The 124545-nt window shown below is 41.2% G+C and overlaps 1 protein-coding gene and 1 pseudogene across 4 annotated transcripts; one reads left to right on the plus strand and one right to left on the minus strand.

The window, feature by feature from the left end:
- Positions 1–34857: 34857 nt before the first annotated feature.
- On the minus strand, positions 34858–115313 carry NNT (nicotinamide nucleotide transhydrogenase). 4 transcript variants are annotated; one of them, XM_057743798.1, is made up of 22 exons: positions 115160–115313; positions 110723–110926; positions 105906–106135; positions 102920–103137; positions 99196–99283; positions 97177–97265; positions 93497–93684; positions 77352–77485; positions 76877–77068; positions 76193–76346; positions 73026–73187; positions 72057–72167; positions 71046–71191; positions 69665–69860; positions 66689–66922; positions 64873–65033; positions 63327–63506; positions 56308–56467; positions 54171–54252; positions 38839–38957; positions 37396–37511; positions 34858–35810 (listed from the first exon to the last, which is right to left on the minus strand). In XM_057743798.1, the coding sequence occupies exons 2-22, from the start codon at positions 110877–110879 to the stop codon at positions 35661–35663; spliced, it is 3267 nt and encodes a 1088-aa protein (XP_057599781.1). In that variant the 5' UTR covers positions 110880–110926; positions 115160–115313; the 3' UTR covers positions 34858–35660. The 4 variants fall into 4 exon arrangements, with proteins under 4 accessions (XP_057599781.1, XP_057599776.1, XP_057599768.1 ...); XM_057743793.1 differs by lacking the exon at positions 115160–115313 and adding an exon at positions 114857–114951; XM_057743785.1 differs by lacking the exon at positions 115160–115313 and adding an exon at positions 114186–114356.
- LOC130859229 (protein FRG1-like) lies at positions 84460–91213 on the plus strand (annotated as a pseudogene).
- Positions 115314–124545: the final 9232 nt, after the last annotated feature.

Here is a 124545-nt window from a genome sequence, read left to right on the forward strand (position 1 = left end):
ATTGAAGAGCTGTGAAAGTTGTACTTGAAATGAAGATTGTAGAGTTCTTTGTAGGACAGACGTTGGTGTCACTCACAGATGGACTCACTTTACTTTGAAAACAAACATGCCTGTGGCATGACTGAGATGCTCTGTTGCACTTTCAGTCCCCAAGCTCCTAAATATTAGAGTTAAGCTGAAAGAATGTAGCTTTATTGTGAGTTTCTATTTGCCTGTTAGGACCACAGCGCGCAATCATCCACGTGCAGACGTCGTCATGATTTGCCTCCTGAAAGCGGACATCCTAGTGTTTCAGGGCAATGACAGGTGGGCTGTGGCACCACCGACTCACACGTGCAGTCTGGACCCAGCTCTCTGTCCACTGGAGAACGGTTTCTTGCACGCCTGTGGAAGAAAACTCACCACCAGATGAAGTAGCAGGGGGAAGTTACTCCCTTTCCCAAAAGAGCAGTCCTCCGTGGTCTTGGGTGCTTTATGGCTCTGCACTGTGAAGCTGGCACCTAGAAACCAACTCACTATCCACAGAATTATTCTACTCAAGAGTCCTGCGCATGACAGGTGTTCGGATGTGGCAGGGTGAGTTTTCAAAGTCACTAGGGACTGTCTGTCCCTTTCCCCCCAGGAAGCAAAGACGAGAACTGCACTGGCTCCTCTGACATGTCTGCCTTCTCTATTGCCGCCTGGACAGGTACGAAACTGGACACAAGGAGAAGTTCAGCTGGGTTTAAATGCCTCTTGAGTCTTTTATGCTACTCTACCCTTCAGTGACGTTATGGCCTTTTCTATACTGGGCAAAACACGGCCAAGATTTTAAGCTGATGTTACCGTTTTCACCTCAAGGTGCAGGCAGCTTGTATGGGCGCTTTCCAGGCACAGGGGTGGTGAGGCGTGACAGCACACCAGAGAGCATCAGCGTGCTGGGGGCTGCCCTTCCTTTCACAGCGCAGCATCGAGGCCTTCAAAACATCTTCAAGACGGGTCCCAGCCCAAAGTGGGAGTATGTAGCAGAAGACGGCCAGATTCTCCTTGCTGTGAACCAAACACTGGTTACTGGGAGGTTAAGAAGTGCGGAAGCACGCCTCCAGAACCTGTCACCTTCACCTCCAGAGGCCTCTTTTGTGTTTCAAGGGCCAGAATAACAAGCTACCTATGGGCTCGTTCACCCTTGTTGAGACTCACTCATCTGCTCCTGTATCTGCAGAAGCGGAAATAACCTGCCTCACCCTTCCATCGTCACAGCAGCAGGGCCCACGTGCAGGAGGCCTGCTGCCGCACCTGGCACCGCGCTAGAGGTTTCGCCGCGTCATTCCACTTGACGTTCACAAAGGGCTTACGAGATTGCTTTTATTACCCTCGGTTTACAGAGGAGGAAACCAAAAGTTAGAGAAAAGAAGTCATTTGTCCAAGATCACCCAGCTAGCAAGTGCTAAGGTTTTGAAAGCGTGAGGCTAATGAAAATGTATTTCAACTCCTTGGAGAAATACACCATATAAATTCCAAATTATTTGAAACGTATGAAAAATGTCCCCCTCTATTTATAGACCAACCGTGAAATTGTTAGGAAACGTGGTGACTGAAGCCGAGAAGGCCGCGTGGACCGCGCGAGCCTCCAGCCCAGACAGGCTGCCGGGACCCTGCTTGTGGGTCTGGTGCAGGTTGCTATCTGTTCACCCACACACGTTAACTGACGGCCAAGTGTAGGGACCTTCAGGTCTTCCCAGGAAAGTGGGACGTCCACGCGGCATAGTCCACAGTCGTTCCTTCATGCAGAATGCACCCAGATATTCAAACCAGCCCAAGCTCCCTGAAAACACCCTATTTGTTTGAAGAAACCCAGCAAAACTCTGTCCAACTGCGGGCTTAGGAAAATGCCTGCAGCTAATCCAGGGCCTCTGGGTTCATTGGGAGCCTATTCGGGAGGTCAAAGCTTGCACACAAGGGAAAATAAAACTTGTGCGAGTGTGGATGAATCTTTCATCCCAAAGCAGTGCTGGAAAACTCATGTAAATATACAAATACGCTGAGCTGTGTTGTGAAAGGAGCCATTTGTTTCACGAAAACAAGTTGGTATGGTGCAAGATTTTCTTGGCAAATAAACAGAACACAATGGAAAAATTTGTAAACAGTGAGGTTTTCTGGATGAACAGTCTTTCCAAAAGGTAAAAAAACTTCCTTTCCCTCAATCCCCCAGGAGGTACTACTCACATATAATCACTTTGAAACTCAAAGCAGATGAAGAAATGCAGCTCAATGACCAGCAGAACTTGTTAAAAGGACCATTTGGTCGCTCGTGAGCTAACCTGCCAAACTTCCAACGTGGGGAACGACGTAGGCCAAGCCATCCCAGCCAGAACGAGAAGTCTCTCGATGACGGTCGCGTACTAGAGTTCACGAGGTGAAGAAGTCACTCCTCTTCCCAGAATCCCTCTTACGGGTAGCCTTCGTCACCGTGACGAAGGTTCGACTACAGGAACTGTTTTACTTCCCAAATGTTACCACAGAAACCAAATGCTCTTGCTTAAACACAGGTTTCATTGGGACAGTGTTGGCTGAAGTTCAGAAATATGGAGGAGAAAAGTTCTCCAAAGATAAGGTATGTGATGTTGGCTTAGGAGATCTCAGCCAAGTATGGTCACACCTCTCTCCTGAGCAGTTCCCAAACTAAGTGGATGAAGCCTGTAAGTCTGTCTTTAGCAAATTGTACATCCTTTTTTCTACTTGGTCATTCAAAAGCATTCAACACACATACACACACACACACACACACCTCACACACCATTTTGGAGTCATTGTCTGACTCATTTCATTCTTTAATGTGCTCAGAAGGACATTTACATCACTTGTGCCTTAAAACTGCAAAGGACCGTGAATTAAATCTTTTCTTAGATTAATTTCTGTCCAAAACATTTTTAAGTGAGAACTTTATACAACTTTACCATACATAACTGTATAAAACTACACATAAGAGATATATACTGTATTAGGTTTTGCTGTCCAACTCCAATTCCTCCTCTCTAGGGAACTAGTAATAACCCTTAATTACTGTGGCAAAGAGAGAATTCTGGTACAATTCTAGATGCACTTCTCTGTATCCCACACTAGGCTTATTCCACCTGGTTTGCACTGGGATGTATCATTACTTCAGGGTTTCCCCCATCAAAGTTCATAGATGCTGTGTAAGTTCTTAAAGTCTATCTGCCCTCAGCCAAGTAACTGGTGTTAACAATCTGTTAACAGTATGTGCGTGCATCTTATACTCTTCTGCGTGCTCACATGTTCACGTATACACATGCATATATCACATATGTATGTGTATATACATAATTTGATATACATGCTAACATAGATGTTAGGAATGTTCTTTGTCAAGAATGAGGCTGCATGCACACATACATATATATTTTCCTCACTTAAAAATATATCATGGAACTCTCCCCACGCATTAATTTAGCTCATTCCTTTTGATGGTTGTTTAAAAGGTCATAGCAAGTTTTTGCTAGAATTTAATCAACCATTTCTCTGTTGATGGGGATTCATTTCCTATCTTTTCCCACTTAGAACAGTTCTGTGCCATTAGAAGCAAAGCACAATGGAGATATATGTAAAAGCTTTATCTGTAGAGCTAAGAGCACACAAGTCTCACTCCAAATAGAACACCAAGAAGGGATTATACGTACACACTTTCTATTCTGTGTCCCCCTCAATCCCGTATCACCACATACACTGTGCAGTCGTTCCCGGCTGGTCTCTCCGCTTCCACTCTTCTCCTTCTACTTTCCATTCTTCACACAGCAGCGGGTGAACTGTGAAAATAATAAATCACTCCCTCGCTCAGGACCTTCCAACCTCTTCCATTCACACAACGAATGGAGTCCACAGCCAGGCACGTCCTGCGTGGTCCGGTCCTTGGCCATCTCCCCAACCTCATGCCTTGGCACCCGTCCCATACTCACGCCACTAACCAAGTTTCCTTTCTTGTTATTCCTCAGCTGCACCAAGATCCCGCCAGCTACCCATCCTTGCATCTGCTGGTCAGTCTGGCTGAAACCTCTTCTCCAGAAGTCCTTCACTCTACTCCTCCTCTGCTTACATATCCTCTCCTCAGAGAAGCCCTCCCTAATCATCATATTTTAAATAGCCACGTACCTTGCTATTTTTGTCTTTGAACCCCTGATCACCTCCTGACACTGTGTCGTGTAATTCTATACTGATTTCTTTCCCTCCACATGTAAGCTCCGTGCCTTGTTCTCCACCGTATCCCGAGACCCTGGGACCGTGCGTAGCGTGTAGTGGGTGCTACGTAATTTCTGGTGCATCAAGGAATGAACAAAGCATTGCATGAGAAGAGTTAGAAAGGTCATCACATGAGGTAGATACGTGCAGACTTTAGGTCTTTCGGGAGAGTCCTCCTTGGAGGAATTTTGCCCGATTTGGCTGCGGCATACGCTTCATCTTGTATTAGTACCTTGTGTTACTAAGTCTCCTGCACAAGGCTAGACAGCTCACATTTTCTTTGAAAGCAGGCAGTTATGTCGTGGCCCTAAGGATTCATGATGTCACTCGCCCTACTGCCCACCGTCGCCTGAGGTGCCATGTCATGTCGTCCTCTGTGGTCTCCCTGAGCGTGATGCAGTCACTCGCGGAGACCAACGACAGCACCGCAGAGGAAGACATCCGTCCGCGCCGGGGGCGTTCCGTTCCACGGCGGGGAGGTACGTGAAAGGGCACCCTGGGACACGCTGAGTTGTCTCTTATTTTCCTTTGAGTCCCATATCATTCAAACGACAGACCTTCCCGTGATCTCCTGTTTCCAATATCCATCATGTGTGTATGGATGTGAGCGTCCGTAAAAAGCGCCAGTTCGCGGGCAGGCGACGGGCGCGCTGCGAAGCGGGCCGGGCCGGGGCGAGCGGCAGGGGGCGCTGCGCGGGCAGACCGCGGCCTCGGGGGCGGGGCGCGCGGCGCGGCGGCGGGCGTGCGGGGGCGGGGCGGCCGGCTCGGCTGGGCCCGCGGCCTTCCCGTCCGAGGCGGCCCCTCAGCGGACTGCCGCCGCCGCCGCCGGCTCTGGGGGGCCCTCCTCCTCACACCCGGCGGACGCGGGGCAAGGTCCCCGCGGGGGCAGGCGGCAGGCCTGCCGGGTGGCGCAGAGGCCCGGGGCTCCCGAGGGGGCCGGCGGCCTGGGAGGCGCGCGCCACTGCCGCCGGCGCGCGGGGCGGAGCCGGGCCCCTCCGGGCCTCCTCTCCGCGCCTGCGCCGCCGCCCTCCGGCCCTGCTCCTGCCCGGAGGCATCCTTGACGCTGATGGCGACTGAACTTCCTCTGAGACACGAGGCTGACAAAGACGGGGACGTGGAGGACGCCCTTTTTGCGTTCCCTGTATGAAAGAGGGACGCAGCCTGCGCTCGGTCGGACATGGCTCGAAGCGTTCACAGCGTTCTCTGAACCTTCAGGGCAGCCCTCTTAGGTCCCGGCTGCTTAATCCTGAAGCCGTCCATGGACCTGCCCAAGGCACGTGGCCAGGGCCCAGGCGCCCCAGGACGGGACCCTCGCAGAGGGACTGGGGCCCACGCCCGCGACCACAGCCGTGCTGCCCGTGTGCCACGTGCCTCTGACGGTTTGGGGAGATCACACTCTCCTCCCAGCGTTTTCTTTTTAATTCAAAAAAGCTACTTGTAAAAGCTGTCCATTAAAAATGGAATAGCAAGAAAACGGAACCCCTGTTTCTGCTTGAAAGCACATCTACCACTGTAGCGAAACCCAGGTGGAGGAGGAAACTTTTTATTTGAAGACAAAAATGAGTCAAATAGGAATGCTTAATGTCCTGGATTTAGGTTACACCACAACTATTTGCCAACGATCATTGCACTGAACCGATCATTTAAAAACCTGTTCCAGAAAGTGGTTCTCTTTCCCAGGAACACCCATGTATAAGCCTTGTAATCTGTGGTTAATTCCTATAGGATTATTTACCCCGATGTGTACCAACAAAATTAGGCTACGTTCGTGTTGTATATACAGGTGATTGTATATAATTAGGAATATATGAGCTCAGGATTTCTATTATATCTAATATTATTTTATAGCAAATTTTCAGAACGTTCTATACTGTGGGGAATTGGTCTCACGCAATATAATATGAAGCAGGAACTGAAAAAGAGCTTATGTGCTTTGAGAGAGGCAAATGTTAAGGAGAAACTGTTTATAAACTATATAAACTAACAATGATGAGTTGGAGAGTACCTTCCCACGAGCTTGCATGTTATAGTTCCTCTCATTCCACAATCTGAGATCTCAAACAAGACCTGTTCCCTTTATTCCCAAAAAGAAAATTTGGTTCCTAGGTTAATTGGTGGCTCGTCTAGAGCAGCGGTCTGCAGCCTTTTGGCACCAGGGGCCGGTTTCGTGGAAGACAGGTCTTCCCCGGGCAGGGGGGAGGGGGCGGGGCGAGGCCGTGGTTCAGGCTGTGATGTGCTGTGACTCAGGGACGGGGAGTGGCGGATGACGCTGCTCGCCTCCTGCTGTGCGGCCTGGCTCCTAACAGGCCCCCGGGGCTTGGGGACCCCTGGTCTAGAGGGCTGTCGCCGATGTGCGGTAGAGGAAGGACTCGGAGTTCCCACTGATGTAAAAAATCAATAGGAAGGATTTCCTGCCCTATCAAAACAGCAATAATCCAAGGCATACTTTCAAAGCAGATTAGAAGAGATGTCCAAAACCTATTTGAGAAAAATTATAAAAGTCTCTGAAACTCACAAAAGCAGAGCAAATGGAAATGCATACCATGTTCTTGAAGAAACTGTACATCATACAGATGTCATCTCTCCCTACATTCATTTATAAATTAATTAAATCCAAATAAAAATAGCTCTCATACTTATTTTCAAAAACTAGACACGTTGGTTATAAAGTTTAGAAAAAGAAATAAGCAATACCAGTAAGCAAAAGTCTTAAAACAAGAGCAACGCGAAGGACGGGTCTCACAGACATTTCCTATATTTTAAAGCCCCTGTAATTAACATTGTATGATACTGACTCATTAATAGACAGACCATTGAAATAGAAAATCTAGAAATAGACCGAAGTACATATAGAAATGTAATACATAGTAAACAAAGCATCACAAATAATTGGGGAAAATGAATTCTTAATATGTGGTTTGGAGACAACTAAAGAGTCATCTGAAAGTCAGCTTTCGGACCAAGAGCTTTAGGGATCTAAATGTAAAAGACCACAAAAATACTATACAGAAGCATAACCAACTTTCTGAATTATCTGAGAGTAGGAAAAACTTCCCCAACCCGGACTCAAAAGCCAGAAGCAATAAGGGCAAAGACTGCTATATTTGACTACATTTATACAAATTAAAAAATAATCATACAAGGCAAAGAAATTCATAAGCAAGCTACAAACACAAATGACAAACTGGGAAGATTATTTGAAATGTATACCACAGACAAAAGGTGAACACCCTTAATATAAAAGTATTACAACCATCAAACTAGGTTAAATTTTGCTGTAGTAACGAACAACCTGAAACATTTCGGTGGCATAAAACAACATTATTTCTCATGTACACCGTGTGTCCTTTATTGGTCAGCAGGGAGCCCTATAAATCACATTGCCCCCGGGACCCAAACACACGCTTCCACAGTAGCAGAGGCAGAGGAAACAGCAGAGGTCATGCCTGACCACGGGCAAGTTCTTCAAGCATCTCCAAGCAGTCCTCAAGCATCTGCAGTTCTCATTTTATTGGCCAAAGCTAGCCTCAGGGAGATGCTGGATTTTATAGGTGAGAGAATGTTTGTGGACAGTGATAACAAACCCTACAGAGAATTTCTAGCAATGAGAAAAAAATAAGAACTACAACTCTATATGAGAAATGATCAACAGATATGTTTCCAGTAGGGGTTTTAAAACTTGGCGTTATTGACATTTTCAGCCAGATCACCTTTGTTGTCGGAGTGCTGCCTCGTGGACTATGCGATGTTTAGCAGCACCTCTGGCATCTGTCCGTGGGATGCCAGTAGCACTGCCCTCCAGTTGTGACAACCAAAAATGTTTCCAGATAGTGCCAACTGTCCCCTGGGGGGCAGGATCACCCGCAGTGGAGAAACAACGGTTTACAGAAAATGAAATGCAAATGATCCTCGAATGTCTGCTCGACCTCACCCATAAGAGAAATATAAACCAAAACTACAACACACCCTTTACCATTCATGAGATTGGATAAAACCTGAAAGTTGATCAACATAATCTCTTTGCAAAGATACAGGGGATACTCCAAAATATATTAAATGGAAAACACAAGGTACAGAAAAGACTTTAGAGTATGCCACTTTTTATCCATAAAAGGAGGGAATACAAATGTGTATTTGTATTTATTAAATTTTTGAAAAGAAACCATAGAACAAACTAAACACGAAAAAAAAAAGGTTACCTGTAGGTGAAAGGAGGAAAGAGGAGAAGGGTACAGGCATGAAGGCCAGACGCCTGAATGTTCCTTGTTTTAGGGTTTTGATTTTGTACATGTACATGTTTCACATAACCAAGAAAATAATTTTTAAGCAATTTCCAAAATCTAAAAATAAATAAGCCTGGGACTTCTTAGGTGGCACAGTGGTTAAGAATCTGCCTGCCAATGCAGGGGACACAGGTTTGGTCCCTGCTCCAGGAAGATCCCACATGCCGCAGAGCAACTAAGCCCGTGTGCCACAACTATCGAGCCCATGTGCCTCAACTACTGAAGCCCACATGCCTAGAGCCCGTGCTCTGCAACAAGAGAAGCCACCGCGATGAGGACGCCCGTACCACAATGAAGAGCAGCCCCCGTTCACTGCAACTAGAGAAAGCCCGTGTGCAGCAATGAAGACCCAACGCAGCCAATAAATAAATAAATACATTTATTAAATAAATAAATAAATAAGCCAAACAATATAAAGTTGATGGCATAATCACATAGAGAAGAACTATTTCAAGTATTTTAAAATATAGTATTTGTATTGTATGTCAACAGTGAAGTACATTCTGACACAGAGAACCACAAAAAAAATCTTAAACTGTATTTAAATATCTTTACTGTTTGTAGTGATAACATCATTGTTATTTTGAAACTGTGTATAACTCCACTGTGTATATTTGGATAAAGAAAATAATATATTAATGTCATTAGGAATCAAGATTCTGTGTAAAAGGAAAGAGTTGTAAAATCAAAATGATGGACTCATGATTTACTTTTCTCTTTCTAGAAAAAGGAATATTTAATAGGTAGCTCTGATTATGCAGAGGGTCAGGGAACGATGACAGCTCAACAGTAATGAGCACGCCTAACACCCAAGTCTCTACACACCACTGTCTAGCTGGGCAAGTAATACATAAATGAGCCTGGGAACTGGTCGTGCCAGAAATCAACCAAGCGGTCAGACACCACCAGAGTCGTGCCACGAGGACACAGAGACGAACTCAAATGAGACCACTGGCTGAAGAGGGCTCTTACAGAGCCTAGAGAAGTCCAGCATGAAAAAAAACTAAAACATCAAGTTTATAAAAATCTATGAATTTATCAATATCGAAAAAAAAGAAACATACAACAACCCCCTCTTAGGTCACCACTGAACTTCTAGGGTACCAACTCATTATTCTGACATAATAAACTGATAACAAAGGCAAATAGTTCATTGTTTCCCTGCCTGTCCTGCACCAGCTCTTCTTGAGGGCAACCAAATTATTGATGAGGGAAAGAACTCCAACTCTAACGCAGAAGGAAGAATAGAATTGTGCAGTCATCGTTAATGGCTGCTAGAACCACGAGGTTGTTGGAAACCTTTCAAATAGGAGTCAGGCTGAAAATACCTGAACCTACTAATCAGTATTAACATTGCGAAGTGTGAGACAACTTCCCTTGTATGTCTGCGGCTGTAAGGCACAGCACCTCCTTTGAAGCAGTCTCAAAAAAATGTTAATGGAATATAACTGCCTCCAAACGTAACAACCAATTTATAGGAAGTATGTGAGATAAAGGGACAAACTAAATGATGCCACAAAGATGGCATCCGTCAAGGCCAGAGTCAGAGGCATGCCGCAGCACCAACGATGGCTTCTTCAACAAATTAGTGACAGGAAGGAAAAAGGGGGTGGAGAGACAGAGAACATATTACAGCCTGAAGAAATTTTAAGAAACATCTCAACTAAATGTAAATGTAGGTTTTATTTAAATCTTGTTTCATGAGCCAACTGGAAAAGATATTTTTGAGAAAACTGGGAAAATTCTAAATGGCCTTAAATTTTACATTATATTTAGAAATTGTTATTTTTATTACGTATGATGATAGTATTATGATTATATTTTTAAGCCCTTATCTTTTAGCAATACCTATCTATTTATAGATAAAATAATATAAAGTCTGGGATTTGTCCCCAGTCGCTACTGAAAAAGGGAAGCAAGTCATGGCATGGGAGCAAAGATAAAACTGGCAACTTGCTGGCAACTGATGAAGCTAGGTGATAAGTATATTGGAGTTCAGTATACTAATTATCTTTGCATTTATGGATGTCTGAAAAGTTCCATAACAAAAAGATTTTAAAAGCTCTTGGACCACTGCAGGTGTGACCCTGTCGACCGTCAACAGCTCTACCGGGACCTGTCTACCTGGCCCTCCCTGATGTGGCTACGGAGCGTATATCTCATGTACTTGACAACATTCACACGATATTCTGTTCATCTTCCACCCTCCTTACCCCTTCGCGTATCTCAGTTCTGCCTGGCCCCAGGACAAGGAAATAAGGGGTTGAACACAGCCCAAAACATGCTAGACAATGTGTGTCACCTGGCTCCAGCCTGGCTTAGGGTAATGTTGGATTTATTTATGTTGGGTGAGAAGTGTCTTTGTCAGGCCCCTTAATGCGTATGCTCCAGAACAATGACAATATTTAGATATCAAAGCTGGATGCAAAGTGAGGCATTCCCGAAATGCATAAACCTGCCCCTTTCTGCCACTGCCTTCTCTGTGGACCACATCACAGAAGGGGCTCATTAGACGTGAAATACACAGACGGGGTTCGCGACAGCGTTGCACCCCCTGAAGCTCCAGGGCTAGTGGGCGCCGTGCAAACATCACCACTATCAAATCATCCCCAAACACCATCTTAAATCCCTTTATGAAATATCTGCAGCTATTGAAAAAAAGAAAATTGTGACACAGAGATCAGCTATAAGAACAGTTATGCAATTTTATTTTTTTTTAAGCCAACAGTCACTTATTTATTTACTTATTTTTTGCCGTGCTGCGCGGCACGTGAAATCCTGGTTCCCCAACCAGGGATCGAACCGGTGCCCCCCCCCCACCCCGGCAGTGGAAGCACAGAGTCTTAACTCCTGGGCCAGAGAAGGCCCCCAGTTGTGTCATTTTAAATGATAAAAATTAAACTTCTGAAAAAAATACTGCTGAGTCATAGGAAGCACATAGGTTTTGGAGTCAATCAAAGCTACATTCAAATCCTACTTCCCCATCACTCACCCACGTGTGTACTCCATGTGCAGGCTGTTTAACTTCTCTAAGCCTCACTTTGTCAAGCGAACATGAAAATGCTTATTCAACAAGGCTGTTGGAAGGTTTAAAGAAGATCTTACACGCACACACACACACACACACGCACGCACGCACAAGTGCTTAGTAAAGCACAGAATGAGAACTGAATAAATAGAAGCCATTACAGTTACATAGGCTGAATTGATGAAATTTTCTAGCCATTTAAGGTGGAGGGTCTAAAACTATTTTGCCACAAAACTGGAAAAAAGGAATTCAGCAAACCATATGAAAGACTATTTCAGATGCATAACAAAACGTGAACACTTCACGGGTCACGTATCAACGCTGAATACTAGTCTCCTCTGATGCGGCGAGAACAGATATCTAACTCAATATACAAAAGCCGAAATTACATTACTGAAAACACCTTGGTTTGGGTGAAGAGAGCTGTTGGTCCGTGGAAATCTCAGTTCACTGTTTCCTACTACCACTCGTGAAATTTCCATTGGTCCGCTTACCACATCTCTGTGATTCTTTCTCACTGATTCCGGCCAAGTCTAATGTGCAGTTCCCAGGGCTCTGGCCATCCATTATCTCGCCTCTAAAATGCATTTCCCTCTTTCTTTGTCATGTAAATACAATCTTTCTTCAGCGTCCGAAGGGCACTGGGTCAGGACCCCCGTGGATACCAAGACTCCAAGGATGCTCAAGCCCCTCATATAAAATAGCACAGTGTTTGCATGTAACCTTTGCACACTCTCCCGTATGCTTTGTATCGTATCTAGATCACTTACACCTCATACAGTGTGAATACAATGTAAATGCTATGTGAATAGCTGCCAGCATGGGGCAAATTCAACTTTTGCTTTTTGGAACATTCTGGAATGTTTTTCCAAGTATTTTCAACCCGCAGATCCAGAGATATGGAGGACCAACTGTACTTGATTGCCCATTTTTTATAGTATAACTTCATAGATTTCTTAGGAAGGTCATTTCTAGTGTGTGGTAATTTGGGTGGGCTAACTCTTCCCTGTTGCTGTGCAAACACCGTTATGTAGCAACTAATAGTGTAAACAGGCCTCTGTCAGCTGCTCATTCTTTGGCATTTGCAAACACTTTTTATATGTTTGTCTTGGTAATAACAATAATAGCTAGTATTTATTGAGTACTCATCACATGCTAATAACTGTCTAAAATCCATTGCATAGCATAATCCTAATATCAACCCTACAAAAATGGTACTGTTGTTATCTCCATTGTATAACATGGAAACCGAGGCTTAGACAAGTTCAGTTCGTTTCTGAAATTCACATAGTGAGTACATGAAGGAACTGGAATAAGAGCTCAGTGAGTCGGATCCTAGAACCCTTCCCATTATTCCTATCACCTGTTAGGATTCAGGATTCTGTCTTGTAATTACTGTATAAGCTCTTAATATTATTTATCAAATAATAAAGATACATGCTCCAAGCCAATAAAGATCGTTTCATTCATCTGTAACTAGACACTGGTACATATATACACAATCAATCTCTGATGAATGAATAAATCAATTGATATCAAACAAAAACGTAAAATCCTCACTAAAGCTGTTAGATTTTGCTTCATTTTGTTTAACCAACTGTAGAATTTAGTATTACCCATTTACCAGCAGACTAACATATTAATTTTTTAAAACATTCTGATTTATTAATTTAATACAAAACCCTGAGAACCTTACATGAGCAATATTTCTGCAGCCTGATATTTTTTAGGTACTTCAAAGTCGACTCCCTTGCCCCTCTCATAAATTCCTAGTTGCACTAAAATCCAACTTTCTGCCTACTCTGTGCATAACCTGAGAAACTCAGTGTGGCTAGAGAAAAGCAAACCACCGTACAACAGGTGTCACTTTACACTTATTTCCAGCTACGTCGAAAGGGCTCTTGATACTGTACTTGGCAATTCTCATTTCCCTGGTCTACTCACTGTCCTACTTGCCCAGAAATCTATTTCACACTTCTCTACTCAAACCGCAGATACCTCCTCTGTCTCCCCCACCTCGGCTCTGGGCTTCAGTTCCTATTCTGTTGGGAAAACGGAAGCTATCAGGAGAGTAACGTCCACGTGTCCCCCCCACACCCCCTACTCTGTGTATCCTGCCTCCCAGCCCGTCAGCGCCGATGAACTGCCCGTGCTCCTGACGAGGACCAGCTCCTCCATGTTTCCGTGGCTCCCCGTCTGCGCGCGCCTCATCAAGGTCATGGCTCCTGCAGTGGCTCCTGCTCTCTTCTGTATCACCCGTTTCCTCTCCGCGGGATCAGCAATGTTATTTACTCTTTTGAAACATTTCCTTCTCTTGGCTTGAGACATCACTCCCTCTTGGTTCTTTTTCTACTTCAACCACCGCTCTTACTCAGGGCCCTTTGCTAATTGTTCCTTATCTTCCAAAACTTTAAATGTTAGAGTACTAAGACCTCTTCTGTTCTCTACACGCACGCGTAGGTGAGCTCAAGTCTACAAATTCCATCTATACACTTATGACCCTCAATCCCAATTTCTCCCTAAAGTCCTGTCTCTTATATGCAGCATTTCCACTCAGATGACTAAAGGCATCTCCAATTTAATATGTCCCAAACTGAACTTTTGATTTCCAATCCGAAACGTACTCCTCTCCAAACTGTTCTCATCTCAGCAAATGTCAACACCATCTCTCTTCTTGTTCAGGCCAAAAGCTTTACAGTAATCGCTAACTCTCTTCATCCACCAGCAAATCCTGCCGGCACTATCTTGCCAGTAAGTGTAGAGTATGACCACTGCTCACTGCCACTCAGCATCCTAGCTGGCGTCACCAACGTGTCACCGAGAGGTGATCAGCCTCCCAGCTGGGACCCCTGCTTGGGCCCCTCCTCTCTGTGCGTCTGCTTTCACCAGAGTAGCAGAGTGGCCTTTTTAAGAGCGTGTCAGCCCCTCCTATTTCCCTTCCCTTTTCCTCCCTTCCTCATCTTCCCATCCCTAGAAATTGTGTCCTACAGCCACCAGGAGGAACAGAGCAAGGTAGGCTCCCCCTGGCGACCTTGGGAGCCTGCCGTGGTGGCTCAGAACAGGGTCTCATAGCCTCGAGGGCAGCAAGCGGTGTCCACTCAGGAGGGCCTCTGGCGGTGGGGAGTCAGAGCCTCACTGCGGGGAGGACTGAGGGGAGGAGGGCGTCAGTAGGCCGTGGTGCCCAGGAGAGGGGCCACGGGCCACGCAGAGTAGAGAGAGGGTCAGCGTGGGAGAGCCTTAACTCAACCAGGGTGAGAAGGACATCCACGCAACAGGGTGGGCTGAGGTGGGCTGTCGAACAGAGACGTGTCCCGTGCGAGACGAGGAAGGCATCCACGTGCGTGTGGGGGTACGGCCAGCGAGGAGCCGTCGGGTTCAAGAGTCCAAACAGGGAGAGGAGGACCGTCACAGGGAACGTGGCCAGGGAGTTACAGAGCCCAAGTGAGGCGGGAAGGAGATCCGTACCACGGCTCCTCTCGGGACACTGCCACGTGTCCATACAGGTGAGCGACCGAGGGCAGAGGTCAAGACCTGAGCAGGGCGAGGAGGACGTCCACACACAGGCACAGCTCAGCAGCGGAATAAGGACCTGAACAGAAGAGGGGTCCGCACAGGCAGGCAGCTGGTTGTGGGTGCCACAGCCCAAGCCGTGCGGGCAGAGTGTCCACGTACGAGCAGCCGGGGCACGTGCCGTGCTGCAGGCCCGGTGTGGTGTGGTGACAGGAGCGTCCCCGGGAGGGGCACTGGCAGCGCTGGGAAGCTGGATGCCTACGGGAGGTGGTCACATTAGTAAACGTATTCAGGGTGACGCAAGCAAGCTTCCTCACTGCTGAGTTACAAAGATGGAAAGAGAGAAAAATAGAATCCCACTAGGACAGGGATGGAATGCTGGTGTGAACTTATGGTTTTCGGTATATATAGAAAGAGAAATAAATATAATTATAAATATGTATGTGACTGTGTGTATATGTGTGTGTGCGTGTAAATGGATTTTTAACAATTAAATCAAGCAATGAACTGTTTCCAAGTAACATATCAAAAACAGAAGGGCATAGAAAAGTTGAAAGTAAAATTATCAGAAAAAAGATACACCGTGCAAAAACTAAACAGGAAATCAAGAGCCGAATTTTGAAGAACTTTATGTGACACACTAAAGACTCTGGATTTAACCAGCATGATGGGTTGGGTATAACAGGTACCATCTAGTTCTTGAGCAAGATAGGTTCATGGGGACGTCCCTGGTGGTGCAGTGGTGAAGAATCTGCCCGCCAATGCAGGGGACATGGGTTCCATCCCTGGTCCGAGAAGATCCCACATGCTGTGGAGCAACTAAGGCCCATGTGCTGCAACTACTGAGCCCACGTGCTGCAATTACTGAAGCCTGTGCACCTAGAGCCCGTGCTCCGCAACAAGAGAAGCCACCGCAATGAGGAGCCCACGCACCACAAGGAAGAGCAGCCCCCACTCGCCACAACTAGAGGAAGCCCGTGTGCAGCAACGAAGACCCAACGCAGCCAAAAATTTTAAAATTAATTAATTAAAATTTGTAGGATGTGGCTTAGCAGTAGCCTACAGTAGAGAAAATTAAAAAAAGAGAAAGATAGGTTCATGGGTGAGAAATTCAGTCACTATGACAACTGGGTAACTCAAAGGTTTTTCAAGTTGAGATAATAACTGTAAAACTTTAATCAAAGGAGCACAGCTCATCCAACTGTGCGATGGTTGGAGTATTTGTTTCCGTCTGAGGGAAGTCTGTTGACTGCTTACACAGTCCAGCACGAGGTGGCATTAGGTTGGTGAGCTCACCAAGTCCAGAATCTATTTGTTTCTCCAGAACTCTATCCCAACAGCATCCCGGAGTTTGTCAGACTCAGGGCAATTTACTCTGACAATGCTTACAGAATCCTGGTTTATAAAAGAAACATGCTGATTCATTAATATTTAGTGAGGGAAAAAAAAACACTTACAGGTCAGGCTGTTCATCCTGTTCTCTCCCTGCACGTACGTCAGAGGCCATACCAGAGGATGATCTAATGAACCTGGAATCCACGTGGTGCTCTCTGCTCCCTTCCCTCACTCCAGATCTTTTTTCTGCCCTCCTTTGCCTTACCGCCACATCAGAGCGGCTGGCCCCTAGGGCCTGTACACACGACCTTACCCTCCCGGCCAGAGGCGTCCATCGGCGTTCAGCTACGGAAAGGCACCAGCAGGAAATCAGAGTGGGAAGAGAAAAAGCTGGGATGTTTCTTCCTTGTTCCCTCCTTGCTTGGTTCCATTTCTCTGGCAGGTACCTCATCCCTCGACACCACAGCTGCCACTGGGAATGTCATCCTCTGTGGCCCAGCTCCACTTGCACTGGGCTGTAGCCTAGAAACACCACTTCCTTCCCCAAGTAGGTAATAATTTCCAGTTGTTCTAGCCTCTGTGGACCACCTCAGTGCTCATTGTTTGTCCTTGCAACCTGCTCACACTGCTGTAAGTCTCTTTGTTAGAATTATCTGGGCTGAATTGTATTTCCTGCCATTGGAATGAACACCACGCATTCTCGTGTTCTACTTAGGGTGACCTAAGGGCTCAACTCAAGCAGAACTGAGGTGGGATTCTGGACTTTCTGTTTTCCAGTCGGGATGCGTTGGTCACCCTAACCCTACTTGACTTCACTAGATCTGCTTACCACACCTATGTGATTATTTATTTAATGTTTTCTTGAAATGAGTTCATTTTGTTTTCTTATTACTTTTAAAAGAAACTTTAAATCACTGCCTGAAATAGGAAACAAACATCATTTGCCTTTGATCAATTCAAGAAATTATATGATAGAAATAAAAGTGAATGGAAACTAAGCAATATTATTAAATTTAACTAGAAACTATTACTACTTGTGAAGGGATCCGAGCCTGAGGCCTGCTCTCTCTATACTGAAAAGGAAGATTAGTATCAGGCATTAAAGACATACTAGCCCCAAAATTAAACCTTCTGCTTGTTGCATCACAACATCGGGTAGAAATTTGAAGCGGGTACCATGCTCACTGCACGAGCCTCCATTGCTTACGCGTTATCACCTACATCATCCTGATAACGCCCAGTGGGATGTGCTCCACCCTTCGGGAGACAGCGGTTTAAAGGATGCTCAAACGCCTCACAAAATCAGGGTCTACTACTCTGATGTCTCAGTCCCCACAGCAGGTGCACCCAGCAGACTACCTGGAGGCTACGTTGGCCTGACCCGTCAACGGTTACTTCTGACTTTATTTCTATGATTCCAAGCCCAATTCTAATGGACAAGTTTTTCTTTGAATACAGTAATCCTTTTACAGGAAATAGTCAAATTTTTTTTAAAGCACAGAACAATTTGCTCTCTTTAAGGTAGCTTTATAAATCTCTGTCACACTGTACGTTTATTATGCATTTTAACTCTTAGAATACAATCTTATTTCTTTCCCTTTCATATTTTTAGGAGGTCACTTACTGTTACATTTATGTTCTATCTATAAATACAGAATACTCTGGCACCTAGTTGCAGTGAGAGTGGAAGGTATGTGAGCTGTGGCCAGCCCTAACGTCATAGAAAGAGGACATTAGAGCTCAGGCTTTCAAGATGAAGATGCTTTCTCTAAAAGGGAACCCTCCTGCACTGTTGGTGGGAATGTAAATTGGTACAGCCACTATGGAAAACAGTATGCAGGTTCCTTTAAAAATTAAAAACAGAACTACCATATGACCCAGCAATCCCACTACTGGGCATATACCCAGAGAACATAACTCAAAAAGACACATGCACCCCAATGTTCACTGCAGCACTATTTGCAATAGCCAGGACATGGAAGCAACCTAAATGCCCATCAACAGATGAATGGATAAAGGAGATGTGGCACATATATACAATGGAATATTACTCGGCCATAAAAAGGGGTGAAATTGAGTTATTTGTAGTGAGGTGGATGGACCTAGAGACTGTCATACAGAGAGAAGCAAGCCAGAGAGAGAAAAACAAATACCGCATGCTAACTCATATATATGGAATCTAAAAAAATGGTACTGATGAACCCTGTGACAGGGCAAGAATAAAGACACAGATATAGACAGCAGACTTGAGGACGTGGGGGTGGGGGGCAAAGGGGAAGCTGAGACGAAGTGAGAGAGTAGCACTGACATAGATACGCTACCAACTGTAAAACAGATCGCTCGTGGGAAGCTACTGTGTCGCACAGGGAGATCAACTCAATGATGGGTGATGCCTTAGAGGGCCAGGATAGGGAGGGTGGGAGGGCGTCGCGGGAGGGAGGGGATGTGGGGATATGTGTATACATACAGCTGATTCACTTTGGTGTACAGCGAAAACTGGCACAACCGTGTAAAGCAATGATACTCCAATAAAGATCAGAAAAAAGAAAAAAAAAGATGCTTTCCCTAGATGGAGCGTGGAAGCAAAGTTAACCCAGGCAGAGGAAGAGCATGGGAAACAATGAGTAACTACCTATTTCACAGCGTTGTTATGAGGACGAAATTCGATACTCTCCTTAGACCAGTTGCTCTCCACGTCCAGTACTGGGTCTGGAGTTTTTTCCTGGCGTGACTGAGGGAGGAGGGGAGGCCGCGACTGGCATCTCGTAGGTAAAGGTCAGGGGTCACACAACGCACAGGACCGCCCCCCCCCCCCCCCCCCCCACGCACCACAAAGGCTTATTTGGACCAAAATATGAAAGGTGCTGAGGCTGAGAAACCCGGACTTGGCCTAACGTCTGGCTTACAGTATGCGTTCAGTAAACGATTCCTGAAAGAGGAGGAGGAAGAGCAGACGGAGCGATGATGCCGTGCAAAGGAGATGAGTTCACTGCAGCTGCTTTCTGTTATGGTGAACGCCAGCCATCGCGACCGGCTGTCCTCGGGGGCACTCCCGGATCCCAGCCATCAGCCGTCTAGCTACGTGGACAGTTGGTCACAGGGTGACTAGATAAGAAGTACAGACTGGTGGGCCCTGGGAGAAGAGTCAAGCACCAGACCACAATGAAGTTTTGTAAAAACAGAGGGAGTAACCAAACCTCCCTTTAGCTCTAACACAGCCACCATCTCTGTCCCGTGAACAAGTGTCTCAGGCCTGAGAAAAGTACGTGGCAAGACCCAGCAACCAAGGCTGGCAGTTCATGTGGTCCACCAGCCGTGAAACAGGGATTCCTTACAACTCAGGTCTGGTGGACCAGACATGTTTTAGAAGGGGCCATAGCACACTATTTAGACAGGTCCTACCAATAAAACCTGGGTGGCCTGAAGACTTCTGATGAAACTTCAATCCAGAGGATGGTGCGGCAAAGCTAAAAATGGCTGGAGACAAAAACAGAGGAAGTCCTGCTGAGGATGTAGCATCAGCGATCGTGAGTCTTTTTCAAGCTGAGCTTCGGCTGGCCGACTCCGGCATAACAAAACACAGAAGCGAGGCTGTGCCAACAGAGCTTGAGCCACAAACCAAAGAGCAACCTGCACGTGTCCACGACGGGGAGGAACTGCTTGTCGGATGCTGGTTGTTCTCTGCCACAGCCTCCCATGTGGTGGTATCATCTCCAATTAGTGAAGGAGAATTTGATTCTTTAACTGCCCGGGCATGTGGGAAACTAATGAAACATAATGCCCTGTGTTCACACGTCAGTGTCTCAGCAGGGAAGACCAATTAGGAGGTGTGTCCTTTAGGCTGCTGCCTATACTTCCAGGACCAACTCAGACAAGGTCTCCGTCTGAAGTGGCATCTGGAGAGCTAGCTGCTGAGGCCCCGGAGTCAGACGGAAGTGGGTCTGGACGCTGGCCGCGCGGCTCACTGACTACGTGATCTAGGAAAAGCTATTTAGCGTCTCCAGACGCCACTGTCATCAAGCCTAGAACGGAGATGCTAACCACCACTCTGCGGAGTCGCAGTGAGCAGTCAGGGCCGTCCTTCAGGGAGGACTCCTACCAGCGCACTCAGTACAGCGTAACGCTTCGGTAGATACCGGATGCCTGCGGCCAGCATCTTGCCTTCACGTATCATCTCCTACTTTTGAGAGCAAAAGACACAGGTCCTATCAATCATGTCGCATGTTCATAACCATGAATGGGGACACAGGGGTCCACACACACTAAAAACAGAACTGTAAACAGAAACTCCGACTCACGAATTTGTTCGTGATTTTTCCCAAAAGTGGACGCAGCCTTTCTTCCGTTTTGATATATCTGTTTGAATGTTTGTCCACTGTTTCTCACCTTGGTATTCCCATATTTTGAAAAAATATATATATTTCTTTCGAATAATTTCTTCCTCACACATTTCTCTGTCTTTGTCACGATACTGGCCAACCATTGTGGCAAACTTCAGATACCTGTCAGCACCAGGTGCTCCACGGGGAAAAGTTTGCTATCCGTCACAGCAATTGTTCAGTCTCGGAAACTGTAATGAAGAAATAACACCATCTTTTCCTGAAATTCAGAAGAAGTTAAGCTATCCCAGACACCATACATTAGAATACAAAGGCGTCTACTGAACTTTAAGCGACAGTGTGCTCCCGAATAAGTAATTTGATAAAATATAAGTCCGTTTCACAGATAGAGGCAGAGGAGGAATAGGTTAGAATACCAGAATGAGAGAAAGGAAGGAAAGGGTGTTACTGTAATTAAATTGGTATTTCCCCGAATTGTTTTGTGACTGGGAACTTAGCAGTCTTCATTAGCAAGAAAGATGATAAGAAATGTCATGAAAGTTAACATTTTTTGAGGGCTTACTATGTCCCAGGCATTGTTTTAAAGTCTCTGAGATATATTAAGTCACACAATCTTATACAATGGAAAACCATGGCACGCTTGTTTTGCAACATGAGGGAAAGGAGGCTTAGAGAGGTGAAGTACCAAGATTACACAGCGAGTAAGGGGCAGATCTGGGGTTTAAACTCAAGCAGTATGAATCCAGAGTCTTCCCTTTCAACGTCTACACTTGTAACCTCTAATACCTCTAAGTGAAAGCAAAGGAATATTGCCTGTCAGACACCATTCAAAATCTAGTCAACAACCCATTTCACAAAATAGCATTATGAAATGAAATGATGCTCTCATCATTTCACAGTTTAAATGGTTTTGCTTCCAGCCAAAGATGAATGTTGTATTCTAAGGAGAGTAAGGAGAATGTTTTAATGCCCTAGACTTGGACAATTAGCCCACAAAACGTTCCGAATTTGATGACTGTAATGAACTTAATGGGTATTTTTTTTTCTCCCAAGAGCTTAACATTTTTAACCGAAAGGAAGATGAGATTTTCTCCAAGCAGTCTAACAACTATAAAGAGCTGTCTTAAATTTTCCTAATTTTTTATTGCCTTATTCTATTTAATTCACAAATTTCACTGTTTCCCCTTAAATGAATAAACCGTGAACGCAATCTTTTTTCTCATTAGCTCACAAGCACCATCTAGTGAAGAAACAGCATAATTACAGAACGATTCCTGCCGGTGGTGAAGGTTTCATCTGTTCGAATAAAGCCTAAGTCAGCACCACTTTACATCATGGTTCTCAAACGAAAGATTTGTTAACTGCAAACATTACAGCTAAGGCTTAAAATATGTATTTCACATTTTGTTATTGTTTTAAGTTTTTAGAAATGAGAATTAGCTTGCTTTATATTTCCAACTCCATGGGCCTTTTTACTACTGTGGACTACATGTCCTCAGACAGCATTTTAAGTGGCGCAGAATACAGTACCAATAACCCTGGATGGTTTTTGAACGGTGTTTTTCCACATCAGCCCATCTTCAACTTCCTTCCTCATTCTTTTCATGTATCACACTGTAACTTTTTAAAATACATTCACCTAACCATTTATCAAGGACAATCTCTGCCCTCCACTAGCTCAGGGTCCAGTAAGTACAGACTTTAGGGAAATAAAGTATTACAGGTGTTATGATAGAGTATAATGTAGTATAGAATCACTACACCACAATTAATCAGTTCTAATCAGAAGGATCGGAAAGAACGGGCTACCATTTTGCAATTTCCTCAGAAGGCAAGGAGCACATCCTATTCTACAGTAGATGCTCTCCTAATCTCCGTGTAACCAACATACCACATACTAACCAAGGCTCTCCATTACATCTATAAAATACATTGACTCACACCCACTGCACAGAGAATGCTCAGGACTAGCAGGCTATCGAAACACGAACATCTGTTCCTACCAGCTGAGTTGGATGCTTAACAAGAGGCAGTTGGGTTTTGTTCCCAAATATTTTTACACCAGTTTTAGTTGTAGTTACACAATATTAATAACACAACTTAATTACTACATCAGTCAAATATAAGTTTGAAAATTGGTGTCAAATTAGATAGGATTGAGACAAGTATAGACTCTTGGGGGAAAACATAACAATCTAGAAGAATTCTGCATTCAAATTGGTTTAAAGACGTTTTTAGATTCTTGTCCTCATTTAAAAAATAAAAACCTGGAAATCTTAGCTGATGCGTATGGGTGTGTTTTATGCAAGAAAGACAATGCACAGCCTTCCTAGGATCTCAAACTTTAAAACGAAGTAAACATCATAAAAGGATTCATAATCAAGAACAGTATTTTAAAAGGGGCACAGAGGTATAAGAATGGTGTCAAAGAAGGCAAAACATAACATGAGCTCAACATCGTGGAAGAAGAGAACAATAACTAGGTTCTTTAAGTTACATTTAGATAAAAATGGGAGCATGAGATGGGCAAGTCTTCAAACCACGGTGGCTGATGCCGTAACAGCCAGGCGCAGAGACAAAATTCTTCTCCTCCTCCTGCTTCTCTGCTCCTCTCCTTGAATCCTATTTTCCTTTCTTCTGTGTAAAGTATATTGAACTTTACGCAGCAGCTTCCCACTAGCCATCTATTTTACATTTGGTCGTGTATACACGTCAATGCTACTCTCTCAGGGAGATCAGCTCGATGCTTGGTGATGATCTAGAGGGGCTGGATAGGGAGGGTGGGAGGGAGGCTCAAGAGGGAGGGGATACGGGGATATGTGCATAAATACAGCTGATTCACTTTGCTGTACAGCAGAAACTGGCACACCATTGTAAAACAATTATACTCCAAAAAGATCTGAAGAAAAAAAAAAGTATATTGAACTTTAGTTGGAAAAGGTAGAAGAGAGACTTTATAAAGAACCTCCTAACTTCTCTAAAACGTGCCCAGGGACCTCCCTGGTGGTGCAGTAGTTAAGAATCCACCTGCCCATGCAGGGCACATGGGTTTGATCCCCGGTTCGGGAAGATCCCACATGCCACGGAGCAGCTAAAAGCCCGTGTGCCACAACGACGGAGCCTGCGCCCTAGAGCCCGTGCACCACAAGAGAAGCCACGGCACTGAGAATCCCACGCACCACAGCGAAGGGTAGCCCCCGCTCGCCACAACTAGAGAAAGCCCACGCGCAGCAACGATGACCCAATGCAGCCAAAAGTAAAATAAATAATTTTTTTTTTAAATGTGCCCAAATGAGACTTGTACACACTATTTCCAAGTATAAATTCAGGACATGCCTTCAGATGCTGACTCTGCCGTCAGCCACCTTTGAGGAATTGAGGCAAGCAGGAAAGAGGCCACGAGACCGATCACGGGCAGATACGTTCCTGAGCCTCCAGAAATGGCGAGACGTTGATATTAAAAATGACGGGCTGGAAGGAAACACACTAATGATCCTCAACAACATTCTGGAACAAATTATTAAAATCTCAGACCACAAGTACCTAGAGAGGGAACTGTGCTGAGCGTGAATCATGGTTATTCGCAGAAAACAAGCCAGACCTAAGCCACCACTGGTTCTGTGTGTTTATCAGGTTAGTCGGTTTCCTGTGTCGGTGTACTTTTGGAAAACATTTGACAAAGCTTTTAAAGACACCCCTCAGGGGCTTCCTAGGTGGCGCAGAGGTTGAGAATCCGCCTGCCCATGCAGGGGACACGGGTTTGATCCCTGGTCCGGGAAGATCCCACATGCCGCGGAGCAACGAAGCCCATGCACCACAACGACTGAGCCTGCGCTTTAGAGCCCATGAGTCACAACTATGGAGCTCATGTGCTTCAACTACTGAAGCCCACGCGCCTAGAGCCTGTGCTCCGCAACAAGAGAAGCCACGGCAATGAGAAGCCCGGCACCACAATGAAAAGTAGCCCCCACTCACCTCAACTAAAAAAGAAAGCCCACACACAGCAAAAAAAAAAAGACCCAACACAGCCAATAAAATTAATTAATTAATTAATTTTAAAAAAAATTAAAGACATCCCTCTGGACAGAAAGTGAAGAAATGTGAATTCAATAGATTCATTGCTGTTTGTACCTAAAATGTCCTGACTAACAAATCAGAGTCAGCCTTGGAGAGGAGTATGCCGTGTGTGTTGTCCAGTTTTGTCCTAAGCCCTTCAAAACGAGGAGAAGACTTTTCCGCTCAATGAATTCAATAAGCAAATGGATGCCATGCTTGCAGGTGACACAAAGTCAAAAGGAACAGCCAACCTCTGAATGGCAGATTCAAGCTCCTGATCCCCAAGGATGGAAAATGGGCCCAAATACATCGAGTTAAAAAAACAAACAAAAAACTATAGAGTGTAAATGGGAAAGAAAATAATTATCAGCAGCCTGTGTGAGGAAACAGTTAAGGATTTTAGTTAAGTTCAATATAATAAAAATAAGTGTCAAAGAGGTAATGTGCTCTTAGACTAAATTAATTATAGTAGTTACAGTAGTAGTACTCTAAAAAGGAAACATTTTCCATACCGGCCGGTCAACAGTGTCAAATGTTAGACATGTCCAAGAAAATGAGTTCTGAGATTTACATTTGGTGATAAGGACATCACTGTTGACTTTCAAGAGAGTAATTTCTGATAAATAATTAGGATAGGAGCCAACAGCAAAGGTTTTTGAGGCCTAAAGAGAGTAAGAGCAAAAGTAAACTACCCGCTTGAGAGCCTGATTGGTAAAGGAAAGAAAATAGCATTTAAGTAGAGAAGATAAACTAGTATGGGATTAATGTTAAGTTCTCTTGCTTTAGAGAACTTTGTTAATTTTATGCAATTGCGAGCAAAAACCAAAACTATAATTAAAACTAAGAAGCCATAATAGTATACTTGGATTATTATACAGCTTCAGCTATGCTCTGCTTCTAATAATCCACATGGTTTTGTATTTTTTTTTAATTTTACATTTATTACATAAATAAGCATATCAGAAAGACTAGTTCAAAGATAATACAGAGGAACTAGAATATAGTTTAGCAGATTTACTGGGCTCGTATAAAGAAAGGGGGAGTCTAAACTATAGATGGAAAGACAATTTTATGCAAAAATTTGGTCAGCTCCACTGTAAAGAGTCAGCCTCGGCAGGAAACATGGACTAGCGTGGGATAAAGAAGAACGTCAAAAGATAAGGGAGAGGGACCTCCCTGGTGGTCCAGCGGTAAAGAATCTGCCTTGCCGTGCAGCGGACGCAGGTTCAGTCCCTGGTCGGGGAGCTAGGATCCCACAGGCCACGCGCCACGACTACTGAGCTCACGCACCTCAACCACAGAGCCCACGTGCTCCGGAACCCACACGCCACAACTAGAGAAGAGAAAACCCTGCATGCCACAACTAGAGAGAAGCCCGCGACCACCACTAGACAGAGGCACACGCACTGCAACAAGGGATCCCACAGAAAAGGTAACGGAGAACTCAGATAACAGCAAAAAGGAGAGCCGGAAATAGAGGCAGGACAGAGAGCCTGCCCAAACCAGCCTGGACTAAAGGCTTCAGAACGTCCCAGTAACGGAGGGGCAGTAGTTAACACCAGAACCACGACGTGCTTTTGTCGTCGAGTTACTTGCAAGCTTCAGTGCACCGCAAGATCTACAGCTACACTATTAACAAAGAAAGAAAAGGAAACCCAAGAGCAGCCTGCACTTGCAGACAGTAGTTCGCATCCGAGGAGGGAAGCACATGACCCTCCTCAAGACACCACATCAGAATGACAGAGGCTGCGTTGCCGAACGGCGAAGAAACCTTGCAGAGACACGGACTCCGCCAAACACACGCGTGAGGTTAAGCACGTGTCACGTGGGTTCCTGAAGCGGCGCTTCTCTCCTTTACCTAGCGCCCCGAAGGGCCCACAGATGACCAGCAGTTCCCGGCTTACCCAGAAGCTGTTTTCTAAAAGTGAGCTGGCACACCAGCTCTGCGACAGCACAGTGCTGTGGTCTGGAGAAGAGCCACGTGGCCCCGGGTCAAATCCTGACTCCACCACCTACTTAATTAATTGGACTCCGAGCTCCCACACGTGTAAAATGGGACACCTACTGAAAGGCTGTGATTAATGAGTTATTACATCGAAGATCTTTAGACGCATGCCTGGCACATGGTGAACATTAGCTATTACTACGAGTATAATTAGCAGTTATAGGAACAGGAACACAGTTAAGTACTTTCCAGAACAGGAGGCTCACAGGGCTGTGGTTGAGAGAAAGCACAGGAGAGAAATTCGGCACCAGGGAGCTGGTGACGGCCTGCCCTCTCCGTGTGTGTGAGAGGAGACTTCTCTTTGGGCTGCATCTCCCAAAGTGTTCAGCAGAACGCATTTAAATTCCAAAGAACACACTAAGCAAAATATAAATAAAAATGCTTAATTAAATTTAAAAATTCAGTGATCAGATGACAATGGGAAATGCTGTATATTATCCTTTCTTCTTGGAGATTTACAGCATGTTATATCAGTCCTGGGATTAAAAAGAGAAAAAAACCCACTGAATTTCGTTTAATCCAGCATTTCTAAGTTTTTGTAACCATGGAAACCACTTTTCTCTTACCTGCCATTCCCATCACATTTTGGGAAGTGCTTCTCCAGGTCAGTTAATTCCCAGATATTCTAAATTGAAGAACAAACAGCAGTTACCCCTAAGGAAATAAAAGTGGACACTTTCGACTCACAACCAACCCTCAGTGAATCATAAAAATGCTCTTCGTAAGTGGAATATTGGTTAAATCATGATTGCTATTCCTGCTCAACCCATTCAAAGTCAGAAGAGCAATGTTAAAACAAAACTTAAAGCTTCAATACTTCCTTTTTTCTGCTCATATTAGTAAACCCACTCTAAGCATTTTTTCTGTTCCATTTAATTATTACAGACTTTAATGAAGATAAATCTTAAGAACTGCGAAGTGCATTAAAGCATTATAGCTCTCTCTCTGGTGATCATTTCAGTGTATACAAACACAGAACCATTATGCAGTGCACCTGAAACTAATGTGATGTTAATTGGCAGTTATACCTCAATTTAAAAAAAGCACCATAGCCTTCCTTTGTACATCCAAAAGTGTTTAATTATAAAATAAAAGGAAGCTTTTAACTATCATTGCATGGAAAAACAGGAACAATTTTTGTGGCAGCCCAGTGATGTTTCTACAACGCACGCTAATACGCACGTTAGCTCTTGTTAGTCTTCTTGCTTCTGGGAATGCTTCTATCCATGGGTTAGAATTTAAATGAAGAGGCATTGTAAGGGAGCCCACACTGCTCTCAGAAGTCTCAGTTTCGGCACAGCACTCTTAGCTTTTCTTTCCTCTCTTGAAACATCTCACAGAGCTTTCAGAACGCCATGTGCCCACTTTCCTGCCTACAATAGTACTGAAACACCCAGTCCAGGCACAAACATTTCTCAAGTACAAAGGTAAGAGACGATTTGATTGTTCAGAATCTCAGTTCTTCCATTCATTCATTCAATAAACATGTATTGAGTACGTTCCAGATGTCAGAATACATGCTAAGTATTGAGGATACTACAGAGTGCAAAAATAGACAAGATCCCTATCCCTGTGGCGTTTGTAGTTCCAGAAGGTATAAATATAATTACATATTTTAAAAGTTGAATTGAAATTTCTCTGAAGAAGAGATATTTGGTTCTATGAGTACACATAATACGAGAACTGATTTAATTGGGTGTTCTGGGACATTTCTCTAGCAAAGTATTAATAGAGTCAAGAGCTGAAGGAAGAGTCGTAGTTACCTGGATGGGAAAGCAGAGGAGACCCTAGCAGGCAGGAGCAAACGTGTGCGCAAGGCCCCCTGGCGAGCAAGGGCAGCCCCTTTCAGTTACCCATTTCCCGGGAAAGCAAACTAACAAACTAATCCTGGCTTGACAGAGAAGGACAAAGAATGATGTGCTGTGTCCAGGGATATTCACACGTTTATCACTGAGATGTACATTCTTGGCTTAGGGGGAAAATCAGTAAATAATGTTGAAGATTCAAGTAACAGGACAGACTGATAAGGAAGATATTCTGCAGTAAGCAGGATGTCCAAGTGTCTCCCAACTCATGCTGCCTGGGAGAGCGACCATCCACGCTTCCACAGGAAACAAGGAAGCGCAGACAACGGAAAGAAATAAGAAGGAATCCGAGGAAGGAATTAAAAAAAAAAAAAAACAAAAAAAACCCAAGTTTGCTGCTAACGCTTTGCCACAGCTTGTTTCAGTCTTCCACTGCGGTGTCACCACACACTCCCAGACAACCGTTTGTTACTTCACAGAACTCGGCTTGTTAGGTGGGTCCTGCTCCCTGGATGTTGCTCACGCAGCTGCCTTCCGCTGGGAAGTCCAAGACAACCCCAATCCTCCAGGACGCTCTCCACGTTGCCTCTGATGATTCAGCCCAGCTTCCTTACAGCAAGTCCCCCCAGGAAGGAACTTTCCAAAAGGCCAAGCCCCGATGCACAGGCACGTATCAAGACTCTGTCTGCATGTCGCTTTTAATGCCCCACTGCCCAAAGCAGAGTCAAAGAAGGGCTGGTCCCCACATGCAAGAATGAGTGCTCTTTGAATTTCTAAAAATGGTGTCAGTCTTCATCTGTATGTGAGCATATACTATCAGCAAAGCATCACTAAAAATACTTAGCCTCCTCCTTTTATCAAGCGTTCAAACATCCTCCCCACACACCCCCACTCTCTGCCACAAAGAAGATGGATTTTACAAGTGTCTTAAATCCCCCATGGTAGTAAATCACGTCCTCTGGAGAAAGGAGTCATTTATTAGGAGAAACATCAACTGAATCTACCATTCAATCTATTTGTAAAAGGTGGTGAAATGTGAGTCACCTAATTTTAATATTTGCCAGGAGAAATGGCTGAAGTCATTAAATGAGATGTTTCGATCATCATAACTTCAATGACTTACGTTAAGGAACATATTGCGAAAAATCCTAGGAGTGTTATTTTTATTGTACTTTTGCTTGAGAGCAGCATAAGGAAAGGGAGATTAGTCAATACCAAAACTGACAAATGACCACTGACATGGAGTAAAAAAACAGCGACTCTGTCATTATCCCAAGTCTCCTCCTCACAATAACCTAAAAACTAGCAGTCCTCCAGCACAAGCTTTATTTAAAACATTAACAGCTCTTAATAATGTGTATATATATCCTGTTCCATATTTGAAGAAAATTCCTTTGAATTTTCTTGATTCAGTCAGTTTTCACATGCTTTCTCCTCCACTTAAATATCAACACCTGTTCCTTCCCTGTGTGCCTAATCATTTCTTATCTATCTTCCCAAACACGTCTCTGCAAGTGCTCCCCAGAATTGCCTACTCCTCCCCAGGCAATCATAATCATTCTCTTCTGTAAGCTACCTCCATAACTTATACTCACAGACGAGAAGCCAAATCAAGTCAATGGTGGAGGGGACAGAATTCAGAACATTTCAAGCAGAAGCAATTGTTCACATCATCTTATAATCCAGAAAATGCCACCACTGCTGCCATTTTTATGGCTTCTTTCACTTTGAATTGCAACTCCTCTCTCCACACCCCTTCAAAATCTCACACCGATGATCTGATTCTTCTCTCCTTTGACATCCCCTACCCTCATATTTGGAATCTACAAGAACTACAGTAGTTTGGGTTTGGGTTGTTTTTTTTAAAAACCATCCTGCCCCAGAAATATTTGTTGGCAAAGACTCTCAAAAACTGGCAAGAGCTATAAACTAGATATCTGAACTATTTTCCCCTATCTATCCAAAAGAGCTGTCCAACTTTCCAGTACTGAAATGCTCTAATTCACAAGACTTGTGCCTTAGGGGACTAGAAAATTTGTCTCTAAGTCAGACGAACATACGGGTTATAAGTTATTAATTATACAAACTAAGGCTTTGGGATCAGATAAATTGAACTAAACCCTAAAGCTGAATGATACATAATATATCCCATATTTGTGTTGGATGAGAAAACAGTAAAATCTAAAAGTTAGGGTCATAACTTAAATGGAATCAGAAAGGCCAAAGCCACCTTCCAGATTCATTACCAAATACTTCACTGGCTCAGGAAAAACTGAAAGTCTACTGCATGAAGAGATTAGTCCTCTCTATTAGTCTTTCTATTCCAACCCTAGAAGGAACAGTATATAGATAAAAAGATTTATGGACCAGAAAACTGTCCAAAGTTAGATAGATAAACCAATAGACAGAATGTATAAAAATTTACAAATTTACTTATATACTGTTCTTTAGTTAGATGAGTAACTTAACACAAACTCCCAAATTAAGACAAACATGAGAAAATGAATGGTAAATAAGGCCAAAAAGACAAATTAACATTAGCTCTTCACTGCCTAATTCTTTTTCTTTTGTTTTTTTGGTAAGACTATAAGGTATAAGGGATTTTTAAAAAATTATTTCTAGTTGAATATCAAAAAGACATAGTGAAGAATAGATCAATACAGAATAAAAATAAGTCATATTTACCAGTTATGTGATTTATCAGAAAGGGAGGAATAATAAAATAAGAGGAAAGAGAAATATTTTTGTTGATTTTAGACCTTGCCATAATTAATAATCCAAGATCAACAATCTTTTGGAGTATTACTTTAAGAAATTATATATCCGGCTCACTCCCTCTTGCAAGAGCACCAGAATTACAACTAACTACTGAACAGTCATCGACAGAACGACACTGGAACTCACCAAAAAAGACACCCCACATCCAGAGACAAAGGAGAAGCCGCGATGAGACAGTAGGAGGGGCGCAATCCTGTTAAAATCAAATCCCATAAACGCTGGGTGGGTGACTCACAAACTGGAGAACAGTTATACTGCAGAAGTCCACCCACTAAAGTGAGGGTTCTGAGCCCCACGTCAAGCTTCCCAACCTGGGAGTCCAGCAACAGGAGGAGGAATCCCCAGAGAATCAGACTCTGAAAGCCAGCGGGATTTGATTGCAGGACCTCCACAGAACTGGGGGAAACGGAGCCTCCACTCTTGGAGAGCACACAAAAAAATGTGCTCACCAGGACCCAGGGGGAAGGAGCAGTGACCCCACAGGAGACTGAACCAGACCTACCTGCTGGTGCTGGAGGGTTGCCTGCAGAGGTGGGGGCAGCTGTGGCTCACGGAGGAGATGGGGGCACTGGCAGTAGGGGTTTTGGGAAGTGCTTATTGGTGTGAGCCCTCCCAGAGTCCGCCATCAGCCCCACCAAAGAGCCTGTGGGCTCCAGCACTAGGTGGCCTCGGGTCAAACAACCAACAAGGTGTGAACACAGCCCCACCCATTAGCAGACAAGCACATTAAAGTTTTACTGAGCTCCGCCCACCAAATCGGATTAAAGCTTTACTGAGCTCCACCCACCCAGCCCTACCCACCATCAGTCCCTCCCATCAGGAAGCACAAAGGAGGCTCCTAGATAGCTTCCTCCACAAGAGGGCAGACAGCAGTATCAAGCAGTATCTTGTGGAACTGAAAACCACAGCCGCAGAAAGATAGAGAAAATGAAAAAGCAGAGGACTTTGTACCAGATGAAGGGACAGGATAAAGCCCCAGAAAAACAACTAAATGAAGAGGAGATAGGCACCCTTACAGAAAAAGAATTCAGAATAATGATAGTGAAGATGATCCAGGATTTTGAAAAAAGACTGGATGCAAAGATTGAAAAGTTTACCAAAGACCAAGAAGAATTAAAGAGAAAACAAACAGAGATATGCAACACAGTAACGGAAATGAAAAATACACTAGAAGGAACCAATAGCAGGTTAACTGAGGCAGAAGGCTGAATAAGTGACCTGGAAGACAGAATGGTGATCATCACCCATGCAGAAAAGAAGAAAAAAGAATGAAAAGAACTGAAGACAGCCTAAGATACCTCTGGGACAATGTTAAACACACCAACATTTGCATTATAGGGGTCCCAGAAGGAGACAAGAGAGAGAAAGGACCTGAGAAAATACTGGAAGAGATTATAGTTGAAAACTTCCCTAACATGGGAAAGGAAATAGCTACCCAAGTCCAGGAAGCACAGAGAGTCCCAGGCAGGATAAACCCAAGGAGAAACACACCAAGACATATAGTAGTCAAGCTGACAAAAATTAAGGACAGAGAAATGTTACTAAAAGCAACAAGGGAAAAACAACAAATAACGTACAAGGGAAATCCCATCAGGTTAACAGCTGATTTCTCAGCAGAAACTCTGCAAGCCAGAAGGGAGTGGCATGATATATTTCAAGTGATGAAAGGGAAGAACCTACAACCAAGAATACTCTACCCAGCAAGGATCTCATTCAGATTCGGCAGAGAAATCAAAAGCAACAGCTAAGAGAATTCAGCACCACCAAACCAGCCCTACACCAAATGCTAAAGGAACTTCTCTAAGCGGGAAACATAAGAGAAGAAAAGGACCTACAGAAACAACAACAAAACAATTAAGAAAATGGTAACAGGAACATACATATCGACAATTACCTTGAATGTACATGGACTAAATGCACCAACCAGAAGACACAGACTGGCTGAATGGATACAAAAACAAGACCCATATATATGCTGCCTACAAGAGACCCACTTCAGACCTAGGGACACATACAGACGGAAAGTGAGGGGATGGAAAAAGATATTCCATGCAAATGAAAACCAAAAGAAAGCTGGAGTAGCAATACTCATATCAGATAAAATAGACTTTAAAAAATGTTACAAGAGACAAGAAAGGACATTACATAAAGATCAAGGGATCCATCCAAGAAGAGGAGATAACAATTATAAATATATATGCACCCAATATAGGAGCACCTCAATACGTAAGGCAAATGCTAACAACTATGAAAGAGGAAATGCAAGGCAGAAATAGAGACACAGGTGTAGAGAGCAGGCACGTGGACACCATGTGGGGAAAGCGGGGAGGGCTGGTGGGGAATGAATTGGGAGATTGGGATACCAAATTGTACACTCTGAATACATGCTGTTTATTGTCTGTTAACTGTATCTCAATAAAAGTTCTTAAAAAAAAAAAGAAATTATATATCCAAAAATCCCTTAAATCACTTAAACAATGAAGTAAAATAAAACCAACCAGAGCACGAATATTCCACTCAATTAACACAACTGAATGACAGGGATTAGCAAGTATCACAGAAATGAGATCATCCTAAATTTTAAAAATATAGAAAAATATTTACTATAAATGATGGAAATAAATTAATAAATCCAAGTATAATTATTTTAGTTTAAATCAAATGCAGGAATTATCTTGAAAACAAAAACAAAAAAAAAACCTAAGCTGCTTCCCAGATATACCTACAACTACTCTGAGAAAAGGAAAAGGGCATGAATTAAAATACTATTTACTTCCTTCTAATAGAACTTTCATAATATAATTCAGTCTTGAGGTTACAAATGACCTGAGATCCATTAAAAATTGCACTTACCACTTAAAAATTAAAAAGGGGTCTTTCCTGATTTAACACACACACACACACACACATACACACACACACACACACACACACACACACAGATCTGAATCTCAGGCACAGCAAGATTACCAAACCAACAAATACTATGAGTTTTAAACTCAATAAACATGAGTATTATAGTAAAAATTTTCACACCAGTTGTTTCTTTTTCTGGTTTAGAAATAGTTTTTGCATGTTAATAATTGTTTCAAAAAACTTAATGCCAAATTAATTATATAGAGAGATATTCCAAATATTTGTCACACATTCAACCTAGATAGAGTTTTTGGCACAGTAACAAAGTCATGAAGAAAATCTACACTTTTACTGCAAAAAGATAATCTTTACTGGTGCTAAAAAAGACATAATCTTTACTGGAGCTTAAACAAAGAGGTAGCTAAAAAGTGCTACCATTTCTCTCAAATGTTACCATTTACACAACACCTTAAAACACACTCTCAATTGGATAAAAAAGTATTCTTCAAACAGTTAAGACAGATTAATCTCATCTATTTCAGGGGAGCAAAATCTTCCTCAGATGTTAACAGGCAGAATTATTTGATTTTAGCCTTCTGTCACCAAAGACAATTGCTACATCACTATGTAAACATGATGAACTCATTTTATTAGTCAAATAGTTGAATTCCATTCAAGTGCACTTAATACAGTACTACACATTATAAATTGATTGACATTAAACAGATCTCCAAGTGGAAATGGGGTTTAAAAAATACAGCTAATATTGATATCAAATTATATGTTTCATTGGTGCTCTAATGAAACATACAAAGCAAATGATTTGTTTCCAGCATCTCTGAAATATTATCTAGTCCTTTCATGTATTAAAAAGAAGTGAGAAAATACATCCCTGAAATACAGAATTGGAAGTACAGTTTGAAAAATTGAAACCAATTTGATACGTTTAATTTAGATTACGGCTAAATGGTAAAAGGACAGCTCAAGAGTTGATGAAAGTTTCACAGTCACATTTGTTAGAAAAAAACATAAACGCAGGTGGCTGTAATGTTCACACTGTGTCAGATATTTTTCAAATCCATGTGTGATGTAAGTCCTAAAAATCATAAAGACTTAATTTCTTAAAACACTGCTGACTATCGGGGAAAATCCAAATGGATTACATCTAAAATTAGGCTGTTTTTTCCCCTTTTGTAAAATACTTTTGGAATTCATAATGCAAAAAATATGCACAGAAAGACATTTAGACTTGTCAATCCTTTTTTAAAATTGAGGGATTGCTGCTCTTGAAAATTTTCCTGGTATTTGCTTTGCTTTCTTCAGAGTCTTCCTTTTCTTCCAAGAGTTCTGCTACAGATGTATTATCAGCTGTATATCTGTTCCCACAAGTGAAGAGGTGGCTTTGTTAGACAACAGCCTGATTTTTATATTTCACTTCTGGGAGGATTCTCTAACTTTCGCCTGCAGGGCATCACACGTCTTCTTGGCATCACCTAGAAGCATGGCTGTGTTGGGTTTGTAGAAGATTGGATTGTCCACTGCAGCATAGCCAACGCCTAAGGACCTCTTCATGACGATGACCTGAGAACCAGAGATTAAGTGAGGGAGTGTATCTGACAGACCTGAGATTAAGTGAGAGACGGTATTTTAGCAGACCTGGCCAGGACGTGCTAGGCACACAAACACTGCCCTGCCCAAACTGTGAACAAAGCATGTACACTACGAATTCTCTACTACAAAGACTTTTAAAATACACACGGGGTATTTTTAAATGCACGTTTACTTTGTATTAACTTTAATTCTTTAAATGTGCCCATACTCATATCCATTATTAGAGAAAAGGTCATGTTAACAATAGTATATCTCTGAGCGATAAGTGATTTTTTTTTCCTCAGTGCCTTTCTCTATAAAGACTATGCAGAACATTTTCTAGTCCAGAAAATAAGCACCTTTCTCTAAACGGGCTGAAGAGAACAACTTTAGTGCTTAAGCTTCTACTACCAATCCTAAGATAAACGTAGTTGCGTGGGAAAATGGTGTGATTCTCACACCCTTAGTCCACTGCTCTAAAGTAAAGGGTATCAGACAAAAAGGATGTAAGACAAGAGCCCAAAGAGCAGTCTACTGTGTCACAGAACAGCCTAACGACTAACAGAATGCTTCCACGAAGGAAAACGAAGAGGTTAAGTCCATCTCTAACGTTGTGTTCTAGGCATTTACAATTACAGGAACTGTGGATGTTGCTGTCCTGTTGAATATCAAGTGAGCTCTTCATGAAATGAGAAGCCTTTCTGTGGTCTTCTAGGACATGCCTACTCAAGAATGGAAGCAGGGCAAACTTACTCATGTTCCATATACCACTAGTGCTAACATACCATTAGTACTCTGCGAACTCTCAAATGCTGAGGACCGATGCAAGGATTGTTCCCGCAGCCATGGACAGGTGCGTGTCCTATCTACGCGCGCACCACACACACTCTGCTTAAAACTCACGTATTTACAATAGAGACAATTAAAGGGAAAATATACATTACATTATAATGATTCTTAAAATGCAGATATGACGTGAGAGTGGTAAAGAGACTTGCCCACAGTTGCGGCAGAGGAAAATTTACAAGTGTTTCAGTTCTCTACAACCTAGCAATTAGCTTTTTCAGAAATAATGTGCTGTGAGCACGGCTTGCTTCCTTACGCCATGTTATTGTTTGGATTTCTAAATCACCTTTCTTCTGCACACTCCATAACATACAAATTCCCTTTCAAAAAAATCAAATGAGAAAAAATGTGCTCCTCTCCCTGTGTGAAGGCGATGATACTGACTCACTGTCCCGGAGGGAAGCCATCTGCTTCCCTGGACTCGGCCTGGAACTCAGCCAGACTCATCCCAAAAGCTCACAGCTCCCTTTTCAGCTGTGGTTACAGACCTTGTGAATCCATCCAGATAATCTCATCTAGTTCCAACTGAGATCATGGCATTCACTCAGGTTCTCTGGTGATCACAGAACAGACAGAAGCTGGATATGGAGAGCTAGACCCTAAATCTACTCGAACTCTTGGGCCTCCTAGAAGGCATCATCATTTCTCATCAAGTGACCAAGGAGAGTTCTGTGTGCATATTTTAAGAGACCTTTAATTATCAGAATGAAACACAAGTCTGAGCCTTTACCTGCTTTGACTTCCAGACCTCGAGGACTGGCATGCCTGCAATAATAGAGTTGGGGTCTTCTTGAGCCGCTGAATTAACAGTGTCATTAGCTCCAATTACAAGGACCAAATCAGTGTCTACATAGTAAAAGAAAAATATAAAAATCAAAGGGGTCACTTTCACTTTCAGGCAAATTATGGTGATCTGACTTTATAACAACAGTAACAGAAGCTTACAATTTTTTAAGCTCTATTGGGATGTAATTGACTTACACTCCTGTACCAGCTTATGAGGTACACCAAGTGAATCACAGAAGCTAATATCTACTGGACGAACACTTGTGCCAGGCACTGTACAAAGAGCTTCATCAGAGAGGTTCAGTAACTTCGCCAACGTCACACAGCTTAAAAGCAGCAGGTCCTGTATCTGAGCACCCTGACTGGGCGCTTGCATTATTATGCTTTCCCTCCCCTCAGTGGATCTACCTGATCTGACCTTATAGCTCTTTTATGATCCCAAAATGATCTTGCCAGTAACATTAAAGATCCGCATTCCATTTTCAACTTTTAAAATGACCACTTAACATGCAATCTGATGTCTAAAAGAAAATGGCCTAAGAGTCTGTACTATATTAAAGTTGTGTCCATAAACCCTGGAACTGGCAGGTTTCACACATAATTTAGCAACAGTGAAATCTGACAGGGGACATAAAATTAAAATGGCCTAAAATTCCCTCTTTAAGGACCATAATATAAAGTACCTTAGAACTCTGCCAAAAATGCCATGTGAATCTAGACATACACCCAATTTCATTATTTTTCTCTAATAAACAGTATTTTTTAAGTTTACAGTGGATATCTGCCAGAGGGACCTGGTTTAATTTTAACAAATATGATCTTGGGCCAAAAACCATTAGCATCCAACATCCACCCAGTGACAGCCACGAAGTCCAGCACCTTATCTAGTGAAGTCCTAGTACTTTATTTTTTTTTTTGATTGGCCATTCATGTATGAAGTCCTAGTACTTTAAACAGAAAACTACTTACTGACCATGAACTGGTACAACTGGAAACCAGTAAAATCTCAGACACTGGCAAGAATCAGACACAAAATCAACAGAAGCAATTTTATACAAGAGGAACCTGAGGTTGATACCTAGTTCAAGGCCATAAGCAAAGGAGAGTCCAAAGGATCTGAAAGCCAGGTCTGCTCCAGACCCCTCTGCAATGCGCTCCCCTGCATGGCCTCCCACGATGTTCGCCCCCTGCAGTCCTCCCCACAGGAAGAAGGGCACCCAAGCTGCTCACACACCTGCCGCACCTTTCTCAGTACCGCCTTTCCTTTCGTTAGTTTCAGCTGCACACTCACTAGGAGCAGGTTCCTCTTCCTCTGACTAACCCCACAGTTCATGGCCTACGACCAGCACTGCTCTAGTCAAACCTGACCGTCACCCCCATCACGCACCTGGGAAATCATGGTTGATCTCATCCATTTCCAGCACAATATCGTACGGCACCCCAGCCTCAGCCAGCAGCACGTTAAGCTGACCAGGCATCCGGCCCGCAACCGGGTGAATTCCAAACCTAGACAGGAAACAAATGAACAGCTGGCCTTACTTGATGGGCCAAAATGTACAGAGACCCCCGTATCACCTCCAAATCTGCACACTTTGTTCCTGGCACCGCTGCTTCACCTGGTACTATCTGATTTCTACAAGCAGGAACAGAATCAGTCTAGATATACGGTCAATCCACAAATAGTACGGCTGGAGATTCAAGATCTCAGTATATACAAACTCTAACTCCTCGCAAAAAAACGTGTGACTTTAGAACCTGCCTCTTCCATATATGTTTTAAGTTCAATGAACTCCCAATAGCATTAATAAATAATATCACCTTACATTTAATAAGCATTATGTTCTCTCATTAAATCATAATTATGTTCTGGTAATTTTTGGATCCTTTTGAAGTCAGCCTGGAATTAAACGTGTGCCATGAAAAACACCGTCACGCACACACGTTAAAGGCCTGCTTTCAGAGAGTGTTATGTAGCGTACGCCACGTCACAGAAAAAAATGCGACAGTAACACACTGCAGTGTTTAAAAGGCAGAGGAATACCCGGATCAGAGATCTGCTCTTTTATTAAGGCAAAAGAAACTGAAGCAGCAGGCAGTTCCTTTCACCCACAGCCATAATGAGATCCACGACGTCATTCAATCCAACCTCCTGCCCACAGTACTGATCTCTGCCTCCTCAGCACTGGGCACAGTCCTTGGCACGCAGGAAGCACTGAATACAAAGTGAATGAATGAATGAATGCAGTGAAGAAATGCGTTCTATACTACCTCTAGGCAGGGATCCATGCAACCTCAGCTTAAATACTTTCAGCGACCAGAAACCAACTCCATCCTAGGTCTACCCATTTCTAGAAAGTCCCAATAATTTTACACACATATATATATGACATATCACACACCACACACGCTCATTGCATGAAACCAAAGAGAACCTCCAGCTCACTGCTTTCCAAGGCCTGCAGTCTGAGGGTCTACTCCCTCTTCCATGTGTGGGTTCCTCTGAGCTAACCCAGGACGCCTATTAAGCAAAACACCTTCACTTCTTCCAACTGTTCAATGACTGGCAGGACTTCTAGACTCACCGCTGTCCTAGTCACCTGTTCCTATATTGTCCATGTCCAGTTCAAACCTCAGTCCCCCAAAGTGAACACAAAATGCTGGCTGTGATCTAGATGCATAAGGCACAGCAAGGAAAGCACACCCCCAGGCCTCTCACTGATGAAGCCTAAGTCTGTCTCAGCAGTCACAGCCCCCACACCACAGTGCTGGTTTTCAGTCACTACGGTCATTTAAGACACCCTGTTGGAACTCTACTCAGTGCTCTGTGGTGACCTACATGGGAAGGAAATCCGAGGTAGAGGGGATATGTGGATACCTGCGGCTGATTCCCTCTGCTGTACAGCAGAAACTCACACAACATCGTAAAGCAGTTATACTCCAAGAGAAACAAACAACTAAAAAAAGAGGCCCTGTTACTTTTCACAGGAACTGCCGCCAAGCCAGGCCTCCCCACTCTTAGCACAGCCCCTGTCAGGAACAGAGTAAAGAAGCAAAGGAACGGACCCCTCCCAAAAAGAAGACCTGAAAAGAGCTATAAAATGGCCATTTATATTGTCCAAATAACTGATAAACGGTTTTCTACACCTTTAAACCTGACAATGAAGAGCCTGAATTACTGGGGGGCTCACAATTAGAAAAAAAGACATCAAGTGACAAGTTCTCTTTTATCAAATTCTCTTTTACATAATCTTCATTCTGGGACCCCTGAATGTTCCTAAATAACCAAATTATGTTTAAAGAAACAGAAACTCAGGGCTAAAAGGAAATAAGACAGTTATTTCTAGGTGGCTGTACAACAAATAATCACTTTACTTCTCTATTTAAAAGTGTTTTCCAAATTTTCTATGAGAATGGACAATTTTATGGTGGGAAAAAATTAACTTCATTTAAAATCCTTTAATACGTCACGCTTTCATATTGTGACACAATTTATAAATTTCTTATGTTTCATTCTATCCCTAATCATCTTTAATAATCTCCATCAAGAATTAGAATTTAGAGCAGCTGAGTCAAATTCAGGACTTAAATAAACTAGGCTTTAGAGCCACATTCCTGTATCTTAAAAGAAGAGGACAGCAAGAATGTACGTGAGGGCCTGCCGGCGTACATTTTGGCAAAATGGCCAATACTGACTCTGAGATATGCTATGCAATTCGCACAACTTTTTTAGTAAATAGCTAACCTGTAAGTCAAACTCGGGTCTTTCTGCCTCAAGAGCCTGAACTTTTCACTACTATACAATACAGTCAGTACAGTCAAGCATTGAAGACGTATTTTTGTTTGGTTGGTTGCTCAACTTAACTAGTTATGTGATGTTCAGTAAGTTACTTAATAGCTCTCTCTCTCTCAATTTTCCCATAGAGTACTAACCTGCTGTTATCACAAGCCCACATCATGCCAAGGGCTATATAAAACTCTGCAGAAGAGATCTGAAAAATACCTAGTTATCGCTGCTTGAATGGGTGAAATAAGGAGTTCTAAAAATCCAATTTACAGTGTTGAGAAACACTGAGAATCCAGAAAGTTTCAAACAATACAATAAGCTATAAATTTTTTTAATTTAATTAAATATTTGCATGGACATAGGATAAAAAATGTATGCAAAGTACGTGCAACAATGCAAAACATTTACCAGCACCTCTTAAATGCTGGGGAAGTAGGTTCTGAAAAATTACTAGGGGTAGGAGGTAGAATGAACCGTATAGAATGGACTATTAATAATCTAAAACTTTAAAAAAAAATTTTACTGGAGTATTGTTGATTTACAGTGTTGTGTTAGTTTCACGTGTAGAGCAAAGTGAATCAGGTATACACATAGATATATCCACTCTTTTTTAGATTCTTTCCCTATATAGGCAATTACAGAGTATCAAGTAGAGTTCCCTGTGCTATACATCAGGTTGTTATTAGTTATCTATTTTATTATATATAGTAGTGTGTATATGTAAGGCTCATTTAAAAGGCATTTATTATCTCTTCCCTTAGCGGGCTGGCTACAGTTTTATTTTTTTTATTGAAGTATAGATGATTACTACTGTTTTATTTTAGTGAGAATAAAATTAAGGCAGTCAGTTTACTCTAGACTGTGGTCACCCAACCTCACTGTCTCATAAGGTTTAAATTCTGCAACCACAAATTTGCCTATCATTTTTGGAAATGTAACAGTTCAGTACTTGAGTAAAAATTTTTAAATGTTTCCTAAAAACAAGATTGTTCTTTCTTTTTCTTTTTCTTTTTTTTTTTGGCTAGCCATTGCTATCCTAATGTCATTGTCTGTTCCAAACCAGGGCTTTTAACCACTCTTGAAAACAAATGAGGTAAAATACTGACAATTCATGCTCATATTCTTCATGTAGTAACAAACTATACTCAGCACTACTGCAGCTATTTTCAAACTGCCTCAGAGAAAGCATTTCCAAAATGTTATACAGACTTCTGGGTTGAGATGTCTACTTTAAAATGTTAATATCTTTACAAGGGCAATACATTTGAAGAAAACGTCTGCAGGCACCAAACCATACTGCTCATTAAGTGGGAGTTATTACTACCAACCCTCAAACCTGGACGTGAATGTCACTTTAATATTTTTACAATAATATAGAATTTTAGGCATGAATATAAGAAATACAGAGATAATGCAATATATTGAAATAACCAAAATATACTCCCAAACCTGCTGACTCCATGAATGTAGAAAAAGAAAAGACATGATGAAAGAAGTTTCAGAGGTGCTTGATTTTGTAAACAAGCATCATGGTCTCCAGTTCAGGACTTTCAAACTTTTCTTCAGTGATGGGGAGGGATGAACAATCCCTTAGGGTCACAGGAAATAACAGAGCAGTAAGAAAAAGACAGTAACAGACTCCGAGAAGGTAAAGCTCTCGTATATGTAATAAACAATTTAATTTTTAAAAAAAGAATAAAAGACTGAATTTGTGTAATCCTTACAAAAAGTTAGAAAGAAGGCAGAGCGCAAAGCAAAATAAATGGACATAAGAGAATGATGTGGACATGTGTTTTTAAAGGCACGTATGACACTAAGTTGTATAAAAATAAGAAAGTAATTTGAACATCAAAATAAGTAAGAATAGTCATGGATTATAACCCACTGGAGAAAGTGGGAATTCATGAGTCAAGACTGATAACAGATGTACACATAAGTCAATAAGGAAAGGAAGGAAGGCAGGGAGGGAGGGAGGCAGGGAACAGTCTCCCCTACAGGGGTAGACCATCAACTGATAAAGGCGGTAGGGTCATAAAACCACATTTTGCAACCACGATAAGAAAGACTAGTTCAGATAAAGCCTTGTTCAATATAAGGAGTAAAGCCTGAACAAGGAGAAGGATTTTGCAAGGTCTTAAAGAGAGCTCAACAGAGAAAGAAAAAAAAAGCAGTAAAGACTTTCAGTGCTTTCTCTGAGAACTACTTTACTGAAATTGATCAATAATAAGTAGTTGTTAGAAATAGAACACCTGGATACTTTGCTCAATGGGCATTTGGTTAAGTGGGCAGAGTCCATGTTTCTTTTTCTCCCCAGCTAATACTTCCTTATAATACCTAATAAAACAGATTACCAAGATTAACAAACCAAATCTCAGCCAAGAAGAGCTTAAACTGAAACTGTAATTTACTATGTATTTTAATGCACTGTTTGGTATAAACAGAATACTTGCTATACAGAATATTTTAACTTAATGTACTTCTAAATATCAAGTGGAAGAACTAAAGGCACAAAGAATTTGCCCCATCAAAGGCAGAGATTCTATAATTAAATTTGGGGACCCTGATGTGTCATTTTTTTAATAATGATGGAACAAAATAGTCCAAAAGAACACATCTTAAAGTCAAAAATTTTAGTTTGAAAAGGTCATTTCACTTTACAGAGGTTCTTAGTAATACAGTTAACGTAGCGAATTGCATTATTAATCAGCTGACTTTTATTAAAAATTAATGCCAATTTGTATTTCAATTGTGTCCATTTCAAGTCAACATTCAAAATTAATGCAGGGTTGTTTTTGCACATCAGGAAAAGATACTCTATCTTCTACCACGGACTAGATCCAATGATAAAACAAAATAACCAGACTTAGTTCAGGGAGTTGCAGCTTAAAAGGATCAGAGGGCACTTGGATAAGGTTCAAGAGAAACACAAAATACCTAACAACCTAGAGAATAACACACTCAGTGAGAAGAGATAAACTGGCTAGAAAAAGAGGCAAAGCTGAGTTTCAAGCAGCCCAAATAAAACAGAAGTTGACCACACATTCCTCATTTTCATTACACAGAAGAAAAGAAAATGGCCTTCACATGTGAAGGAGAGTTGGAATTAAATTTAAAAAAAAAAAACTTTCTGTCCACAATTTAGAACAAATTCCCCAGTGAGGGAAAGTTTCAGGCTTCTTTCCTGTGGATCCGGGAGAGACAGGTTCATTCATCGGAGCTGATGTACAAACCACCAATTCAGTACAAAATGGATTCAAGCAGATTTCACAAATAAAGGCAAAGGATGGCCGGCTGGCGGGGGACACCGTCAAGGCAGTTACGACCGCTGAAGCAGCTGCTCACTTACAGGAGGCAGCAGAGGGATCAAAACCACCAGCAAGAGAGAGAGGCAGCTTCGGCGGACGTCAGCGCTCCCTGAACGACTGCAGGACATCGCTCGACCTCCGTGCTGCGCTACTGACTGCAAGCAATCTGCGCTCTTTTGAGACCATCATAGTAAATCTTGGACGTCAAAAATGTCTCCTCATCTCCCAGTCCTTCTGGGCACCACCAAGGGTTTCCTCTTTCTCGCAGGTCCCTTCCTCTCCCCAAATCTGATTGGTGAGCCTTAAGAAAGACGAAGAGTCACCGTGCTACATGACATTTAAGGTCTGTATATGTTTCCTATTGCTGATATAACAAATAACCACCAGATTATAGAGGTCTGATATCCAAAATCAGTTTCCCTGTGCTAAAATCGAAGTGTCAGCGGGGCTGCATTTCTTTGGGAGGTTTCAGGAGAAAACCCGTCCCCTTGCCTTTTCCGGCTTCTGGAGGCTGCCCCAATCCCTTGGCTTGAGGCTGCATCACTCTGAGGTCTGCTTCCGCTGTCATGTCTCCTTCTCTGACTCTGACCCTCCTTCCTCTCTCTGGCAAGGACCTTAGTGATTACAAGGACTCACCCAAATGACTCAGAATCAACTCCCCATCTCAAAATCTTCACTGAATCGACAAAGTTCCTCTTGCCATATAAGGTAACATATTCACAGGTTTGGGGGATTCGGAGGTGGGTATCTTTGGCGCCATCATTCAGCCTATCACAAACTCCCTTTTCAGTTCTAAAATTCCATGAACTAGAGATTCTATTTTAGCTGAATAAACCAATATACACTTTGTGATTTACTTCTGTATTTCAATTCTGTATCCCTCCTTGATGTCAGTAATTTTTTAAAAATTTTAATTTATTTATTGTTTTTAATACTGCCTGTGCTTATCTTTAAATTAATCCATCTGGCAATCATCTTTATGCTTTACCTGAGGTGTCTTGGACCAAATTAGAAATTAAAGACCGCCAAAGGTATCTGTTACTATTGTAACATTTGGTTAGCTGCAGACTGCATGAAGACCATGTTTCTGCTGAGCTAGTTGTGAAGGGTAAATACTCTTAAAGCTAATCAACATGTTATGCTGTATATCCCCAAGGACAGATCACTTTATATCCGTTTGCAAAATAATTTATTATACTAAACTTTAAGACTCTAAAGTTGGAGAGAAACACATGCAAGGCTATTACAAGAGAAGACCAATGTTTTGAGAGAAATGACAGAACATACTACATTTGCAGAAATATATATGTGCACGCTGATGAGTCAATGTGAATTTGTAACAATTCTGGCCCACGCAACTGGCTAATCTTCAAAGTATGGATTAAAGTTAATTATATCAGACATTGGTTACCCGTGACCAACAATTTCCAGGAACTAATGGCCAAAGCTCATCAATGTTCCATCATCCCATGAAGAATATCCAGAATTCCAAAACGCAAAGCCTACCAGCCTTTTGGTTCCTCCTTATGAACCACGAAAATGATTGTACACATGCTTAGCAAAAACAGGAGCAGCTGTCGGTATCCACAACGTAACTCTACAGAAGGGGACTAACTCCTCCAGCGAGACCACGGAAGGCTCTTCCACGCTCCCAGGACTCCTTCTTTAGCTCCGTCTCCTCACGCTGCACTGCATCATAACTGGCTGATGACTGTGCTCTCCAAACTGGGAGCGGCTGGAGAACAGGAACTATTCCCACAGCACCTGGCACTCTATTAGGGCCCCTCAAATAAAGGGAGGGAAGGAGGGAGGGAAGGAAAGGGTTTTAAGGAACATACTACGCCCAATAAAGTACACCGACTCAAACTTTCCAGCTCTCTTTTTAGAGAAAGACTTCAGGCGAGCAGTAAAGAATAGCAGTTAAAAGCTCTAGAGTGCCACTGCCTGGGTTCAAAACATTTGGACAATGTACCTCCGTGTGCCTCACTTTCCTCATGCGTACAATGGGACTGACAGTAAAGCCTCTTCAGAGGATTGCTGTGAGACTGAAGGGAGAGAGCTCACAGACAGAGCTTTTTATACAAAGCACTTCAGACGAATGCCTGGCACACAAAAGCCCTTAATAAATGTAACCTTCAATTATAATATTCTGTTGAAATGCATTTTTGTGATATAAATGCTCACCTGTATTGTTCAAATAAATGCACATTTTTAATGATCATATGCATAAAAAGAAACACACATTTTTACACTAAAACAAATGTGGTTTGTTGTCAACATTTTCTGAACTGATTTTCTAAATTTTACCTTGAAATCCCAGTAAATATCAGTATGGTCCAATGAAAGCCAGAAATTCTTTGTACTTGTAACTACACGAAAAAACTAGAGAAATTGGTCGATATACACTGAGGCCAATAACTGTGAACACTGGGCTCACTGGCAGCTTGATCATAACTAACATTCAAGTGTCAAATTGTGTCAAATTTCAAAAGGCCACATTTAAGCCTTCTACAGATACTATTAAGGCAAAAAAGTACTGTTTCCTTGACTGACAGATAAAACAAATGTCATTGACAAGTCAGGGTAATCTCTTCCATTATCTTGAAGATAATTTAAGAACAATTTAAACACTTTTTGCTATTTTCCTCTCTCAAGCATGAAAACAATAAAGTCTTTCATGGAACATTATACAGTAAAAGCTAAGGCCTCAGTCACCAATTAAAAAGAGACCTAGGCACAGTTCAAAAAAGGTAGAACAGTATACTCAAATGAAACAAAGTGATCTTCAGAGCCTTTTAAATTAACTAAGAAAGAATAAAAACAAGTAAAAGTGTACATAAGAGCTATTCATAAACATCATGTGAAATGGGTAAACTTGGTAAAGGAACAATTCAAAAAAACATCATGATTTTTAAGGCTCTTTTATAATACATGATGATATAAAGCCCATTCCTAAACTTTTTCTGCAACTTCAAATTAGATCTCTGATGCCACATGTTCTAAAGAGGACACAACAATGTGAGTCCCCGTGATTGAGGGCCATGGGGACAACGTGTCCCGACCAGGGTGTACCACAACAGTTGTTCTTGGACATGGGGGACTATTGAAGAGCATAAAATATTCACTACATGGATTCTACCACAACTGTTCAAATAAACTACATTTCCCTGCTTGCATTATGGAAATATCCCGATTTAGTTTAGCAATAAAATGTGAAGAAGAGCCAAGCATCCCTGTTTAACAATAAGACAAAGGAACTTCAGGGACAACTGGGCCCAGCTCTAAAGTATTTAGAGTGTTTTTTCTGTTTTGCAGCCTCTTGCTATTATAAATAGTGAAAAGGACCTCCAGACTTTTTTTTTTAAATCTCTTTACAACCTTCAACTATTTCGTTATATGTTTTGTGAGACAGTATGCAAAATCTATTCTCATATCCAAGATGTTCAAAGGGTTAATTTCCTTTCTTTTACTGTGCTTTATATTTTAAAATCAAACCATATACAGAACAATGTATGTTGACAGCATTTTGAAATTCTGCCTCCCCAATACCATCATCACACAATTTTCCTAAATATATCATTCTAAGCTCCTACGTGGTTGGCAAATTAACTAGGAAAAAGATACAACCAAGGGAAAATAAAAAGCCTACTTATTCTTCCTGTTTTTAACCATAAATATTTATAAATTAATAAAACTTTGAGAGTTAAAATAGACTTAAAAGATTCTCTAATCCAACTGCTTCCTAAGGCAGGACTCCTTTATTTAGATTAACACCAATTATGTGGACACTGTGTTCTGTCACAAAACAGGCTTGGAATTTCACTGCAAATGCAATAGAGCCCCTGGTATGAGCTCCATCTGAAGAACCCCTGTATTCAACGTGTGTGTGTGGCAATGGTCCATTCTCAGGAAGGTTCGTGGAGGTAAGAAAAAAGATTTCTTACTATATTCAATATTTTTAAATTAAATGTGCATTTCACCTGTGAAAAATATGACATCTGAAAAGATAGATTTCTTTGGTTTATCACATTCTCCTCAGAAGTTCTGACTGAAGCTACAGGTCACTTATTAAAAGAACAAGAAAAAGTTATTTTTTTAAAGAAATAATTTTAGTAAATGCAGTTTAGGGTACAACCTTATAAAATACGAAGCAGAGTAAATGTCACATAAATTATCCTTACTGGTGAAAAGGCTGGGACCAGCTGGGTGGGGTCAGCCTATCCATCTGAAGAGAAGCATGGGAACAAAGTGGGAAAAAAAATTCTTCCCGGCAATGTAGCTGTCATAAACAAAAACTGATTAATCAGAAAGGTTGTGGAATCAACTTTTTGGCAAGTCTTCTCAGGCAAAAGAATAGAAACCCAACTTTCTAAAATTGTGAAAGTCCTTCTTAGAAGCAATAGTTCAGACGAACTCATACAATTTTGAATGAAAAAACAATTCTCATTTCCTAGAACTTTGCAACAGCCAGAATTAGAGAACATTATGGACCTTCCTTTCTTTTTTTTTTGAAGGCAAATAAAGGCTGAACTCTGATCGGAATCTGGTGTTCATCCGCAGCCTTTCCTTCTTTAGGAAAAAAAATATGAATGTTAAAGGACTTACAAAAAAATACCTCAGGGGCACGGTTTTTCTAGTGCAGAAAACAGAACCCGTTCTACGTGTGAATGAAGAAATGTCTGACAGAAGGCCAGGGTCACATTTTCCATCTACACCTGTGGCCCATGACACTGATGCCACCAAAAGAATGAGATGTCATCAGAACAGGGTCAGGTCAGATGATCTAGTGCAAACATCAATGCAGCCCTTGCAAAACACTGTCCTGACACTACCTTTTCCACTCTGAGACGATTATTACAGCTTGTGCCCAAAGTTGGCTTTTCCTTCACTGAACCAAATCCAGCTCAGTCCAGAATAGAAACTGACACAATTTTTATTTCAAAATAACTAATAAGACTATCAAGGATGACAGAAAAAAAACTAAAATTCTATTTGCCACTAATGTTCTAGAATATATATGCTAGCATACTGCAGAGACTTAGTGAAAATTACACATAATTTCATCTTTCTGTCTGAATAACTTTAATGATGTTGAATGACTCGGAATGCAATGGCTAGTGAGCACATAAAATGGAAATTATTAGCAAGATACTGAAGAATCTGAACATGAACTGGGAAGAGGGCTTCTATTTACTTATACTCTGCCATGTTTACATGAATCTCATTGATGAAAATCAGCTCAAAGACTGTATAATAACTAACAGTAGACCTGGAAGCCAAACATCCCTCTGATGGTCAGAGTGAAAGTTTCTCCCTTAGATCCCTGGAACATCTGTGACAATAATTTCCAAGGAATGAGTCCAAGAATGGTACGAGGCTTTACAAAGCACCTAAATCACAGACGTTTACGTGGTCTTCTGTTCCTTCCACCACACCCACATGCTGTGGGCAGTACACACGGAAGGCAGTCCAGCCAACAGGCAGGATCTGGGAGGGGCACCGCAGACACCTGCGGCCTGAGGCTGAGCAGAGGTGTGAGGGCACGCACACACGCTCGCTCTCACCCCAAGTGTCACTCCTTCGACTAATCACACAAATAACTCCCATCACACCCACCCTCCCGTCACCACGTTTTACAAGAAGGCAGGCTCAGTGCAAAGTGCAAAGAAACACCATATTCTTTCAGAAAACCAGAAGCGCTGGCTCATTCCTCGCCCACAGAGCCAGCTGCAGCGCTGAGACTCTGACACAATGACATGCTCTTGCTGTTTTCATTCCAACGAGCATCTGACTTGGAGACACAATGAGGTTGTAAGTGTCTTCAATTCAGAGTATCTTAATGCCTGTTAACTAAGTTCCCAGCGAATGTAAACGCCACAGGGTCAAGAATTTTGATCTCTGTGCTCACTGATGCGTTCTCAGGCCCTGGAACAGCGCCCAGCGCCCGAGTGCTGTATAATTATTCACACAGTGAGTGGTCATTAGCAGGAACCGTCATGGCGGATAAAATACTGCAAAGCTGGTAAGAAACTCACAAGTAACATCTATTTCTTTACTCAACTACTACACTGGATCTTTCATCAGCCCTAACGTCTGTTCTCTTCAGAAGCATGTACCTTTATTACTTAGTAAATCTGCACGTCCTAGCTCTTCCTGCACGCCGTAACATAACAAATCCAAGACGGCTGAACTCTGTGTATCTGGATTACATTTAATCCATGAAAAACAGGAAAATCCAGTTAGAGCAATAAAATATTTCATCTTCAAGTATCTTCGAAAAATGGATTTCCTAGCAAAATTCTGAAGTGAGCTCTTGTCATGAAACGTCACGTGCTTCGTTATATAATCTCAGCTCTCCGTGAGCACATTATGACTGTGGCCAAAGTAAGGAAAACAGGAGTGTCTCTCGATCACTCACAGGCCACAAAGCCAGACAGACTGCACGGCAGACGCAGTCTTTCTTGGCACCACGTGGGCATAGCCACCTGATGACAATCGTGGGTCCCCACTGGCACACTGCCATACAGAGTGTGTGCGAATACGTCACCACATTTGGATGCTAGGCCTGCTGGGGTCCTGAGGCACAAAGATCTCCCAACAGCAGAGGCCCGGCAGCTGTGCTCAATGAACACCGCAGGAGCTCCACAGAGTGATGAAAGGACTAAATTACCGCAAACTGTAAATACAGATTTATTTCATTAACACACGAGGTAACCGCTGCAGCCATCTCCTGTCCCAACAGACGCTGGCCTCTTAAGAAAAAGCAAGCAACTATGCATATACATCCTCTAACTTCATAAAGAAAACCTGCAGTTCTCCTATGAAAAGAAGATGACACGTAAAGCAAAATCAACAAAGTTGCTATGATTCTCTTTAAAATAAAAAAAATATCCACACAGAAGCTAGAAAGGAAAAATATGGTAATCTACTGTCATGTTAGCAAGACTAGTTCTCTTCCATTTAATTCAAATGTGAAATTTACATCACTTATTACAAAGCCCATGTTGAAAATTCAGCATATTATAGTCAAAAAACCCTTGAACATATTAATATATAATTTCACCTTAATATGAAACAGATCAATAAAAACAGCTAACTTTTCCTAACTCACAAGTAGAAATGAGACCAATAATTTTATTCTGATCCTACATAATAAATTATTAACAAATTTATTATTCATAAATTATTTGAAAAATTGATGACAATTATATGAAACAATTAAAAGCTCTCATGAACAGCCTGATGTTCTTGTCACAAAATTACTTCAATAAAAAACAAATGATGAACTCAGTGACAAGAACAAGGATGCAGATACAGAGAATGGACTGGAGAACTCGAGGTTTGGGAGGGGGCGGGGGGTGAAGGGGAAACTGAGACGAAGCGAGAGAGTAGCACAGACATATATATACTACCAACTGTAAAATAGCCAGTGGGAAGTTGTTGTATAACAGAGGGAGTCCAACTCGAGGATGGAAGATGCCTTAGAGGACTGGGGCGGGGGGGGGGGGGGGGACTCGAGGGAGGGAGGGAATACGGGGATATGTGTATAAAAACAGATGATTGAACTTGGTGTACCCCCCAAAAAATAATTAATAAATAAATAAAATTTAAAAAAAACAACAAATTAAAACCGAGAAACTCTTCATATATGTTAATTAAAGATCTACCATAAATCTTAAGTCAAATAATCACTTTTCCAACACAGTGCAACAGAAATCCTCCCAAAACAGCAGTTTATATTATGTCCTCATGGATAAAATTCAGATTTTAATCAGGTCAGAAACTAAAATTTCATTTGCCTTTTCTTTTCAGATGATTTTTTTCCTTCCCTCTTACTTCCTTCCCTCTCGCATCCTGCCTTTTGTCAAGCTGCCCAACCTGCACCCACAACCTGGGCTGACCAGCGGGTAGTAAGAGAGGTGTGTCAAATTAATCATCCTCTTCCCTAAGGATAACTAAGACACGAAAGCATCTTTCTCTGCTTTATTATGATTGCCACTCATCTCCTAAACATTTATGTGGTGACAGAAGGCATTACTAATACATTAGACTTCTTCACACGTGGACTGAATAAAGGGAAACAATTTCTTTTTAGGAAAATCATAAAAGATTCTGCAACACATCCTTTCCACTTGCAGGTCTGCAAATGCTTTAAGTGACAAGACTACGACTAGAAGGGAAGCACTGCTTGATACCCTATACGGAAATAGGAATACGTTCCTAAAATGAGACCTCTTCTGTGAAAACTAGAAAACAAAGACAATGCCTTTTCTCATCTTCTATCTTCAATTCATGTAAGGTTTTACTAAATGTGGAAACCAACTACATCACAGAAATGACGGGCCTATCACAAAATAGTATTTCATTTCTGTGTACTTGCAAATCACGACTTACTATAGATCACAGAAGGTGGAGAGTGAGAGAAGGACTGAGAGAAGGAAAAAAAGGGTGGGAAGAGAGGAGGAAAGAAAATGCAGCTAAAAGTAAAACGTTTTCGGTAACCCACTGATTTCATCATTAGGTCTCTTTCAGCTCTATTAACGGCTGGAGCAGTCAAACTGAGGATTAGGACGCTACATCCAGTCTGGCACAGACAGCCTGACTAGTTCTAGGCACACTGTCTTATTTTCTTACCATCTGCCTCCAGACAAAAGTGTAAGACTGACGTCTCAAAGGTATTTTTATTAAAAGACATTAACAGTTTTGTCAACATACATTAACATCCTGGTGAACAAACCAATTTTATTTAACAACAGAGTTACCTTGTCACTCTAACTGACTGACGGTACCATGTCAGTAAAACGACTAGCGGACCGGTCTCCCGACACAACACGCAGCAGGTATGCTCCAGGGCCAACTCCAGGTGGTCCCTTCATGCCTCCTACCAGCAGAGTTCCAGAATATGGATCCAAACATGCACGGGATAGATGCAAAGTATTTCAAGGGTTCACCACCTCCAGCCCCATTTTCACATCCCACAAACCCTCTATCCAAGATCATGGGGAATAATCTAGAAGCGCAGAATCCCCAACGTAGCCATTCTGCTTAATATCCACCCAAGAGCAGAGTCCCACGCCCGAATGGCAAGTAGCAGGAACCGTTGCCATTCTAATTCACAGTTCAAAAGGTGTATGGCTGTATTGATTATCTATTTTATATATAGAAAAAGAAATCTTCCTGCAGTCTTTTCCAGCCTCAGTGTGAGAGCTTTATCAGTCAACTATTAACCAACCACCAGGTCTCACCCTTCAGAGACCTCTTGTTTGAGATGTTTTTTTCAGTGTGAACAACAGAAACCAAAAAGACACGACTTGATGTGATTCAAATGCCCTGCCTGACCTCCCTCCCCAAATCAAACCACAGAGAAACCGGGTTCCTATTTTTCCCTATTGATAAATATGCTGGCATTTAACACCACAATATTTCCTTTTCTAAAATGAGACTATAGTTAGGTTTCTGCTACTAGAGACAGGGAAAACTAGGAGGTAAGCCTAAGGCTAGAAACGGGTGTTTTACAACTTAGTTTCTCTACCTAGTATTACATAGGTAAAACCCCACTTGAAGAAAGAGTCACCTAAAAGGAAGAAATCTATTTTCCTTTCCTTTCATGCACAAACTGCAAACACTTACCTGACTTTTTTGCCCTGTTCAGAGAGCATCTTTACCAAATCAGCAATGGGGTACTGAGCTTTGGCTGCACAGAGACCATAGCCTGCAAAACAAAGAAGAATGTGGTTTTATTTCAGATTTTATGAACTACAGTTTCTCTCTTGATTGAAACATATTTTTATGCCAAAAAGGGCAATCAGTTAACGGGACTAGAAGTAAACACAAAAAAACTTACAACCTGGACGTCTAAAAACACTGGCCTAAATCTCAAATTCAAAATCTCACGGTCCCTTCTCAGTCTCCGGCAGGGTCTGACGCTGCTAGGCACTCCCTCTCCAGATCTCCCCCCCACCCACACACACACACACACACACACACGCACAGGCGCTCTCTCACTCACGCTCACAGAAACATTTTCAAACTGTCTCCCTACTTGGCTCTGATAACACTGCAGTCCCCTGGTGCCCTTCTTGACTTGTCACTACGCTTCCTCAGTTTCCTTGAACAGAGCTTCTCCTTCTGCTCCCCCACCCTTAAATGAGGACGCTCCCCAGGACTTTAACTTTGCACCTCATTCTCTCTTTGGAAAATCTCAGCCCAACCCACAGCTTCAACAACCACCTGACAGCTCCCAACCTGTCCCCAGGCTCAGCCCGTCCCTGAGCTCCAGCGGAGCCTGTCCACTGTCCCAGCTCCACCACAAACTTAATGTCTCCAAATAAGAACTTAAAATTTTCTGACTCTGCCACAAAAATAAAGTGCTCCGTATTTCTGAAGCTCCTGCAGGCATGCCCAAAAATGTCAGTCATCTCCCTTCTCCTTTAACCCCTGTGTCTGTCCCTCCTCCCTGTGCAATGAATCTCACGTCTGTCCCCACTTTCCTACCCCGTTTTTCCAAAGAGCACACCTCTGCTCAAGGTACTCCCTCTGTCTCTCCCCAGTGCCATCCATCCTCTAGGGCCAACACAAACCCTCACTTCCAACAACCCTTCTTAGGTTCCCCACGATAGAAAACGTGTCTGCACCATCCACTGTGGCCCTTACCATAAGCCACCTTGCATTATTTATCGATCTGACTTCCCCACTAGATGGAAGATGCCTGACGGGAAAAAAGTGTGTCTCTCGGCCTCCACTGTCACATTCCAGCACAGTGTTCTCAACAGGTGATGCCAGTGTGCTCTGGCTGGGACAACCCCCGCTGCAGGAACGTCCCAGGCTTACAGCATACTTAGTGCACCTGCTCCCCCACACCAGGTGACAGTAGCAGCCCCGTCTTTGAGACAACCAAACCCCAAACCCATGTGTTTCAAATGCCCCAGAAAATGATACTGCCTGTGCTTGAGAAGACGTGCACCTGAACATTCAATTCTGGTAATGTTTGTTATTTATTTACATCTTAGTATATAATCAACCAGCAAACTACCCACATGTCAAATCAATTGATTTTCTTTACAGAAAACGTCTATGATAGCATGATAGAGTTAAAACCCTCATCTGAAATCAGTGTGTCGCCCGTAATGAACACAGCAGCATTCTGTGGTGAGAAAAGAAGTCCTGGGTTAAACCTCAGAAAACTGGGAAACGGAGGCCTGGAGAGAGTAACTGACTTGGTCCACGTGTGTCAATGGCCAGAGGCAAAATTAAAAACAGAAGTAAGGTGTTATGACTCCTAGACAAAGCCCTTTCTGGGGCCTTGCTACCTCACCTTGTTGGAAACCACATGATCCTCAATGATTTTTTAAAATATTTACTTCTGAAAAGAAATATATTAACGTTTACTAACGTTCAGTGAGTCTAACGAGTGAGACACTTTCAAATACTATCTAATTTAATAGGTCCAAAATTTACCAATGAGAAAAAAAATAACCAAGACCCAAAGATTTAAACATTTGTACAGAATCACAGAAAGACACAAGTAGAACCCGCTATCTCAATTTATGTAATCTCTATGTAATTCCCAAAATATTAACCTAAGCCAAGAATTGTCAGTATTCTGCACTTAGTAATCACAGGGTTGCTTCTAAATTTCCATTATGTTTTCAAAAATGAAGAGGTTCCAATCTGATTTTTTTCCCTATTACAAGAAATTATTTTAATGCAATCAATTACAATAGCTATTACAGGTTGTTTTTTTTGCTTTTGGGTTTTGGTTTTTTACCTGGAGTAATAATAATGCTATTAGCTTCTCGAATCATGTCAATTGCATTGTCAAGGTTGATTTCTGTATGTGTGCCAGAAATTTCCATGGGTTTTCCACCAGCTGTTGAAGTGGTACCATAGCCTCCAAGAATCACATTAGCCAGGGAGCGATTCATTGCCTGGAGAGTAAAATTACGAGCTGTGAGAGTTTAATCCACATATGAATCCTGTGCATATGGTATTCAGAATCATTTAAAGAGGCTTATTTGATCACCTAAGACATTTTAAACCAAATCAATTTGATCTAGCTTTTTTTTGGGGGGGGGTACACCAGGTTCAGTCATCTGTGTTTATCCACATATCCCCGTAGTCCCTCCCTCCCTCGACTCCCCCCCCACCCTCCCTCGAGTCCCCTTTTGAAAATTGTTTCAAAAATTTAAATGATAAGACATCTGGGAAATCACATCATTTTTCCTATAAAATCAAGTGTACACTGATATATTTTCAGTCAAAATAAATTTTTAAAAATTTAATGGAAAGTTACCAGTGATATTAACATATACGTGAAAAACTCAGATCTAGTCATTATCTGTGCACTGACTGAGCAAGTTCTACCTCCATACTGACATGTATTTCACCAGAGTAAAAGAGAATGACAGCTGTAAGAAATCTTACAAGGGGACTCTACAGACGTCAGGTGAATTCCGTTACCAGCTGCAAGCTGTCAAGAGGCAACAGGGAGGAATCAAGGGAGAGGGATCCCTTTCATTTTAGAAGTCTGCTGCCCTCTGTCGTCAAGAAAAAAAGAAATGTGGGAGCTGATACTGTCTTATTTTGCAAATCAACTACAGCTCCATGAAGCAATAACAGAAGTGACTGGATTCATCATTAGGCTTCTAACACATTTCACTTCCAAAAAGGTAAATGAGTGAGTTTATACACTGCTCCACTAAAATTTACACCCACCTTTTAAGTAGAAAAATAATGTCAGGAAAAAGAAAGAGGAAGGCATTTATTGCATACTCATTTACAATCACTCAACAGTGTACCATACAAACACCATGGCTGGAATATGTGACAATAACGGATCTGGTTTTGAAAACTGTTTGTAGACCTCTAGAGCTGTGGTGGTTAAAAAAAAAGACAGGAGGCTAGATGTTTTGAGTAATCAAAAACATTTTAAGAATTCAAATCAGTCATCCTAAATGATCATAACTGAATGCATCGCTCTATAAGAAATTCCAAAAATTAAAGCCTATTTTAAGGGTTGTAATAAACATATCATTGATCCATCATTTATACTATTTTAAAGCTATATAAGTGTCAATCTGCACTTTAAAAAAAAAAAACCAACACTTTATTATTAAAAAGCAAAAAGCACCTGGAGATTTTCAGTGATAAGTAACACATCAGAGAAAAAAAACAAGATCACTCATCCAAAGACAGGCAAGCCTACGACCACCTTAGGAGAGAGATTTACACGTACTGCTGAGGTGGGACAGAGGCAAAGGCAGGGAAGAAAAGAGCAGAGGAGATGAGCAGAAATCCACACAGATGTGGATCGAAGTCTTGTCAGAAGGTTTTAAATTGTTCTTTTGACCTAACCTCATTTATCACGTACCACAGAGTCTGGTGAACTTGTCTAAGATTATTACATGTAAAATAAAGCTCAGAATATCTTTATGCATATTACTAACAGGTAAGAGGGTCAGAGAAAAATTAAACTGCTTTAAGTTCTTTGTCCCAATCCAACATGAAGTTTTAAATTCTTAACACTTCTTAATTCCAATTAGCCACACCTGAGACTTCCCAAACATTCAACATCTGCTGATTTTGATAAATCCTTTCTAGTTTTGAATCACAGGGTTCTGAAACTAAATTACCAGAAATACATTCTACCAAATTTTTGCCCTTAAAAACTGATTCCAGGCCAATTTCAGACACTGAGATATTTCTGCCATAGATAACAACAACAACAAAAAAGTGAATGTACGAAGAGGCTCCACCACCTGCATCACCCAGCCCCGCATAAAGGGGCAGATTACAGAGGGGGATGCAGAGGAACAGGACCACTTTAACTTGGCTTAAAAGGAACCCTTCCTTTCTTCCTATAAAACTGAATGGAGGAGAAGGAAAGAATTTCTGAGGACATTTAATTAATGTGTACCCATTTCTGATGGTATCTTACAAAGAAAAAATAGGGAACCACACAGTAGTTTAACAAAGTCAACGTCTTAAACACATATCCACAATTATATCACCATTAAGCTAATTCCATGTGGTCTCTTAAAAACTAAATTAACTTTCATCTCTGAATTTACCATTGCAACAGCATATTTCCAACAAATGTTTAGGGTTTAGGACTTTGTTTTGTTTTCTTTTTTTCTTTTTTTGCTTGCTTAATTGATTAATGAGACTATCCTGTGACCACTGACCCACAGACTGAAGAGTTCCCAACTTCCAAGACAAAGTATTTGCAACACTGTCCAAGACTGTTCTTTTTAAGTTATGAAGTCCTAATGAAAATTGTACGCTACATTAAAGAGACCCTAATTCACATAATTCCAAGCAAACTAAGAAATAAATCTGAAAACAAAGGAAAGGTCATAAAATAGACAAAAGCAAAGCAATAATAACGTACACCACTGACTGGCATCTCTCATTCCAATGCTTTGTAGGTGCTCATTAGTTGACTGCAAGGACTGCAAGGCAAAAAAAAAAATTATTTTTGGTTTGGCTTTGATCTACTTCATTCTGCTTTATTTTCATTTGGAAACAAGCAGCAAAGTGCAAAAATCAGAAAATTTGGTCTGAGAATGCTGCTGCATCTCTGTAAGGCCTCTATATCCAGGCAACCTGGACATTACCTCAAAGAAATCATAAAGAGGTTAATATCTACACGACATCTGCAGAGAAGGCAGATCATTCACTTGCGCTGGCTCTTTGGACACTGTCAACATTTTTCAGTTTTTATAATACTGGGTGTTGTGTAACCAAGCATTAGGCTCAGAGGATACCCAAAAGAACTCTTTGTCAGAACAAAAATTCAGTTTTCGGGATGCTGATTACAGTTCGGGTGCATTCCATTCCCTCTCACATAATAAAGCCACTCTGTTCTGATTTGGACTTGCATGTTTCCTTCAATACAAAACAAAATAATGAAGGTAAACGTACTAGTAATATTAATAGATATTTGATATGTGATAGTATTTCTGCTACCATAACCTATCTGGAGAGGATTCCAAAATGTGAAAGCAGCTAACAAATAAAATATTCATCTAATGTTCATTTAATAATTATTATATTCATTTGAATCTGCCAGGTGCTAGGGCAGGCTCCACAGACACTGCGGCAAATAATAAATGGTGTCTTAAAATATCTTGTAAAATGAGAATAGTATTTCCTACCTGCAGAACTTGTCTGAGGGTTAAAGAGTTCAGCATATTCACTACACCCGAGCACGAGCAGCTATCACACCTTCACTGTTACTACGAGCTACTCCGAGCTGCTAAGCACGAGCCGCGGAGAAACAACTCCTTATAATAAACTATTCGTAAGAAAGAAACAATTTCTTATAAGAAAGGTAAGAAGCAATGAAGATTAATGTGAAAAGTCAGAGAGCAGGAAAACTTAGAAGGAAAGGAAATTTCTGTCTTTGAAACTGAAAACCATGGCAGGCGTGCTTTTGTTGCTGTCTTGGCTGTTCTGTAATAAGCCGTAGTAGAATGTAAGCAGTAAAATGGGAGCTTTGACTACAGAGCTTTGGAGATCAATTTATCAACATCTACAGCCAACAAAAAGATGTTACTCCCTCTGACAAAGTAACTGTACTTTCAGTAGAAATCTGACCTAAGAAAATAATCAATGACGCACAGGAGGAATACTACAGAAAAAAAAAGTTAATACTGTGGACTTGGATCAATAAATTATGGTATATCTTTGTGATATAATAACATGTAACCATTAAAAGTTATTGGTTAGAAAATTAAACACTAACATAGGCTGTATTTAAATATATATATATATAAAAAAGAATCAGAATATTCAATATTAAGTGGTACTGGGATTATAGATTATTTTATATCCTTTGTCCTTTTCTATTTCTTTCACAAAAGATGTCTCACTGAACATTTATTTTTGTAATTAATATTTTAAATAAAATTAAAGCTTCAACGGCTCTCGAATCCAAATTACAATTTCCTATTGCAAACCAAACATCTGTCTGAGCCAGTGCGACACTTACGGGCACAGACAGCTGAGACCTTGTCAGCCTCACACACACCACAGACATAAAAATGCCTGAGGTACGCTGCCAGGAAATGGCGTGCCTGAGGAAGTGGAAACAGGAAGAGAAGAAACAGAGCCAGAAAAAACAGATCAAGAAATATGAAAGAATGGATAAAAATTAAGAGAAAAAAGGATATAATAACAGAAGTACATGTAGAAAAGAGTACTTTCAACAAGTGCCTTTTATACCTTATTCTAGTTAGTGCTATAGAACTGCCACTGCAAAGGTCACTATAGTTACTCTAACCAACAATAAAGAAACTAAATAAAGAAGGGAAAGGAGAGGAAATAAAAGACACTGGCAGAAATTGGGGAAATACTATTGATAAATTTAAGAACCTAAAGAAAACCATTTAAGAGAAAATGGATAAAGATAAGAAGGTACCCATGTTGACACTTCAAGAACTATATACAAGTCCCCCCCTTCTTCTCCCCATCAGTATGCCACTGGCCTTGTAAAAACTTAAATCCTCTCCTTTAATTTTTTTTTTTATAAATTTATTTATTTATGTTATTGGCTGTGTTGGGTCTTTTTTGCTGTGCGCGGGCTTTCTTTTTAGTTGCGGTGAGTGGGGGCTACTCTTCGCTGTGGTATGCAGGCTCCTCATTGCTGTGACTTCTCTTGTTGTGGAACACAGGCTCTAGGTGCGTGGGCTTCAGTAGTTGCAGCGCATGGGCTCAATAGTTGTGGCACACAGGCTTAGTTGCTCCATAGCATGTGGGATCTTCCCGGAGCAGGGATCGAACCTGAGTCCCCTGCACTGGCAGGCGGATTCTTAACCACTGCGCCACCTAGGAAGCCCTCGTCTTTAATTTTAAAATCAGTATTTCACTAACCGTAAGTTTAAGTATTAACGACAACCTGCTGCCCCCTGCTGGTCATTCAAATTCACCAAAGGAAGCAAAGTCAAACTAAGGGTTAAAAGTTCATTTGAAGAGAAAACTATTTCTAATACAACTGAATAAGTTTTTCTCCTTCATAAACATTTATCTTTAAAAACGCCAAATCCTGACACTTTTCCAATCAGAAACACCTGTCCAAACTCCTTGAATCTGGGGGATTTAATTTTAAAACCTGTCAGCTTGTTTTGAACTTAGGCTTTTCCAATTCTGTAAAGCTTTGGCCAAATTTTACCGTATGGCCAAAGAAAACTAATTTTTTTATTATGAAAAGATAACTTCAGCATTCAATTTACAATGAGATTTTTCAATTAAAACAAAAGAGAAATTCTGAGTTGTAAAATAAGGTATTTTTTAATTGTAATAAAAGAATGAAGGTGAAGTTATTTTTCTGCCTAAGTTATCAGTCAGTATAAAGTCACATTCTGGCTTAAACCAGTTTCATGCTTGTCCTTTCACAGCCATTCAAAACTATTATTTAGAGAATAATACCTATAATTTGAAAAAGTTTTTTAGTCAAATCTTTAGTTATTTTCAGGGTATCTTCTTGTCATTAAGAAGAGAATTAGAAACAAAAAGGAAGCTGGGAAGTATCTGTCTTTTTTTTTTTTTTTAATCATGCTGACCACAAAATTTCAAGATAGGCACCCTCACAGATGACTAGTGGGAGTATAAATTGGAGCAAGCTTTCTGGAAACCACACAGCAGTAAACAGACAGAGCCCCCAAAATGGACACACCCTTTCACTTCTAGGAATCATCCTAAGACAAAATCCAGAAGTGCCAAAAAAAAGCATTTACGTACAAAGAGAAAGTAAAATCAAACAACCTTAAAGGTACAGCATTAAGAAAACTTAAATAAATCTTGAGGGCTTCCTAGGTGGCGCAGTGGTTAAGAATCCGCCTGCCAATGCAGGGGACACAGGTTCCATCTCTGCTCCAGGAAGATCCCACATGCCACAGAGCAACTAAGCCCATGCGCCACAACTATTGAGCCTGTGCTTTAGAGCCCGTGAGCCACAACTATTGAGCCCATGCGCTGCAACTACTGAAGCCCACGCGCCTAGAGCCCGTGCTCCGCAACAAGAGAAGTCACGGCAACGAGGAGCCCGCACACCACACTGAAGAGCAGCCCCCACTCACCGCAACTAAAAGAAAGCCCGCGCACAGCAAAAAAGACCCAACACAGCCAATAAAATAAATAAATAAATTTATATAAAAAATAAAAATAAAAAAAATAAATCTTGAACATCCATATGATAGATTAGTATGAAGACCCTTAATCGTATCTGAAAAGCATTTTTAATAAGAAAGTGGCAAAACTATAATTTGGAAGATTAAAAAAAGTCAACGTGCTGGGACAGGGAGGGTGGGGGGGCGTTGCAGGAGGAAAGGAATATGGGGATATGTGTATAAATACAGCTGATTGACTTTGGTGTACCTCAAAACCTGGTTACAAGAGTATAAAGCAATTATATTCCAATAAAGAGCTTAAAATAAAAACAAAAAAATAAAAATACAAAAAAAAAGTCAACGTAAAACAGTATACAATATGGTCAGATAAGTAAACACACAGATATGTAACACACAAAGAAAAAAAATAGAAGAAAATAGTGTTTATCACCAGATGGAGGGAGTTAAGATTTTTATCTTTACATTTAATTTTCCAAATTACCTACGCTTGGGTACTTTAAAAGCAGTCTGGCAAATTTATTCAAATAAAACACTCTGATCTTTCTGCTGGAGAGAAAAAGAACTGACACAGTCATTTTTACTGCAAATAAAAGAAATGACAAACAGGTCCTCGTTTTCAGAACAGCATCGCCTTTTCCGCCCCTGGCGGCTTCCTTACCACACACATGATGTAGGACAGGATCGCCCCCGAGGAGCCGATGAGCGCGCCCACGACGGTCAGCAGGTTGTTGTTGAGCAGGAAGCCCTCTGCACACAGGGCCCAGCCCGAGTAGCTGTTCAGCACCGTGATGACCACGGGCATGTCGGCACCCCCGATGGCAGCGGTCAAAGTCACACCCTAGCACGGAAACCAGAGCGGAGCTCAAAACTCATGCAATGGAAACAAACCCCTGACGCTGAGCGTCGTGGTCCATAACCATTCCGGTTTTCCGATACATACATTTACACGGAAGTTCCATGCCTGGTAATGACTGAGTGACCCCCATGGGACCAACTCTCCTACAGACATAACAAGTGCAAACACTGAACCACGTCGCCCGTGCAAAAAAAAAATCCCTAAATCCCTAAAAGCAGTGATGAGGAGCAGGCAGAAACTGGAGAGTCTACACTTGGAAAAAAGTAACAGCAATGAGTAAATGTCACAGTTTTTATGACTTTAGCTGATGAGCAGGGTCCTGCTGGTGCCAAGTGAAGCAGCTAAGACTAAAATATAAGCCCACGGGTGATGCCTTAGAGGGCTGGCATAGGGACGGTGGGCGGGAGTCACGGGAGGGAGGGGATATGGGGATATATGTATAAATACAGCTGATTCACTTTGGTGTACAGCAAAAACTGGCACAACAGTGCAAAGCAATTACATTCCAATAAAGAGCTTAAAAAAATTCATATGTAAAAAAAATTTAAAAATACAATAAAATAAAATATAAGCCCAGTCTTACTACTTTGAAAATGTGAAGATAGGGTTTAGGGTGACTAAGCAATTACTATATGTCTAACTTTGTGCTCAGCACTGCAGATGATTTAAAAATTTTTAAACATAAACCCTGTCTACCAAGTATACACTAAGTGTATCCTAGACAAACATGAAGTAATCAGTGAATGGCACAGAGCTATATACAGCAGCACCACACACTGCTAGAACGGGATGCTAAATTGTGACATACAGACACCTTAAGAATACTGTATGCAACCACACACTAAATGCAATGACTAGAGAGGAAGAGGAAGGTTTCACTGAACTCCCTCACTGAACACACAAGTTTTATTAAATGCATTTCATTTTATACGATTATTTGGTTTGGTATCAGAGCTGCCAACAAATGTGAGAGCAACTGATGGGCAGGGACTCTCTGACACTTATTTTATTTCATAGGGTTGTCACACAGCAGGCACCTTACCAACAGAATTGAAACCCTCGGCTTTTTAAACTCCTATTCACCAACACATCAATCCAGTGAAAAGACCCCAGAGCAATAAAGATGCCACATACGACAACTCTGACAGGAATAAGTAAGTGGAGAGAGTCATTTTCTTCTTACACTCTCCTATATTTTCCAGACTCTAAGAAGTTGAACACATAACGGCATTTTGAAACATTTTTATTCCATCAGGCGTCTTGAGGAGATAGAAATAAGATTAGGCTGTAACCTAACAAAATACTTAGTTCCTTGCTAAGAACGTGCTTTCTGTCCCTGACCTCTTACCATGACAGCAGAGAGAGCCGACACGGAGCCCAGACAGGTAATGCCGGTGGTGAAGCTGGGGTCCATCATGAACGGGACGATTCCACCCACACTAGCAGCCAGCAAGCCCGCGTTGAGTGCGTGCCTCCCAGGAAGCAGCAGAGGGGCGGATTTCAGGATACCTAGGGCCAAGTACGCGGGAGTCAGAACCTAGAATGTGTCACAAGAAACCCCCCCACACACACTCTTAAGTGTGTGTCATCTGATCCTAAACCACCAAAATTTAATATTAGAATAAAAACGTGCTCCTTAAAATATCACTTTACACCACCAGCTACTGAAACATAAAAGCACACTAGAGCTCTTACACATAAATATTAATGGAGTAGGTAAAGTATGGGCTCAACTTAATTGCCCTTTCCTTCAATCACACAATTTTCTTACTCTTTGTCATGGAATCATGAAAAGTGATATTTTTCCCCCACATGACCAATACAGAAGTTAAGTGTGGTTTTACTTATTTTATTTATTTATTTATTTATTTATTTATTGGCTGCGCGGGGGCTTTCTTTAGTTGTGGCAAGCAGGGGCTACTCTTCATTGCAGTGCACAGGCTTCTCAGTGCAGAGGCTTCCCTTGCTGCGGAGCACGGGCTCTAGGTGCAAGAGCTTCAGTAGCTGCAGCACGTGGGCTCAATAGTTGTGGCTCACAGGCTCTAGAGCACAACCTCAGTAGCTGTGGCACACCGGCTTAGTTGCTCCATGGTCAATGGGATCTTCCCGGACCAGAGATCGAACCCGTGTTCCCTGCATTGGCAGGCAGATTCTTAACCACTGCACCACCAGGGAAGTCCTGGTTTCATTTACTGAAAACTTCAAAACAGAGTCCCAGAACATCAGCCTTTCTGATTCTATCAACTGAGCCCAAGGGAGAAGGGTCCTTGTTTGCTAGTTGGTTCTAAAGACAAAGCATGAACTAATATCTTACCTAAGGTGCATCTTCTCCTTTTCTCAGCCCCTTTTTGTTTCATTTGAAAAAGCTGACACTACTGTTTTATTTTTTGGTTTACCTTCCGTTTTGACTGTTTCCTCCCCAAGAATATAAGCTCCATAAAAAAATAAAATAATAAAGACAAAGCATGTGACAAGAATATTGTAGGCTTTAAGTTCCTTTGTGATTTTCAAGTTTCATGGAAGTTCCCCACTTAATTCTAATGACTTGATTACCGAGAGGCAAGACCAGGTTTTTAAATCACAAACTATTTTCTCTAGAGCCTGGCTTTTCCATGAAAACACTGAAAGCAGCTATGTGAGTTTTTTTCTCTCTACTTCTATTGATATTTTCATGACTGGCTTTAGTGGTAGCAAAAGCTGCCAGGCTAGACTCCTAAAATGTGTATTTGTTTTCAAAGTAAGTACTGTGTACTAATCATACAAATGTATTCAATAAGCCTCTCTCTATTCTGGAAAATGTATAAAGTTCATTTCCATGAACGCTACCCCAACATCTCTAACCAAGGATTATGAAGCCATCATTTTGTTCATATGTATTATCAAATGTCAACCGGTCCCTCTATGCAAATTTCTGTGCACCAGTTTCCTCCACTAGCTGTCTGCAGAAAACATGGCTTCAAAGCTTCGTGAGATCTGTTAGGATCCATAAAGGGAAGTCATCTTTATGGAGAAAAAAAACTTTCATAGTACTCATATTTTCCAGAGTCATACAAATACTCTTCACCTAACGGGTTCTACTACTAAGCTATTTTCTGAAATTGAAACGGACCCTTAAACACCCTAAATAATAGATATTTACCTCTATGTTATACTGAATCACTTACCCTGCAATTTTCCATAGGCAACAAGAGACCCACTAAACGTGACACCACCGATGTAAGTACCGAGGTAGGCCACGATCTTGGTGAGATTAGCTGCCGCGTCCGTAGCGAAATGTGGGTATTCTATAATGTACTCAGCTATGCACGTCAGTACAGCTGCCAAGCCCACTAAACTGTGGAAAGCAGCAACTAACTGAGGTAAATCAGAAATCTGGATGCGTTTCGCAATTGTCAAACCTGTTGGGAAATGAAGGTCAAAGAGAAATTAAAACTTGACAGAGTTTTGAGAAGTAACCCAATAAAGGCCACCCTTGAATATTATTCAGCCATAAAAAAGAAGGAAATCTTGCCATTTGGGACAACACGGATGGACCTTGAGGGCATTATGCTAAGTGAAATAAGTCAGACAGAGAAAGATAATATTTACCCTATGATCTCACTTATATGTGGAATCTAAAAAAAACAAACAAAACAAGCTCAGATACAGAGAACAGACTGGTGGTTGCCAGAGGCGGCAGGTGGGGGGTAGGCAAAATGGGTGAAGGGGGTCGAAGGTACAAACTTCCAGTTACAAAAAAAATAAGTCCTGGGGATGGAATGTACAGTATGGTGACTATAGTTAATAAAGCTGTATTGCATATTTGAAAGTTGCTAAGAGAACAGATCTTAAAAGTTCTCGTCACAAGAAAATATTTTAACTATGAATGGTGAGGGACGTTAACTAGACTTGTGATGATCATTCTGCAATATATATATATCTCAAATCATACACTGTACACCTGAAAATACTATAATATTATCTGTCAATAATACCTCCATGTAAAGAAAGACCACACTTACGGTTATTCGTTGTAGCTGTTAATAAGTATTTAGCTGCTTCCTAGCAAAATATTCTCTTACAGGGACTATTCAGGCAAGAATGTGGGCTTAAAAACCCTTTCAAATAGTACCGTTCTTTCAACACACTTCCCCAGTGCCCAACTCCAGAGAACCCAAACACACAGCATCAACTTCTCCTTACAACCTTTGAACACTCTCCTGGACCAATGCTTTTCAGATTCCTTAAAGCTCCAACTCAACCCCTTAAACTCTCCCCACTGCATGAATAACCCAGGCTCTCTTCCCTACCAGCCAACACTTGCCCCTGAGCACACAAGGAGTAGCTGGAATGTGAAGAAGGCCGAGGTTTTCAGGTGGGTGGAGAGGAGCCAAGTCCAAAGGTAATGAAATGCGAATACCTGAGTAGTAAGCAACCACATCAGGAGATTCTGCGGGAGCTGCCTGGCTGCAGGGAGGTGACACAGAAGGACCGGGGCTCACCGTATCTGCAAAGATCATGTCTAAAGGCTCTCCTGCCATGAACCTACAGCACCAGCACTCTCCTGCAGGTGCCCTTCCAGGCACAGACAAGAAAGGATGCACAGCCTTCCCGGGTGCGTGTAAAAGGAGGTGTAAAGCTAACTCTGTGCTGGTAAGTATTTAGGCACCAGCCTCTCAGAAAAAAAAAGTGCATGTGTAAATACATACGAGTTTTTAGTCACAAAAATGTATGTAGCACACAGTTTTCACACAATAAAAATATATACAATACTCTTTATTGTAAGTTTCATGTAGCCAATTGACTTTCACAGAATGCTTTTGTTGATTTTTGCCAAATTCTGGTATCTGTAGCCAACCTAGTGTTTGCAACTGAGGAAGGAGTATAGTTCCCACATGAATGTTGCTTGAGATTCTTGTTTACTTTAACAAGATGAGAGTGAAACAAGATGTATATGAGAACTTCACGCACTGTCAACCATGTGGGGGGCAATTTTGCTGAATCTGATAATAGTTTCCAAATACTGAAAGAATATTTGCTCAGTTTTTTGTGCATTTCACAACTTAATGGCTACAGACAAAACTCACTTTTAAGCTTAAACTGCTTTATTAACATCTTATCCATTACCTTCTTAGGTCTGAACAATGAACAAAACAATAAATGAAACAGATTTGTAGCACTTGTTCATTTCCATGGTGTAAATACAACTGCCGTGGCTGATCTCAAGCTACCAATGTGATGTCATTAAACATGGATTCAGGAAGAGATATACAGAAGCCCACCATTACATAGTATTTCTACCACACAGACACAGGACACACGGATAAGAAACACACATTATATCTCAAAAGCAGAGATAATAAAAGTTAATGAATTCATTAGAAAATCATGAGTGTGGAATCAAGGAAATATTGTGCCTTTAGAATAGACCAAGAGAGAGAAGGCAGTGATATAATTTAATAAAATGTTTCACACACACACATAAAAAAAGTAAGAAAATAATGAGTGTTCAAGATTATTACCTTTGTTTCTAATTTATTTAATTTTAAGTTTATATAATTTAACTTTTGATACTGATTGTGTTTAACAACCAGCTCGAAAGATTCTTAAAAATTTAACACTCACCCCCAGCACAGAACTAATAAGACTAAAACAGGGATTTTTCTGCTGGCACGTGTTTCTCATGTGTATAACCGGTCTCTGAAGCAGAGTCTTCTGCTGTTATTTACACCAAGCAGAATAAAAGACGAGCCTACAGAAGCACACATGTGAGTATCCCAACCCCCTGTTCTATTATCCGCTAACTGGACAGCGTCAGTAAAGGAAAACAAGAACTGACTGCAAGGCATTTCTTAGCCCACTCTTTCTGATACAGCTGCTATCACTCAGTGTTTTAAAATGTTTATTTCTAAATGAGAATTATACCAACTGTGATGACTTTTTGCCAAAAAGAATATTTCCTGAAGCAACTTCCATGAAAGGCAATGTAATTCCTTCATCAATACGGGCCTCAAACAGAAATATACATATTCAGAAACTGAAGTGCAACTTCAAAAAAAGTTCTTACTCCTAACAAAGTATTCTTAAATCTCTGAGCGTAACTGCCTTCAGGTGTTCAAAGGGCACGGGTTTACAAAAGGCAGAAAGCCACAAGTGCTTACCAATGGTACCGCCCAAAGCCATTGCTCCAGACATCTGAGCTAACAATTCTGGGCACGGTTTTAGGCCTCCAAGGGTGGCTGCCAGGCCTCCAGCCACCCCAATCATGCCCAATGCATTGCCAAGACGCGCAGTTCCCTGGGTGGAAAGCCCAGCCAGGGCACCAACACAGCACAGGCCGGAGCCCAGGTACATAATCTTTTCAAAGGAAAGGGAAGAGAGAGAGAGAGATTATCAAAACCTTCCGTCTATTAGCTTAAGGAGAACTTCTCTTGAGGATACATGATTCTCCAAGGACAATTTTAAATTCAGACAACAGAAGGACCAATATGAGCTCTTTTTTTAATATTTCAATATATTTTTCTATCCATTAGGGATATTACCACATTAAATACTTTAAATTGTACTTGCAATTATACCATTTATGTACACTGGTTTCTTCTGAACTTGACAGCATACAAGTGCATATAAGAGTACCTAAATATACACAGAGTTATTATGGGATCTAGACCTGACCTACTGCTGTAATGGAGCCAACCCCTGAGGGTTGTAAGTGCCAGAGACCGTGCTGCACACTTTACTTATGTTGGAACTCAGTCTCATGGGAGTCACAGAAGGAAAGAATCATCATCCTCATTTTATAAAAGAGAAAACCAATGTTTACAGAGGCTACGTAATTTTTCTAAGGGCAAATCATAGGTAAAATAGCAAATCTGGGAAGCAGACATAGGTCTCCCTGACTTACTGCCCTAACTTTTCTCAAAAAAGATTGTGTTCATTCAACAAATACTACATGTTGGAAACAGCAGAAACCAAGGGAGACATGATTTTTCAGCTGTCAGAGAGGTTGAAATAGTCATTAAAAAAAAAAAGATATGACTGAGTTCGGAACAAAGTTGAGTATTTTAAATTATATTTAGACCTGGAACTTTCAAATTTCAACTTGATTATTTCTGTTTTTCTATATACAGCATTCATTTTTAAATCATATTTTTTAAATGCACTGGGCATAACATCTCCTGGATCTGTAGGGGAAGAAAGTAAGTAGGGAAAAAGACCAATAATATTTTTTACTGATTATTTCATTGTATCCCTAGCCACACACATAAAAAGGATACTCATAACCTTCTTGACTCTTTTTACATGTGGAAAAACTTAGGGACAAACAGGTAAACCCATATTTGCAGAGTCAGCAGGCAAACGTGCCTCTGGAATCCCGGGGCCTGATTCTTAGAGGGTGAGCATGCTCTATTTGACCAAGGTGTTTCAAAAGTCATTGTCGTATTTGCTTGACAGAATTTCAGTTCTGGTAATGATCATGTTAAGTCTGTTTGCGATGAAAACACAGTACCGAAAATAAAAGCTTTCAAAAGAGCCTCTTACTTGTTCAATGTTATAACCACTGTAGAGGGCAGCTAAATATCCTCCCACGAAGGTACCAGCCGGGAGCAGATACAGGTAATTATATTCTGGGGGGTCAGTGGGGCGCTTGAACATGTCCAGCATTCTCTGCGTCACCAGAAAGCCACCTTACCAAAGCAAACAGAAGACAGAAAGAGGTATCTCACTGAGCAGCGTAATTTTTAAAGGAGTACAATTTTTCTATTTTAAGCACATCTTTATCATCTAGGAATAAATATCATTTTAAGTAACATTTTGGAAGCTCAAAATTAGAAGCTATTCTATTACTCAAGTCAGCTATATTGAAGGGGTGAACCCTAAATACACTCAGGAAGAAAATCTGCTATCAGAGTACAAAACCAACTATTTCTGCATGAGTAAAAATAAACAGCCATTCAAACAGCGCGGGAATGAAAAAGACCAAAGGCCAGTGCTTTTTTTTCTAATACGTTATTCTGTTTGTCAAACCCTATAATAAGTGAGAAAAGAAAAAATACCATATCAACAGGCACCAGGTCTGTTGGACACATTAAAGAATTTTTAGCTATAAAATAGCATCAAGCGAGTTTCATATACAAGTGACACGCCAGGCTTTCAGTTTTCAGGAACACAGGCCAGGATAAGGCAAAAGGCTAAAGTTTTATCTAAAATTATACTCATTTAAAGATGTTATGGTGATAGCTCTAAGTCAGATTAATTCAAAACTATGCATTCAATAACTTTCCAGTTAACCTGTAGCAAAATATCATTTTATATGTTTGTTTTGGGGCATTCAGGGGGAGGAGTGTTCTTTTATCACATAGTTTCTAAAAATTACCGATGCGCAAAATAACTAATTTTCCTTCACACAGAGTGCTTACAATCTGAGTGAAAGATCTTTTTAAAGGCATGACTGAATTCTTAAAATCGGAATGTTTATTTTATATTGATTTATATTTGCTTCTTGTGTCTCCACTAAAAACAGCACTCTGGGTTCTTTCGCCGTCCTCATACCTGCAATGTTGACTGAGGATATGAACGTAGCAAGAGCAGCAAGGCCCTGAGAAGTTGTGGAAGGATACAGATGTCCTCCCATCAGCGCCAACCCACCAACTGCGGTCAACCCTGGGAAGAAAGCACGCATGCGGTGAACAGCAGTAACAGTCACGCTGCCAAATCAAATGTCATCGCTGGAAGACCTCATAAGCACGTGCATCACAAAGGAGAAAGTTCTCACACACATTCTCACTGAAGTACTTTCGTGGGCAAAGAGTTAACAAAACATTTTCTTTTTCTGCATAAGAATTTTAACCTTGACCTTCTAGCTCTATTCCCCTGATAAAGATATAAATCAATCATGTTATTAGACAACACTGCTTATGGCGAAAAGTGACCTCTGGTGGATACATTGCATCCAAACTGGAAAATACTATGCAGGCACTATAAACACGTGATGGTGAAAGCCATAGCTTTGGGCTTTCCTCAGCATAGTACTTCTGGGAATTGGTCCTGCTCCTGGTGGAGATCCTGAAAGCTACGCCTGTGGCAAGAGATGCCCACTGGGGCCATGAGGTTGCCAAGCCAGGGCAGCTCCCATATCTAGCCAATGGGGGTCTCATTCCTGAGATCTGAGCCGGCGCCGGGGACCAAAGAGAACAGTCTTGAGAAGAGCTGTGTGGACTGCTGCATACACCATGCTGCTGCTGTGAAACACTGTTTCCAAGTTTTATCAGAGGAATCCTCTCTTTAAAGGAAATCATAACTGAAAGAGGTAACAGTGGCTCTGCGCTGCCTGAAATGGCAGCAGCCCAAAGGTCTGACACACTCCCTTGGCCTCTTACTTCCAATCCCACTCCTGCATCCTCTGGGAGCCTAAGTCATCACAACCACCACCAAGACACCAAGCCCTACAGTCTGAAAACACAGGCTTTATAAACTAGCCCTTGAAAACCTAAGAGGAGGGAAAACAAGAGGGGAACAAACCTGAGATTGCATTAGTCACAGACATCAGCGGTGAGTGGAGAGCAGGGGTCACTCCCCAGACGGTGTGGTAGCCCACAATGCCAGCCAAGCCAAAAGTGGTCACCATCTGGGAAAAGGCTAAATTGGGAGCCGCAATGCCCAAACCCAGTATCCCCGTGAGACCTAGAGAAAGAGAGGAAAGAGTGTGAGTTCACATCCAATTATCTCAGGAGGATTAAGAGCACACGCACACCCACACACAAACAAACATGTGGGATAGTCAATGCTTTGAAATTCCACACCCTTGCCAATAATGAGACTTTTTGAGACACTTCATGATTGGGAAGGGGGGAGCGAAAGTTAAAGGTATTATGAACAAAACAACTTCCTGACCACCACCCCTCCAAAATAAAATAAACTGTAAACATCTAGTAAAATTTATGAGCACCTTAATAACAATGTGCACATTTTCCTCTGTATACCTTGTCCTCTTCCCTGTTTTAACTTTCATTGACAATGCCACATGTGTTTATACAAGTGTTTTTATTCCAGAATTAGAGGCCTATAAAAGATCTACCAAAGCATTTTCTACTTGGGCAAGACACAACCTTTGTAAGACAGACGTTTGTAAGCCCAATTTCATGTCACTCTTAGATCTGGCTGAGAAAGAGGGGTTTTAAAAGAGTAGGAAGGATTTCATTCACTCCAGCACCTCCCCAAAACATACGGCTTCCACCCACCCGGGACAGAAGTTTTGCAATTGCTCCTAAACCTGGACAGGACTGCTGGCCAGGGCAGTCAGCTCCAGCCTCAACACCAAGTCAGCAAACAGGATTTTACAAAGAAAAGGAAAAAAAACACAAATTAAATTAAGAGGGTGCAGAATACAAACAGTCAGCTCTCAATATACATCTTTAATTATCGCCTCTCCTGATAGCAAACATGTGGATGGCTGTTCTGCCACAGAAGAAAGGGTTACCCAGGGGTCAGTGAAAACCAAATGATAATGGGTGACCAGGAGGCTGGAATTTAACTGTCTTGAATAAGGGACTTTTATCCCTTGATATCAACTCTTTCCTCATAAGTGGCATAGCTGGAACATTAGCAACTGACATTCATTTCACTGTAAATAATTCAGTAAGACTGTAGTTTTAATTTTTTTTTTTTTTTTTTTTTTTGGCCACACTGCATGGCATGTGAGCTCTTAGTTCCCTAACCAGGGATCGAACTGGTCCCCCCTACAGTGGAAGCATGGAGTCTTAACCGCTGGACCTCCAGGGAAGCCCCTGTAGTTTTAATTTTTATTTTCCTACCCATATATATAAAATTTCCAGTGTTCCAATGGATGGCCTGTTAACCATCAGGAGGGAGAATTAGATAGAATACTGTTTTGTGCTTCAGTTAAACATCAGAGAAGCTGTGCAGGGTTATATTTAAGGACATGTTTTTTTAAGCCAGACTGCCTGGTTCAAATCCTGGCTCTACTGCTTGCTAGTTGTGTGATCTCGGGCAAGTTACTTGACTTCTCCGTGAGCTAGTATCCTCATCTGTAAAATTATTAACCCTCCCTGTCTTCATCTGGAAAAAGAAAATAATAATATGCCCACCTCACTGAGTACTTACAAGGAATAAAGGAGCTAAAGCATGTGAAGTGTTTACCACGATGCCTAGCACACATTAAATGCCCACATTAGTTCAGAAGCACTAAATTACCATAACCTGCAGTCAACTGTGTTGCGCATGTAAGACAGAAATCCTGCATCTGAAGGTTTTCTTATTAACTATTTAATAAACTAAAGTTTTTTCTATAATACATTCAATAGTGTCAAATGTGCTATATTTAGTTTGTACATTAGAGGAAAAAGAAAAATAGAGGGAAAAAAGAAAAGGGAAAAAAAGCAAATCACATTCTTTGAAGAAAGCTACTCAAACAGGTTCCTCACATACATACAAGAAAAACACTTGGTTCTACTATAAAGGAGGAAGTTTTAGGGTACAGAAAAAGAAATATAAGGCCATCCTTTTATTCACTGGAATATGCCAATGTCATATCTATTAAAATGCAGTAAACCTTGACCCAATAAACATAAAACAAACCTAGAAAAAGAAATCATCATATATGCCTCACTACATTTCTTTATGAATCTCAAAGAGAAGTGGAAATTTACAACCTACTGACAATACTCTCCATGTACAATACAGTAATATGGTTTCTTCTCTTTAACAAGTAAGTGCAAATAGGGACACTGTTCCATCTATTCACAATGTTCACAACTAAAGGCTCTTCTAGTCATTTTGCTGAAACTTGCTCTTTATTCAAGGAGAGTTACATATTTAGCTTTAAAACATCTGGACTCACATGGGAATTTGGAGAATGCTGAGGCTAGAAGAATTCTGTGTGCTTGGTGCTGGTCCTTAATTCTTTATAGTTTGCTTTTGTTTTGTTTTTATTTTGGCTCTAAGCAGATCTAAATATTTTTAATTCATTCTATGAGACAGAAACCAATTTAAAATCAAATATCCGTATTTCAGACTCTAACAATTCAGACCCAGAATGAATACTTCTCACTATTTTATGGTGACCCTCTGCTGCCTTCACGAAGACGAATTAGAAAACAAAGAATCTATGCGAAACTATAAAGAAAAAGATAAAAATTTAAAAACTGCATTTTTTACTAGGTGAGTACTTACTATTTATTCTTCAATGCAAACATTCCGTTTGCTTCAATGCAAACTGTACATTCTTCACTGCAAACATTTGGTGCAGATAATCACAAGTGATGTTTTATAAACCACAAAAAATAAATCAATAACCACATTTATATGCACTTAACACCAACACAATCTGACATACATCAACATTCATTATATTTGATATATATAAAAATATTAATGATTATATTTTAAATGTTTTCTATAAAAGAAAAGTACTAACAGCCTGTGTATTTTCACACTTGTTCATTCCAGCATTTATCCCAGTGCCTGCATCTCTGAGGGTAGACAATGCAGTCTCCCTGTCCACAGAGGTGGGACAGGTGACATGTACGTGAAAATCACTTCTAACAGGCCCAAGTCCTGATGGAATCCAACAACGGACAACAGCATTTCATCTACTAATCTTCAAGATTAATACACTACTCACAAAATTCAAAGAATTAAGACTAAATCTCCATAGATGGGACCCTCACCTGCTGTATAAACAGAAGCCGACGTCATTGTCTTCCTGAAGGGTGTGATAGTAGCTGCTTTCTCAGCATCCAGCTCGGCCACTGTCTTCTGTTTTACTGGGGCACCTTGAGGAATATTTTTCGGTGTGGGAGCAGGGAAAATCACTTCACCATCCTAACAGAAATTAGAAAAATAGCACTTTTTAAAGTCAATCCAGCATTCAGTCAGTGTTGGGGAAAAAACTCTTCTTCAAAAATTAGTTTTAAATAAATTTAGAAATTCATATAATTTATAACATCACCTTATATAAATATATAACATGTGTGTGTATAAATATATAGTGTCTGTGTCATACATACACACACAGATGTATAATTAGTATGTGTATAGAACATATATGAAAGAATACAGAACAAACTTAAAAGCAGGTGGGGGAATGTTTAATTTTTACTTTATTCAGATTTTTTTTTGTTTCTGTTTTTCAAAAGCAATGCATATTTTAGGTGAGTCACATGTAAATAAATCTTTGCAATATTTTTCTTTAAATTGTTCTGCACTTTTAAACAATTTTTATTGGCATAAACCCAACACATTGATACTTTATTAAAATACATATGAATTCCAAAATAGGATTCTTCCGTAAAGAAAAATCCTAAAACAACTATATAATGTAAACACAGGAAGGAACAGATCTCTTAACTTACTTTCATCACTACAGTTCCTCTAATGACGTGACCCATTGTACCAAAGTCAAAGTCATCTTTCACTTCAAAATAAAAATTGTCTTTGTCAGGGCTGATGGCCTTCATTAGCTTGGTGATGTTGTTGGAATACAGGGTGCTGGCCTGAGTGGCCATTCGGCTGGGAAGGTCTGTGTAGCCTACGTGAGTAATTCCCTAAATGAACAAAAACACAGTCAGAAAGGTCTGTTACTAAATGCTCGTACTCTTCCTAGGACAATTCTCAGTCAAGGCTAAGTTCTGAAATTATACATCTTTATAAATACACATACATACTCACAAATACGTATTTCAAAAGGAGCTTTAAATGTGACTATTTTTAATTTTAGAAAATTTCAGGCCTCAATTTTTTCTAAATATTTAAAGCAATAAACACCCTCTCACAAATCACTAAAGATGTAGGAACAGGTTCATAGATAGAGGAAGTTTTGTGCTATACCTTATGAACATAAAGTTCTCCTGGCTTGGTGGTTTCAAAGTTTCCGCCAGCCTCAGCAGCTAAATCCACAACAACTGAACCTTCCTTCATGGACTCAATCATTTCTTTATTAAATAAAATGGGAGCTTTTTTACCTAATAAAACCAAAGAAAAAAGTACAAATTACATGGTCTTTTTTTAAAACTCTATATTCTAATTATTACAGTAGGTTTGGGGTACCCAAGAATTGAACATCTGAAAATTTAATTCTTTCAAGAGACCCCCCTCCGGCCCCCAACAGGGACTTCCCTGGTGGTGCAGTAGTTAAGAATCCACCTGCCAATGCAGCGGACACGGGTTCAATCCCTGGTCCAGGAAGATCCCACATGCGGTGGAGCAACTAAGCCCGTGTGCCACAACTACTGAGCCTGCTCTCTAGAGCCCATGAGCCACAACTATTGAGCCTATGTGCCACAACTACTGAAGCCCGTGCACCAGGAGGCTGTGCTCCAAAACAAGAGAAGCCACCAGAATGGGAAGCCTGCGTACAGCAACTAAGAGTAGCCCCTGCTCGCCGCAACTAGAGAAAGTCTGTGTACAGCAATGAAGACTCAACACCCCCAATAAATAAATTAATTTAAAAAATATTGGGCCTCAATTTGGAAAAAAAAAATTTTTTAATTTTTAAAAAATCATTTACTAATCCTTACATAGAGGATAAAGCCCCAAATGTAAGAATTTTTCAAGCTAACATACAACAGGGGTCCACACTGTGTATAATATCTTGTTCAAGTTTCATAAAACAATGAAAATATCTAAGCCAAAAGAAAAAGGCAATAAACTTGTGAGACTGGCTATAGGAAAGCAGAGAGTTAATAGCCTAATTATCTTTATTTCTTCTTTTGAAAGTTTCAACTCTGTGTTTACAAATTTTAGTAAAAACACTGTCAATTTTACAAATAGAAATCAATTAAAAGTAAAATTTGCATTATAATAATCTGTTTTTCAATCTACTTGACTGGAAAACATGTGATTCAAAAAAGAAAAATAATATGGACACCGGGGGGAAAGCTGGGGCGGGGGGGTAGGAGTGGGATGAATTGGGAGATTGGGATTGCCACATATACATGACTAATAAGAAAAAAAACCAAACTGTATACTTTAAATATATGCAGTTTACTGTATGTCAATTACATCTTAATAAAAGTTCTCAAAAAAAATAACCTTTCTTTGTAGCACATGCGAAAAAAAGTTGTAAAGATACAAGCAGATGTACCTCCTTTCTCAATGCAAATGGTATATATACTTCCAAGATGAAGTGCAACTCCTAAGCCTCCTATTACTGGGCATTTCTACCCGGGCTGAAGCACTCTTCCTAGCATTCCTTCTCACTACTGCCCCACTGGACCTTCTGCTCCAGCCACAATGATTTGTTAGAGAAGCTCTGGTTCTCTCTTCTGAGTCTCCATGAAAAAGAGCAAGAATGAGGACATCTTTTCCCAAAGACAACACCCTTTAGTCCTGGTAGTTTTGCCACTTCTTGAAATTCTCTGGAATTCTGTAAGCCTTTCCTCTACCCTCCCGTACTGTAGTCCACGAAAGGCATCTTGATTATTTAAACGTTACTCAAGCATGAGAATTTGGGGGTGAAAACAACATACACCTGAGGACTTGTCCCAGAATAATGGTCATGCCAACCAGCTCTGCAGTAATTTAAAGCTCTGGATGATGTGGCTGCATCCACATAAAGAGGCGAATTTAAAGTGCTAACCTGTACTTTCCAGGTATGTACTGTCATCACCACCCTCCACCTCTGGTCCAGAGCCTCTTCTTTACTAACCAGACTCTCGTCTGTCACAGCCTTTCCTCCCATCTTACTTGTACCCTCCAGTCTTATGTTGACATGCCGTAAACTATTCTTTTGGCTATAACCAATTTGGATCCAGGGCCACCCTTTGAATTCTAACTGTACCAACTTTACGATCATCGACCTCACAAATTTGATTTGGTGTCTAATTTCTCCTGCCCTAGAAATTCTGGATTCCTTCTTCCTTCTGAGATACCTATAGCTATCTACAGATCAGACCCTGGATCTGTAATGCTGACCACTCTATAAGATGTCAAGTGGCCAAAACCATCCAGGCTCCCTAGAAAACATCTGATGTACCACCTATTTCTCTTCCTTGATTTTACTAATTCAACCTTCACAAAACAATTTTGCAGTGGCTGACACAACTTTAAATACAAACACACACACTCACACACTTGCATCGTAACGGAGATAGCAAGTGTTCTGTCTATATTATCACTCTGAAATTCAACCACTTTTGAAAAGATAGCATTTTCTTTCATATAGAGTATTTTACTTAGTGTATAGCCAAATAACTGGACAGTAAGCTAAAAAATATATACTTAAGTCACAGAGGAACGTTTAAAAGACATGGAATTATTACAAGTAAAAAGCACACAACAAAACAGTATGTATAGGATGCTCCCGTTCGGTAAAAAAAATATATATACACATATATATGAATGTTTCAAGTATGTGTGTGCATATATACACACACGCATAAAATATTACATACACTATATAGTTCCTAGCAAATTCTATACAGTATAATGTTTAACAATATCAGGATATCTTTGAGTGGTAAGACTAAGAATAATTTATTTTCTTTGTGCTCTTTCTTATCTCCCCCAAGTTTTCTAGAAGTGCTTGTTTTAATGTTATACTCTTAAAAACTCAGTAAGGGCTACAGGAAATACAATGATGACTACAACAGTGCAGCTGCCTTTGAGAACTCACAGGTGGATTAATTTTTTGAAAATTCTCCAAAGTGCAGAAATGCAAATTAAAAACAGAAGGGGGAAAAAAGCCAAAAGAGGAGCCGAGCAGTATATAAAAGTTCCAAATGAGCAAATCCTCAAAAGATTAGGTCAAGAGAAAGACTGAGAAGGAAATTTCAAAATACTGTCTTACCCTGATGGTGTACTATGATAAAAATGTATGATAAGTGTGGCATCACAAAATGGAAGGAACAAAAGGAATAAGATTAGTCCGGTTTGGGGGCGGAAATCTACCCAAACCTAATATCTTACTTCAAACTAAATTCTGAACTCTATAGGTCAGAATTACTTAGAAAAGAATCAACCCATAAAGAAAAGAAAAAAAGGAAAGCCTTGGTGACTCTCTCTAGCCTCTGGATTGAAAAGTACTTCCTAAACTTAGAGAAATGCGGAAAATTACAAAGGAAAACATCAATAAATTTAAATATGAAAAAGGTATATATTACTATCCTCAAAATACATTAACATGACAAAAAATTAATATAATACAAAGCTCATGGAAATTTAAATAAAAACACTAAGATTCTAATGGATAAATGAACAGCAAATATAAACGGCCAACTCAAAGAGAATGGTAATAACCAAATGAAAAAAGTTCACCCCCAGTAAGAATCAAAGAAATGTGACTACAAAGAGTGAGATATATTTTTGCCCTCAAACTGAAAGAGTCAACAAAATCCGAATACTACTGAAACGAAACAATTAGTGGACAATCTACTGATGAGGTTATGAACTGCGTAATCTCTCAGGAAAGCACAATTTATCAAGTGTGTATCAACTGGCAAAAATATTGATATTCACTCATCCAGTAATTCTACTTCTAAGACTCGATTAATCCTGGGGCAATAAATGCAAATACAGATAGAGAAATAGAGCAGAAAAAAAATGTTAGAATATTACTTTTATTTTTAATTGACAAAAACTGGAAATAAATGAAAAGGCTAACTTGGGGAGAATAAAATACAGTACAGTCAAACAAGAAAGTTCTATAAAACCATTAAAATATATTTACAAAGAGTTCTTAATGACTTATATTAAGCGGAAGAAAAACTTATAATAATACCAAGTGGGAAAGGTAAGAAAGATTTTATCTTCATCTAGCATGACAAAAATGCATGGAAAAAAGGCTAAAAGGAAATGATAAAATGTTGAGTATTTTTCACTGAGAAGGATCACAAATGATCTTTATTTTCTACTTTGTACTTTACTGCATTTCCAACAAATATCACATACTGTTTTTATAAAAATAAACAAGTAAAGCATAGTCACAACCAGTTTCCCCTTTAAGTTAAGGACAGAGATTAAAGAGTAGCACTGGGGACTTCCCTGGTGGCACAGTTGTTAAGAATCTGCCTGCCAATGCAGGGGACATGGGTTCGATCCCTCCTCCAGGAAGATCTCACATGCCGCAGAGAAGCTAAGCCCATGCGCCACAACTACTGAGCCTGTGCTCTAGAGCCCGCGAGCCACAACTATTGAGCCCATGTGCCACAACTACTGAAGCCTGTGTGCTCCGCAACAAGAGAAGCCATCGCAGTGAGAAGCCCATGCACCTCAACGAAGAGTAGCCCCCGCTCACTGCAACTAGAGAAAGCCCACGCGTAGCAATGAAGACCCAATGCAGCCAATAAATAAATGATTAAATAAATTTATAAAAGAAATAAAAAAAATAAATAAAGACTAGCATTGACATATATACACTACCAAATGTAAAATAGATAGCTAGTGGGAAGTTGCTGCATAACACAGGGATATAAACTCGATGATGGGTGATGACTTAGAGGGCCAGGATACAGAGGGTGGGAAGCAGTCGTGGGAGGGAGGGGATATGGGGTTATATGTATAAATACAGCTGATTCACTTTGGCGTACCTCAAAAACTGGCACAAGAGTGTAAAGCAATTATATTCCAATAAAGAGCTTAAAAAATATTAAAAAAAATAAAAGAGTTGTACTAAAAGGATTAAAATAGCTTAGAAATTCCCTTAACCAGTCTATTTACTTACCAACTGAAAATACTTCACTCAAAATCCTCTGCCTTCCTGCTACAGCAAAGGAAGCTATATAGTTAGCACAGCCTTTCTAAGAGTGAATCCAAACACTTATACAGGGGGACAGAAACATAACTAAGGATGGATAACAGGAAGATGTGCACAGATTTTTTTACACTATATAACAAAGAAAAGAATATATCCAATGTTTAATTAGAGATGTCCTATATAGAGATGTCCCATAATACCTCAGTGACAGCCCTGTGCGGATCCTAGACACAAGGATAAAAGATCAAATGAGCATATCAAGTGTTTCAAGACAGGACTGTAGAAGGCAGAAGAGTTAATAAAAGTAGACAGATAAGAGGTATTTTTTTAGAGGCAAAATTGGGCTTTCCCCTTTTGACTGCTTATTTCTGTTAATTTTATCACTTATCTGCAAAAGATGAGATACACAAAAAGACCAAGACTGTTACATTTCTTCAAACGACTCCCCCCCAAAAATCACTATGACTGAAAAAATTAACAAGGAGAAAGTTAAGTTTTTAATATATTTCCTGGCACAACACAAACTGTGGGTGAAAAATGTTCAACTTCATGAACTATTTCTTGGTTCCTCTGCTTCATGGATATTAAGTTCCTGGTAAGATTACTCAGTTCCTTCCCAGGTGGGAGTGTATTTCCATACTCTTACCAAGACAGTGGTAGGACATCATGCACTCACAGTCACCATTCAAGTATTCCTCCATTCACTGACTCAGTGCCTACCATGGACAGGCTAGATGGGGAAGGAAAGCTTTACTTACAGGTCTGAGGTCTAACAGCTTAGGACGGAAAGAGGCTGTATTCAAAGATTAGTGAACATTTTTATTAGAATAGCTGAGATATTTACAGAACTCAATCTAAAAATTTTAATTACAGAGTTTCCCAATCAGATGGCCATTCTCTGGGGTGACTAGAGGTGCCACAGATTAGTGTAAGGTATCCATGAATCTCTGTGTGCACCCAGAACTGACTGCAGACTGAACACATGGCACGCACAGGCACTGTTTCTAGGTGTATGTACACATGGCTATGATTCACACAAATTAATTCTGAAATGTGACTAAATTCATAGCATCTTTTCATACTCATGTTTACTCATTAAACGAATACTAAGATGCAGTTTTTAAAGTAGTAAATTCAACTTCTAAAAACAGATACTTCTTTCTAAAAATAGCTTTAACAACTTATTGCAGTGTGGCAAAAGAATATACCACTGGCCTCTCTTCAACAGTAAATTAAAAAAGAGATTTGGATTAAACTAAATCCCAACAGCTAAAGATTTACCAGAAATTTTTGCAATATATTATACCTCTCTGAATAAATCAGGCCTAACACGATCATCTGAAATCAATAAATTCTCACATTCTATCTTACTGGAAATAGAATTAAGCCCTCACAGACAACTTTTTTTTTTTTTCTTTTTTAAGGGTTCCTCACAGACAACTTTAATCACACACACACACACAAAGAAAAAAAAAAAAAGAAAAATTAAGAGGAAATCACTAAAAATATTAAGAATAACAAGACACCAAGATGAAAAAAGGCTTACCACAAAATTTTATAATAATTCCAAAGTGCATTTAGCATCATTTACTGGCATTATTCAATGGCATTTAATCAGATGGGGAGATTCCTAACTTCCTGGGCTGTAAGGCATCAAATTAAGCCGGATCAAGAAAAACTTTCTGCTTTAACAAGAACATGGTATATTTAACAATATAGTAGCAAAGAAATTAATAATATAAATTATAGAATATATTTCTCCAAACCAAAGCAGATTTGTCATGAACAAGTACTATAAATACAAGGATAATTTTTAATGTAATGCAATAGTATACAATGACTACATGCAAAATAGAGCACATAAAGATGTTCTGAACTTTAGTGTTTATACATTAAGGAATGTTATTCTAAGAATACAACTTTACACTGAGCACTGGTGTTTATCCAGCATCCTCTTGTCACTACTCTCCTTTCCATTTTCTTCACACAGTCCACGAGCTTCAGGAGAAATGACCTGAAACTACTCCAGAGGCAGGCCTGGCTGGCCTAAGAGTCATCTCATCACCTTACTGAAGACCAGTTCAGAAAACCAGGTGTAAGCTGAGGGGCATCTCACTGCCCTGCCCACATGGACTGCTTCAGAAGTGGGGATGCAACCCAATCAGGGCCAATGAGAACAAGGGAGCGAGAGCTAAGGGCTTCTGCAGGAGACAGTTCCTTGCTTCTCGAGAGGGAGCCGTCAGGATGGCTTGCCTTGTCCTTTGGCTGCTGCGCTGTGCACACGGGAGGCCTGAATCTACCGCTGCCTCTACTCCTGAGAATGAAACCAACTCAGAGCAGACAGGGCAGAAGGCGGACAAAGGAGCTCAGCAGGGTCCCCTGACACCCACCTGTCCAGTTATGACTGGACTCTTCTCTCTTAGGTAACCCAACAAACCTCCTTTCTTGTTTAAGGCAGACTGTGTTGCAATTTCCGCTTCTGGCAACCAAAGACACCCTAACTGATACACACCAAGCCTCTTCTGGAATTTCAGAATAAGAGACAGGGTTAAAATATTGAGTCTTAGACCATAAAAATGTTACACATGAGGACAAAAGGCTTTTTATACACATATGTATACATATAAAAAAAGAGATAATTGGTTATGTAATAGATTGGATGTGGCAAAAAGATGCTAAACCTTTGATCCACTGATGTAAAAAGTCTCTGATTCTGCCAGCCCCATGGTGCACAGAGCAACACGTCGATACAACTCCTCCATCTCTGTTATCACTAGAGAGGCTACAGATAGCTTTGTTCATGAACGTAAAGAGATTCTGACCCAAGCTTAAACAGTCAAGCTTTATATGTGAGTTCTATTCCTGGAACTAGGTGAAAATCTTCTCTGCCTAATTAATTATTTGTATAAGGAACCAAAGAGAAACTCAGGAGGCAAAAACTTGACTTTTACAAACTGGATGCCTTGAGATATTTCTAAATGTAATATGTAGGAAATATGATTAGTCAACAGCATGTTTTAGCAGATTTTTTAGAGAGATCCCTAAAGATCTATTTAGAGACCTAAAAACAAGCCTCTACCTAATAATTAAAGAACACTAATAAAAATTCGTTGAGAATTACCTTAATAATTTACCTGTCATAGCTGCAAAATTCTATATAGATAAAAATCAAAATCAGTTAAGGCTTTACCACGGCTTCATAAGCTATGGCAATTCTCCAAAAAAAGGGAAAACAACCTATCAAACTTAAATGGTGGCATAAAAAGGAAACATATATTATATATATAAATATATAATATATTAAATAATATAGAAATTATATAGTCTTTGTGTTCCCTCCAATACATGTTTAGATGTACATCAGCCATCAAAATTCCTAAAAAATTAATATTAATTATACATTTATTAATAAAATAATTAAGCCTTTTAAAATAGAAATAATACTGTTTATTTTATTTTCCATGTCATAAAACTTAGGTCAGAATGAGACTGACAAAAAAGCCGTCATAAAATGGATACCTTCAGGAAAGTCAGATAAAAGCAAGTTAAGCCGGAGCTTTCCACAGGGAAGTCCAAACTAGACTGCCACCTGCTGGCAATGGCTTTGCAGCGTCAGGAGCACGTGCATGAGCCTGATGAGGTCAGAGGCCGCCTCTGAGACGCCGCGTCATGCTCAAGAAACCCGGACTTCCTGCAGCATACGTCAATCAGCTTTTCAGTCTGGGTACCGTTTGCAAGGCCAGGCATCACCAACGGAAGCCAGGGGATTATGCTAATGCTCTATGTGCCAGGCCCTACACTGGGCTTTCTCCTGCATCCAGTCCTCAACACAACTCTGCAGGATAAAATGTTTACCTCCTTTTCGGAAAGGAGGAATCTGAGGTTCAGAGAGACAGCTGTTAAGCAGTGGAACTGGAATTTGAATCTACTTTATCTGGTTCTAAATCCATGATCTGAATGCCAATGAACAGATTAAACACAAGCAGATAAAATTTAAAACTGGGGAAGAGGAAAGAAGCTTTTAGCACCTCACCAAAACCCACATCTGTTACAGGCTGAATTGTGTACCCAGAGAAATTCATATGTTGAAGCCCTAAACCGCAGTAACTGAGAATATGACTGTATTTGGAGACAGAGTCTTTAAAGAGATGAACCCATTCAATGAGGCCATCAGGGTGGGCCCTAACCCAATCTGACTGGTATCCTTAAAACAAGAGAAAATATGGACACAAAAAGGACACCAAGACCATGTGAGGACACAGCAAGAAGAGGCCCTATACAAGCCCAGAAGAGAAGTCTCGGAAGAAACCAAACCTGTCAATACCCTGATCTTGGACTTGTAGGCTCCAGACTGTGAGAAAATAAATTTCTATCATTTAAGCCCCCCAGTCTGTGAGATTTTGTTATAGCAGCCTTAGCAAACTAACACAATGGTCTCTTACCCCTGGGCACACAGGTAGACAACAATTCCCAGCCTCCTTCATGGTTAGGTTTGGCCACGTGACTAAGTCTTTAACAAAAGAAATGTGCGCGGGGTGGTGTGTGCCACTTCGGGGCATCCCGCGCACCCTCCTCCCTGGCCCTTTGCTTCTAGCTGGCTGGAAGAGAGACAGTGCCCCAAGGGACCTGCACTGCCTCACAACAATGATGACCACACCGCTGTACCTGAGTCCCCAGAGGACCACCCGAAGGACAGCTGCCCTCCAATGTGTCAACCACCTGTTACCGTTAACTGAGCAAGAAGTAAATTTCTATGATGTCTGAGCTTTTGGGTGCATTTGCTATAGCAGCGAGGCCACCCTAATACTGAGACATAGAAAGTACAGAGAAAGTGGAAAGAAGGAAGAATAGAAACGCACATGGTGGAGAGTGCTGGTTGTAGTGTAACTCTATCCGGTGCTCCTTCACCAGAGACAGCCTCAGCCTCCCAATCCTTTTCAACTCAGGGACTGCGAGGGAGGTAAGCACAATGCTTCCCAAACTTGCAACATACTTTGGGAGAAATAACAGACCAAACCAGAAGATAATTCTGTGCCATAAATCTTCCTAACAGGACATTTGTTAAATTTGGCCCAGTCACTCACTACCTGTGCTCAAACACATCCTAAATAGTCAAGACTGATAAATGGCAACATTCTCCACAATTCTGGCATCTTCCTCTTGATGACAAGTTGCCCTGTCTCTACTGAAAGCTACCAAGAGGTATGTAGACAGCCTGTGCTTACAACCCTTGATGCTGCAACAGTTAAGCATTTCTCTCTGTCCTTCAAAATTCTCAAAACAATGAAACTTTGTACAAGAAATATTACAAAACTCCATACAAGGCATTTAGGAGAGGAAAGGATGGTAGATGAATCAGTAAATCAGGAGATTAGTCAGTAAAAGTTAAAATAATTCAAAAAAATTTGAAAATCACTGACCTATCACTATTCTATAAGACCACAATGCTTACAGAATGAAAAGAACAATCTGAAAAATAAAGCTTTACTTTAGGGAAAAACCTTGTGTAGTCATCAAAACAATATTATCTTTGTGAAATTTCACAAATAAAGAGGGTATCACTGTATTAATTATTCTCCTGCCTAAAAGAACACGTTAGGCAATTACTATGGAAAGTTACTCTTTTGTACTATATTTCCACTCTGTATAAAAGATGGGTTCAAAGAGGCAGGCAGCATCTGATGGAGAACCAATGCTGATTTTCCAGGAGGCTGTGAGATCCCTCAGGTTTGGTCTCATATGTGTAAGGCCCTTGCATATCAAGGGAAAACACCCCCTCCCAATCCCCTAGAGTCACGCAAAATTACTACAAAGGTCCTTTGAGGGGTGTGTGCTACAGACCCTATCTGAAATAAAAATAAAAAGGACTGTTACCCTAATCTGGATTGTACATAAAAAGAGGTCCAAGTATATATGGTCTAAAGGATTATGATTTATAATCAAGCAATGAATACCTTCCCTCCTGGCTGACAGGACACTTTCTAACTCCTGAACAGACCTTCCCACTACTTCCTAATTCTACCTCCTGAGAGGCCTAGCTCATCACCTCAGGCTGCAAACATGGCACGTGTCCTAGTTTTGAAAATTTATGAAAGCTGGCTTCTCAGTCTTAGATTAGTCTCCGCAGTATTCCTATCCGAGAGTGTCCTATCTTTCCTTGGATAGCAGCGGAAAAACAAAAGGGACTGTACCAACTGAGAACTAAGGAAGGAACCCACATTAGCTCAGGGACATCCGCTGAGCCGCAGCTGCACACAAGGCTCCCTGGTAAGCACCCTCCGTGGCCCTCCTGCTGCAGGCAGAGAGCCAGGGCAACTACAGGCTTGTGAGACTGAGAACTACTGGAATTTGAGGCACAGGCAAATGCTACACATACAGGAAAAAGGAGTGTTTACTACGGAGTAGGAGATGGCAGAAACTATGGAGAAACTACTGACCTCAATAGGACTTCAAAAGCCAGGGAAGGGCAGGGACAGTAATCCAAAGAGAAGGAACAATACGTGCAAGGCCTGAACGTCCTTGGCCTTGTGGCGACAACAGCAGCCCGTGTGACTGAAATCAGGCCCAGGGAGCAAGACATCAGTTTAACATGAGGCCCCAAAGCTAAATCAGGACTAGAAACTGAAGGGCAACAAACACCTTACCAAGGAGTGCAAAACTTAGAGCAGAGGTAAGGGTGGGAGGTGGGAAAGAGGGGATGCGGTGCAATCCTGATGACTTTAGATGCCTTTACCTAATGATGCTGTGAACCCAAGTGGTCCAAGTTACTGTCATTGCTAAACAAAACCTCAGGCTTTCCGGTAGCTATGGTTCAATTACAAACAGAGGGCAGGACCTGAGGCGGGGAAGGGGAGGGCAGGAAAGCTAGATGACCCTATGATGCTTATGATTTTTAATTATGTGGTCATCAGGAAAGGTTCTAAATGGAGAAGGGTTGTCTCCGTCAGGGTAGATGCAGCATGTGGCGCAAAGTACTCCTAATTCTCACAGGAATTTAGGCAAAATTATGATTATGCGCACAGCCTGAACATTACTGGGGGGGGGGGGTGTGCCTGCCGTACTTTCTAGTGCTGACCCTAAAAGTCACAGAGCTGGACAGGAAGATCGGGAGCTTTCCATGGAGGGCACAGCACCACAAAATAAGACTGTCCACTAGGTCCACTCTTGAAGTTACCTGCCCTAAATGAAACGCTAGCCCTTATCCATCACCCAAACCAATCAAGGGGGTCTAGATAATGGTACAAGATATCAGGCAGCATAATCAGTAGCCAGCTACAGAAACACTTCGTTCTGCCTACAATCCTCATAAGTACAACGTTACTGTGTGTCCACACCCACTGACTGACGTGTGCCTAGGAGAAAGGAAAATTTACCAATTCCACACGACTGCTGCCTGAAGCAAGCAACTGCCCGTGTTCCTCTCTCAATGTTCTTATCCACTCCGGGTCTTCTGTACAGCCACGAGGCTCTCAGTCTAAGGAACTGCAACTGGAGAACTTCTGACATTTGATTTAATCCCCTTTGGAACCACTCAAGGAAAACTTTAAAATAACTTCTGCTACAGGAGTCTTTCAGGAGCGAGACACACCACCGGTGACCCATGCAAAGGCTCAGGACAAACACCAGTGTGGGTACCATGCCAAGGATACCGTTTTTCAAAGGATATGTGTACCTTTATATAATCTTTTCAATCTTTTCTTTTTTTAAGGCTCACATGTTTTCACGTTTCAGTCCCCTAGGGATATGAAGGATCTTTAAAAAGATCATCTTCTTCCTTATAATTTTCGAATTAGCTTTTCTCTTTTGTGGGGCTTACCAAAAAAAATAACAGAAAGGTCCTTTTCAGATCAGCCTTGCGAATGTAAGCTCTGGGTCAATCCACTGGCCAAGGACTTTGCGCAAGTTTAAAGTGCTCTGAGCTGCTGGCTTCACAAAACAGGAAATGCTCAGCAGAACAGACTCACAAAACTTCTTCAACAAGTCTTCTTTAACACTATCATATAATCTGACCTGCTGCTAAGGTACACTTACTACAAAATACTTATAAAAAATAAGAGGTTAGAACTCAATATTCCAGTGAAAAAATGCCAGGGTTTCGAGGGAGACACATCCAACTCTGCTGTCACATGGTTCTCAGGGAGTTCGGACTCCATTTCATTTGTGCCTCCCTCACCCGCTCCTGCTCCGTTCACCTATTTTGCCCTGAGCCAGCTCCCACGTCTTAATACAGAAGCGTCACCGCGACCATGGCAAATACTCCTACGTGAAGTCCACCAAGGGAACCAAGGCCAAGAGTAAGAAGAAAAAAAGCAAAGAGAAGAAGAGAAAAAGAGAAGAAGATGAAGAAACTCAACTTGATACTGTTGGAATCTGGTGGACAGTAACAAACTGGTGAAATTTCAGGAATCACAGCAATTGAAATGGATAAAGGAACCTACATACATGCATTTGACAATGGACTTTTTACACTGGGTGCTCCACGTAAAGAAGCCGATGAGGGTCTTAGTCCTCCAGAGCCGTTTACAGCTGTCAAACTGTCTGATTCCAGAACTGCCCTGAAATCTGGCTATGAAAAATACCTTGGTATAAATTCAGACGGACTTGTTTTGGGGCGTTCAGATGCAATTGGACCAAGAGAACAATGCAAATTGGTCTTTCAAGATGGGAAAATGACTTTACTGTCCTCAAATAGCTGCTTTATTAGATGTAATGAAGCAGGAGATAGAGAAGCAAAAAGTAAAACAGCAGGAGAAGAAGAAATGATAAAGATTAGATCTGTGCTGAAAGAGAAACTAAGAAAAAAGATGATATTCCAGAAGAAGACAAAGGAAATGTTAAGCAGTGTAAAATCAATTATGTAAAGAAATTCCAGTGCTTCCAAGACCACAGACTTAAAGAAGACAGTAAAATTCTTAAAAAAGCCCAGAAAGATGGATTTTTGTATGAAACACTTTTGGACAGGAGAGCCAAATTGAAAGCTGATAGATACTGCAAATGACCAGGATTTTTATTTCTGTCTTCTCCTTTTGTTTTTTTCTGAATAAAAAAATCAGTGGGGGGGGGGGGGGGGTTAAAGTTTAGTCAACTGCTCACATGTCCTTTTTTGTTAAAAAAAAAAAAGTATATTAACTGTCATACATATACTTTATATAAGAAGTGTTGAGTTGTATAACTTACTACAAGCTTTACAAAATAATAATTCTATATACTATGTTGAAAGTATCTTCAGTTCTTCTTTTAACCTAGTGACATACACTTTATTTTTTTCTTTTTTTTATTATTTTATTTTTTTATTGAAGTATAGTTGATTTACAATGTTGTGTGAGTTTCAGGTGTACAGCAAAGTGATTCAATGTTTAGATACAGATATAGGTATTCTTTTCCAGATTTTTTTCCCTCACAGGTTATTACAAAATATAGAGTATAGCTCCTCTGCTGTAACAGTTAGGTCCTTGTTGGTTATTTTATATACAGCAGTGTGTATGTGTTAATCCTAAACTCCTAATTTGTCCCTCTGCCCCCTTCCGGCAGGGTAACCATAAGTTTGTTTTCTGCGTCTGTGGACCTACTCAGTTCTTTGTAAAGAGAATGACCCAGAACCACCAGCTTCAGGGCTCCTTCGTCCACTGCACGAGTAAATGCTTCAGCACCCTCTGCTGGCCACTTGTGGTATCCAGTCAGTTTCTAACGCATCTCCCCAACCAGCTTTCAAAGGTCAGATGGTCGCTACAGCAAAAGCCACCCCATCCTTCCTTCAAAGCCACCTGTGCAACAGCTGAGCCAGGAGCCAACCGCCGCAAAGGAAAGGATGCATCCTAAAGTGCTCTCTTGCCACTGCTTGTCCACTAGTCCTACGGTGGCTGGCAGTTTTCACAGATACCACCTGTGGCCCCTGCCTTGTCTGGTCTGCGTCCACCTCCAGCAACCCCAGCCTCATTTCCACACACACAGATTCTTCTATGGACTAAGCCCATATCACTCTCCTGTTGTCTGTTTCATCTAGCCAGCTCCGGTGGGATGGGGATGTCTGGAGAGAGCAGCTCACCTATCAGGTATCACATGGGTAAACAGGACAGAAAGAAGAGCATGGACGGCACGTCTTCCCCGACAAGCTCACAGATATGATGCCAATCGGCTTCCTGCCCTTGAGTATATATTAGCCAGATGAGAGGAGTGCCATGAAAGAACTTCTTCCCCAGAACCTCATGACAAAGCAGCTTCTCCTAATTTTCCAGTCTCCCAGAGAAAGCAAGGCTCCTTTGGTAGGATCGAACACAAGTAACTTGAACCCTGTAAGCTCTCCTTAACTGGCCCGCTTTCTCTCGGAAAGGGAAAAACATTAGTCAGCATAGCATTCATTATTCAGCAACAGAAGCAAAAGACAGGAGATGAGGTAGGAATATAAAAGGTAGAGAGTTTCTTCACTCCCAAATCGTGCTAGATCAAGCTACTGTTTATTACTGATTAATAAATGCTGGGTGGTTTGACATCAAGCATCTACTGAGTGAAAATATTCTTTAGAAGAGGATATTGTAAAGGACTAAAAAGTAATTCCTGCCATCAAAGAGCCCATGATTTGGTTGCAAAGACCGAACATATTAAAGGAAGTAATAAGAAAGTAACAAAGTATCATAGCCTTTAGTAAAAAATATATACGGGAAATTCCATAAATATATATATACACACACACAAAGTCCCCCTCTCTTTCTCTCTCGTGCATAAAAAAATGATCATTAGGGCTTCCTAGGTGGCGCAGTGGTTAAGAATCCGCCTGCCAATGCAGAGGTCACGGGTTCGATCCCAGCTCCAGGAAGATCCCACATGCCGCGGAGCAACTAAGCCCGTGTGCCACAAAAAAAATGATCATTAAAATATTAATAATAGTCATCTCTGGTGCAACGTTCTAGCTGTACTTTTTTTCCTTCATATTTTCCAGCAGTTTGGATTTCCTACAATAGGAATGCAGTATCTTAACAAAGAGAACAGAAATAAATTAAAAACCAATTATCAAAGGCGTACTGTACAAAGAATATGATCTATGAACATAGATAAAAATACACAGAGAAAAAAGACTGGAAAAAAATATACCAAATTATTAATGACCATTTTTCTCCAGGGGCCACAATGATTTCATCTTTTCTGCCTTTCATGTGCTGTCTCATTTTCTAGAAAGTAAATCAATCTCTACTCAAACACAAATGTTAAACAAAATTATTCACCCTCATCTTAAAATCTCGTCAGTAAAACTGCTTTACCGATAACCACCGACGTAATGACACACCTGGAATCAGTGCCGTGCTGATAAGGATGTCCACCTCCTTGCACTGCTGAGCAAAGAGCTTCATTTCAGCCTCAATGAACTCTTTGGACATCTCCTTTGCATATCCTCCTTGGCCCTCACCAGATTCCTTCAAGTCCACCTCTAATGGCTCAGCACCCAGAGACTTGAACTGCTCCAAAGCTGCAGCCCTGGCGATTATTGAAGGGAAAGCAGTGGTTATTGCAGATCCTTCATACAGAAATCAAGATCATCGTTTACATCATTTTTAAGAAGATAAAACCGTATATACTGAAAAGCAGAAACTTTCTTTTGATGTTTCTTATCAGATTGCTTCAATTTTTTTCTAAAGGCAGGTAACACTTTTATGATAATATTTTTTCTGGAAAAAAAAAACTATAGGAAATTCCAACTCTCAGTTGAGTTACAAAAGGAATTTCACTATTGGCAACTCCAGTCATCAATTAGCAAGAGCTACAGGTAATTCCTGCCATCAGGGAAGTTTGGGAAATGGTGGTCAGAGCCCATCCGTCCCCTGGCAGCTGTCATGGTTAGGGAGTGGGCACAAAGATAGGATGCAGAAGGCAGGGCAGAAAAGGTAAGGCATGGGTGAACAAGAGCTCCTCTTGGTTCCTGCTGATTTGAACAAGGACGCTTGTAGCCCAGACTGCCCGGGGAGATCAGCTGGTGACCAGGGGGCAATCAGCCAAAGCTGAGGACAACAGAGAGGAGACGCGAAGAACCTAGTCTGGATGGCACTGACCAGCTGCCACTGGTTCACTACTGAAAGGGAGTACTTTCCTGTGAAAAGGGAGTCCTTCCCACAGATCTTCACTTCAGGGAGAGAATATATTTTCTTATAGTTTAGGCCAATTTGAGCTGGTGTTATCCAGAGGGCTAAAAAGTTTTAGAAAAGTCTACTATTTTTAATGAAATAAGGTAAATTCAAAATGACATGTATGTACGTGTGTGTGTGAGAATGTGTATAGATATATATAAAATGATCCCAATTTTGTTCAGAAGGTATGGACATAAAAATCTATAAGAAATCATACAAAAAAATCATTACAATTATATCTGGCTGGCACAATTATAAAAGGTTTTTTATATTTTTTTCTTATGTTTCTCTGTATTTTTCAATAATCAACATGTGTAATTAGAAACATAAATATTATTTTGTCATCTTTTGCCTTCAAAATAATTTCATCATTTATTCATCAAAATTTAAGACGTGAATGTCTTTTGACCCAAAAATTCCATTTCTAGGAATCTGTCCTAAGGAAACACAGTTGACCCTTGAAGAGCACAGAGGTTAGTCACCCCCACTTCCTGCAAAGTTGAAAATTCGCGTATGTAACTTTACAGGTGCCCCCTCTGCATCTGTGGCTCTGCATCCAAGGATCCAACTGACCCACAGATGGTGTAGTACCACTACGTACTTACTGAAAAAATCCACACATAAGTGGACCCTAGCAGTTCAAACACTGTTGTTCGAGGGTCAACTGTAATGAGGTATCTCCAAATATGTATGTTCTTATGTATACAGTATTGCTCACATACAGTAAAAAAGTCCATTTATAGATTAGTTAAATAAGTCACTGTATTTCTACTCAATGGAATTTTGTGTAGCCATTAAACATACTTGTAAATAAGTAAAGACCTTCATTCTCTACCATTACGTTTTTTAAAAAGTTAAATAGTACTATTAGTAAAATTACATGTTTAATTAATGCGTAGAAAAGGGAATATATACTAAAATGTTAATAGTTATCTCTAGTAAACAGTTATCTCTAGTAGAATTTTAGGGTATTTTATTTTCACTTTTTGTACTTTTTTATATTTTTCTGAATTGAGAGAATAAGCATGTATTATTTTTACAATCAGAAAGAAAGTAAACTGGGTAAGTTATTAAATTGATTTGTTTCTTTTTATATTATGTAAAATAGGGTTATTTATTCCTATTTCATATACTTACAATAAAGAACAAACAAAGAGAGTAAGCATTTAGTACAGGTGTCTGAAAACTAAAGCTCTTGACCGGCCAATTGTTTTTGTAAACAAAGCTTTATTGGAATACACACCAAAAAAAGAAAGTAGAAACCTAATAAACTTTCTAACAGAGGCAAGATACTATCGTTACAAGTGGAATTTCCTAGTTATTGTCTGAAAGAATTTAGAAAATGACACCCATATAATATCACTGGGCAATGAGTTGTCCTTAAATTTTCAGGATGTTTCCCTGAAAATAATACCATTCCGTTTTTCAACAAGAATTTATAATCAAGTGTGTTTTCCAACATATTTAGATTTCATATTTATAATATGATACTAACTGCCAATCTCAAAATGGTGATTAGATTAACTAATGAGCTATAATTACAAGAAAAGCATTACATCAGACCAGCCACACCTTTCTTCATTGTATATTTGAGTTATCTTAATAAACTGTAAATAAAAATGAAGCAACAGCTATATTCTAGCTGTCTACTCTCTACATAATCTAAACCAAAGACATCAATACAACTTTTATAAATTCTCAGTAGTTAACCCAACACTGAGTTTCACATCATCTCCAAGTCAAACATATATACTTCCACTTTAATACTACTGTCCACTACAATGAAACGTTGAACAACCTCATTGTGCCAGACGAGGGGGGGTCTTCAATAACTTCACATCTGCAAACATTAAAAATTAAAAGCTAGGACGAATGACATGCTTCACTCTGGCTATCCCTGGCTTGGGTCCTGGTTACTTCGGAAATGCCCTTTCTCATTTCAGCAGGACAGCTTTTCATCAGCGTATTGCTCCTCCAAACTCCAGGTAAGCACTGTAAACCTTATTCTATTGGAACAGTCTTTACTCTGAAACGTCTCATTCTTTTTAACTCTGAACGGCTGCATTTCTTTTCCATTACTCTATATTCAAGATTAGCAGTGGTCTTATTCCTCTACTGACGGCAGCTGATAGTAACAAACTACGTTTCAGCCTTGAAAAAGTATTAGAACACAGAAATTATAACAATACTCAATAAGCATGTAATAAAAGCTAGTATCTCGTGTCTTCGGAAATAAAGAACAATTTTCATCGAACTTCTTTTTAAAGGAATTCCAGGAACGTGCTGATATGCCCGCTTTAAAGAAATATGCAATGAGCACAATCAAGTACTTGCACCTGGGGGCTCTCCTGCTGCCAAGCCAGCTTGATCTGCTTCCTGCCATTCGCTGCGGAGCACGCCCTCACCCCCACCCCGTCCACTCTCCAAGAAGTCTCCCCTGACCCCCCTTCACAGTCACACACATCCTTGTCCCTGCCCTACCCAGTGCCCAAACACACTCTGTGCAGAAATAAGACACAGCAGAGCAACAGGTTATAAAGTCAGGATACAGAGAACTCTGGTCCCATTGCTAATTTACATGAAAACACAAGACTGAATGTGAGCCGTTCATGTGCAATGTTGAAATGATTTCTGCTGTCCTGGGTCTGGGTCCTTACATTTTTTTTTCCCACTAAGTAATACATGTTCACTTTGCGTTAACTTTGAAATACGTGGAAACACTTTTAAATGGAAAAAGCTTACAGAGCCGTTTCAATGTGCTACGTCAATTTACAAAAGGAACGCATAAAATCCACCTGAAACAAAATGTTTTTACCTTAATAGCAATCACTAGCAAAGCCCTCACCTTGTGTCAAATCCCCGAACGATCGCACCCATCGACTTTGCTGCACCCGCAGAAGCCAGCCCGGCAACGCCACCACCAACTATTAGAATCTAGGAAAGAAGGCAGAACCCATATGTTTTAAATAAAGTTCATGATCAACTGATTATGTAAAATCATCCGCTAGTAGCTCTCAGAGCCAGGGACACAGCTGGCATGCGACAGTACACCAGGTGGCGATGGTGGTGATGATCCGCCCTCAATAAAGGCACTGTGGGGATAGACTACTCTTTAACTGGACCACCACTGCTTTTAAAGTTTTTTAAAACTGATGGCAAAGGCCAACAACTTCACTAAAAACTGTATGACTCTCAGCATCTCAGTGTAAAAACTACATACAGCACCACCAGTATTGCGTATGGTGAAGACTGACAGGCTCTTTCCCACAGTATCAAAGCCACTTCTACTAAAATCCCCAGTGTAGTATTTCAGCGCCCTCTCCTCTCTCACATTTTAAGGTTTTCTATGTTCATAAAATGTTAAAATAAGTTTCAAAGATGGGTACAACTTTGGTGCAACATCTATTACTATTTTGAGCGCAAATGTTTCTACAAGAAACAGCAGGTAACCAACCACCTAATTTTGATCCATTTTGAATGAACTGCACCTGAAATCCAATGCAAAGTAACTCATCTCCCTAACTAAGGAACGATCAGAGCCAAGAAAATCAAAGACATCCTCAGAAACAAGTCTCCCTGCCTTCTAAGAAACAAACTAAGAACAATGTTCTCTCCAGTCTGGAATGGGCCTTCCAGAGAAAAGTCCTATTATACTTCCCAGTCAACGGAGCAATTTCTCGTTGCTGTTTAAAAAAATAAAGCCTCCCACAGAAACAGCGAAATTTATAAATTCCCACCCACCCATCATGCCCACTTCTTCTGCTCCTTCAAGAAGACTAGGCCAGCGGAATTGTGCTCCAGTGACCCTTAGGCAGTGTCTCAGAGATCGTGTGAATGGATCTTAATGGGAATGCTTTGTTTGGGGGGTGGGGGGGGGAGGTTGGGATGGGAGAGAGGGGGTCTGCAAGGAAGGAGACAAAGAGGCACTAGCGGGAACAAGCCAGTTCTGGGTTCCAAGGCACCAACCCCACCCCAAACACTGAAGCCCCACCACCACTAAAAAACAAATAAAAAGAAAAAATAAAATAAAATAAGTAAAAATCATAGGGCTGGGCCAAGTTATCCTGAATCAAGAAATAACAGAAGAGCCCATAATTTAAAAGACAGAATCCATTCTTCAAAGAGGGGAGAGGGGCTTGAAAGGGAGTCAATGATCCATCATGCCTTCATTATGAAGCTCCACAACAAACACAAAAGCACAGGCCCACGAGCTTCTGGGCATGGCGCCCAAGGAGGGCACGGAAGCCCCACGCCCTTCCCACAGCCTTCCCCAGTCATCTCTCCCAACAGCATATTCATCTGCATCCTTCATCAGAGCCCTGCATCATAAACTGCTAAACAGGAAGTAAACCGTTTCCTGAGTTCTGCCAGCAGCTCCAGCTAATTCACAGAACCCAAGGAGGGGGTCATGGGCACCTCTGATGTATAGCCAATCCGTCAGAAGCACAGGTGACAACGTAGACTTGTTACTGGCATCTGAAGGGGGTGGGAGCAGCCCTGTGAGCCGGAGCCCTTAACCTGTGAGATCGGACACTATCTCCAAGGACATACTGTCAGAATTAAGTTAAACTGTAGGACACTTGGCTAGTGTCACAGAATTGCTTGCTGTGGCGAAAATCCCCACACATTTGGTGACCAGAAGTATCGGAAATGTCCTATATGGGGTGAAAAAAAACTTTCAAAAATGTCAAAATTCATTTTTTTCCAACCAATCTTAAGCAGCTTTGAGGCTCCACCATACATTTGTATATGACACACGTCATCGTGACGTTAACACAGAACAAAATTTTTTAAATAACTGTTTTAAAACTATAATACCCTTGTCTAATTCACAGTATGAAGAAATACTAGAAGTTTTACCTACCTTAGCTGGAGGAACCTTTCCAGCAGCTGTGATCTGACCAGTAAAAAACCGTCCAAAATGATTTGCTGCTAGTACAACAGCCTTGTAACTTAAGAAAATAGATAAATAAATGGATAAATAATTCTATAAAGTTAAAGAACTTAAGCTTATATAGAGAAATTATTAAAGACTAAGAATAATAGCTAACATTTCTATAGTTACTAGTTACTACTATCTGTCAAAAACAGTTCAAGGTGCTGGTATACACACTTACTCCTTTAATCTTCACAACAATCCTATGGATAAGTATAACTATTACCTTCATTTTCTCTGTGAGGAAACAGACACAGAGAGGTGAAGAGACTTCACTGAGGCCTCTCAGCTAGTACATGGCAGGGCCAGACGTCTGACCCTGGCATCCCGCTTACAGAGACACACTCTTACCCATGATGCTCTCGGACCTCTTCGCAATGAGCACTACAGAAGTTCAGTTGGGATTAAAAAAGAGAAATGAAGGGAAGGCAAGAAAATGCTAACAATGGTTTTCTTTGGCAGTTGGGACTACAGATACTTCAAACTTTCTGTTTTACTTCATTGTCCAAATTTTCTTTGATGACTCTGTAGTCTATATAATAGAGGAAAAAATCTTTAAAATTAAAAAAATTAGATTGGCTACATGCTCGTACATAATAAAATTCCAACCTCACAACAAAAACACTTCCTTGATCTCCAATGGCTGAAACCATGGGATTTTGAGACAGAGTGACCTCAGTTCAAGTCCAAGTTCTATCACTAACTAGCTTTGTGACCTTGGGCAAATTTCTTTAGTTCTCTAATCCTTGGTTTCCTCATCTATAAAATGGCAACAAAAAGAGTCTCTTAGTCTTGTAAGGATTAAATGAGATACTACAGGTCAAGCCCTTATCATAAAACCTATTACAGTAAGTGCTTGGTAAATATGTTTTTAGCTAAAGAAACACTCTATGTATCAAAAACTAGTCATTTACACTACCTTTTCTTTAATAGGATATTTTTATTACACTGATTTCATTACCTATTACATTAATCTCATTTCCATATTACTTTATGCTTAAAAGACACTTTTACATACTCTGAGTAATAAATACTCTACCTTAACATTATAATGCAAAGATTAATATCATAGTGCAAATATTATAATGATAAGATCCACCTGCTACTTGACAAAAAAAACCTTTCCCTGGTTATATGTTTGTAAAATAAATTTGATATAATAATTAATGCAAAAGCATGTAAGTTTCCACTATTACTTAAGTTAAATTATATTAGAGCAAGAAAACAATATTTTAATGATTACATTATTTGTTAGTCTTAGTTCTGAATCCAAGTAATAAAAATTTTCAGAGAGCAAACATGATAAAGATTCAAAGGCCACTGTAAGAAATTAATTTTGGAATTAATGTTTTAAAAGATTCAGTTGCTATACTGAAAAAATAACAAAAACGAGACTGATTACACAGGAAATGTACAAGAAAACGTTGATAGTGGGAAAAAGTGATAAAAGTGGGCCTTTTTTTTGATGAGAGCAAAAAGGCTCAGAATGAACATCAGTGAACTAGAAAGAGCATGTCTTCATGGTAATACGGCTGTGTGTATGAGTTAGATAACGAGTTATTACACATTGTACGGTAAGTATACTAGATGATTCATCTCTAACTATGCCTTTTGCATATATCAGCTCAGAACATAAGACAGTGGTTCTTTAAACTGTGTCCCTGGATCCCCAAAAGTTCACCTTTCAGCCAACTCTGGGGCCACTGTGGGTGGGATAGAGAACAAAGAGAATGTTTTTGGACACCCTTCTATCCCTCAATTCAACAAAAGGCCACTTTGTTCTTATTGGATTTCTTTATACTCCCTCCTATTTCATTTGCTCAAGAGATTCTGCAGCTGAAAAGAACTGATCTAGAGCTACTGGTTAGGATAATCTTTCCCACATGTGCATTTCACGTAACAAAAATCAACAGCACCCTTAAAACCTTACATTGTACATTTCCTATATAAAATTCTAAGTCCCACGCTGCATGACATAACTCTTCCAGAAACTAAATAAATATGACAAGAGTTTATTTTGTCCCTTAGTATTAACTCACATCACAAAAAGTATCTTCAAACCAACCATTTGCCATATTACATAAGGATAACAAAATGTGTTGCTAACTTGTCATTTTTGTTTACTGCATCTCATTTATATCAAAAGTGAACAGTTGACACCCAAAGTAGAATCTGTGGCACATTTGATATGCTACATCTAAGATACGAAATCTAAGAAAACTTTCAGCTCATGTATCAGCTGTAAAAGTCTGTGTTCAGGTTAGTCTTTTCTCATGCACCATTTTATTTTTTAAACATTTTCATCTCTTGGCACTTTATTCATATTAGCGAGTTGTCATATTAATAGTTTTCATGCTTAAAATCTAATTCAGCTAATTCTTAGATGAGCTGATTTCATAAGCATCGTTCTAGATTTCCCCACTCTCCAGGCAGAGTCACAACCGCTGCACTTCCACAGCTGCTCCTGTCCCTGTCCTGCTGCAGGCACGGCTACTCGGTCACAGCCACATCCCTCTGAGCTGACTGGGCCTTGGAATTCTTTCATACGCAGCAGTCCAGGCAATAAATGGGGGATGTGCTAGTGCTGGTGGGCGAATGACGTGTATTGCCATCTTGGCCATAATTAGCCCTCGGTTATCAACGTTGGTTTTAACACCAGATAAAATTTCTCAAGTGCAGACATTTTCCCTATTCGTTAAATATTTTAAGTTTACCTACACAAAACCTAATCACAATGACAAGTCTACCCATATGTATGTATTAGATGGAACCATGTGAAACTGCTAATATCTAACCATTTTCGATCCTAGGACAACAGCAATTTATGTTAACTAAATTTATTGTGGTAATAATTTCACAATATATACATATATCAAATCATGATTTACACAAACTTATACAAGGTTCTATGTCAATTACATTGTAATAAAACTGAGGGGAAAAACAGTAATTTCAACCTAATATATACATAAATTCACACATACACACACACAAAATACAGTATATCCCTGTTAAAGTACAGATAAATTCCAAAGAACAAAATTTGGGACATTATGTATTCAGAAATCAGAAGTACTTTCTTAGCATAGACTCAGAAGCCTTATAATTAGTAAACTACAATAAGACTTTCTACACTGCACCCTCTTTCTCATTCTTTATAACTAATAGTCTTAAAAACAGTACTGGATCTATGTGAATTTTAAATCATTTGTTCTAAATTGTTATCAATACCCTTGTTATTGACTTCAGTAAAATATGAGTTTAGTATATTAAGGTTTTTGGATAATTATAAATTACTAACACTATAGTTTACTTACCATGCAGTTTTTCATGAAACAGATATTAAAAAAATAAGCACGCACTTCATTTAAAAAAAAAAGTTATTTCCTTTGGTAGAAGGAAATACTACTTCCCTTCTGCCCATGAAGGTTAAAAAGTAGTGTACAACAGCATGCAAAGTGAAGACCCATTTCTCACTGACGACTGTGGGACAATACAAGTCTTAAAAATAACTGAAGTGCACTCTCAGAAGGCTGCAATCTCCAGCAATGATTACAAGTAAAATCATTGCAAGAGAGAAGAGCTACAGTGAGCATGTTTCTGTGGTACCATTGTGCTTCTGTTCAACTGGAATGGAAAAGAATCAACTTACCCAGCAATGTTGGCCATGGAGCTTAGGGCATCATATCCCTGAGCAATGGTGACTCTTGGAACCTGGTCCATCGCCAGAACTGTAGTTTTCCTTTTGGAAAGTTTATTCAGCAAGTCTGGATTTTGGGCTGGGTAAATAAAACTAATCAGTGTTCCCGATGTCTTTAAAAGGTCAGCTTCATGAACACCTAATGTTGGGTTAAGCATAGGGGCTCGCACCTGAGAAAAAAGTCAAGTCACCGATTAAACATGTAAATTCCTTTATCATGTTTTTAAGTAAACAGAATTAAAATAATATGCTATGACTGATATAACAATCTAGAAGTAATCTCTCAGCAATAAATTTCTGACTCAATTCCTAAACAAAATAAGGCACGCAAACATCTATGCCACCCATCACCCGACTGAACCCATGACCTGGTCTGAGGAAGGAGCACACAGACCTGGAAACAGTGTCAGGGCAGGTTTGACAACGAGAGGTAGAGCAGTAAAGGAAAAAAAAAAATATGCAGTTTCTACAACAAACCTGTTCTCCAAAAATCTATTACTCTGGTAAAATTAAGAGACGTTAGAGTAAACAGACAGGAAATTTTTGTTGTGTGCTCAAAAATTTCAATTCTTGTTAATTTTGGCAAGCACAAACGTTTGGAGTGGTGAGAAGTTAAGAATATCATAAACTAAAATTTCCATGGTCAACTATATAGACTTATGTCACCTTAAAATTCCAGAAGAATATCTATGGATGAACACAACCAGTGGCCTTGCTGAAATGGGTTTAAGCAAAAAGCTACAACGTACTCTGTCATGTTAAGTATCAAGTCAATGAACACACACTGCACATGCTTGAAAGTTTCAAATGCCCACTTTTTCAAGCCAAATTTTTAAAAATCCCATTTAAAAAGGTGTTTTAAAATGTGTTTCACATCCCTGTTTAAAATCAGTCTTCAATTAAAATATATCATTTCATTAGCTCCCAATTTGCAGCAGTAGTGCTTTCAGGCTAGTAAGCACAGGAAAAGAAACAGCTCTGGGACTTATGTTCTCAAAGGAAACAGAAACACTGGGTCAATACTTTCATTTCACAGCATTTCATCTCAATTTACCTAAGAGACACCTTTATCTGTTATTCCCATTTCAGGTGTTGATCTGGTGATGCATGTGATTTTAGGCTCTGGACTTTAATTAAGACTTTCTGACAAGGTCTATTTTTCCTCAGTGAGAATCTATAATATAGACTTAATAAAAATTAGAGGACAACCTTGAATTAATTCTCCTGGCCCCTATCAAATGCTCAGCTGAGACTGCTGACATCTGAGTGAGTTAAGCCAATAGAGCATTTCCCTGAAGGAGCTCTTTGGGTCACTAATTCCTAAGGATATAAACGGGCTTGACTCAAAAAAGAGACGCTAAAACCAAGTAGTTAATTAGTACAAGAATAAAGTTATTGGGCTTCCCAGGTGGCACAGTGGTTGAGAATCCTCCTGCCAATGCAGGGGACACGGGTTCAATCCCTGCTCCAGGAAGATCCCACATGCCGCGGAGCAACGAAGCCCGTGCACCACAACTACTGAGCCTGCGCTTCAGAGCCCGTGAGCCACAACTATTGAGCCCATGGGCTGCAACTACTGAAGCCCACGTGCCTAGAGCCCATGCTCCGCAACAAGAGAAGCCACGGCAATGAGGAGCCCGTACACCACGCACCACAACGAAGAGTAGCCCCCACTCACCGCAACTAAAAAGAAAGCCCACGCACAGCAAAAAAGACCCAACACAGCCAATAAAATAAAGAAATTTAAAAAAAAAGAATACAGTTGTTTAAGTATTTATATTACAGCATTTCTCAGTTCCCTTAACATGCTCACACACACTGTGAGTCTCTAAAAGGAACACAGAGCATTTCTGAAACTGATGTGCACCCTACTACTCCTTTTCTGTGGGACATCTCAAAAGGTTTGATCCCTAAAACATCCATGAGAATGGATTATATTTATTTTTCTATTTTCCCTAAGCTCTTTTTTAATTATACATCACCGAGTATCAATATACCTAAACACTTAAAAACTTAAACTGAATGACTATTTATCTCCATTTCATAAATATTGTTATTAATTTTCTGTAGAAGAAAAGTTTTGTGTCTCCAGAAAAAAACACTATTTAAGACCCTATCAAGTTATTCAGTGGACTATGTGTTTAAAAAACCTATGTGACTGATTCCCCCTTAGAAATCAGTGTAGAAAAATAGCTAGTCTATTCTGAAAAAGTGAGAAGCTTATTTTAACCTGATAATCATGCTTATTTAATCCATACTTCCCTACTTGCCTTGGTTACAGAGGGCTTAGGATTCAAGTTAATGTTCAGCTCTAATAATTATCCATGTTGTACTCTTGATACAATCTCTCTTTTCTCTACATGATTTTTTTACTTCAGGTTTTATTTGTAAAGTTCTTTAGATTAGATCTCTATTACACATTACCTTAAGACTTTTTATTAAAGTAGGTAAGGCTACTCAAAGCCCAACATTGCTTTTTCCAGGACAGTCCTTCCCTCTTTAGAAATAATGCTCATGTCAGTTAAATCACCGTTCCTCCAAGGTATCAGAAGGTCACTGCACATTCAGTCCCAGGAGGAGTTCCATGCCTCCCTTCCATTCTAGTAGCAGTTAAATACTCACCCACCCAGGGGGTATTGTGGACATACAGGAACCATGTAGTGCAAATCTTCCCTAGCCAATAAGAAGGGAATTTCCACATAGCAAATGTAAAAAGGAAGATCACTTCTTTTCTCATGGTTAAATATCGGTCACATAGCCTGACAAAAGTTCTACTGGAACATGAAGAATATTCACAACATGCAACCATTTCTTTAAGAAAAAAGCATCATTTGAAAATATGAAAAAATGTAACAAAAGAGAAGGTGATTTAATCTTTCTATGAGAACATTTAGAAAAGTCAGCATGCCATAAATGGAAGGGGAAAAGGAATAATTACTTTAACCACCAAATCAGAAGCCAGCACTTCCTTCACCCCTTGGATCTGGGCACCTGCTGCTCTGTAGTGATCATCTGAGAACTTGGAAGCTTCGCCAGCGCCCGATTCCACAACAACATTAAAACCCTGCTTGAGCAAGGCCTGAACGCCAGCAGGAGACAGTGCTACTCGCTTCTCATTTTGGAAAATCTCTTTGGGGACCCCAACCGTCAATTGCTTATACGGAATTCCTACAACAAAGACAAAAAAAATTTTGGTAAAAACACCACCAAACGTCAGTGTTTCAATAACACAGTTCAGGAAATGGAAATGGGCAATGTGTTCAAAATATATTGCACGTACCAGCTGCTGTTCAAAATGATGATCCTGACTCATAATTCTCTGGCTTTTTTTGATAGGTGATGGGAAATTTTTATACCCACTCTTCCAAAAATCCTAAATACTTTATTTAACCAAATGACTCTCTTCAAGGCATATAACTAGCTTAGTTTATTCTCAGGAGAAAATGGGTTGAAAGGCCACTCAACATGCTACCTCCACTCATCAAACTAACCCTTTCGGGTTTATGGTCTCCTGGTCTTTACCTTTAAAGAAGACAGAAGTAATGAACTATTTTGAAAAACAACCCTACACTAGACACTTTGACAGCCTGCCACACCCAAAGTCCTTTTCTCCGTAATTTGGCCACAGGCAAGTCCTCATACATTTTCAAAGGTTGTATCTTAAGACCTTCCATTCTTGGCTACAAACTGATGAGACCAGGGGTCTGCAGCTGGTCAAAGATAACCGCCTACAGGGCAGACATAAAAGAAAACCAGCAGCCCATGAGATGACTGATACAGGAACTCTCCCCAAGGACACTCCACGTGACCAATGACTATCCCACCCAATCAGGTTCTCTCAAAGGGAGTTTCGATGGGAGACCCACCAAAAAGGACAAAGGGCAGCAGCTGTGTGTACACACAGCCATGAGGCAATCAAAGGGAGGTCAGCAGCTGCAGTAGCAGAAACAGCAGTGGTGGACGTGCAGATGGAACAGGGGAGTCACAGCTGTGAGATCCAGGATAACATCCCACTTCTCCAAAAAGGAGACGAAGGGTTTCCTGGGCTCCCATACTTCCCGAGAATCCATACAATGAAAATAAGCCCTCATCACAAAATATAACCTGACAGGATTCTGCTCCCTGCAACCCAAAAGAACATGCACAACACAGAGTTACAGTAATCACAGATGGTCCAGACCAGCCTTAGCTAAAGTACACTAGTTTCTTCTGTTGTTTTACTCAACATATGGGCATAAACAGATTTTATTTTAATGAAGATCATCTGCTTCTATATAAGTTTAAAGTTTAGAAAACCTACTCTAGCAATCTAAACTGAATATATACAGTAAAAAAGTAAATCAAATTATCTCTACCTTAGAGAAACTAAATCAACCTAAAAATAGCTGCATTTAGATGTACAGTTTTAGATCCCACACTATTTAAGCAGTAATAATTGGTAGTAAACCAAAGGCAAACATATGCTGAATCTTCCCCTCTGCTTGAAAGAGAGGAAGGAAAATAACTGAACGCTGGTAAATTTCTTGAATTAATGTGCAAAATTAAATTACATAAACTTAACTGGAGTTCACTTATCTGACAACCTCAAATTATCTAGGTCCTATATACCATAAGCCAAGGAAGCTACCAAAGACAAATGAAGTCACATCAAAAGGATTTAGGAACCAACCTGAAAGGGCTTCCACTGGCCAAACATGAGACAATTTGAGCATCAAAAAGAATAATAGTTCATTGCAATGTAGTAAAAATACATCTAAGGATGTTAAAAATCCATGAACTCATGATAATAATAAATATTTCAAAATTCAAAAAATAAAATATTCAAGAAATATTTTTTCTAAAAGCTTCACTGGTCAACTTTGGAGAAAGTAATGTGTGGTAGGCAGAATAATGGTCTCCCAAAGACATGCATGTCCTAGAGCTCAGAATCTGTGAATACGTTACACTACATGGCAAAGGAGAATTAAGGTAGCAGATGGAATGAAGGCTGTAAACCAGCTGACCTTGAAACAGAGAGAATATCCTGGATTATCTGGGTGGGCCCAATATAATCCCATTTAAGGAAATGTGGAAGAAGGGAGCAGAAGAGTCAGAGTCAAAGAATAATCTGAAGATGCTGTCCTGCTGGCTTTGAAGACGGAGGAAGAGGCCATGAGCCAAGGAATGCAGGCAGTCTCCAAAAGCTGGAAAAGGCAAGGAAACAGATTCTGCCCTAGAGCCTCCGGAAGGAATGCAGCCCAGCTGACACCTTGATGTAAGCCCTATAAGAACCACTTCAGACTCTGGCCTCCAGAAGTGTAAAGTAATACACTTGTGTTACATTAAGCCAGTAAGTTTGTGATCATCGTTACAGCAGAAGTAGAAAATGAGTACATAAGAAAACCAACTGATTAGTGAACAACTATTAAATAATGGAGAATAAGCAAATATCTACCCACCTTTCCAGTACAATCTCAGAGTGACTGAATACAGTTGGCCCTCCATATCCACAGATTCAATCAACCACAGGTTAAAAAAAAAAAATTCCAGACAGTTCTGAAAGGCAAATCTTGATTGTATTAGGCACTGAGTAACTACAGATGATTTAAAGTACATAGGAGGATGTGTGTAGGTTATATGCAAATACTATGCCATTCCACATAAGGGGCTCGAGCATCTGCAGATTTTGGCATCCATGGGGGTCCTGGAACCAATCCCCCATGAATACCAAGGGATGACTGTAATACAGGGAAAGAATTTATAACAGAAAAATCCCAGCTAATAAGTGAAGATAAAATGGTAGAATATCACCATTTTAAAGCCCCTGATAAAATCACAGATTTAGTTAATAATCATTAATCAAATGGTTGCTACAGCCTTTGAGTGAAAAACTGATGGGAACTTCACAATAGATGGATCACACTGACAACATCTAAAGTCACAGATTAATCTTCCTGACGTAATGCAACAGCTAGTACACAGCATCACCTATGACATAAACTTGCCAGAAAAAGCAAACCTGAGACTGATCAAGCCTCTAGATCTAGCTAAACATCACAGAAAATACAAGGGACAGAGAAACTGGCTAAACAATACTAAGGGAATTCAATAAGCTAAACCTAGTGTGAGAAATTCTACAGGACAACTAAATTCTTTAACAAATAAATTAAAAAGAAAACAGAGGAGAGAAACATACAGACCAAAAGAGACCTAAGAGACAAGCAAGCACACACAACATATGGACCCTGTTTGGATCATAGTTTGAATAAGGCAACTACTAAAAAAAAATAAATTGAGAAAATATTAATTCTGACAAACTACTTTTCATGCTTTTCAATGGGGTGATGAAAGTATGGTTATATTAAGGAATAAACAGAATCCTTATCTTTTAGAGATAAAAAAACAATTATTTAGGAAATAGTCAAGAACCAGAAGTTAAAGTCTTACACAAAGTTGACACAGAGATCTTGAAGTCCGCGCCTTCACTCACAAGGACAGTTCCCATGTGCTCAATGTACTTATTGCCTTTTACTTTACACACAATTTTAGCACACTGGATAATCTGGCTTTCCAGAACACTAAAAAAATCTGAAGGTAAGGCCCAGGGCTCTCAGAAGCAGGTACCCTGCCAATAGCGACTTGTCACGTGAGAACAAGGAAAGAGCTGTGGAATCTAAAGGCAGACATAAGAACTCAAAAGACCTAGCAGTTTAGGCCATAGTGCAGAAACAACCCTACAAACAAAAACGGATTATTCTAAATGGGAAACACTTCTGGCTTCTCCCAAATATCCATGCTGTTCCTCCCCTAAGAACAACAGAATGCTATTGTTATGTGATTATGTTGCCATCTAGAACAAGAGACTAAATGTTCAAGTGTCCCTTAGAACTACACACAGCCACCCGTCTTAGTTCTGGCCAATGAGCTATATACACAGAGTGCCAGGAGGGTCTTTGGGCAAGATGCTTAAAGGGATCTGTCTCAGCTTAGAATGTTCCCTTTTACACTCTCCTCCTTCTGGCTTGCACCCCAGAACAGGAGCAAGTGGGGGTCCTAGCAGGGAAGGCCTTGTAGGCCCTTGGAAGACTTCAGCTCTTACTCCATGTGAGCTAGAAAGCTAGTTGCAAATCTTGAATAGAAGAGTGACATGATCTTTCATTTCAAAACGATTATCCTCACTGTCACGTACAGAACAGACTGTTGGCAGGGACAGAAGTCGAAAACACAGAGACCACTTAGAAGACGCAAGCAATAGTCCAGGTGACAGATGATGGTGGCTTGGACCAGGATGATAACCATGGTAATGGTGAGAAGAGGACAGACTCTAGATACAAGGTAGAGCTAACTATACCTATTGTGAGGGTCTGGAATGACTCCAAGGTTTCTGACCTGAGCAACTGCCATGAAGCTGCCATTTACTAAATCAAGAAACATTAATGCAGATCAATGAATACACTTGGTTCCTAATTTTTGAGCACAGCTGAGCCATATATGATACAATTCCCCAATACCAACTAGGAAAGAGGAAGAGCTGCTAAAAATGGCTACTATGAGCCATAGGTTCCTGGGTATGACTCAAATGCTTTAACATTTTTCTTTGTCTATTATATTTTCTTCTCTGTTAGCACTGACAGTCAGGAACTCCCACACATGGAAAATATAAGAAAGCATTCTTTTGGTTTTTTACTCCAAATGATCACTCACAAGCACTGCCTGGCATATTTTGTCTATCATCAGGAGATCTACTGGCTCCTACGATGTGAAGTGAGACTTTACCTGGTTTCACAGGGGCTTTACACCACAGCACCTGATGAGTATGAAATGTTCGTAAAAAATCCTTCTTCCCAGGTAGAACCTTACAGGACCCCAAACTGCTAAGAAAAGGGCACGAACAACCAGTCACCACTGTTTTCAGTAGGTTCGCCATATTCATAGGAGTTCCCAACTTCCTGAGTCTCCAATTTCCTTGAAGGTAAATCACTAAAGGAAAGAAAACAAAACATTTATGTGCTGAGAAAAACATACTTTGTCTTTTGCACATCAAAAACAAAAAAAAAAAAAGCTAATTCAAAGAGGCTGGAAGATAGAAGTTAAATGTGGGCATCTACAAATTAATTTATTTGCCAGTCCTTTACTTACTGACGATGCTTCAAAAGTTTGTTTCCAATTCAGGTATTTAAAATTTGGAATCCGTTTTCCCACTTAAACTGTAGTTATAAACTCACTATTCGATCCCAAGCTAGGTCACATAAGTCTAAGTGATCCTTAATGTAGCTGGAAAGTTTAAAAAAAAAAAAAAGCTATAAAGTCCAGTCACATCTTACCTGAAAGTTATAGTCTAAGTCTGCTTGTCCAGCAAAAATTGCATAAAATGAAAATTACCCTTAAATTCCCTTAGATCATCTAAAATACTGTACAGTACAGTAGTACTTGTTTAGCCACCATGCTGTACAGACAACACTGACATCCTTTCCAGTACAGCAGGACATTCACCCTGAGAGACACCCTCCAAACACAGACTGACTGAGTGAACGAGAGAGTCATGTTTGCCACGTATACATCTCAAGAAAATTAAACATGCATGGAATATGACTCCAATTTAAAAAAAGAAAGAAAAATTCCATGGCTAACTTTATCACATAGGTTTGTGCTTGCAGATGTGGGCATAACTAGGAATTCTGTCAGTGGTTCTCACACGTGGCCAGTTTTTGCCAGCTGTAATTGAGCTAGGTGAAGTGTCAATGACCTTGACTGTTTTGGAGGCTGCAGTGGTTACTTCCACCACCCTCCACGGCAGATCCCCAGGGGTACATGGAAGGCACTCCCACCATTCCCCTGATTCTCAATGGCCTCTTTTCTTCAAAAATGGGAAGTAGAGGACCTGGAACTCTATCAGGCGGCCTCAGCTAACTCTACTAACTATGCCTCTAGGCTCTGCCCCAACATACCCGCCCTCCTGGGGCCCAGCACCCAAACCCAGCAGACTCCATAAACGTACTTACAGCCTCCAGAGGAAGAAGAGTCTAACATTTTTCATATCATAACTACTGTCACAACTCCCTGAAGCAACTTCCTACAAATACCAGAAAGCAACACTGGGAACAAAAGCGCTCGATCCAGGTAGTGCTTATTCTTAAAATGCCCTTTAATTCAACAAACATGTACCAAGGGCTGAGTCTCAGAGGCACAGCCATTAAGAACATCTGTAGAATTACACTGGAGTAGGTCACAGACTTGGAGATAAGAAAAGTCAACAAGTAATAACACGGAAAGCAGAGTAACACAAATGCGAAGTTCAAGGCATCAAAGGAGATCATGTCCTCCTACAGGGCGAAGGAAAGGAAGGCAAAGGCATCTGACAAGGAGAGAATACTATGAAAAGAGCTAAGGAAGAGGGAGCACGCAAGATGTGTTCAGGCACGCAATCAAAAATGTGAGTAACTCTCTGCATTCGAATAGGTTTTACATGTTCAGAGTATTTCCATATGTGTCATTTCATCGCAGTCCTAAAGCATTCCTGAGTCAATAAATACCCTCCGCTTTCATTTATGGGTCACTTCTAGGGTTATTCATGGCTGAGAATGGAGAGCAAACAAGTTTAAAATTCAGCCACCCATTGGAAACATTCCCTGAATCTACCCCAAGAACTGAGAGAGATACAAAGATAAATAAAAGATAATTCTTGTCTCGAGGGAGATTCTGTCCTACCATGACCAAGGACCTAGTCCTAGCCCAACCCCCTCACTTACCCTAGTTTCCCTTCTCGGATCATCCCAGCTCCCCCAATAACCACCATTCTCACTGGTCAGGCTTACCCAGACCTCTTCAGCAAAAGAACAAAGCTGGTTATAATACAGCCCGGGTATCGTCTAAGCCTGCCACTCGCCCGCTGTCTGACCTGAACCTCTCAGCACCTCAGTCTGCTCATCTATAAAAGGGGCACAGGAAAGCGCCTTTGTAGGGCCCCATCAGGCTCTGGAAGTTTTATGATTAGATGAGATTTTGCAATGCTTTAAAGCTGAAATCCTGTGTCATGGCCTGGAGTCTGGAAAATCTGCGTTGCCTACTTGAAAAATGGTAATCTGATGTTGAGCAGAGCCTTGGCATCAGACATCAAAAGGGCCAAGACCTTCAGAGACCAATTTCTCCCCAAAATTCCACTTGATTCACGTTATCAGCATACAGGACAGTGATCAAGAAGTAGTTTCGTGGCAAGAAAATGTCACTAAGCCTAAATCAAATAAAAAATGACCTTGAAAGGTATTCAGAGAATATTTGAACCATGTTATCATAGCCTAGTACTTGTTTACACCAAAGACAGTACAGTTGACTCTTGACCAGTGGGGACAGGTGGCTATTTTTCAACAGTAAAAACTACAATATACACAGTCCGTGGTTGGCTCAGTCCTTGGATGGGGAGCAACTGCAGATACAGAGGGCCATTATTCAAAAGCCAACTGTATTCCATCTTAATTGTCACATTTTCCCCTATCTTTGCTTTAAAGTTCTCTGCTCTTTTATTATTCATGTGCTTCTATGGCTTTTAAGCAATGAAGCAAAACTTTACAACTCAAGATTGAAAAAAAAATGGTGTTTTTTTTTTAGTATGGCATTCATACAGCCATTTAATGTAAATTATCTTGGTAAATATCTCCCCCAATAGACTAAAATCCTTGGAGGCAAGCACCTGAGAGAGGACAGCACAGAGGCTAAGAGGGTGAACTCACGGCTGGAAGCCCCCACTCCGCAAAGCGTTAGCTGGGTCACCTTAGCAAGTCACTTAACTCCCTTGTATCTGATTTCACCACTGTAAAATGGGGAAAATAACAACAGCACCTACCTTGCAGGGTGAGGATTAAAAGGACACAGTATCTTTATCGCTATCAGTGTTCACTTTGGTATTGCCTCTGGCCCAGTGCCTCGCACAAAACAGGAAATAAGCAAGTATTGTGTGACCGAGTGAATGAATAACTAGCGCTAGGTACCTTGAAGCCTGGAGATCTATGAACACATTCTCCAAGGAGTTTCAGGAAACCTCCTTTAAAAACGAAATGCTGTGTAGCTTTACGGAGAGGGGACACCATCAGCAGAAGCAAGCACCCCGAGCACCCTTGCTGACAAGAAAGCAACCCTCAACTGCCCATTCAATTCACGCACACGCGCTCAACAGCCAAAGTCTGCAAACAGACGGGGTGCCTCGAAGAGGGAAACATCTTAAGCAAAAGCACACAAGCCTCACCGTTCCCAACAGCGCCTGTCCCACGAGACGCCTTACAGACAGACTCCTTAAGGACTCCTCGCACCAGAGGGCGAATAAAGGACGCCTGCGTCTGCCATACACAAGCCACGCTTCCCCGGCGGGACACAGCAGCCAAGGACACAGCACCCTACCGAAGCTGAGACGGCCAGGCCCCGTGACCGCGCCGCCGGCCACCGGCGCGGCTCCTCCCTCAGCGCTCCTCCCTCAGCCGCTCCTCGGCCGCGGGCGGGCGGCGGCCCGGGGCCGCTCTGTACACCCTCCCCCGGAAGCTGGCTGGCCGAGCCGGCGTCCAAGCCCCGCCGCCGCGGGAGTTCGAGTCGGCGCCGAGCACCGGCGGCCCGCCCCGCCCCACACACGGCGTCCCCCCTCCCCGTCTCCAGCCAGCACGCGCCCCCCGCTCCCCCGGGCCCAAGCACGGTGTCGGGGCGTCGGCGGCAGGCCCTCCGGGCGCGCGCCGCACCGAGAGTCCTCCGTGACCTCCCTCCCCGCTCCGGTCGCGCCCGCCGCCCTCCGCGGCCTCCCCGCGCCCGAGACCCACTCCCCGCCGGCACGTCGCCCCCGCCTGACACGAGCCAGGCGGCCTCGGGGCGCAGGGCTCGCTCTTCCCGGCCCGCGGCCCCCGGGATCTCCGCGCAGCCCCCGGCGCTCACCTGGCGGGGAGGCCGCGCTGGCCGACCCGGGCTCCGGCCCTGAGGCGCGGCGCCTCCGACCCGGAAGCACAGCCCCGCGGCGGGGCGCCCACGTGACCGCGCCCGGCCCCGCCCCCCGCCCGCCGGCCTCGCTCCGGGTGGGGCCGCCACCTCACGACCTGGCCCTCGGCGCGCGGCGCCGCGTCACCCCGAGAGGCCCTTCCCGCTCCTCCGCGGCGGCGCCCAGCCTCTCCGTCCCGGGCGCGACCTGCGGCCCCCCGCCCGCCTCGCCGCGCCCCCTCGGCCGGCGACCGTCAGGCACACCTGCGGCGGGCGCGGGGGTCCGCGGGCTGCGCGGGCCCTCCCCTGCGGAGCCGGGCGCCCGGGGCCGCCGCCCCTCTGGCGTCCCTCCGGAACCAGGGGCGCCGCTGCGGCGCCCGGCTGTCCTCCGGCGCGCTGGCGCAACAGCGGAGCTCCGCACGGGACGAGCCGGACGAGAGCGGGGGGCGGCCGAGGGGGTGGGGGCGGGCGGGGACGGGGCGGACGCAGGGGTGGAGTTCGGCGCCCCTGAGCCGGGGTCGAGGCCCGAGGGCGGACGCGCGCCCGCGGGAGGGGCCGGTGGCCGGGGCTGCAGGAGTGGCCCGGCCCGGCCCGGGCGGACGTCCGCGCGGCTGCTCGGGGGCCGTGAGACGGCACGGCGTGTGCTGCCTCGCCCGCAGGGGTCTTCTGATGCAGCGTGGGGGGATAGGACGGACTGTGCATTGCTTCGCTCATCCAGGGCTGAATCATCAGGAAGTGTCGCTATGGCCACTGCTTTTTCACTTTCATTGAAATACTTAAGATGAGTTAAAAAACCGTGACTCTCAAAGGCAGGAGGCAAACAGATATTCCGTATCCTTGAGAAGACATAAGAGACAGGGAAACCCTCACTCTGGGAACGTTTCTTGTGTTTAACCAACACGAGACGTCATTCACCTTGAGGACATCCACTGCAGGCAGACGGGGTAGAAACACTGTTCCTGTCCTGGAAGAGTTCGCAGTCAGGAAAGGACACGGTCCCGTGTTTTAAAATAATGATGAACCGTGGTAAGTGCAACCCTAGAGACAGGCTCAAGGCACTGCAAGTACAGGGAGGCAGGAGTAATTGACGAGGATTGAAACTAAGCTCCTTTCGCAGTATACGTAAGTCAAGTCATCATGGTGTAGGCGCTAAACATGTGCAGTGCTGTATGTCCATTATATCTCAGTAAAACGGGAAAAAACAGGTCGGTTTAAACCACGTGGGTGGGTGGGGGGAAGGGGAGCAGGAATTTGCTTCTTTCCTCTCCCAAGGCTTAAAAGTCAGTGGTTCCCAGCTGGGGACAATCTTGTGCCACAGCGTCTGGGGACATTTTGGTCATCACAGCTGGAAAGGGGCGGCATCGAATGGGTAGAGGATGCTGCTGGACACCCTGCGTTACACAGCACAGCCCCTTACAGCCAGGAATCATCTGGCCCCAAGCGTCAGTAGTGCTAAGACTGAGAAACCCCGGTTTAAGTAAATGCTCAGTGGCTTCTTTAAGTTGACTTATTTGTGCTTACATCACAGGAGAACACATCTGAAGAGGACATACCGATTCTCACTTTTTCTGTTAAAAAGTATATGGTAATTTTAAAAATGCATTATGCTCCTTTGTCCAACATAATTTGGGTGCATTGCTCCAGATAAAAACATTTGTCATTTGGAAGATTGTGTTTTAGGCTTTAAACTCCTACATAATAATTACAACATATTCATTGGAATTACCAAAGAAAATTGGAATAGTTCCAAAAGTTTGTTTTAAGTTAGTTGCTTCTGAATCTTAGACACTGTCTTGTATAAAATTTTTGCAAAGATTTTATATCCCCTATTTAAGGTGCTGAGGACTTTGTCCATTTTGATATCTGCTCCTTCCTCCTTGGCTTTCCCAGCCTTCAACCCCCACTTAGAACAGTACTTCTCACATATAGGCAGATTTTCACTACAGATTGTTCTCTGATTGATATTTTAATTTTAAATATATTTTTAAATTGATACACATCAAAATTTAATCCCGCTAAACTTTGGAGACGTTGTACCCACAAATGCTTAAAGGTAGTATTTCATATTTAGAGTCCTAATCTATCCATAGCAAAAAAGACAAATCTTTAGAAGAGTGTAACACACCATTAGGGTCAGCTTTGAAGCCTCAAACCACAGAGGTGCCCAACAGCCAAAAATCAAAATGTAAACAATGCCTGAGAAAGTATGTGATCAAAAACTGAACTATATAGGCAACATGCTACCAAAACCCTGCATCTAGTTAAGACAAGGCCAGAGAACAGGTCAATTTAATATTTTCATTGCGGTGCTTAGGTTAAACAGTTATCAGCAGTTTGTTTTTTCGTCTTCCCTTTTATAAGTAATTATTAGCAAAGTAAACAACTCCAATGAGATAATATGCTTAGACTCTGGGGATCTTTAATTATGCAGACACTTGACAGGTTTCAAAGCAACAAGTCACTAATCTCAATCTCAGCCCTCTTCTCTCAGGCAGACCAATCAAAAGTGTGTTTGATTGTAGGAAGCAAATACTAACCAACTAAATGAACTGACACTAATCAACATTAATAGGAAGAGGATAGAGGAGAACTGACATTAAACAGCCAGCACAAAGTTAAATAACTGGCAATTTAAGGTAAGCGAAGCTAGTTTGCACTTAGAATTGTAAGCATCTAAAACACCAGCTCTAAGCATACCTTTGTTCTGTCCATGTAGTAAGTGCCAATGATAAAAATCCATATTTTTTTAATGAATAGAAACAATTATTTAATGATATCTTTGGGGGCCTGGGAAGATGGTGAGGGATAGGAGCTGTATTAGTATCCAAGGGCTGCTGTAACAAATTACCACAATCTGGGTGGCCTAAAAACAACAGAAATGTACTCTCTCACAGTTCTGGAGGCCAGAAGTCTGAAGTCAAAGTGTCAGCAGGGTTGATTCCTCTGGAGGCTCTGAGGGAGAAAATGTCCCACACCTCTCTCCTAGCTTGTGGAGAAGGCTTCTGGTTGTCAGCAACCCCTGGTGTTCCTTGGTTTGCAGACACATCACTCCAATCTCTGCCTCCTCTCCACATTACTGCCTATTCTGTGTGTCTCTCTGTGCCCAAATCTCCCTCTTCTTCCTCTTATAACGACATCAGTCAGTGGATTTAAGGTCCACCCTAAATCAGGATGCGATCCTTAGCTAATTTCAAATGATGGTGGTCACAAATTTTGGGGAGACACTGCTCAACCCACTACAGGGGCAGTCTGTGTGTTTAAGAGTACAAAATGTAAAGAGGCGCTTTTGCTGGTTTTTTTAACATGGGTAGGTTTACTAGCTCTTGAGTTTAAAGTGAAAGTTCGAATTATTTGGAGTATCTGCAGGTGAAAGTTGTTTTGTATTAGTAATTAGAAGAATTTTCCTATAAAGTTGTTTACTTTTTTAATAAAGACAACCTAATTGAATTTTCCCTTCAATTTTTTAAAAAATATAGCTATATATTACATAATTACCATTATCAAACTACTTGATCATAAACTCCATAATAGCAGTTAACATGTTCATACTTTTTAAATATTGCATCTGATGAAAACTCTAGTTCAAATACTTTTTAAGCAGTTTTGTGAACATCATCTCTTCGTAGATCTTTTTTTAAGGCTAGATGTTACAAAACAGAAAAGCAAAAACCAGATTCTGGTTTTCGTTGGTTTTCATCTTACCACTTTCCTATCAGCTCCTACTTCTTTAACCATTCATGCTCAAGTCTTTCACCTCTGAAATGTGCAAATGTTTTCTTGGCCCTCTTTCCTGTTAACGCTGATATTGTCTTATTTCCAGTTTACTGTCAGCTGTGCTATCACAACTCAGCCCAAGTCTCTCTCCTCACCTCCAGACTCGGGCAACCAACTGCCTGCTGGTCATTTCCACTGAGATATGCACAAGTATCTTAAGCTCAACATGAGAAAACTCCCTCCTGATCTACAAAGGACTTGCACCTACAATATATAAAGAACTCTCAAAACTCAACAGTTTTTAAAAATCCAAACAGAAAATGAGCAAAAGGCATAAAGAGATATTTCATCAACGAGGGGTATAAGCACATGAAAAGATGTTCAACATCACTAGCCATTAAGGAAATGAAAATTAAAACCACAATGAGACATTACTACACATCTATACGAATGTCAAAAATAAAGACAGCGACAATACCAAATGCTGGCGACGATGGGGAGAAGCTGGATCACTTACACATTACTAATGACAATGTAAAATGGTACTCCACACTGGAAAACAGTTTGATGATTTCTTAAAAAACTAAATTTGCTGACTTTCCAGGTGGTGCATTGGGTAAGAATCCACCTGCCAATGCAGGGGACATGGGTTCAATCCCTGGTCAGGAAAGAGTCCACATGCTGAGGAGCAGCTAAGCCTGTGAACAACAACTACTGAGCCAGCACTCTAGAGCCCACGAACCTCAACTACGGAAGCCCGCAAGCCTAGAGCGCATGCTCTGCAGCAAAAGAAGCCACTGCAATGAGAAGCCCGCGCACAACAACGAAGAGTAGCCACCACTCTCTGCAACTAGAGAAAGCCTGTGGGCAGCAGTGAAGACCCAACGCAGCCAAAAATAAAAATAAATAAATAAATAAATTTATAAAAACACACAGACACATACACACTAAACTTGCAACTACCATATGACCCAGAAATTATACTCCTGGGCATTTATCCCAGGGAAATGAAAATGTATGTTCACACAAAACCCTGTACATCAATGTTCATAGTAGCTTTATTCATAATAGTCCAAAACTGGAAAGAAACCAGATGTGCTTCAACAGGGGAGTGGTTGAACAGACTGTGGTACATCCTTACAATGGAATGCTTCTCAGCAATGAAAAGAAATGAAGTATTGATACACACAACAGTTTGGATGACTCTCCAGAGAATTATGCTTAAAGAAAAAAGCCAATTTCGAAAGGTTACATACTGTATGATGCCATTTATAAAGCCTTCTTGAAATAACAAAATTATGGAACTAGAGAACAGATTAGTAGTTTTCGGAGTTAAGGAGGAGGTGAGGGTGGATGTGGCTATAAAAAGGCAACAGGAGAGATCCTTATGATGATGAAAATGTTCTGTACCTCGACTGTATCAATGTCAATATGCTGTGTGTGACAGTGTACTATAGTTTTGCAAGATGCTACCATTGGGGAGAGCTAGGTAAAAAGTATAAATATTCTTCTTGTATTATTTTTTACAACTGCATATTAATCAACAATTATCTCAAACTAAAATATTTAATTTAAAAAATAAGCCTGGAGAGTCCAGGGTTCAAGTCCCTGTCCAGGAGCCAAAAATAAATAAACAGAATAAAAAATAAGCCTGGCAGGTATAGTAAAATATTAGTGATAGAATCTAGGTGGTAGGGACTTCCCTGGTTGTGCAGTGGTTAAGAATCCACCTGCCAATGCAGGGGACATGGGTTCAATCCCTGGTCTAGGAAGATCCCACATGCTGTGGAACAAGGAAGCCTACACACCACAACAACTGAGCCTACGCTCTAGAGCCTGCGAGCCACAACTGCTCAGCCCACATGGCAGCAACTACTGAAGACCATGCCTCGAGAGCCCGTGCTTCGCAACAAGAGAAGCCACCACAATGAGAAGCCTAAGCACCACAGCAAAGAGTAGCCCCTGCTACTCTTCACAACTAGAGAAAGCCTATAACTAGAGAAAGACTGCACAAAGCAATGAAGACCCAATGCAGCCAATAAATAAAGTTAAAAAAAAAAAAAGAATCTAGATGGTAGGTACACAGGTGAGTATGTAAAATTCTTTCAAATTAGCTGTAAGTATTTTTGAAAATTTTCTTAGTTAAATTCGAAATAAAGTTAATATTAACTAATGTGATAATACAGAGACAAAGTCTACCTACTCCCCGAATCTAAAGTATAAAAGTAGCATAGATTCAACTTGTTAGAAGTATTCCTAAGTGCCTCTTCCCCTGTGGCATAAGTTTGTCACACTTATGGGTTTCTTGCCCACTAAACAAGAAACCAGTTCCATGAAATGATTTTTCATTAGTGGGGCTTTTCTGAAGTAGAGTGAAGCAAATGGTGATGGTTCAAGAGGCCATCCTAAATTTGGGGGTAAAGATGTTTTTCATCCTCCCTCCATACCATCTCACCTTTATTCAGCACTGCCAATATTTATTAGGCCTGTGAATTGTCAGATTCCCCTCTCTGCTGGTCTTTTTATCCATAGAATGGCCCAGGTACTCTCAGCAATGCATTGCTCACCCTACCGCTAGATGATACTTTAGCTGGCATATCTTCTCTGTGGTGGCTTTGGGTAAAGGACCAATTACAATAATTTATGGCATTAACTCAAACATTTTAAATAGCTTCAGGGAAGAATTTATTCCAGAGCTTAAACTTGGCAGACCTGAAAAGTACCTATAAATCCATAGCAATGATTAAGGATTCTTGATTTCTTAATCCCCATAATGGGCTCAAGAGTACAAAAGCATAGGGCATGCCATTTTAGGACCCTAAGAATAGATAAAATCTATGTAATATTTCATAGTTTACATAGCACTTTCAGGGACTTCCCTGGTGGCTCAGTGGTTAAGAATCCGCCTGCCAATGCAGGGGACACAGGCTCGAGCCCTGGTCCAGGAAGATGCCACATGCAGCGGAGCAACTAAGCCCGTGCACCACAACTACTGAGCCCATGTGCCACAACTACTGAAGCCCACACGTCCAGAGCCCATGCTCCACAGAAGAGCAGCCCCTGTTCTCCACAACTAGAGAAAGCCCTCACGCAGCAATGAAGACCCAACACAGCCATAAATAAATAAATGTATACATAGCACTTTCACATGTGATACTTCATTTAATCATCTTAATAACTCTGAAGTAGGTATTGTTATTCCTGTTTTAAGATGAAGAAACTGGCTTGAGGTTAACTGATACATCTAAAAGCACATCAACAAGAAACATTGCTGACACAAATGTAGATCTTCTGGTTCAGTGATTCCTAGTAGAAGTTATCTCCTAGGTGTGGGGATGCTAAGATAACTGGTCTGTGAGAATGAAGGTACCAAAAGAAGCAAGGAAAACAGGCTCCTTCAGAGAGAGAGATGCCTCTGTGAACATCAGGAGTCCCTCTTATTTCCTCCTGCCCATACAGTTGCCTGGGTTTGCCTACTACTTCCTTATTTCATGTGATATGAGACCTTCTCACAGAAGCCTTTTTTGACTACGCAAGGTTGAGTCAGGTGCCCTCCCATTAAGACCCAAGTTTGTTTTGTGTTGTTGTTGTTGTTGGGGGTTTTTGTTGTGTTGTGTTGTGTTTGTCACTCCGCTCGGTTTTTGGCATCTTAGTTCCCCAGCCAGGGATTGAATCAGGGCTTTCAGCAGTGAAAACACGGAGTCCTAACCACTGGACCACCAGGGAATTCCCAAGACCCCAAGTTTTAACGTAATTATAGTGTTTATCACTCTATTATTATTGCCTGTGGTTTGCCACATTGAAACCTCTTGAGAACGGATGTTGCATCTTATTCACTAAGTCATCAACACCTAACAGACTGTCTGGCTTTATTAGGCAGTCAACAAATACTTGTCAAAAGAAAGAAAAACATTGTTAGAAAAACATATCGTGTCCTCTAGGAGTTGAAACAGAAAGAAGATACTGGCTTTTGACCTCATGCCAACAGAAAGGGCAATGAATACACTGTGCCAGAGATAGGAGAGCAGAACATGCCTCTTACTTGACATTTATACACTAAACAATGACGTTCCTGATAGTCTTTTAACGCCAAATTTCAGCTCTGAAAATAGCATTTCCAGCTGTTACATCACCTTGCTGCTGGCCAATCAGGCACTTCAGTTCAGTTAGTTGAATTATGCACTTAGTTGAATATTGTATGCTGTAACTATTCACCAGAACTTCCTCTAAAATTTTTATTTCTCATATCTCATGCTCGGAACACCGCTTTCTTTCCAACGCCCTTCTTTCTTTCTTTTGATCCCCTTTTTCCTTTCAATCTATCACCCTCATCTCCAACACTTCTTCTAGCTAGCTTAAATGGTGACCAGCCTCTCAAGCCCCTTCTGTCTTCGCTCGTCTGCCTTAACTGCATCATGAAATTACACTCCCACTAACAGTCTTCTCAGTTTCCACACCAGCTTGGGAAGAGTTGCTAGAGAAAAATCACAAAATTGGTCAGTGTTGCCCCTGCGAGTCCCTGGCCCCCAACCTCAGCTGCACTTTCTGTGCTACCCAGTAGTCCTCCTGTGAGCACACCCGCTTTCTCATCAGCTTCCTCTCCCAGAGCAGCTTTTGCAACCATTGCCCCCTCCTCAAGTCCCTTCTGTTATGTCTCCCACCCTCACAGTAAAGACATTTCCTCCTTTTTACTGAGAACATGGCGACCATCTGAAGTTTCCAGCACCTTCCCTCTCCTGCAATTCATCTGCATTCGCTTCCATTTCTTAGTGACAGCTTTTCTCCCAAGCCAAGTTATTCCTGCTACCTGCACCTTGAGCTTGTGAACTGTTACCTCCTCTGGTCTTTTAATCTCTCAATTTTCCCGCTTTTCCCTGATGTGTTCCCTTACCTCATTGTCTTTAGCTAACAAACTAATCTTTCTTGTAACAGCAACAAAAATGTCTTTAATACACTTGCCTTGCAAAATTCCCATCTCTCTCCCATTTATTTCAGTCAAGCTTAGAGCTGTCTATACTTCCTGATACTGACAATTGCACCCAAATCACTCACAAATCTATATTATTCCAATAGCTAATATCACTTGAAAGCATATTTATTAATTTATAGTGAGGAATATAACCCAAACAGAATAGAATGTTTGCATCAATGTCATCTCCTTGTTCTGGAGATAAAGTGTAGCATATTGTCTCAGTTGGTGGACTCTGCACTTAACAGAACTCAGTTGCTCATTAACTATGATCCTAGGCACGTTCATTAATGTCTCTGAATCTCAGTGATCGTATCTATAAAATGGGGGGATTAATAGTGCCTACCTCATAGGGTTGTTTTGAAGATAAGTGAGATAACCCATGTAAAGTGTTCACTTGGGACAGAGAAGGTGCTAAATATTAGCTATTATTGTTGCCATTGTTCCCTCTCAAAAAGCAGATTTAGCCAGATCATCAAATCATACTCAGAAGATGGCTTGAGGAACTGCCTAAGTGACTACGGTGCTCAAACTCAGGGGACGGGTGTGCTTTCCTGGATTCTTTAGAATCCCACTTTTGTTCAACATCTCAGCACAATTTGACACTCTTGGGCTCCCCCTCTTTAATCTTCTATCCTCCACTGCCTTCTCTCAGTTTTAGTCCTGTGTAAACTAAACAGACTCCTCTCCTTCAACTTAGCCATTCAATTTGGCGCTTCTCTGTCCTCTTCTGCCTCTCTAGAATTTTTCCTAAGTAATCTCATTTCTTCCTGTGGCTTCAGCTATCAAATCTCTAACTGGAGGCAACATTCCTCTGAACTCCAAGTCCATGACTTAACTGTTGACTGAACAATTCCACTTCGATGCTCCAGGTGCCAGATGAAATGTCCAAAATGGAAATAATGAGAGGACGCTGTTCGGTGAGAGTCTGCTTCCCTCTGGTTTTCTCACTCTTTGGGACTGAGGT

Source organism: Hippopotamus amphibius, chromosome 1, assembly GCF_030028045.1.
Source record: "Hippopotamus amphibius kiboko isolate mHipAmp2 chromosome 1, mHipAmp2.hap2, whole genome shotgun sequence".
In the NCBI taxonomy this organism is placed as follows: Eukaryota; Metazoa; Chordata; class Mammalia; order Artiodactyla; family Hippopotamidae; genus Hippopotamus; species Hippopotamus amphibius.

Coding starts and splice junctions, on each gene's coding strand:
- NNT (XM_057743798.1), bottom strand. CDS start 110,879: ATGAATATGGCGAACCTACTGAAAACAGTGGTGACTGGTTGTTCGTGC. Junction 77,486..93,496: donor CAGCACGGCACTGATTCCAG/GTGTGTCATTAC, acceptor TGGTTTTATTAG/GTAAAAAAGCTCCCATTTTA. Junction 73,188..76,192: donor GGCTTCTGTTTATACAGCAG/GTGAGGGTCCCA, acceptor CTCTTTCTCTAG/GTCTCACGGGGATACTGGGT.